This window comes from Mchenga conophoros, linkage group LG1 (assembly GCF_057382185.1).
Source record: "Mchenga conophoros isolate Kocher_MC1m ecotype Shallow Benthic linkage group LG1, M_conophoros_male_GT1.1, whole genome shotgun sequence".
Lineage (NCBI taxonomy): Eukaryota > Metazoa > Chordata > Actinopteri > Cichliformes > Cichlidae > Mchenga > Mchenga conophoros.
The window spans coordinates 20,668,424-20,785,089 of NC_140526.1; the positions used below are offsets into that span (position 1 = coordinate 20,668,424).

General features: G+C 39.9%; 7 protein-coding genes, 1 long non-coding RNA gene and 1 other non-coding gene across 16 annotated transcripts in view; 2 read left to right on the plus strand and 7 right to left on the minus strand.

Annotated features, from left to right (window-relative positions):
- Positions 1-2,741: 2,741 nt before the first annotated feature.
- On the minus strand, positions 2,742-7,889 carry rpl13 (ribosomal protein L13). Its single transcript, XM_085269756.1, has 6 exons — positions 7,752-7,889; positions 7,204-7,321; positions 6,230-6,371; positions 4,135-4,308; positions 3,350-3,406; positions 2,742-2,944 (listed from the first exon to the last, which is right to left on the minus strand). Exons 2-6 carry the CDS (start codon positions 7,305-7,307, stop codon positions 2,786-2,788), a joined length of 636 nt encoding a protein of 211 aa, XP_085125882.1. The 5' UTR covers positions 7,308-7,321; positions 7,752-7,889; the 3' UTR covers positions 2,742-2,785.
- On the minus strand, positions 3,094-3,168 carry LOC146583303 (small nucleolar RNA MBII-202). Its single transcript, XR_014893318.1, has one exon. It is a non-coding gene; the product is annotated as a small nucleolar RNA MBII-202 (small nucleolar RNA).
- Positions 7,890-10,818: 2,929 nt separating the features above from the next.
- LOC146583304 (uncharacterized) lies at positions 10,819-12,458 on the minus strand. The gene is made up of 2 exons (XR_014893117.1): positions 12,169-12,458; positions 10,819-11,511 (listed from the first exon to the last, which is right to left on the minus strand). It is a non-coding gene; the product is annotated as an uncharacterized LOC146583304 (long non-coding RNA).
- A 1,047-nt stretch (positions 12,459-13,505) lies between these two features.
- Positions 13,506-17,998, minus strand: gcshb (glycine cleavage system protein H (aminomethyl carrier), b). Its single transcript, XM_085269766.1, has 5 exons — positions 17,805-17,998; positions 16,706-16,785; positions 14,363-14,426; positions 14,136-14,267; positions 13,506-13,958 (listed from the first exon to the last, which is right to left on the minus strand). The coding sequence occupies exons 1-5, from the start codon at positions 17,944-17,946 to the stop codon at positions 13,864-13,866; spliced, it is 513 nt and encodes a 170-aa protein (XP_085125892.1). The 5' UTR covers positions 17,947-17,998; the 3' UTR covers positions 13,506-13,863.
- A 3,705-nt stretch (positions 17,999-21,703) lies between these two features.
- kars1 (lysyl-tRNA synthetase 1) lies at positions 21,704-34,331 on the minus strand. Of its 2 annotated transcripts, XM_085269763.1 has the most exons (15): positions 34,179-34,331; positions 33,308-33,466; positions 32,881-33,019; positions 32,597-32,762; positions 32,416-32,509; positions 31,894-32,080; positions 27,359-27,484; positions 27,077-27,196; positions 25,797-25,959; positions 25,318-25,491; positions 25,075-25,160; positions 24,906-24,991; positions 24,693-24,819; positions 24,426-24,569; positions 21,704-22,214 (listed from the first exon to the last, which is right to left on the minus strand). In XM_085269763.1, exons 2-15 carry the CDS (start codon positions 33,436-33,438, stop codon positions 22,140-22,142), a joined length of 1,818 nt encoding a protein of 605 aa, XP_085125889.1. In that variant the 5' UTR covers positions 33,439-33,466; positions 34,179-34,331; the 3' UTR covers positions 21,704-22,139. The 2 variants fall into 2 exon arrangements, with proteins under 2 accessions (XP_085125889.1, XP_085125890.1); XM_085269764.1 differs by lacking the exon at positions 33,308-33,466 and having other exon boundaries at positions 34,179-34,330.
- A 664-nt stretch (positions 34,332-34,995) lies between these two features.
- nfat5b (nuclear factor of activated T cells 5b) lies at positions 34,996-80,696 on the minus strand. Of its 6 annotated transcripts, none has more exons than XM_085269761.1 (13): positions 80,354-80,696; positions 57,234-57,359; positions 50,195-50,801; positions 48,993-49,179; positions 47,708-47,898; positions 47,404-47,576; positions 45,158-45,292; positions 45,018-45,070; positions 44,000-44,132; positions 43,255-43,329; positions 43,046-43,110; positions 41,076-42,852; positions 34,996-40,151 (listed from the first exon to the last, which is right to left on the minus strand). In XM_085269761.1, the coding sequence occupies exons 2-13, from the start codon at positions 57,289-57,291 to the stop codon at positions 39,913-39,915; spliced, it is 3,693 nt and encodes a 1,230-aa protein (XP_085125887.1). In that variant the 5' UTR covers positions 57,292-57,359; positions 80,354-80,696; the 3' UTR covers positions 34,996-39,912. The 6 variants fall into 6 exon arrangements, with proteins under 6 accessions (XP_085125887.1, XP_085125884.1, XP_085125883.1 ...); XM_085269758.1 differs by lacking the exon at positions 80,354-80,696 and adding an exon at positions 76,533-76,816 and having other exon boundaries at positions 41,076-42,849; XM_085269757.1 differs by lacking the exon at positions 80,354-80,696 and adding an exon at positions 76,533-76,816.
- A 1,489-nt stretch (positions 80,697-82,185) lies between these two features.
- LOC146583308 (ubiquitin carboxyl-terminal hydrolase 37-like) lies at positions 82,186-87,108 on the plus strand. Its single transcript, XM_085269765.1, has 15 exons — positions 82,186-82,243; positions 82,442-82,497; positions 82,797-82,869; positions 82,975-83,058; positions 83,727-83,782; positions 84,040-84,096; positions 84,197-84,328; positions 84,421-84,544; positions 84,630-84,781; positions 84,887-84,986; positions 85,127-85,203; positions 85,383-85,491; positions 86,126-86,183; positions 86,355-86,512; positions 86,599-87,108. Exons 1-15 carry the CDS (start codon positions 82,217-82,219, stop codon positions 86,602-86,604), a joined length of 1,269 nt encoding a protein of 422 aa, XP_085125891.1. The 5' UTR covers positions 82,186-82,216; the 3' UTR covers positions 86,605-87,108.
- Positions 87,109-94,681: 7,573 nt separating this feature from the next.
- On the minus strand, positions 94,682-113,371 carry LOC146583309 (polycystin-1-like protein 2). Its single transcript, XM_085272640.1, has 41 exons — positions 113,050-113,371; positions 112,310-112,468; positions 112,030-112,218; positions 110,810-110,920; positions 110,479-110,626; positions 110,174-110,403; positions 109,675-110,085; positions 109,448-109,575; positions 109,195-109,342; positions 108,577-108,775; positions 108,368-108,479; positions 108,146-108,287; positions 107,811-108,038; positions 106,791-106,933; positions 106,506-106,685; positions 106,255-106,392; positions 105,659-105,805; positions 105,444-105,568; positions 105,248-105,368; positions 104,724-104,852; positions 104,420-104,645; positions 103,343-103,533; positions 103,014-103,244; positions 102,741-102,842; positions 102,415-102,593; positions 102,183-102,329; positions 101,880-102,079; positions 100,642-100,865; positions 100,333-100,549; positions 99,786-100,252; positions 99,443-99,539; positions 99,180-99,320; positions 98,912-99,097; positions 98,301-98,631; positions 97,511-97,644; positions 97,290-97,417; positions 97,025-97,185; positions 95,703-95,913; positions 95,467-95,568; positions 95,249-95,380; positions 94,682-95,102 (listed from the first exon to the last, which is right to left on the minus strand). The coding sequence occupies exons 1-41, from the start codon at positions 113,369-113,371 to the stop codon at positions 94,935-94,937; spliced, it is 7,485 nt and encodes a 2,494-aa protein (XP_085128766.1). The 3' UTR covers positions 94,682-94,934.
- An 891-nt stretch (positions 113,372-114,262) lies between these two features.
- Positions 114,263-116,666, plus strand: part of bola3 (bolA family member 3) — a 6,806-nt gene continuing 4,402 nt past the window's right edge. Inside the window, exons 1-2 of one of the 2 annotated variants that reach the window (XR_014891777.1) lie at positions 114,263-114,863; positions 114,982-115,105. Coding sequence is in view for 1 of the 2 variants with exons in the window: in XM_085269767.1 (XP_085125893.1) it covers positions 116,486-116,554 (69 nt within the window). In the remaining variant the exon portion in view is untranslated. Of the gene's footprint in view, positions 114,864-114,981; positions 115,106-116,201; positions 116,555-116,666 lie in introns of those variants that run through there. The other variant, XM_085269767.1, reaches the window with a different exon arrangement.

A 116,666-nucleotide genomic window follows, 5' to 3' on the forward strand; every position in this document is an offset into this window, starting at 1 on the left:
TGGTATTAAGCGTCTGCTTTGGGGCACACACCTGAGCCCTGTTATGCCACAGCTCCAAACAACGACCATCTGCTGCTGCTGTGTCGGTTGAGCACCTCACAGGACGTTCCCTGCGTTTACACATGGATTATCTATTCCGAGTCCCCCTGCTGCTTCTCCCCAGTCACATTCAGTGCTTGCCTTGGTGCTGCTGACCACATTGCATGTACAATAACCCAAATAGGAGGATCTCTACACATGGTCTGGTGCACTCAGATTTTTTTTTTTTAGTCTAGTCAAGCTCCCTCAGTGCATTTGTGTAAAATTTTCCACCAGCAGCTCCACTGAGTGAAGGTATTTCTGTCCACAGGAAGGTTTTTAGAGGGTTTCAAAGACATTATTGATTCTAAAGTTTTCTTACCGGTGATGGAAGCTGCAATCTCCAGGCGTCATGTTTGACTCGTTTTAACACTGTGGTCAAAAAGGTTGCAGTTCCCCTTTTACAAAGGGTAAACCATAGAGAAGCTCACACTGCCGGATGCCCGGCCTCACTGACTGCAATTGGACGTCAAACAGTCAATGTGAGATGTTTTGTTGAGCAGCAAAAAAGAAGAAGACATTCAGCTCATTCAGCTCTCCACGCTACAGTTATAGATTAAGGTGAGACAGGGATATGGATTTATTCTTTAAAAGTGTATCTGAGGTAGTGAGTGTGTGATTACTTGCTGAATAAAGGAGTTAAAGGGATTGTTAAAGTTGTTAAATGAATTTCTGTCCATCAACTAAAAACAAAGTTACTCATCTCTGGGCGGCTTTTTTATGATCTGGGGTACATTGACTTAACAATCTTCTCCTGCCCGGTGGCTGGGCCCTCTATCCTAATCCACAGGATGGGTAAAATGCAGGGAATGAGATTCCCGGCAGAAATCAATAAGAATATCTATATTTTGTTAAGCATTTAATGCAGCATTGTAAAACAGGAAATTCATCCCAGTGGCCATTAATGAGACACGGTGATAGTTGAATGTGTCCATCCTGATTAAATGACTGCACATAAATGGCAGATAAGCCATTTAGTTGGGGTAGCAATATTTCTAAAGGCTTTTTTTCTCTGTGTATCGGTTATTTTGCAAAGCCCGATCATACGACTAACATGACCATCCATTTGAGCTCCTATCAGCCATATCAATCACCCCTGTCCAACCAACCTGACTGTCCACTTACCTTCATCAGCTGAATTATTTATGGACGTCCAGACCGCAGGACCACAGAGACACTCTAAGGAGACTCAAGGGCACGGAGTCCCCCACATCCTGCTTTTTTATTTCCAGCTTGTGTACGTTGACTTGCTGAGCATACAGAATCTTTGACACTTTCCTCACAGTGTAGTGAGTAATGCATTGGAGGCAGGAAATCTCACTCCATCAGCGAGATTTTGTGTTGTTCTGCTCCGGTGTTGTTTTGTATATTTATTCATTTCATTTTATCAGAACACCCACAGAACACAAAATGCAAAATGTGCAGAGCCTCGGCTGTAATAGCAGGGCTTTACATAAGTCTTGGTTCATGCCTGCCAGATAAAAGTCGAGAATTTAACATTCAGCTTTGTTTTCCTGCAGCGGTTCAATGTAAAACTTTCCAACTTTCTTTCTGTCTTCTATTACCGTCCACCTCTCCTGACCTTCTTTCCGGGCTTTTGTTGATATCCACTCACCTTTGCATTGCCATGCTGTAAATAATATACAGGTCTTTTAATATTTTAGCAATCAGTTTTTTCAGAGGATCTTCCTGGCTTAAACCCTGCTTTAAACTTGAGTTTTGTTTTGGGGCCACATTAAGAAAAAACTGAAGGATTTAACTGGAGTATTTCCCACTCCTGAGTTACTGATACGCTGATTAAGAGTATTAAATTATCAAGTTTGACACATTACAAAAGATAATATTAATTTAGAACTACTCGATTTATTTGAAGTCCGCATCAATGATCTACATGTTGTACCTACAGTGCCCCCTACTGTTGTAAATGCGTCAGTTATACACGCTGAACCAAATTTAGAGCAAGTTCACAGCTGCTGCACTACAGACAGATGTGTCCCAGTGTTGTACTGGGGACTGGTCTCTCAACTTTTAACCCCACCAATCTACTCTGCAGCTGACCAGGACTCATAAATGTAATACAAAAAGTAAAATAATTGAACTTTGACACAAGTCACAGATGTGAATTAAATGCCGTGTGGGCTGTTTTTAGTATCCACATATCTGACTGCCATCCAAAGCACCTGCTGGATTAAGACCCTATCAACATGTTTTTGGATTAACTCGTGTTTTCATAGATGTTTGAATCTTAGTGCCCAAACTGGGTTTCTTTCTCCTCTCATTATAATGCAAAAACTTGGAATATATTCAGATCCAGCATATTGTCACGTATCAGACAGCAGTCGTAACCCAACAGCTATTTTAAACTGATTTTATACTATGAAATGGACTGCCGTGAAGACATCCTCCAAGGTTCTGACATTTTTTAAATATTTGATTAGAATACATTTATCTACCGAGTTCTTCCTTCACTCGTGCTCTCCAAGCACCTCTCCAGGTTTTATGAAATGCAACCTGGTGGTGTTCGTGTGTAATGTTGCTGACAGAAGCGCACGACTTGGCTCTCTCCCTGACGAAGAAATACAATTTTGCCAGCTTATCTATGATTAGCTCGTGAAAACTGCCATCTGTCAATCTAAATGAGATTCATGACATTCACACCTTACTCTTTTTAAACACTTTATTTTGCAAAGTTCCATAGTGACTATTTTCACTTCTTCTTCTCCACGTCCTGCTCAGCAGCCTCTTTGGCTCTCTTGGCACGAATGCCGAATAGACGAGCATTAGCGCGAGCCATACGCAGGCTGGCGAAAGCCTTGAAGTTCTTCTCATCCTCGGAGATAACCCTGGCCTTCTCCTTCTTGTGCACCTAAAGAAGAAAAACAAAATGAGGGTTAAGACACACACCGAATACTGCAAAAATGAGGGTTTTCTCCAAATCCAAAAGCCTGAGTCTAATTTTGAGAATTTAACATTTTGTGAAAATCAGTTCAGCTTTCTAGCTGATTTTTTATTTTTGTGAACAGCAGTCATCAGAAAAAGGGTTCAAGTGTTTCATCAAAGAAATACAGAGATTCCGGAGATTTGTCATCATCTGACTGCTGTAATGCAAAATGTTCAGACGGTTAATGCATCTTTTATCAGTCATTACTTCTGTAATACTGGTCCAGGTAAAACTGGCCAATAACGTCAGTGAAAACAAATTATCATCAGCCGTCTTAATCCTCATCTATAAACAGATACACAGGGTAACCTTGCAGGAGCTGTCACTTACAGTTCTGATGGGCATGACTGGACCAGTGAGCTGAGTGGCCATCTTGAGTTCCTCCTCCTGAAATGACAAAACAGTTAAATATTTTTAAAGGGAACAGACAGCAAGACTTTTCACTAGGGCATCAAATAAATGCTTATTAAGACCGTCTGGTTTGATTTCAATCACCCCAATGGGAATTGTACTTATATATTCACATTTAAAGGTGGCAGAATGTGGGAGTGCAGCTCATCTCCAGCAGTCAGCCTGGAATTATTATACTGATGCACGGCTGATTCGGCATGTTTTAATAATGATCTAACAGAAACCTTGAATTTCATCAGTACGCTTCATTTTCCAAGCTTAACGGAATTTCATAATTAGCAGACGTGTCCCCAGGTTACCTAGGTAACCTTAAATCCCATGGAGTCTAAAGGAAGCAGCCGAAAAGGTATTCAAATATCAAATTATCCTTAACACATAAAAAACTGCTGTAGTCTCTATAATCTCTTCTGCGTCTTATTTTAAAGGCATGTGCAAGTCTTATTTTAGCCATTTTTTTAATACATTAAAATTATTTTTTAAGTAATTTTAAATAAGGAAATGATACATTCACACCAAAGAGGGCTTCCAAAACTGTGCTTTTTCAGTTTCTATATACAGCCAACTCCTACTGGTCACATGCTTTGGTTGAATGCTTCAACACTTGTTTTTTTTCCCTCAGGAAAATGAGCCAAACAAACAAAAAGTAAATTAATAACAAGGAGAAACACCAAAGTCTAATCTTTGTGTGCCATGTGAAAACTTACAGTGCTGTCTCCCTTCTTGGGGGCAGAAGCCTTCCTAGGGAACAGGATGAGCTTGGAGCGGTACTCCTTCAGGCGCTGCACATTGGCCTGAAGAGATTCTGTGGATCTGTTGCGGCGGCGAGGGTCCACTGAGATGCCAATGGTGCGGGCCGTCTTTTTGTGGATGCCAGCCGCCTGCGGGAACATTAGCACAGGAGGACTTGATCGTTTACAATTCTGATTTTGATCACGTGCCCTGTACATGATAAAACACTGATGTCAAGCTGTCAGCATAAAATCGCTTCCTTTTCAAATAACAAATCTCAGCATTCAGAAAATGCGTTCAACGTATTCATCAAGCAAATGCAGCAGGTCCAGAGATTTGTCATAATCTGAACTGCTGTGATGCAAAACAAAGTGGTTGTTACATTCCTGAACACGTCTGCCATCAATGGTTAACGCGCTTGCTGGAGACATTTTATAGTTCCATGGGATACAGGGTCACTTGCAAAAACAAGATCACTTACTAGCTAGGGCTGCCACAAACGATTATTTTGATAGTCGACTAGTCACCGATTATTTTTGCGATTAGTCGACTAATCAGATCATCATCCACTGGACGTAAAACTACAGCTTATATAACTATCATTAGCTTACAGCTTTAAGCTTTTAAGGTGCTAACTAAAAATAAAGACAAGATGATAGTTTATTCAATTTTAATGAAATTTGCAGATTGTTTCGGTGAAGTTTAATAAACTCCTTGCTATCTAAAATATAACAGGACACCGGGGTATATTCTCCAGCATCTCACACTTCTGATAATCAGCTGTCTGCTTGACGTTTATTCAGCTGTGTAAAAACTATAACTTTAATCTCAGCCAAACCGATTTACTCAGGAACAAATAAAATACTAAAAAAAAAAAAAAAAAAAAAAAAAGCCAAACAACAACATTTTTAATTTATCTAAGTGACTCATATATATTTAACCTGAGTCGCGAAAGATGGCGGTGGGTTTGAAAACGATTTGCGGGGAGTCCGGTGTTCTCACGGCGCTAGTGACCTAGCCCCCGGCTAGCTATCGAGCTAGTGGGTAACAGACGTCTCCGAAAACGTCGGAGCGCTTTTGAAAATATGTGGTGTCCTGATAAACTGAGCAGATATTTGAGGTTTACACAGCTACATTCTCGCCTGAAAATATGTTAAACGTTTATTTTGTGACCCAGAAAGAATAATAAGAGTAATATTAAAACTAACTAGCTACAGCCATTTTTGGAAACTAAGCTGGGCCGCGCTATGAATTCTGGGACACAGCTACTTCTTCTTCTTCGGGGTTTAACGGCAGCTGGAATCCTTGTACATGCAGTGCTGCCATCTTCTGTTTCAGTCCGTTATTACACTCTTAAATCCTGCTATTATTCCTGCGTCTTTTGCGATCTTACAAAGCTTCAAACGACACGTCGACTATTAAATCAGTCGTCGACGATTTTGATAGTCGACGTAATCGTGACTAGTCGACAAATCGTGGCAGCCCTATTACTAGCGATGGCCAATGATGAGAGCACAGCTGGCTATGACTTAAAAGTTCATGGATATTCATTACTTAGCTGATCAGACTCTTAGTTTAGCTCTCTTCATGATTAATTTTATGGCAGATAAATGATTTGATTTATACGGTTACACATGCATGAAAACACTAAAACTTGAGAAAACAAAAGTAGCCCTCGCGCTCGCAGCAGTTTCTGATTAAAGCTTATTTACTTTCTTCATACAGGGAGAACCTGATATTTTTGCCAAGGTAAAGGTTGACAAGATCATTAAGGTCTTCTACAGCCACAGTTCTTTGACTTGATAGTTTGTTCAAGTTTCCATCCACAATAACTCTAAATATCACTTCTGAAGTTTTTAGCCTCTAGCGCTTCATTTTGATATAGAAATAAACTTCCACCAGACAAAACAGTTGCCAAACATCAGTTTGCCTGCAGCACTTGTGTGCAAGTGTGCATTTTAATTAATGCCGCACTGAATGTTTCATGTAACTTTAACAGTTTTAGGTCTAAAGAAATTAAAGATATGCTTTACCTTCTAATGAAACATTTACAGAGAACTATAATCGTACCTTCAGTTCCTCGAGGGTGAAGCCACGTCCGGAACGAACCTTGGTATGGTACCTGATAGTGGGACACCTAACCTGTGGCCTCAGTGGTCCAGCGACAGGGCGAGGAGCAATGCGGCGAGCTTTAGCCTGACGAGCCTTTCGCCTGAGGAAAAAGTCGGAAGTTTAGATCAACCAAAAGACCTTCTTAGACATCTGTAAGGACTCACAGTGAACAACTTCCTCGAAGGAGGATGTACTTGAGGGACAAATGTGTTTGCCTCTGAAAAGTAACTGACCCAAACAAAGACTGCCAAATAGGAAAGTAAAAAAGACACTCATAACATTCACTTCTAGGTCTGACACCACATGTAAAACACCAGGACACAATACATAGCATAACGCGCCACATAAACCATTAACTGCTAGAAAAGACTCCAGTCAGTTGTAGGGTCTACTAAGATTCACAGTAGAAAGTTACATCAGCTCTAAGACTACAGCGTCATGCTCCAACCTCAGTCTTATACCTAATCAGTGAAATATCAATATCAATTAAAAGAAGAAAAAAGCAAAACAAAAAACATTAAGTTTGCTGTATCTGCTTAGTTCAGTATAACTTTGCAGGTAAACAGATATGCCAAAATCGTAAAGACTGTCCTGCTTGACCAACAGCTTGATCAGCTGAAGTGGTGGCTCAAATCAAACAAGGTACAGTTACTTCAACCACTTTCTCAGTTTGTTTTATTTAATAGTTTAATAATGTCTCATGGGACTGAGGGACAGTTACACGCACGTTCACATAATACACGGTAACTACAGAGTATAAGAAACGTCTGTCAATGTAAATATTATATTGATGTACACATGGGATGAATCCTGGTTCCACAGGATGGTCTAGTTATCCTTTACGGGCCAAAAATTCCCACCATTTGAACCGAATTCGATGCTAACCATTTACGGGCACGCTAGCTCAAGTTAGCATACGTCCATGTCCTCACCTGCGGATCTTCCTGGCTGGCTGGTTGAACCAGGTGCGCACTCTTTTCTGCCAGTCTTTGTGAAAGTGAGGGTTCAGGATCATTCCATTCCGGCTGGGGGCCATGGTTGCCTGCTTCCCTGCAACACAGCGTGGCACATACACATGAGCGGATCGTCATGCCGGCGCACCTCCGCTTCATACAGTGCTAAGATGCTAAGCTAAAGCATTAACGAGGGGTCCGGCTACTTTCATGCCCCGATAATGTCCTTACAAACTACTACATGTAATAATCCATTTGTCATCGCCATTTCGGCATTCACGTAGGTTCATCTTTATTTAGTAGGACAGTGTTTAAACATAGCTAGTGACAGCCATCGCTTCACCGGTCATCTCCATAAAAACATTAGCTACTTAGCAATTTAACACAAAAAATCATGATAATAATCACCTTATTTAAAAGATGACAAAAAGCACTTTTTCAGACTATAAGCTAAACTCACAAATACAAACAGAAAATCGAGGATTGAAACGGATTTTTGAAAATCTTTGGAGGATAACTTCACATACCTACAAGGGAGGAAAATGGCCGAAAGGAAAAAGGAAGTTGTAAGGCGGTGGATTGTGGGATATGTAACAACCAGCCAATCAAAGAGTGTGTAAAGGAGCATTCACCCCCTTAAAAACGGAAACGGAAACGTCAGTCATAAGCGGTACTTCAAGTAATCTAGTGTAGAATAATAATTTATATCGTCTTTAGATGAGCAATACTAGGCCACGGTGAACATTAAGTTTCATTTCTATACAGATAGTGAAAAATGACACTTAACAAACCGTGCAAGGATAGAAATGGGTCGTTTGAGGCTTTAGTAGCTTGAGATTCGCACTTTTCATCTTTGAAAATGAAATAATTTAACGGGTGCCTTTTGTATTCACTTGGGTTATCTTTGTCTAATATTACATTTGTTTGATTTAATGATCTGAAACTTGAGTGAAATATGCACAAAAAAACTGTTTTTTGTTTGCAGTATCTTACATACGGATCAGCAATGTCTTTGTTCTATCGATTATATTTGTAATTATAACATAAAATATCACTAATGGCAGGAACCGAGTTGTGAAAAATGTTAGGATTGAACAATTTTCCAAAACATATGAACATAACAAAGTATAGAAATTCAGTAAAAAAAAAAAAGTATATTTTTAAAAATCAAAACGTACTGTATTGTGCCCACGAAACTTTCAGGGCTATACCTTAGTTCATGTCCAACCACATGTACACAGATTTAATCTTTAAACTAGTACAACTGTGTTTTAATAACAGGCTAATGAGGAGAATATACCATAATTATGAGTTATGGAACTGATGGCTGGACATTCTACTTCAGGTTTTTCTGACAGAAAATAACTGAAATCTTAATTTAAAAAAGAAAGCAAGAAGAGATTAGGAAGGGGTAAAGTGCTTTTTCACATCAGTGTATTTTCTAATACAGTTAGTATTTTTATTTTTTGGTTGAAATATCTTCAGTCGGATGCTTTTATGGTATATTCTACCTCATTAAAGCGATCAGCCTGCTATTAAAGGCTGTTAAAGAGCCTGTTTTCCTTGTAATCTTGCTATTTTCAGAACAGACCTTGTACTTGACTTTATCTAAAGCCTCATTGTAATATGTAGCATAATAAGGCATTAACATGCTAAAACCTGGGCCTGTTCAAAAAAAGGCAACTGCATCAGCACCTCATGGTGCATATGGCATATCCAACAAAGAGGTACAAGTTCAGGAACTCAGCAGTTCTGTCGGTAAATCAATTTTCAGACAGAACTGCTGAACTGCAGCAGATGCATCCAGTTAACATTTTTTTAATTAAAAAATAAATTATTAGGTATAAGCGTATGACAGTCATAATGAGCAGCATATAAGCTCCCACGAGTTTGTATAACATTATACAGTCACTCAGTGAGAAGCTTAAACCACTTGTAGTAATTTCAAGATAAAAAAAAAAATAGTGTAATATGTGATTGTGTTCATTTTTTTACTATAAAGCTCTTAAATTGCATATATGTTTACTGTGAGTCTTATTAATTCTAAAATCAATGTAGTAATTCAGTGTGTGGTTTATTTAGTTCTGATTGAATTTTGCAACTGTCTATTTGGCTCTTTTACAGAAGCTATCCTATCACCATGTCAGAGAACAGCACACCCTGTATTTGGGTGTATACATATGCTCAAGTCAGTGAATGAATTTAAGTCATTGAAAGAAAGTATCATCTTATTGGAGAATGCCACCATACATAAGCTTCCCCATGAAGCTGTTGCTTGAGCATCGACAGAAATGCACTTTGGTGTGGATGTTATAATTATGAAAAGTTCCAGTCAGTTAATAAATATAATAATAAATATACAGCTGTAATATGTTCTGAGAACACCCTTGGGTTGAAATTTTGAGTTTCCTTTTATTTGAATGAGTGTCCTATAAAAGGTTAAGGTGATTTATTTACATGGGGGGAAAAAGTCACCATTTTTTTATTTGCTTTTTCCTTTTTTGCAGTGTAAATATATGAAAATTACGGTGGCCCCTAGAAACAAAGCACGTACAAACTCCAAAACACTTGCAAACTCCAAAACACATGCGAATTCCAAAACACATGCAAACTAAAAAACACTTGCAAACTAAAAAGCACATGCAAACTCCAAAACACGTACAAACTCCAAAACACTTGCAAACTCCAAAACACATGCGAATTCCAAAACACATGCAAACTAAAAAACACTTGCAAACTAAAAAGCACATGCAAACTCCAAAACACGTACAAACTCCAAAACACTTGCAAAATCCAAAACACGTACAAACTCCAAAACACTTGCAAAATCCAAAACACTTGCAAACTCAAAAACACATGCAAACTCCAAAACACGTACAAACTCCAAAACACTTGCAAACTCAAAAACACAACGGAAGTGCTCCAGGACGCTAGGGGCAGTGTTGAGCTCTATTTGCAAAATAAACTGCAAGTTTGTCTGTATGGGACGGTCTAGTCTCTGTCGCGCTTCCCAGGTTGCCTAGCAACCATGATACTAACCGCTGGAAACGTCTCATACAACTTGGTTTGACAGAAATGAAGGAGAATATATTTTGTTCATTTGTTTGTTTGTTTCTACAAGAGCTTTGTGTGATTTGATAAGTATCTGAGGCTGAGACCACAGGACTGTAAAACATGATTTTTGGGCTTCATTTCTGTACTGAACAGTTATTTAAGATTAGTTAGTAAATAAGAATTAGCTAATGTTGTTCATGAGACTAAAGTCATATCACTTTGGTAATGTAAATATAATATGGCCAATATTATAGTTATTATATTAATCATTATTAGCTATTACAGCAGTGAACATGAACTCTGTGTCAAATACTGAGCTTCAGTACAGATTCAAGTTGCAGTTATGTCTTATCACCTTAAATCTTCACTCAAAGACAAGTATCTTTGACAGTGCATATATAGGTGTATCATATATAAGAGACAAATGTTGTTCCTTCATGTTGGCATTACTAAATTTGGCTCATTGCTTACATATATTTATAAAAAGAAAACGTACAAGCTGTGATAACTGTTTCTGATAGAATGAAGAGTAGACTGATATATGAAATATTCCTTTATTGGGTGAGAAAATCAGACCATGTCATAACTGCTTTCAGTCATACAGAATAGACATCAGAGCCTTAAACAGGCTGGCTTCTGCTAAATGGGTCAAACTGGGCAGAAAGTCTACAAACACATAACATCCTTATAGAATATGATGTAACACTATAGATCAACTTACCTCAGAATATATAAAGCATATAAACAATTACAGCAATATGATGCAACAAACACAGCAGTGCTACTAATCCAAAATACTCAAAGCTTCATAGAAGTGGAACAAACATTTATTTTTAGGTCCATTCTGCTGCTGATACATACTTTAGGTTTCTGAATATTACACTTGTTGCTGCCTTTCATAGTGTGTAACTTGAAGGCCCTGAGTACTTTCTCCCACACTGAAAGCACTGGGAGGATAAAATTATTTGAACATTACCTAATAAGACTGATTCAGGACAGACAGTTATGTTAAACTTTTCTAGCAGTCCTTCACAAACAGGGAACAGTCTGTCTATTCTCTCCATCTGTCAGCTGCTGCTGGCTCTTCCTCCTCCTCTTCCTCACACACTGTTGAGTTCGGTGGATCATCAGGGATGCAAAGCCTCACAGATGATGTGCAGCAGTGGGTCCCTCAGTCTGTCCTCACTCTGGACACTTGCAGTTGTCACACATGGAAACCAAATGTGTGATAAGCTGCAGGATTCAAACACAAGTGTAACTTATAAACACATGTTCATACTTTTATTCCACAATCAGAGAGAAAGAAAAAGAGAGCGAGTGCAGGACAGACAGACAGGTTAAAGTCTCAGGTGTATACACTGCTACACAACAGCACAAAAGAAGGAGGATTTAGCTTGTGTTATTACAAAACAAGAAGAGTTCCCAGATGGTGCAGTGGACACATGTGTGACTGCTGTGATTAAAGCATCTTTCTTTCAGCTTAACGAGTGAACCGTCAGCTCGTTCAAACACACGTTAAAGTCCGTTTGGCTCGACACCACCGAACAGAGGCAGCAATATAACATAGCTAACGTTAACAGTGCAGTGAATCCTGCTTGTGCCGTGATATTCAGGACTGCGAACCGAGCAGCATCACTGACTTTCAGCTTGTTGTGTTTGTGGATATATGACTGACTTTAATTATCCACAAAATCATCACAATCTCTGTAAGATTAAGGTCGACTATATATATATATTTATTAAAGTAAAGGCTTTAAAACCAAGTTAATTCTGAAAGTACAAACATCGCTAATGTCAACTTTCCCGACATGTGGCCAACAATAATGGTTTCATGTTCTTCATTAAAAAAATATTTGCGCATTAATAAGTGACATAATATTCAGTACTTACTTCTGAAAGTTTACTCTTCCTCCGCTCCGCTTCCACTGTTTTTTTTTTTTTCGGCAAAATTATCCACACCACCACCGCACTATGAAGTCTGGGATATGTTGGGCCATGAAGGCTACACCGACCCATCCTTAAAATTCAGGGAAATTAAGGACGCATTTCAGGAATTCGGAAAGCCTTCTCTTGTCGCTGTGAGGTAATCGGCCTTAAAATGCGGCCTTTAAGGCTGCAAACCCCAAATCCGGTCATTGGTACTTCCTGGCTTGTGTAGTTACTAGGTAACAAAAGCTCAACACTGCCCCTAGCGTCCTGGAGCACTTCCGTTGTGTTTTGGAATTTGCATGTGTTTTTGAGTTTGCAAGTGTTTTGGATTTTGCAAGCGTTTTGGATTTTGCAAGCGTTTTGGATTTTGCAAGTGTTTTTTAGTTTGCAAGTGTTTTTTAGTTTGCAAGTGTTTTTTAGTTTGCGAGCGTTTTGGATTTTGCAAGCGTTTTGGAGTTTGTACGTGTTTTGGAGTTTGCATGTGCTTTTTAGTTTGCAAGTGTTTTTTAGTTTGCATGTGTTTTGGAGTTTGCAAGTGTTTTGAAGTTTGTACGTGCTTTGTCTCTAGGGGCCACCGTAGAAAATAATATAGATTAGGCACAGGTTTCTGTAAGAGGAAACAAAGATGTTCAGGGACTACCCCACCTGCAGTCCTACAAAGGTGTTGGAGTCATTTGAAAACCAGCAGAATGACACTAATGTCCATGAAGCTAATTAAATAAAGAAAATAACCCAACAACATTACCATCTTCTGCTTTGAATTCCTCTCATTACTCAATCACAACTGTTTTTCCCAGGTTTTAAAAGCCAACTGAGGGTCAAACTGGCCTTTTCAATCCAACGGAGGAATATGAAAAATGGTTGTTACAGTCAGCAGCAGACACTGGTGGTGAACACACTGCAAGAATAAACTGAAAACAACCTATTTAGACCAATCACAGTCTTCTCATTATCAACCTGAATGTGCATGTTTTTGTTCAGTCATTGATTTTAAAACCACTGCGGCATTAATCATTGATTAACTAGCTTCGACTAACTCAGGCTATCATCACCTGAAGGCAAAGGTCAAAGTATTTTAAACTATAATAGACACACACAAAAAGCTGCAGTCTGTCCTGGCAGCTCATATGAAGCAATTTGGTTTGAATGTGTGTCTGAAGAGCTTCAAAAAATATTACAGCTAAAGGTGTGCTGTCACTTTTGCCCCGCAAATAGGTCCCTACATGTTCACAATACACACCTCTGTGATTACTTGCCTTGCCAAGAATGCGAGAAATAATTCATTTCCCAAGTTTGAATACAACAACCCAAACAAAATGCCCACATTTTATTAAATGGATTTGAAACAGCACGTTCAAGTTGTTTAACACATCTGTATATTGGTAATGGAGCAAAGCACCACAAACAAGACCCAATAATACGGACAGATCTTGAGATTAAGAGCCCTTTAGATGTGCTAGTTGCTTAACAAAAAGGAACTTTCTAAGTGGAAGCTGTTACTGAGCATTTGTAGTCGAGTATTTTAGTTTGAGGACACAATTCCGGTACTAGAATAAATACCACAGATGAATAAGTGTGACACACTACATGTTAGTAACCTTGCAGGGACTAATCTTTGACTGTGATTAAATTACAAAGCAAAATGAGTTTATAATTTTATTCAAGTGATGTGACAAATTTATCATATGCAGCTTGATCCATGAGGCCATCAAGTTCTTCGGGCTTTTCGATGGTCATCTTGATTATCCATCCTGAAAGATAAGAGTTTGTTTATTTCAAAATCAAGAGCTGTACTTGCTGAAAAGAACGAGCTGTAATTTTACTTCTTTGTAATACTGGTTTGGCAGGTTGTCCTCTATCCTGCAATTCTGAGAAATCACAAGGACAAGTGTACTGGCAAAGTACGACATTGGGTGGTGAATGCTCACCCTTTGCATAGCAATCTTTGTTCACAAGTCCAGGATTTTCTGCCAGCTCTGTGTTGATTTCAGTCACCTCTCCTGTTAATGGTGAGTACAGCTCGCTGGCAGCCTTTACACTTTCCAGTGCACCAAACTCATCTGCAACACACATATACACACAGAGGAAAAACACTTCTTATTTCAAGACTAGAATCAATCACTTGATAAATATGTCAAAAATTCACAGCTCTTACCCATTTGTTCAAGTCTTTGGCCGACTTCAGGGAGTCCACAGTATACCACATCACCTAATGCTTCCTAAAATGACAAAACAAACTATATGACAAAGTATTATAGATAACCACATGGAGGTTGTCCAAGAATCTTTTTTTATTTAAGATTTAGAGAACTTCATACAGTACTTCAATATCTAACAGCACTGTAGGAATACAACGCTTATTTAGGGGGGGTCTAATACTATAATCAGTTTATTGTTTTAATAAGCAGTCAGCAACAGCAGGATGGCTCAAAGTAAAGAGTCCCTGTGTTCAATGATCACAGTACTGAAAACTGTCAGTCTGGTTTTTACTGTTCTGGATCATTTTATTGTCCCAATAGCCAGTTTACATAGCCAAGAATCAGAGCCTCGGCCTCCACCCCTGCCCACCCTGTGCCTGACCCCTATGGCACCTCCTGGGGGTGGTGGATCCACAGAAGGAAAGGGACTCAGAGTGGACTTGCTGCTCCTCCACATTGAAAGGAGCCAGTTGAGGTGATTCTGGGATCTGATTAGAATGCCTCCTGGTTGAGGTATTCCAGGCATGTCCCACCGAGAGAAGGCCCCACAGCAGGCCCAGTGTGGTGAGATTACATCTCTCACCTGGCCTGGGAACGCCTCTGTGGCTGGTGGCTGGGGAGTGGGAGGTCTGGGCATCTCTGCTTAGGCTGCTGCCACCTTAACCTAGCCCCAGATAAGCAGAAGAGGACGGATGGATCATTTTATTTTAAATTGTTCTAATGCATGCTTCATCCAGGTAAGGAAATCTCACAAATTCTTCTCTTTTCAGTGAAGGATAAACACAAAACACAACGTCCAGATGAACGGAATCAATTTCTGGGAATTACTTTTAGACAGTTCATGAAATTTGTTGCCAAAACAGTAAGATTTCACCAGATAGGTTTAAAATGCTGGCAGTCTGTAGAGGGTACTGCAACAGAACAATATACTGTAAATTTGGCTTTAGCTTTGTCACACTTTTATTAACTGCTGCCTGCCACAGTTAGCTTTAACAATGCTTTCACAGCATAAATGTGAAACTCAACCTTGTCGATGTTATACTAAATTACCTCCAGCTTATTAATACAAAATAACCCTGAAAGAATTCAAAAAACATTTTCAGGGTTGTTTCTTAGTTTAAAGACATGGATGTTTCATGGATTCATTAGTCTTTTGTAAGCCTCATCCTAAGGCTATATTGAAATAGTGAAAAAGCAAGGATGGGTAAAATGAAAAGATTTTGAATTTGATGACATTTCAGAAAGACGGCATTCTGCTGCAGTACCTCCTACTTTGAACCTCCCAATCAGCCGGGCCTTTGTGTGTGTTCTACCTGTGCCTGGCTTTCCTCCACGTGCTTCTGTTTCCTTACACAGATCACAGAAGCTTGTTAGGTTAACTAGTGACCACAGGTGTGGAAGTGAGTTTGCATTAGCCCTGTGATTGGCTGGTAATCTGCTCAGGACCCTGCCTCGCATCCTATGACTCCTGAAATAAGGCTCCAACTCCTGGACGGCGTCAGGTTCAGTGGCCTCAGGATTTCATCTCTGCTTTTTGCAGATGATGTGGTTCTGTTAAGAGTCATCGAGCGAGAACTTTCAGCTTTCACTGGGGTTGGTCTGCAAATTAGTGTGATGTGGCTGGAATGAGAATCAGGACCTCCAAGTCTAGGCCCATGGTTCAAAGCCCTCCAATGTGGCTGATTTAAAACAATTCTGAAAAGAATAGTTGTCCAAAATTCCTTCACAGTGATGTGAAAGCCTCGTGTCAGTTATTGCAAACTGATTGCAGGTGTTGCTTCCAAGGGTGGAAAAACCAGCTATAAGACTTATGGGACAATTACTTTTATTTCCACAGGTAGGTTTGGGTTGTATTTTGTCCCTTAATAAATCAAACTGCATTTAATATTTACGCAGATTGTTAGATAGTCTCAGACGTGTTGCAACTATGCAACAATAAAGAGAGGTGAAGGGGTCAGATACTTTTTCACAGCACTGTATGTCAGGTGTAAAAGGGGTAGCAGTAATAACGATTCTTTAAAAAGCTAGATTCATGTTTAAAGATATTCCAGTATACATTCAAGTCCTTGAATGTCTCCAAGTGTCTGCCCAGTCCTGCACAATGCTAGTGATCAATTGTGTCAAACATTGGCCATAAAAGCACTAAATTAGCCTGTTAAAGCACATCAGTTGAGGGCAAAGACCAGCTCTAAAGTGCACACTGCAGATTTTTCTACAGACTATTTTATTGCTATTTTTAGATAGTAATAGTTAAACCTCTGAACCACGTGAGCCATAAATTAGTAGAAAGACAAACCTACCTGGGCATAATTGCTGATACCAACAATGCCAACACCACCCTCCACTTGCACCCACTCGTGCTTATCTGTGAACTTTAATGCTACAGAGAGAAAAACAAAAGGAGAATTAGTCTGGAACAGATCAAATGATTATGTTTAAAGATGAAATTATAACAGTATGAACCAGTGGAACAGTGATGACGCTTTTGATTCACATACGTCAATTTCTTGACAAGCTGTTACATCAATGGGAAGCCCACCAGTTGTGTGCTGTCTACAAGAGCTAACTTTGAGGCATTTGTGCGGACGTCACATCCCCGTTTTTTGGCTTGGTAAATCTTCAATTTTCACCATCACTGCTTTAACACTAACCACAGCTGACAGAGCTGCAGTTTTGAAAAGAAACACTGAACCATTTTGATTCAATGCTCCTCATGTCGCGTTTACCCTGCAGGAGAGAACTGTAATGGCTCAACAGCTTCCAGTGTTGGCACCTGACCAACACTGAAGAATACAAGTTCAAACCAGAGTGAACTATGCAAGATGATTGCTAAGGAGTACAGTAACTGCCAAGGCAAACGGCTCAAGAAACGCTTTCTGGTAACTCATTTGCTTCAGGAATATTTTTTTAAGTATGGATATCTGATAGGGTGGTGTCTGTGATTTAGAATTAATGAAAGCTACATGATAGTCACCCCTCCCCTGCCATTTGTAGCTCATGCCCAGTACCAGCACTGACTTTTGTTTAACAAGCTGCTTCTGGCTGCACGAGACTCGGGTAATTGGTCACCATCACAATTTAGAGCTCGTGCTCCTCTCACAGAGAATATATATACGGCCGTCTGAACCCTTTAGCCAGCATAACATGTGGTGGCTAATTATCTGCACGTAAGCTTCGGTCTGTGAAGCTTCTTTAAAGTTAAAACAACGTTTTAGTTGTCTTTCCTCGCGCTTTTCTCTGCCGCCCTGTGGGAAAGTGACACAAACTGTGTGACCCCTTTTATTCCCACCCATTACAGTCAGGCAGGAATGTGTGAGCAACCCGCATGTAGTACCATTACAGCTCATTTGGCAAGTCTGGGTTATTATTATTATTTTTTTTTAAATGTATTATATTTACCTGCAGACAGGACCGAGGACGTGCTCAGCGTCCGCGGGGAGCCGCTTCTCCACTGCAGCCGAGTCGCTGAAACCTGCGAGAGCTGAGGCAGTCTGGGCGAAAAGTTTGCAGACAGGCAGCGCAGAGCTGCTCTCATCGCCATCTTCACTCAGTGTGAAGCCACAGTTTGATCGAAAGTGAATCACTTGACCGCGAGAGCGCGCACCATCCCACTACACGGTGTGGGAGGTGAGAGACCCGGGGCCAAAAAGCTCTCAAAAGTGAGTGAATGCACACTTAAAAAAAGAAATGCTAAATATTCAAAGTTAATGGGGTAAGAAGAAAATGCTTACATGTTCTACTTAGGTACAGTAGATAAGGCGGCACATGGCTGTTACGTTTGCTCTGTCTTTCTATTGAAAAAAATGTATAAAACGATAATATTAAAACAATAATCGCGATAACAGTAATATCAATAACTGCAATTTTCTAGTTTGAAATAAAACTGACATATTCAAGTGCCTGCGTAAAATTTACCTGTCGGATAGCAGCCTATTTAACAGGGGCGTTTCCAGGATTTATTTTATATGAGGTGGTGGTGACCCCAAGACTTTAATTTCTGAGAATTTCTTTTGCAATGGCAAAAAGAAGAAAAAAAAAAGAGGAGAATGTCCATGAAACAAGTCCGTGAAAAAAAACACGTTTTCTTTTTATATTTACTAAAATTTTATTTATAAATTACTTTAAACACCTGTTATTGAAATTAACTAACTACAACAATGAGTGCTATCTGGGAATTGTGATCACATGCTAGAAAATATCAGGCTCCTTATGTCTTACAAATTTATTACATAAAAAAGTTGTGCTTCACAACAGTGTAAATATATTTTGATTGTAAAGCCGAAGTATGATTATAACATTTTTGCTTGAGTATAAAGCATTTCTTCATTTATTTTAAATATTTCTTGCCACTTTGTAAAACAAGTAATCCAGTAATACACTTTTAACAGATTCATGCGTTATTGGATCATTGCAGCTGCTGACGGTTTGAATTACTCGTGTATTGCTGGGTAGATTGATCTGTGCAATTGCAGTTTGTCTGCAAAGTAATAAGTAACTTATTCTGTAAAATAAATAGTATGGTGCGCAAAGTACTCTATTTACATACAAAGTATGTTAGAGAAGAAGCAAATGTACTTATACTAAATAAAGTGCAGGTACATTTAACCTGTACTTTAGTAAAGTACTTAAATAAATGTAATAAGTTATACTATACTGTTCCTATTAATGCGCTCATCCAATGGGCAAAAATCTATGTTTCTAATCAAACAAAAGTACCTTTTGCCTGATGAAAAAAAACTAATTTTCCATATAAAGGTTGATACTCGTCAGCTGTGCAAATCTCAGTGAAACAGTCCACTTATGTGGATTCTGTTTCCTGTGAGTGCAGCATGAATTTATGATGAGCTGTTTACATAGGTTACACAGGTTTGCTCCTGCAACTGCTTTGTACATTTTATGGAGAAAGGTTTTGTTTTTTTGTTGTTTTGTTTTTTTAACATGACTACAGAGAATAATAAAATGATTTTGTAGTTTCTTTGGTAGTATATAAAGCAGTGGTATAAACAGAATTACTCAATAAAAAAATGAAAAACTGCTGCTGGGACTGTGCAGCTGTGAAGGCTGTGGTGTCTCAGTGTCTGATGTATGAACATAACTCTGGCATCACTGCACTGGCTTGTAGGGAAAAGATTAGTGATCTGGTTGTCAAGCTGATGCTGAGGCTCAACCTACACCGGAGCTCAACTGGTCCAGAAACAACTGCTGATTCTCTATTTGCATGTGAGCACTTTGACTTTAAAAGCATAAATAAAATAAATAACACTTCTGGATCAGAAGTGTTGTTGGGGACATCAAGGCGTACCTTAAATGTATGAGCAGGCCTAGTTTGTTTAAGCAGGACATTATGGGAGTGGAAAAAATGCTTTCTTCTTCAATACTGACAGCTCCCAACTGCAGAAACCTCTGGCTCTTGACCACAGTCTGGGTGACGGAGATTAAAAGTCATTGGTTCTTGACTCAGAGCTGTTTGTGAGAAAAACAGAGCAGGGCCTTGTTTTTGCCCTTGAAGGTAAACTTAATCTTAAACTTTCAAAAGGCACAAGCTAGAAGAGTTTTTACCCTCTCCAGCCAATGCTTGGTGACACTTAAAATGAAATTGATCATACACAGAGCTCCAGTGATTGAATCTACCATGAAAAGGGACTTTTTTTAAAGCCAAGAGCAACAACACAAAATACTCTGAAAACAAGATAGTAGGGTATATACACTTGATGCTCCAAAAGGGAGACAAAGTGATTGAGAAACAATATCCAACCTTCCTCCAAAACCGTTTATTTTAAATTTCCTAACTTTTCTTGCATGTAAACAAATATTTAAAATGTTCTTTTAAAGAGTCTTGATGCATTCTCAATCATCCAGGTAAGTAAATCTCCAAAAGTTGATTCTGTTCATCTGGACGTAGCGTTTTCAGTGGGTGAAACGTTTCCTCACTCATCCAAGTGACTTCTTCAGTCTCAGCTGACTGCAGGTCAACATAAACGTACATTTGCATAATGACTGAAACTAGCTCACTGAAGGAACAGTGGGCTGGGAGGTCACCTTCATCATAATTATGCAAATTCTCATAACCATTGATCAACAACCACTGATCAAGGCCCACTGATCAAAGACCACTCAGTTGAGATGCATTTTTTCTAAACACCGGGTCTCTGTGGCTTTTAAACCCCAAAACACGCTGCGTCAAAAATTGGTCCACCCCAAGGATCGGGTGTCCCGACACAAACAGAGTAACATAGTGTACGCTGTTAAGTGCCAAGATTTATACATCAGAGAAACCAAACAACCTCTGGCGAAGCAGATGGCACAACACAGAAGAGCCACCTCGTCAGGCCGGGACTCTGCAGTCTATTTACACCTACTGGCCAGTGGACACTCTTTCAATGATGAGGATGTACAAATCCTGGAGGAACGCTGGTTTGAGTGCGGAGTCAAGGAGGCCATTTACGTGAAAAGGGAAAGACCATCTCTGAATCGAGGAGGGGGCCTAAGGGTACATCTTTCACCATCTTACAATGCTGTGATTGCAGCCATTCCCCAACTCTCTGTGAATGGGACTCATGGCCATTGATCAGTGGTCTTTGATCAGTGGTTGTTGATCAATGGTCATGAGAATTTGCATAATTATGATGAAGGTGACCTCCCAGCCCATTGTTCCTTCAGTGGGCTGGTTTCAGTTATTATACAAATGTACTGTTTATAAATTTGGGGAAACCTGCAGTCAGCTGAGACTGAAGTCACTTGGATGAGTGAGGAAACATTTCTCCCACTGAAAATGCTACGTCCAGATGAACAGAATCAACTTTTGGAGATTCTTTTAAAGAGCAAAAGCTAAGTGGTTTACACAAACACAATGACAGACACTTTTGGGAATAACCACACCAGTAGATGCAGTTAGGCTCATTAGTGGATTTGAACTTTTCATTGTTTGCCACAGTGCTTTGTATGGACTAATATTTGTGATTCCATTGGTGTCACTTACTGTGTTGGGTTAATGAGTACATTCTTTATGAAAAAGAGATTATTTGCGTTTCAATTTTCAGACTCGGTTCATTGAGTTACTAGGTCAAATTTTATGAATACTGAAAATAATAATCCCTCATAATTAAATCCTACCATCCATTTTCACTTGCCAAATTATGCTATAGTGAAAAACCAAACATTAAAAAGTTAAATATACCACATTTTAGGAGCCTTGATATTAAACAAATGTATAAATTCAAATGTCAAACTATGAGCACAGGTTTATTCTTGTTAAAAAATAAATAAATAAAATAAACACATACACAAGACTTAAGAAATCAGTTTACTTTATATGAACTTTATTCAAACCTCTTGGCAAAGGATTATTGTGGAGTCCAACTTGAAAAACTTAGACAAGGATTTTAAGTAGACCTGGTAAAAAGACTTGAGTATTAGAGGGTCTTGAACATTGTTATTATATGCTGTACCCTAAAGCATCCCTTTAAATAGCTCAAAGTATATTTTGATCAGACAGGATTGCAAAAGTGTATGGAATAAAAAACAAACAAAAAAACCAGAAAATCCAAAACGTGTATTTGAGACCTGATGATTTTCCTTACTGACAGAAATTATCAATCATTTGACAAACTAACATTGATAAAACACAAGACCCAGAAACTCCACTGATGACAACAATGAGGTAAAGGCTCATTCTTCTTCTTCATGCCGACTCCTGCAAAGGTGTGATAGCAGGAGAGGTCCGAGGTCATGTTATTAGACAGAGGTGCCCTCTGATGGCGCTGCTGTCTTATTGTCATCAGGCTTCATGGCTGGGAACAGCAACACCTCCTGTGAAGGTGAAAAAACAAAATGTTAGCAGAGAATTCTTTTTCATGACACAAAGATATAACAACTGCCCGGCAGACGTTAGCAGCTCGTTTGTTTTGTTCATACAGTAGCTTCTCATTAACCCATTATTCTTGGTAGTTCTCCAATTCTGTGCTTTTCTGGGGCAGTTTAGTCTAAACATACAAGTCAAGAAAGGCACCATTTTGTCTTACATAGTTAGGCTACAAACTGATTTTTGGGGAATAATTTTAATGTAGTCTCAGTAACTACCATTAACCACACACTAAACAACAATTTGGCCAATCTTTCACTTGTGCATTTAAAGTGTATTCAGTTTTAAATGTTTTCTGAACACGTTAGTCGATGATCATGTTTTTCCCCCCCTCTAATTTAAATGACTAGATATTAGTCATCAGGAGCATCCCTAATAAAAGCAACCCTGGCTCATCCTTTAACGTAACATGATTACGAGCAAGGATTAAGATTTAAAAGACCAAGACACCTAGCATCAGAAAAATACGAAATTAGCCAGGGTAAATAAAAATAAATACATTTAGCAAAACTAAAATAGCCAAGTTTATAAAAACATGAACCTATAATGTAAGTTCTCTTCGTCAAATGTACAGTACTTAACAAATTTATCAAGTATGGTTTATCAAAACTATTTTTAATGGTAAAATATAATTACTGTTGTTATCCTGTACTTTTTCTCTGTATTACGTCAATGTAAAGCATCTTCAGGGGACCGTTTGCTGTGATTTAGTTTATATAAACAAAACTGACCTGAACTGAACAAACTGGAGCCATGAATTTTAATATTTATTATTTTACAAATAAGCATATTTTTATTTTTTTGACTGAGATGCCAAATTACAGGTATTTACTTGAATCCATGAATGAAAAAAAAAAATCAGTTTCCTTTTTTGGATGTTAATTCATTTCCAGTCCTCAAATTCAGTTATAAATTCAAATTTGTTATTTGTGAAATACATGATAGAAATTTTTAGTTTTAAACAAGCTTTTGTAAGATGTGTCTAATGCATTTGTCAGCCACTCTATGGGTAATAAAAACATACACCTGTGATTATTCTGCTCCAGGAGAAACAGTGAGGGTACCAACTCTAACACCAAATGTAAATTAATTTAAAACTGGTTGAATGCAATAATAAAAAAAGAAAAAGTGGAATTTTTCACAAAAAAAAAAAAATAGAGAAATTTCATTAGAGAAGAAACCATTGGCAGAACTAAGAATGATTCACCTGTTGAAGTTGGAACAGATGAAATTTTTAGTTTGATCCTGACAGCAAAAAACAGCATATAAATATAAACATAAACCTAAACCTATTGAACACCTCAGAACAGCAGTAAATTGGGCATCCCCATTAGGGATGTGAGTGACTAGCCGACTAGCCATCGTTGCTATTGTCACTAGTCAGAACCAGATGTATTTGTTGTTTAATCTAACTGCTTTACATTTAAATTGATACCAAATGTTGGTAAATAGTTGTGTCCTATCTGCCACCAGATGGCGTAGGTGAGCGCCTACGGGGTAGGGTGTCGAGACCAGGCACGTCCTACTGGGAGGTGGCCCTGGAGTACACACAGGTGCTGCTGGAGTGAATATATCTATCGGCTGGCCTGGAAACGCCTTATTATTTCCCCGGATAAGTTGGAGGAGGTGGCTGGCGAAAGGGAGGTCTGGGCTTCTTTGCTTAAGCTGCTGCCCCCGTGACCCAACTTCACGAAAGAAAATGGATAATTTATGAGTGGTTTTAAGTGGTTTTCGTGAATTTTCGAACAGCATGCCTAATTCATAATGCACGACATAACACTTTTCAGTCACAGTTTTTTTTAGGTTTTGGGATGGTAAATTTTACATATTTTAATAATACATGAACATTTTTGTAGTATCATGTTTTCATATTATATTTGACATTGCTTTAAGTGTTTTTCTTCTTCTTTGTCTAGATTATAATATGTGATGTTCATAATGCACGATGCGAGGTGCCGCACAGTTAAGCAGCATAATTTAATATTGCCGAGCATGATTAAATAATTAATTACTTTGTTAACAAAGTTTCTGACATTAAACGGTTTGCAAATTTTTGTTTTTTTAAGTTTAAGACTAATTGGTTAGTCTAATTTTTCCCCTGGTTTAGAAAAATAGGCAGCAGAACATCTCTAATCCTCACCATGAGGACTTTAATTTACCTTGATGTTGTTGGAGTCTGTGAGGAACATGGTGAGACGATCGATGCCCATGCCCCATCCGGCAGTTGGTGGCAGACCATATTCCAGAGCTGTGCAGAAGGTCTCATCGATGAACATGGCTTCATCATCCCCTTCAGCTTTGGCCTGAAAAAGATCCACCTCAAATCACTGACATGCAATACCATCACAGCATAAAGACAGAACACCAGGAACAGGACAGTGCACTGAAGTAGAAGTGAAACAGGTCATATTATCCTTTAAACACACCTTGGCTTGCTGCTCAAACAGTTCCCTCTGTCTAATCGGATCATTCAGCTCAGTGTAAGCATTGCAGATTTCTTTCTTCATCACAAAGAGCTCGAAACGCTCAGTTAGCCCTTTCTGGGTTCTGTGCCTGTAACAGAAGGGTCAGAAGTGTCAGTATAAATCTGAACATTGCCATTTTAAATAAATATGAAGGCTAAAGATAGCATTTCTCACCATTTTGCTAAAGGGCTCATGATTTGTGGGTGATCACAGATGAATGTTGGGTTGATACAAGTGACCTCTAGGAAGTCTCCAACCAACTGTGGGGGTAAAAAGCCATTAGCAAGTCAGATTCAACGGAGGAAAAAAGAAGAATAACAGGTTAAGTAAATTTATAAACCACCTTGTCAAGGAGACGGGCAGTGGTCCTGGGTGGAGGACATTCAACTCCTTTCTGGGCACACAGGTCGTCAAAGAATTTACGTGTCTCTAAAAAAGGGAAAACAGTAAAAGGAAAAAAATGACTGCAAGAGAATAATACACATATTTCCTAATGATCAACTATTGTAAGGATGATGAAGTCATTTTTCTGAAGCAGTAATTTTTCACATGTGAAGTGTCTGTTATAGATTTCACAGATTCTTACCATCACTGTCATAGCTGTCAGCAGGAGGGAACTTCACTCCCATAATTTTCTCCAGGTCATGAGTCATGCTCACTCTTTTGAATGGTGGCGTGAAGTCGATCTCATAGGCCTGTCCCTCTGGACCATCAGGGTGATAAGTCACCTTGTATCCTCCAGTGATGTGCTTCACCATTCCTGCAGCAAACAAAGTGACAAAACTGAAAAGACCCTGAGGAGAAAGCTCTGATCAACTTAACATCAGTTTTCATGAAGCCATTTAGAACATCATCATTGTGCTTCAAAGACTGCTTTCTATACTGTCATTGGCCAAATAGCAAATCACGAATCCCATTTAGGTTTTAAATCAAGTCACATATTCTAATGCAACTCAATTTATCAGGAGGTAATCTGAGTTACAGCTCATAATGTCATAACTGTGTGTGAAAGAAAACTCTCACTGACCAATGAAATAACATGGCCGCGATGTAGTCTCTACTTACCTGAGAGTAGTTTCTCCGTGATTTCCATCAAGTCATTGTAATCAGCATATGCCATATAGAATTCACAGGTGGTGAACTCTGGATTATGAGTGAGATCAATGCCTTCATTCCTGAACTGACGGCCAACCTCGTACACTCTGTCTATGCCACCGACTACGAGCATCTGTGGGAAACATATGATGGACAGTTTATATAATTCAGTTATGGTAGAAAAATACAGGTTAAGAGTTTTGAGTGGTTCACCCAATTTACTAGAACATCAAAAAAACTGATTAAGATCAGATGTGCTTTAGGTATCGCAGAACCGGGAAATTCTCATCACATGGCAGTAACTCGTGTCTTCAGAAACTGCTGATCGACTGGGATTTTCCCACACAACCATCTCTATGGTTTATAGTTTTCTGGTCAAACTTGCCTTGATGATGTCAGAGGAGAATGGTCAGACTGCTTCGAACTGAGAGGAGGTAACAGTTAACTCAAATAACCACTTAGAATAACCAATATGCCAAGGTATGCAGAACTGCATCTCTGAACAGACAACATGGGCTACAGAAGACCACATGCTACAATTCAATACAAGTTAGTTGCAGAATTAGGCACAAACAACACGAAAGCATGAAGCCATTAGACTGCTGGTGGTGGTTTAGGGGTACACTTTGGGTCCCTTAGCAGCAATTGAGCAACATGCTACTGCCTACCTATTACCAGAATGTACCCATCCACTGGTGGTAACATGCCATGTCACAAAGCTCAAGTCATCTCAAACTAGTTTCCTGAACATGACAATAAGTTCACTGTAGTCAAATGGCCTCCACAGTCACCAGATCTCAATGTGAGAGAGCAACTTTGAGATGTGATGAAATGGAAGACTCACATCAATGATGTGCAAAAATTGCTGAGGAATGTTTCCAGGACCTTAATCCTTAATTGAATCTAAGCCACGAAGGATTAAGGCAGTTCAGAAGGGAAAAGAGGGTCTAACTCAGTACTAGCAAGGTGTACCTAATAAAGTGTCCAGTGAGTGTATAACAAATACATTTAATAGTAAGCAGAAGTCTATCTACTCAAGATCAATAAAATGATTCAGAGTATTAGTGATTATTAGTGGTAAGGTGTAGTGAGAGTCCAGGGTTGAAATAAACTGTAAATCTCTTCCATCACATCAGTTGTCACGCTGTAAAGAGTTAGTGCAACACATCTGACAGATGCATTTCATAATAATTTCATAACAATTACAGAGGAGCATGACATACATGGATGACTCTGGGATAGCACATTACCTTGTGGTAGAGCTCAGGAGCAATCCTCATATACAGGTTCATGTCCAGGTCATTATGATAAGTAACGAATGGGCGGGCCACTGCACCACCAGGAATAATGTTCATCATTGGCGTCTCAATCTGAAGCAGAAAAATAAAACATGAATCAGCACGGCAGATTTAAACTTACAATATGTTTAAACAAATATACAAACTATTAGAACATTATTTTATAAAATCCACACACCAAAAAACAAACAGACAAACACAGATTAGTTAGGTATATGTTCAAATCCAACTTACCTCCAAAAATCCCAACTGGTCTAGGAAGCTGCGTAGATATGTGATGATTTTGGCGCGAGTTATAAACTTCTGCCTCACGTAGTCATTGAGAATCAGATCCAAGTAGCGCTGGCGGAATCGCGTTTCCTTTGAGTGAAGGAATTCACATTGGGAAAATACATTCATTATTCAAAAGAGAGAGGGAAAAAAAAGGTCTTTTAAAATGAACTGCCCATCATTTTACATTTCAAAACTGGCAATATTTCTAGTGGTTTAATTGGAACTACAACATCTGCCAAAAAATAAAAAATAAAAAAAACAACAACTTTCATTGCATTTAATCTAAGCTAAGGCATAAATTAAAACAGCCTTCACTAGATTAGGTGTTTGTTCATGTGGACGTGTTTTGTGTGAATGACTGAGTGTCTGTCAGAGTGCAATGAATAAAAGCAAGCACATCAGCATCCTTAGAACTGGGTTTTGTCCTGTGCTGCAAAAACATGTTCTAATGGTGCAGGTCTGAACTGGAGTTAATAATAAGTTCTGCCTAACAGCACTGGGTCAGTGGTGCAGAGTTTTACTTTTACTGGCCTGTGGAAGAAAACAGACCAGATTCAGCCCTGTCTTCTGCAGGTATCACTCAAACAGAAAGCATGCCTAAAGATTATATCAGAGTAAGTTAGCAGTTCATCTGCACAGATATGCTCTTATTTTACCTTCTGCAGTTTTATAGTTTTGCTGTATCAAACAAACGGCAGTGGATGGCAGCAGCTACACTGAAGTTCACTTTTCTCCACGTTGGGTCTTGCTGAAGAGGTGGTTTGTTTAAGGACTCTTGCCAGCTTTTTTTCTAGTAAAAGTTTTAATGGTTGTTAAAGTAACAAGTGCTGCTGTTTTTCGCTCCATCTGAGGTCACCCTCTCAGTAAGGGAGTCCATTATTAATATTAAACCATGGCAGCATCATCGTCATCATACCTTTTATTCACAAGCTGCTCCTAAATACATTTCTACTGCAGGTCTATTTCAGCTGCAACTGCGCACTACAGAGCTGTGGATTAAATAGAGCATTGAACAAAATGTTTGCTGTGAGAATTAAAAAAGAAACTAGTTAGTTGATGAACTGTTGTAGCCCAATACTGATTACTGCAGTTCTAACAGCAGATATATTTGTTTCCCTCCTCTTAACAGAGGCTAAAGTCTACATTCACAGCAATATTAGCTCCTCTGTAAAAGCTTTCTGCTTATTGGACACTGCAGCCAAAGCTGGTTAGTGAACACAAAAGTGATCCTTAACTGTCACTGAATAAATATCATAAGACTAAGACAAACAACTCAAATGCTGCTAGACTAGTGTGGGACTCATGTAATGGGTGGGCACAGATGGAAGTATTGTAATAGATATTGCCCCCCCTCCATAATCTCATGCATTCTTATCATTGTTATGTTATGCGTTCAGTTCTGTATTACTATTTCTGACACATACTGTGATAACTGGCAATATAGCTAGGATACTCTGATCAATGATGATTCCCACGGGTGGTGCTCACGCAGGCACTGAATCGGGCAGCTTTGGGCTCACGCAGGCACTGAATCGGGCAGCCTTGGGGTCCTGTGTGTTCTACTGCACAGATAGCCTGCAGAGCGCAGCTACGCTGAACTGAAGTGCTTGTGTTTTGTATTTGCAGGTGAGCACAAGTTATGTGTTGAAAAACAGAATGATGTTGACGTATGAGAAATGTATTAGAGTAAGGTACTGTCATTAATGGAACACAACGCTAATGTCGAAGTTTGTGATTTACATGATGTACCCGAACTGGTGTTAAACGGGATGTCACATCGCAAATGATGTAATGAGGGGATCGAGAGGGTAGTCTCCATGCGCAACAATACTAGTTGGAGGAGCATACGAGTGTGCAGAATATTGTAATATGAACATTGGTGGGAAAATACTGAGTAAATGAGTACTTTGTTAACACGTGTTCAGTAGTTATATGTAAAATGGTCGTGTGTGTTCTACTGCACAGATAGCCTGCAGAGCGCAGCTACGCTGAACTGAAGTGCTTGTGTTTTGTATTTGCAGTTGCAAATGAGCAAGTAAAGAGAACGATTCTGAACTCATGCACGCCTGGAAGTGTCATTTGTCCAAGTGTGCAACACTTGCAGTGCAGGTAAAGAAAGTGGCACATGAATATGCTGCAGTGAATGATACTATTGTCTTTAAAAGTCGTAACATCTACTGTGAAAAAAGGTCTACACTGGAGAAACACAGTAACATTTAAGCCTTGTAAAGTAGAACATTTTTCTAGCTTGTGTCATTTGCACTTTGTCGCTGCCTTGAAGCAGAGCACATCGTGAAATTGAAGAATGAATGCCTTGGCTGTTAAAGCTAACCTTTTAAATTGGGTAGCACTCCCATTTATAAATGATTTAGTTCCTTTAAGAAAGAGACGACAAAAGTACCGTTTAGTTTCACTAACACTGCCTTAATATACAACCTGAAGAAAAGTACTGGACCACCTACACATTACAGCTACAGGAGCTGCTCTCTCATGCAATCCCATGGCATGAAGCTCTTGGCAAACAATTTTTGTGCTGATATTAATACCAGAGAAGGTTTGGAACTCACCGGTTACTGAGTAAACAAAGCATTTGTGACTTACAAATACAATATGCACCTCAGCACTTTTGTGGGGCGACTTGCTATAGTGCTGAAATGCTTCTGCTTTACGAATAATACCACTAATAGGTGACTGTGACATACAGTGGGGCAAAAAAGTATTTAGTCAGCCACCAATTGTGCAAGTTCCCCCACTTAAAATGATGACAGAGGTCAGTAATTTGCACCAGAGGTACACTTCAACTGTGAGAGACAGAATGTGAAAAAAAAAAAAATCCATGAATCCACATGGTAGGATTTGTAAAGAATTTATTCGTAAATTAGGGTGGAAAATAAGTATTTGGTCACCTCAAACAAGGAAAATCTCTGGCTCTCACAGACCTGTAACGTCTTCTGTAAGAAGCTTTTCTGTCCCCCACTCGTTACCTGTATGAATGGCACCTGTTTGAACTCATCATCTGTGTAAAAGACACCTGTCCACAGCCTCAAACAGTCAGACTCCAAACTCCGCCATGGCCAAGACCAAAGAGCTTTCGAAGGACACCAGGAAAAGTATTGTAGACCTGCACCAGACTGGGAAGAGTGAATCTACAATAGGCAAGCAGCTTGGTGTGAACAAATCAACTGTGGGAGCAATCATCAGAAAATGGAAGACATACAAGACCACTGATAATCTCCCTCGATCTGGGGCTCCACGCAAGATCTCATCCCGTGGGGTCAAAATGATCATGAGAACGGTGAGCAAAGATCCCAGAACCACACGGGGGGACCTGGTGAATGACCTGCAGAGAGCTGGGACCAAAGTAACAAAGGTCACCATCAGTAACACACTACAACGGCAGGGAATCAAATCCCGCAGTGCCAGACGTGTTCCGCTGCTGAAGCCAGTGCATGTCCAGGCCCGTCTGAAGTTTGCCAGAGAGCACATGGATGATACAGCAGAGGATTGGGAGAATGTCATGTGGTCAGATGAAACCAAAGTAGAACTTTTTGGTATAAACTCAACTCGTCGTGTTTGGAGGAAGAAGAATACTGAGTTGCATCCCAAGAACACCATACCTACTGTGAAGCATGGGGGTGGAAACATCATGCTATGGGGCTGTTTTTCTGCCAAGGGGACAGGACGACTGATCCGTGTTAAGGACAGAATGAATGGGGCCATGTATTGTGAGATTTTGAGCCAAAACCTCCTTCCATCAGTGAGAACTTTGAAGATGAAACGAGGCTGGGTCTTCCAACATGACAATGATCCAAAACACACCGCCCGGGCAACAAAGGAGTGGCTCCGTAAGAAGCATTTGAAAGTCCTGGAGTGGCCTAGCCAGTCTCCAGACCTCAACCCCATAGAAAATCTGTGGCGGGAGTTGAAAGTCTGTGTTGCTCGGCGACAGCCCCAAAACATCACTGCTCTCGAGAAGATCTGCATGGAGGAATGGGCCAAAATACCAGCTACTGTGTGTGCAAACCTGGTAAAGACCTATAGTAAACGTTTGACCTCTGTTATTGCCAACAAAGGTTATGTTACAAAGTATTGAGTTGTATTTTTGTTATTGACCAAATACTTATTTTCCACCCTGATTTACGAATAAATTCTTTACAAATCCTACCATGTGGATTCATGGATTTTTTTTTCACATTCTGTCTCTCACAGTTGAAGTGTACCTCTGGTGCAAATTACTGACCTCTGTAATCATTTTAGGTGGGGGAACTTGCACAATCGGTGACTGACTAAATACTTTTTTGCCCCACTGTATGTGGGACAGAATGAATTTCAAGAACTGACTGCATCCAATTAAAATACCACGCTTGAATTGGCAGCCTGCCTGGCTAGATGTTATATTTCATGCGCCTGTGGTAAAGGGACTGAAAACAAATGAATTAAAAGATGAAGAGGTATGGACCAATAATTTTGTCCCTACAGTGTGTGCTGGTCACTACCTTGTCTTTGAGACCAAAGTGGAGGTGGGGTAGCATGTGCAAACATGGTGACAGTAGAGTCATCTCAATGGGAATTATACTCAGCTCCCCTTTCTTGGTCTTTCCTGGGTTACCGCGGACACCAATGATGTCACCACGGCGCAGTTTGTTGTTGATAGCCACAAAGTCCTCCTCAGACTTGTAGTTTCTGAAAAAAGAAGGTAACACAGAAAATCAGTCACTACAATTTGAAGTTTCCTCGTAAGGAGAAACATTATTTGGAGACGTAAATGCAGTTTTTTCCCTTAGATTTTATAATTATCACATAATCAAGAAATCTTGATGAAAAGGTAAATCATCAGCTCATTATAATTTAAATATATCATTATGAATCTGTAACATTTACTTTTGCACAATCCATGCAAACCCAAAACAAATTCCCAAATGGGGAGTGTGTCATTCACAGCGTCAAGAGGTGAAATCTCTTTGGGTTTTCTAAAAAAACAAAACAAAAAAAAAAACAACCCAACTTTGTTTCTGTACCTTGAATTTGCCATAACTTGCAATTTGACTCCTTCACCTCGCAAGTCATAGAACAGCAGCTTGGCACCTGAAGCCCTCTTAGCATGGACGCGGCCTATCAAACATATATTCAGTTTGGATTAATTACAATTAAGTGCAAACACACAGAAAAAAAAAAGAGATAGTAAACACTTTTCACTACCTGACACACTGAGAACAACATCTGTCAGCTGGTCTCCAGGCTGTAGATGATTGTATTTCTCAATGAACTCTGTAAGCGACAGGTCCACATTATACTTGTGTGGGTAAGGGTCCTCCGCTGTGCCCTTCAACTCCTGGATGGCCTGAGTGCGGATCTTAAAGTATTGCTGTATTACATGGGAAAAGACAGATGTTCTTGTTGTTAATATATGTTTTTAAAAAGGGTTTAATATATATATATATATATATATGCACTGAGGTAAAATAACTACGCAAAACTCTCACATTGGGGTCAAGCGTCTCCTCATCCAAGGCATTTTCTGTTCCCTGGTCATTTGATTCTTTTTTTTGCTCCACCTGCTCTTTAACCTTGGCTTCTTTCTCAGCTGCCTTTTTCTCTGCTTTCATTCGCCTCTTCAGCTCACTGAATAAAAACAAAAACAGCAATCAGTGGTTGGATACCACATTTCGCCCTTATGATGCATTTGCAACTAAAAACAAATATCTTTTGGAATTCAAAAAAGCCAAAAAGTCACATCATATAACCTACTCTATTATTGTAACCAAAATAAATAAAAGCAAAACAAAAGGACAACATGATTTTCTACTAGCAGAGAGGTACAACAAATATTCATGCAAAAACGGACGAACACATCAGCTCTAATGACAAAAGGTTGGTTGTTTTCCGCACTGGAATGGAAAAGCCACCAACCTTTTGTCACCTCTCCAGCGGTTCTGAGCTGGGCTTGCAGCTGTACATGGGGGCGCATATTTTAACCACTGTCCCCTGACCCCACAGGCTTGGCACAGCTGCTGCCTGGCTGCCCTGACCAGACACAGCATGCTGAACTACGACAGTCAGCAGACAGACCTGAGAAAATAGACATATACAAAGACAGTGTACAGTATATGAAGGCTGTCTCTGCCCTGTCCTTCAGGCAAAACTACATCCTGCTGGGGTTGATAGAACCCTCCTATTTGGCAAGACCCTCCAAGATCAAAACAAGTAAACAAGTATATATTTTTATATAATTAGCTTTACACTTCCTGTAATTAGATTCTGGTTTCACTTTCTACAGCTTTACTCTTGGCAAACAAAGATGATCTGGAAGAACGAAGTAACATGCGCTTGGCTTTATTTAAGATTTTTTATATTAAACAGAGCGTCCTTCTAAATAAACAAATCAGCATACATAGTTTCACCCGATAAACCATCATTCGCTAAAATTATAACTGCACATATAAGACGCCCACGCGATTGCACGATGTATCGAAGTCGTTTAACAATGTATTGTGGATGTTGTAGTTTCACACGTCAACAAGAGACACTTTCGCCACTGGTCTTAAATTAAATTTAGGACTGCAACTACCAGAAACACACACGACTTGAATTCTGGGGTATGTAGGCTAGTACGTTGCCTCAATACGGGACCTTCACTACGTTTTCACGCTCTGACCTGATGTTTTGCGGTGCCAAACTGGAACTGCCATAACTGTCGAAAGGAAAAAATCTTGGACGATGTGACAAAAGCGATAGAGGTAAAGAGCGGTGAAAATGCGAAAGAAGAAACGAATGAGCTCACTTTTTGCTGAGTTTGTCTCCGTCCACCGTCTTCACGTCTGCCATGTTCTTGATGCAGCGCACAGAAAGAGAAACTGACATGCGTGCGCCGCAGAAACGCGAGAACTGAGTGGTGCGTTCAAAGGACTGACGGAAACCAGAAAACTGAAACGTCCAAGGATACGTCACAAGGTGGGCCCCAAATTACGGCCTGCTGAATGTGGAGAGCTGACAGATCGTCAGTGCTGGTTTTTTTTTTGTTATATTCTATTTTATTTATTAATAAATCAATACATAAATCGGGATTTAATTGCATACTAATATTACTAAATGTTCTGAAATCTAACATGAACTGAAATGTTTCATAACTTGTATGTTGTCGCCTTCATGCTGCACGAATGCGTGTAGTTTAATTGATATCATCTTTCAACACATTTAAAGCTGGAATAAGGTAGGTCCAGTTTATTCTCCCTCCATCCTACGCTTAGGAGAAACGTTTAAAAACGATTTTGCCAGACTTTATTCCATTAGGCGCAATAAATAAATTAACTCTCAGTTACAGATTGCTTTATCTGATATTTTGTTGCTACTTATTTCATTAAAAAAGGGTGTTTTGGTAAGAATATACCAAATGATACTACTATTATTTTCTGAAACATAATCCTATGTTTCATCAGAAAATAATCTACATAAAGCCAGTGTGGAAAAACAAACACAAAACTAGGAATACCTAATTTGTGTTAAGAAGGCATCCAAATAATAAACTAAAACTAATAAAAGTCGTGTCCTCCTCTCATAACCAAGTAATAGTTTTACACCAGAAAAATGAAATAAAAACCCAACTAGAACTTAAAGTAAATACATTTATTACAGATAGCAGCAAGTTTAACAGAAAATTAATTGCAAGAGTAAAAATGTCCCAATAAAAGCCAGATATATAAAAGTTATTTATTTGTTTGTTTGTTTTTTTAATATTTTGGGTAATGATGATTTGATAGTTGTTCACATGGTTAGAAACAGAAAGGAAGATTTTTACACCTTCGGATGTTTACTAGAAGAGTGGTTCACTTAGGCTTTAAATATGGCAGAGAAATGGAAAGTACAATTTGTAGAGAATTTGTGGCAAAGATAATTATCCACACCGTTTCAAATTGCAGAACAAACCTAGTGTGCACCACCTTTTACTGGTCTGACAGATCTGAGCAAAATGACTCGTGACAATTAAAATTACATCCTGTTTAACAGGATGCCCTGAGGGACATCAGAAGAAAGGGAACCACTGCACAGTAAACAACTGGTATAGACGGAGGTATGACTCACATCTCCTAACAAAGCCTTTAAGTAAGATGGGAACAAAGAAAACACACATTTGTGACCCTTGTCTCAACGAAAACACAAGAAAGCATCTTTAATTGTTGCTGAAAAGTTAGCATTTTGACTAACAGAATTAAAACCAGGCAGAAATTGTAAATAACAAAGAACATCTATTTTGGTTTCTCCTTTAGTCTAAAAATGGGAGAGGCTATATAGAAAAATATATGTTCAAAAAGTAATAGATCTACATTTAAAAAGGTTTATTAGCTGCATAGCAGTTTCAGAGAAAAATCTTTTTTGCATCTGTGTCGAACAACATAAATGCAATGGGTACTTCAGTACAAACAAGTCAGATATGACACAAATTGCACAACACATGAATCCACCACAACCTCATTTATCTGGTCACTGTTGTCGAGCACTTAAAGCGCACTCAAAGTGTTATGGCTTGAAACATTCTATTTAATAAGGACTAACCATCCCCGGTAAGGCCAGCGAGGTGTTAAACAAGCAGATATGGTAAAACGTCAATCTGACTGTTGCTACAACATCTCGTTAAGGCACGTGTACAATCTTTATGGGTGTTTTAAGCAGTGTATATGGTAAAAAAAACAACAAAAAAACAAAACAAAAACACAAAACAACTAAAATGTGTGTGACTCTGCTGACATAATATTAATAGGTTATAATAAAAGAAAACCACATCTTGTTCTACTGAAAAAGAAAATTAAATAAAATGAGAAAAACGAGAACTTTTTTCAAAATAAAACAAAAACCTCCCTCTTGTTTTCCATACACGACGGTGTAAATGAGGGAAACACACTCATATCTGATCAACAATTACACATAATATACACAACTGAGGAAACTACTACCCCCCCCAAAAAAAAAAAAAAAAAGTAATCACCTCCCCCTTATGTGTACCATTCATTCACTGTGTCTCAAAATGACACTTTTACAACCATGATGCACATTTAGGATGATTTTCATTGTAAAAATACTGTTGCCCTGTTTTTAAGTATTTGGTCACATCGGACCTTCGGTCTAATTACAAACCATAAATAAACATGTGACGTCAGCTTAAAGGTGTAACTACAACTTCTGCAAGTCACAGAAGGAACTGTGCACGGAAATATCCATCGCAAGGTGCCTGTATCAGCATGTGTGCGTGTCTCTTTGGGGGGTGGCTGCCGAATCACGAACTGTGTCATTCACGAAGTTAGAAACACAGCTGCGATTACAATTTGGAGACTAACCAACACACAAATAAATTAAGATATACTTCTCTGAAAAGAGGCACAAGTACTAAACTGATAAAAAAAAAGAATTAGTATCTACAAACAAAAGGAAATTAAATCATAAATATTCAACACTGGAAATATTAGTTATTAAACAAAGTCACAAATTGAAGAAAGCCAGTCTCAGAAAGCTCTTTTCTCCAAAGACGGGTTTTCTTCAGGAATCGGGTCCCTTTAAAAACCACTCCAACTCTTCCAACTTACGCCCTGTTTACATCGTCTCCATCCTAACCGACAGCTAAATCAGATTTGAAAGCGTATAAAATGTAGCGGCGTTGATGTACTTCTGACAAACTATACACAGAAAACACGGCAACAACGAGGCGTAAAACGGGGCCGATCCTATCAGAGACCAGCACCTTGTTCGTGCACACACTTTAAAGGGAAATTAGACATGACATTGAGGGGGAAAGCGTGAACAGTAGAACAATATCTAAAAATAAAATCTGTAAATTCTGTAAAGGAAGAGAAAAAAAAAACTACGCTGATCTTAAAGCTAAAATGCAAGCCTGTAAAAAGAGAATAAAAACTCATGAGCCATAAAACTGGCCTTCCATCATTCCTGGATTCATTCAGAGCAAGATTTGAGTCAACCTTTGGTCCAGAGGTCACTGGCAAACTGCTTACGGCGACATGAACTGTACAGTACAGTATCCAAACTGTACAGTATCCATTTACAAGAAAACATACGTAGCGGGCTCTATTCGTGCATGTTACTACACTATCCTGGATGAGATGTGCAGTAGCATTAGTGAATGCTGCTGCTTTTTCAACATTCACTGAATCAATCACATTAATAACCTGCTGGAAAGGCTTTAAAAAAAAAGAAAAAAGACTACTACTCCTGTTCATGCGTGCCTGCCGCAGAATGACACCAACAAAATGACACTAAAGCACACAATAAAAATATAATATATATATTCTACATATAATATATTCTGCTCTAGGTGCATGTACATATACGAGATATAGGTCATCTGAAGTTAGCATTTAACATTTTAATGCAGGTAATGTAAGTTTTTCCTGATTTGTCCAGTTTTCCAGCACAGCTTTTAGGATTCTAATATGTTAGTACGATGCCAGGTCTCTCTTGGAAATTAGATTTTTAATCTCAATGAGAATTTTTACCTGGATAAATAAAATAAAGGACTAATAATGTTTTAGCTTTTTCTGTGAATGAACAGTGACAGTTGTAACATAGATGTCAAAAATTCACACTGTTATAAAACATTTTTGTTATACAGTAACTAATTTGGACACATTTAGCGATACTGGCTTAAATCAGACTCTCGTGGTAATTTGTTTTTATGATCCATATTCATATTCACTGTAAACAATGCAGAAGAGGCAGCTTCAGGCAAACTTGCTGCCTCCTGGTGATGATTTTTTTTTTTTTTTAATGCCTTAAATTTTGTCACGCCGTCATTACAAAGCCTGTACACTGTGGTGGATACTGCAAAGTATTTCATACTCAAAAAGACACTGATCAGCCACAACATTAAAACCCATCTTCCTAATATTGCATGGGTCCCTCAAGAACACCTCTGGCGGAGTCCTGATCTCTGGTGGCGAGGATCCTTCTGGACTTGGTCGGTAGTAAATTGAGGAGTCCGTAGACCAGGCTTGTTCCAGCTCAAACTGTCGATGCTTGACATCACTGGGATCTGGGAAGCGTGATGTTCCTTGAGCTGTATTTACGCTGGTCAAACAACAGGTCCAGTTATCCTCATGAATGTCAGGAACCAAGTTCTCCCAGCGGTGCGATAAACTGCATTAAACTATTGAAGGTTTTATTATTGTGGCTGACTGGTGTGTGTTTCACATCATCAGTCTACTCAACTGGCCTTGACAAGACTGATTTGCAGCAAAATATAACACAGAAAAGTACAGCACACCTAGTGAGCATCTGAGCTTCCATCATCGATGAAACCAAAGTCACTTTGTGACAAAGACAACTAAAGCGGATTTATTTACACTATCGGGTGCAAGCTTGCTGCTACAACAATGAAATATTACCCACAAACAAACAAAACTTAATTGCGATATTACATAAGATTAGTGTGTATTCGTTTTTACAGCTCGTCCTTTGTCTCTCATTTCTCTGCCTGCTCCAGCCTTCTTTCACATTTTCTACACTGTTGGATCACATGACTCAACAGAAGCTACCTACCAGGGGTGTCAAACATGAGGGCAGAGGAGCCAATTCAGCCCACTCAAAGACTTTAACAAACTGTAGAACTTGCACAATCTGTGGTCTCTTCAGTCTGTTGTTTTTTTTAATAGCAGTAGTTAAAAGTAATTAAAAATCATCCAACTAATGAGAGTGGCTGTCTAAACCAACTCCCTCTTGAAAAAGAAATAACTCATGGCCTGTCATGCTACACTGAGGTTAAACCAAAAACATCTCAGACTGTTGGTTCTTGTTTTCTTTTTGAAAAATGGAGGATTCATTAACTTATGTTTATTAAACTTTTTAAAGTTGAAGTTCAGTGATTGAACTGCCCTAACACCCACTGAAATGAAATCAAACTGATTTCATGTGGTCCTTGAACTAAAACCCCTTCAACCCCTACATACCGCACTCCTCTCACTGTGTCACACAATCCATGCTCCGTGCAACCAAAATACAAAAGTTTTTAAAAAAGGAAAAAAAAAAGAATGTGATTTGTGAAAACACCACAAGAACTAAAAGATACTGCAAATAACATTAGTGAAATTCTACTTACAGATAGAACTCTAACAAATTCCAAGGATTGCTGGTTAGTGTCTTTCCCGAGGTCTAAATTCAACATCTTTCAAAGTTTCACGGAAGTTTCCTTCTCTGGAGTCCATTGCCATTTTCAGCCATTCAGTCATTGAGTTAGAGATGTTTATGTTTCATTTCTTTTAGTTATCCGAATATTAATTTGTCCACTTTATCTTCATGATCACTATAAAATCTTTAGCTCATCTTAACTGTTCTTTCCTAACACACCCTTAAAAGAAGACCAAATCATATGCATATAGTTCAGAAAAAAACAAAACGTGAAGTGACCACAAATAAACACATCACTGAGGGTTAATTTTAAAGGTTTAACTTACATAAAATTCCTAAGAGACAATATTTGGACCTACAAATAGAAAAAGTTATAAACCTGCATTCAATTAGTAGGAACGAGTTATGTTGCTGCCCGGCTCCTGCAGGCTGACCAGCAGATCGTCAATCTTCTCCATGTTCTGAGAGGCAGACATGGTGTTCGGCACAGTGCCAGACTGAGAGAGGGACTGGCTGAGCAGGGACTGGATGTGCGCTTCACTCTCTCTCTGGTTCTGACCAGACTGGCTGATTGCTATTATCTGATCTGACAGCGTGTTTCCAGGAGTTTCCATCAACTGGCCGCATTCTGCAAGGAAGGAACAGAAAGAGCTTCATGACTCAACAGGAACCACAGTCAAGAAAATAACAAACCACAGGCCCTTGAATAAAGTAAGCAGTGAACAGATTATTAATTACTTATGCTTTGGTCATAAATTTGAATGAAAAGTGGAGACACTACTTTACTGTCAATAATGAGTCCTCACAATCCAGATTTGACTGTACTCAATTCTTGCCAATTTGCAACCTATAAATCAGACTTAAAAATTGTGTTTTGTTTTTCTTTTATTGGACAATTAAAGGATGGGGATAAAAAAAAAAAAAACAACTTTACAAATATGTTAAAGATGAACATTAATAAAAATAAAAAGGATAAATTCTAATACTGGTATTTCACAGACATGTGAAATTTAATCTGAAGTAACTCATTTTTGCCACTTGAGGGCAGCAGAAACAAGTAGTGATACATAGAGATACAGTCTATGCCAGGGGTAGGCAAGTCCAGGCCTCGAGTACTGGTGTCCTGCAGGTTTTAGATGTGTCCTTGATCCAACACAGCCTGGAGTTGCCTAGCCCTTGTCTATGCAATGAACACATTAACTTTCTATCACGCTTTAAGTTGATGTGGTGAATCTACTGAATAGATACGAAGCAATGCTCAGTAGTCAAAGTTGTGAGTCTCATCACTCAACGAAGCTTCTTTTTAGCTCTGCTAAATAATGAAGAAGAAAAATGGGCTTTTTGACTATGTAATACTCCTTTAGGTTTACCAGCTAATTACTAACTGTATCTTTTCTTGCCATAAACAGCTGTTTGCTGCATCTGGAAACAACTCTAATGAGAGCAACCAGAGTGAACTAAAAGTAACTAAGTGATAATCTTGTTCCTCACTTCTCACTTTGAGTCATTTCAGCAGTTTCAACAACGTGCACTTGCCTAATAAATTCCTTACCGTTCTGGATACCGAAAAGGAAGAGGCCAGCTTGTTGAGGCTGGCTGGATTGATTGACGCTCCCACTCACAGCTGTTTGAAACAGAGATCCTGGCTGTTGAACAGGGGAGGACGTAGTTGTCTGGAGGTTTGCCACGCCATTCTGTGAGGCAAACACGGCTGATTGTGCAAGCTCCTGAGCGGCCAGACCCCCCTGCAGAGAGGCCATAGTGGACTGAGGCATGAAGAGACCCACAGGCTGCTCCTCTCTGTTGCTGCTGTTCCCCAGCTGCATAGGTTGTTGCTCCTGAAACATGGCTTGCTGTGGTGGTTCAGTAGGGTTCCCTAAGGTCATGGGTTCTGGGCGATCTTGCTGGGTTACCGTCACCATGTTGGCTTGAGAAAAGGGCAGAGGGGTGTTTTGGGGCTCTTGAGAAACTAGACTGTTGTTGGTCAAAGGAGGCATTTGGCCTTGGTTACTGAAAAGGATGCTAGAGCCCTGGTCTGGTGTGGAAAGTGTGTTGCTGCAAAACAGCAAGCCAGCCTGCTGTTGCTGCTGCTGCTGGCCTGGAGAAAGTGAATTTGTAGATGAATGTGGGGAGATGTTCTGAAACAGGGTGGCCTGCTGGGCTGGCTGTGTGTGGTGTTGAGGCTGAGATGGTTGCTCCTGCTCCATGGGGCTTCTCTGCTGGATGGGGGAGATCTGGGTCTGAAATACTGACTGTGGTTCAGGGGAAGAAGATTGTAAAGCGCTAAGGAAGGCCAGCTGCTGCTGCTGTTGCTGCTGCTGTTGCTGGGAACTGTTGTTTGAAAGCTGATTGGACATAGAGGTCTGGGGGAGGAAGAGTCCAGGGGATGAGGCTTGCTGCTCTGGAGACTGTAGCACTGTCATGGTGCTTTGGAAGAGTGCAGCCTGGACCTGTTCCTGGGAGGCTTTTTGAAACAGCGCCCCCTGTGGATCCTGCGTTTCTGCCAGAGTGCTGGGATTGTGAAACATCGGTGGTGAAGAGTGAGATGGGGTCTGCTGGAGGAAGTTTGTCTGGATAGAAAGAAGATCATTTGCCTGCTGAAAAAGAGCTGCCTGCTGTTGCTGCTGCTGTTGTTGTTGCTGTTGTTGCTGTTGCTGGTCCGGCTGGAAAAGTGATCCCTGGTTAGTCACCACACCTGGTGATGAGACCTGAAGCTCTCCATTCTTGGCCTGGGATGCATCCTGAAACATGGCACAGTGCATCTGCATCTGTGACTGAAACAGCTGCTGCTGCAGATTCTCCATAACCTGCTGCTGCTGTTGCTGCTGCTGAATTTGCTGTTTTTGGATCTGTTGCTGATGCTGGATGTGTTGCTGCTGCTGTTTGGTTATAGGGTTGTCAGATTGAAGTGATAAGTTACAGTATCCTTTGGCTTTTAGTTGTCTCACTGCTTCTTCCAGCTGGGCTACTTCATCTGGAGGAAAGAGTGGCAGCTGCTGCGGTTGAGATGCAGGTTCCCCACACAACCTTCCCACAGCTCCAGAACTGACACCTGGCCTCTCCTGCCTGAGGCCATCTCTGGTCTCCAAAAGGAACTGCTGTGATCCTTGCTGAAGCAGAGAGTCTGCAGGCACAGAGAACGAGCTGCCCGCAACAATGTCCTGCTTCTGGATGGTGCTTAAGGGCTCAGCGCTGGTAAAAACAGGCGCCTGGCCTTTGTCAGGATCACCTGCAGGCTGAGACAGGTTGCTGGAGAATACTCTGTTTTTATTTAGATGTCCTGCCGTCATATCAGAGTTCTGCTGGGCTGGGCACAGATCACCAGTCTGCTGATAACCCACAAAACAGAACACAAAAGATGTGCTTCACTTTGCTTTTCAGTTATGCATCACTGTTATTCTCTTTTTCAAAACACAGAATACTACCTTTATGCTTTATTTCAGGGACAATAAAACATGAACGAACTGAACGACTTGACTTTAAAACAAATTATGAAAGCAACATATAAGATAAAAGCTTCACCTTAAATACTCCTGAAGACTGAAGGTTGCTTGTCACCTCCATTGGAGTGACATCTTCTCTCTTTACTAAAGACAACAAAGGCATCAGGGATCTATCTACAACCGTACGAGTAGCAAGGATTACATTACATTTTTTTCCATGTATTCACTTTACTATATATAGGAAACCTTGGTGTCTTTGTTAAAAAATTGAAATAAATAAAAAATAACCTTTAATTTGCTCATCAAAAGAACACGTCTTCACTGGAGAAGGCAACTCTTTCTTCACAGGAACATCGATTGTTGCTGCAAGTGTCAGCAAAATGACAAAAATCAATGCACAGCAAAAATGTTAGTTAAGTAAAGCTACATATGATGTGAGTGGACAGCTAATTAAATTGCTTACTAAATTTTAGTTTAGTTACTTTGTCACACCTTACAGTGTTTTACCCAGAGGACTAAAAGGATATCAAATTAACTAGTAAAGAGACAATTTAAAAGGTAATGACTGCTAAAATAACAATGACAATATATTGATATACTCAACAAAGAAGTGATGTAAGTCTTATGACTACTGTACACAAGAACATTCATAAAAGCATAATTATATATTAAAACAAAAAAGTTTTTAAGGCCCAATCACACAGGCTGATAGACTGGTTTGCGAACCCCTGGTAACCATCGGTCACCAGGAAAAGAATGTGTATTCCTCAAGGCCAAACACCTAGAGAGTGAAAATTTGGCCTGTGTGTCTGGGGTGTTAAATACAATCCAGCTTTATTTTCTAACTAGGTTGGTCTGCTTTGGTACCAGTCAGTAAATCTAATCAGCCATGTGTGGGAAATGACCCAGTAATCTGAAGGCTACATGCAAGGTTACCAGAATCCCGATTACATTTTCATGGTCATCTTTCTATCAGCCGATTGTAAAAAGGACACACTTCATGTGAATTAGTGTGAAACGGATTCAAACAAACCTGGATCTGGAGTGTAAGTAAATGGCTGAACGTCATGGGATCTCCCAGCATTCGTCACCACGTAGATTCCTACACACACTTTAGATGTGATGACTTGGTTCTGGTAGGGAGGAACCTTTACTATCAGGTGATTCTTTGGGATGATAAACAAAAAAAATCATCAGCAAACACGACTACAACAATAAGACTACCCAACTTCAGCATTCTGCTATAGAGATTTCTATGACACATCTGACATCACAGTGACACCAAATATAAATGGGCAATAAATCATATTTCTTACTCTCGCTGTAGACGATGGATTTGCAGCTACCAGATATTGATATTATTTTGCTATTAATATTAATCCTACATGCAACAGTCCCATTTATCCAGGCTTGGGACCAGCACTTTGAGTCCACTAGCATTCCAGCCTTGACCCTGGGATCTGATTGTGTCTGAGGCAGATGTGTTAGCCACTAACATGCAGCCATGTCAACTAAATATCAATGACAGTAGCACTTCCAGCTACCAGCAGCTGGTGGCGGTAAAACTTGGCTCAATAATGAAGAAGCACAGAAGACCATTAACCGACCAAAGTAATGCCAAATTATCTTTCAAATCATCAAAGCATAGTTAGCCGAGTTGGTTCATTCAATCATGTTTGTTCAGCCTTTCCAAACAATACACATCACAACTTCAGATAACTGTAAAACTGGTTTATGAGGGTGTCAAGGTCTTAGCAAAATGTGAATACTTTCATTTGGCAGCTGCAGATTCATCGCTCTGGTCATGTCATTTAACAAGAGCAAAGGTTCAGACTGGACTGTTGAGACACACTCAGTAATAGCCTTTAAGATGGAGTGTAATTAGGTCAGAACACAATGAGACTACTCAAACCTTTGAACAGCAGCCATTTAAGATGATTACATCTAAAGCCACTTACCAGTCTGAAATGGCTGCATCTATCTACTGAGCTCGTTAGCCATTACCATAATTGTTTGTCACAAAAAAGATTAAAAATAGATAAAAAACACACCTGGTGAAAAAGCTCCATGTCAATTTCAGCCTCTGCCTTCCATGACTTCTCATCTGAAACACAGAAACGATGTAAAGCATCAACCAGAGAAATGACCTCACCTATAATAACCATGCAAAACATAAAGCTTTACTACTGACCAGAGGCATTCTCGTGAAATATGACTTTGGTGTCTTTAAGAAAGTTTTTTCCAATGATGAAGACCTCCTCTCCACCCCTCACTGAACAGCTGTGCAGTGACTTTTTCAGTATTTCAGGCACTCCTGCTGGCTGGGCTGTAAACACAGCAGATACACGTCATGCATTTATGTTTTAAAGTTTTATTTATACATGCAACCCAGGCAGAAATAAAATGAAATCTAACAGTAACAGCAAAGAAATTCATGCTGAAAGGACTGAAGCAGTGATTCAAAAAACTAATATGAAAACAAAGGGCTGCCCTTTGTCTCCGGTTCTGTTCATAATTTTTATGGACAGGATTTCTAGGCGCAGCCAAGTGGCGGAGGGCTTTCGCTTTGGTGGCCTCAGAATCTCATCTCTGATTTTTGCAGATGATGTGGTTCTGTTGGCTTCATCGGGTGAAGGCCTCCAGCTCGCACTGGAACGGTTCGCAGCCGAGTGCGAAGCAGCGGGAATGAGGATCAGCACCTCCAAATCTGAGGCCATGGTTCTCAGCCGGAAAAGGGTGGAGTGCCCACTCCGGGTCGGGGATGAGTTCCTGCCCCAAGTGGAGGAGTTCAAGTATCTCGGGGTCTTGTTCGCGAGTGATGGGAGAAGGGAGCCGGAGATCGACAGACGGATTGGGGCTGCAGCTGCAGTAATGCGGACGCTGCACCGGTCCGTCGTGGTGAAGAGGGAGCTGAGTGTAAAAGCGAAGCTCTCAATTTACCGGTCGATCTACGTCCCTACCCTCACCTATGGCCACGAGCTGTGGGTAGTGACCGAAAGAACGAGATCGCGGATACAAGCGGCAGAAATGAGCTTCCTCCGAAGGGTGGCTGGCCTCTCCCTTAGAGATAGGGTGAGAAGTTCGGCCATCCGGGAGGGGCTCAGAGTAGAGCAGCTGCTGCTCCACATCGAAAGGAGTCAGCTGAGGTGGTTCGGGCATCTGACAAGGATGCCCCCTGGGCGCCTCCTGGGTGAGGTGTTCCAGGCATGTCTCACCGGGAGGAGGCCCCGGGGCAGACCCAGGACACGCTGGAGAGATTATATCTCTCGGCTGGCCTGGGAACGCCTTGGTATTCCCCCGGACAAGCTGGAGGAGGTGGCTGGGGAGAGGGAGGTCTGGGCCTCTTTGCTTAGGCTGCTGCCCCCGCGACCCGACCCCGGACAAAGCGGATGACGATGGATGGATGGATGGATATGAAAACAAAAATTTCTAAGGAGATTGGCAGCTTTGTTTTGCCTTTTCAAATTAAAACTTTCAGTAAATATAAATATTTCAAAGATATTTTATCAAAAATGAAAAACTGATCACCAAGTATTGAGAAAACTGTAAATGCAAATGCTTAACATACCCTTTACCTTCAACACTGATTTTGGGGGGCATTGTCTACACACACACACACACACACACACACACACACACACACACACACACACACTTCAAAGGATATTATTAACCATGTCAACCTTAAACATAACCATTACTTTCTCAGATCTAACCCAATCTTATAACTACCTCGTCAGGTCACGAGTTACAGTCTCCATAATATGACTGTATAAACAGATTTAAGTCCCCATGATATGAGTAATATCCGCCCCCACACACGCACACGTACAGACATGCACACACACTAAGATGCCAAGCAGGATTACTGTTTTTTCTTGTTTCGTGGAAAGATATTTCCCTGGGTTGTATGCTGGCTCCGTGTAAACAATAGAAGTTCACACACCTATTGTTTCGTCCTTGCCCTCTCTTTCTCCCCTGCCACTCTCAGAGCAAATTCTCCCAAATCCACTGACACAGATATTTTTTTACGGCCCTAAGCGTCTTTCCCGTTTATAAAAACAACCACACCTTTGTACTTCTGCATTCTGTAGGCATTATTAAACAACTCAGTCTAATGGGATCTTTGTCTCCTTCCTCTCCAAATGTTGATATCAGAAGACAATAGTCTCCTGATCTCTGACTCTAAAAATGGAGAAACAGGAGCTGAAAAAAATTCAGTTTACATTATTATAGTCATTATTAACAGGCATGTTACAGGTCAGCTACCCATTTTCGCACACTTAACCTGTCATAACTACATGAATATCGTAAATAATACCTTGTAATTAAACCTTGCTGGATAATTTTCTGCACAAAGTTTTTTTAAGTGGTTTAACTAATATACCGACTTCACAACATAGTATTTCCAGTCAAAGTATGAGAAAAATGACTTACTACACAGGATTGGAGATGAGGGAGTCTGTAGTGTAAGCACTGAACCATCTGGACGGGGGATGTTGACCCGAAACACGAGCCGAGCACGTGTGCTCTTCTTCTTTGATCCGGCCACCCCAATGCGAGCCTCTACATCAGCGTTGCGGAGCTTCAGGATCCCAACACAGTCCACCCTGCAGTGAGGGGCAGTGTTAACTTGGGTTTACTTGCTCTCAAGAGGATTTTGGCAATTATAGGGAAATGTTCTTAGTAGGACTAACAACTATCACTTAAATGACACAATTTCAGTTTTAAAAGCACGTACGCTAGGGTCATGTTGGAGCTTGGATCCAGGGACACTTCGATAACAGTTGTGCCTTCAATATCAACTTCCTTGCAGGCTGTGGTGTTGCGACCAGTAACCCTGCAGGCTTGGTAAAACCCATGAGGCTTCACGCGGCCGGCATCGGTGCCAACGAACACCTGCAAAACCACTGGCTCGCTCACTCCCTCCAACTGTGCAAGGCAAAAACAGATGAGCAATCAAACGGAGCTCATTGTAGATCTGCTGTGTCATAACATTTTCATACAAAACTATGGACTATGAACTGCTTATTTCTGAAACTTCTGTGCTAATAATGAGCTCCCAGTTTACACTATTCCATCATATAATGCCCAATCAGTTCTGTGCATTCAGCTGAACTTGTGCATCTTCACCTACCTGCCCTGACATTGATGGTGTCAATGTCTTGCTCAAGGACATTGTTAGCTTAATTTATTATTGGATTCTGCTTTCAGATGCAAATCGGTCAGCTTTAGTTCTTTATGGCTTTGGTGATTGTTTTATCAGTTTGGATTCACCTGTCATTTCTGGGCTCTGGCTGCCTTGTGACCATCTGCAGAACCTGGGCAAATGAATGATCAAACACAAGACAATGTGCCTGTTCTGACTAACGTCTGGTTTTTGTCTGCTTTTGAAGTCGGTTAACTACAGCTCAGCTTTAGTCTGAGCGAGTACATAAAATTTAATTCCTTTTTCATCAAGCTACAGCTCCTTAAAGCTTAGGTCCCTGTTTTCACACATGAACTCAAGTGAAAGTTGGATTCCTGATAAGTGACTGACAGTCTGAAGGAGCTGATTTCCTCATCCAACGTCCTCATTTGTGAACAGCAGTGAGAACTAACAGTCTCATGAAATATTACAGACTCTGACACTTCATTTCATCCTCCCAAGGACGTGGATATCCACTTGAACACAAGTGGAACACTTCACAAAATCATTGTCAGTGAACACAGTCCAGACCCATCACTTGGAGAAAACATTTGATATACGTAAAACACAAGAGGCCTATCTGTTAGGAGGCTCAAATGAAAATTGAGGGACCATTTTGCTTTCAAAATGACAGCAACTTGTCTTCTCAGTTCAATACAGTATTGTTAAAAAAAAAAAAAAGTTGTAGGGAAGCCCAGGAGTGCCCCAACTTCTTTGGAAAATGTTGCAAGTAATAAATTCAATATCAGCACTTACTTTCACCTTATGCTAACGTTAAACACAGGGATGCTAAAGCAGTAGAATTTCAACATTAACTACAGAGGGGTTTTACAATTACCTTTACAGTAGGGAAGCCCTGCTGAGTGCGGTCCTTCACGGATCCTCTGCTGCCTTCAGTCAGATAGCGGGCTCTGTGTTGGGTCTCAGGCTGGACGAGGATCTTCAACTCTTTCCCCTCACTCTTTTGTGGGAACTGCATCGAGAGAGTTCCTCCTTTCTGAATAGTAGTCTGAGGTTCATCAGAACTGCAGCAAAGACCAATTTGACAGAGACACGAGCAGATGATCTCTAATTCTAACATTTTCATGTAGCCTATGATGGATTAAAAAGTCTTCAACTTAATCCATGCAAGTGTTTGCAGCAATGTTAGGTTCAGAACCCCAGTTTAAATAAAAAGAACCCTAACAGTATTATATATCTGTATGCAATTGGCTGGGGTTTGCTGCAGTACATAGCTCTCAGTCACAACAGTGAAACTGCTCTGAAGTTGCCATGGCGCTCTAAGCAATGCAGAGTTCAGAGGGTGTCCATCAACCAAACATTTTCTATCCCCAGCTCCTAAAACGTTCAGCCTTATCTGTTTATTTAATCTGCTCTGCTTATCCTAGGTCTTTGAGAAGGGCTCTGTGATTCACTGTGGCTGACCATTGTTTGTACTTCAGTATCCTGCCCCTCCCTCCCCTCTGATCTAACCGCTCTCCTTCAGTCAAAGTGTGGTGGGAAATTTAGAGCCAGATCAGTTTGGTAAAGATTTCCATCTGTCGGTGTGTGCCAACGTATCATTTCGTGATACTACCTCCTTCTACAATAACGATGAGGGCTGAGCAAAATTATTAAAACGGGTCTTTAAAGTTATAGTCAGAGAAAGGCTGAGTACCCAAGTAACTACTAAAGGGCTGGTGCAACTATCAAAGGAAACTATTAAATGAACAAAAAGCTAGCTAACAAGTGAGTCAACAATGTCCTAAATCAATGTGTTTTCTTTACTTACTGATAATGTAACATCATTTATTTCAAAATCAATTCTATTTATATAGTGCCAAATCACAATAACAGTTGCCTCAAGGTGCTACAATAGTACAGAAAAAACAGAAAACCCCAACAATGATATGACCCCCATGAGCAATCGCTTTGGCAACAGTGGGAAGGAAAACCTCCCTTTAATCAGGAAGAAACCACTGGAAATATTTTTGACAACTCCATGAAATGTCGAGAGGCATGTGACAAATTTCTGGTGATCATAATACAAAAAGTACAAACCTTCCTTTATGTCCTCCCTTGCTGTCAGGGCCTAGCTGCGACAGGACAAAGTGTGGGCCTTTGGCACTGTCTGCATCAAACACATCCATGCTGCCCTCCCCTGCTGGCGCCGTCTTAGGGCCAGGCCTTTGACGGGGGGTACGTTTGCGGGACTTCCGTGGCACCTCTGTGTTGTCATTGTAAGACAGCGTGCTCGTCACACTGAAGTTGGACAGAGATTCATCCATCCAGATGCTGTTACTTTGCTCTGTATCCTGGGTCCCATCATCTTGGCAGGACATTTGGCTGTCATCAAACAAATCTTCTGGAGGTGGCGAGATGTTCAGTACGGTGCGACGCTTTGATGGAGTCAGTGGGTGATGCAGTGGGCCTTCCTGGGTTGTTACACCTTTTCCTCCTGCTAGCTCGCCGCTGCCCCTGCCGTTACCATTTCCACGTTCTGCTCCAGCAGCCTCTGGTACCACTTTGGTACTCCTGGTGTCGTCTGGATCAACATTACTGTCTTTAACTGGTTTCTGGTCATTGGTTAGATTACTGGAATGCATGGTGGAGCTGGAAGAGGTGGAAAAAGCACTGCGAGGGCCTTCCATGGTCAGAGAAGAGGCATCTACAGTGCAAATAATTAGATAGTTAATACAGGCATCTCAACTAATGTTGGCTAGTAGTCCCAATTTTACAGCAAAATAGTTTTTTTCTCTGTTTCAATTTTTTTGTTGCTGATTTTATTACATTTTTTTTATATGTTGTCATCCAAAAAAGAAACTGTGTTGTTACTAGATCTTACATATAAATGTGCATCTGATTCTGATGAAGTTATAAATGTGGAGTATTTGTAGCACAGTGGAGGTGTTATGTCAAGAAGACTAAAAACAAAGACAAAGGTTGAGCAGGCCACTATATTTTATTTCAATGTACTGTAATCAACTTCAAAAACAACAGAAATTCATTATTGCTAGCATTTTGTGCATGCTCAAATAAAAATCTCGACAATAATAATATTGTACAATATGAGGCATGCCAATTATGGGAACTTTTCGTTTATTTATATCTTGCTTTCTATCAGTGTTCATTTTGGGGACTGAGCGTAGCCGCTGAGACAAAATAAACAAGCTTCTGACCTAGGAAGCAGAGAACTGCAGACCATTTTCTGCATATAAAATGCAGACACTCCCTGCTTCATAGGGAACTTCCTGGAATATAAAAATGAGACAGCAAATAAGCAATAAAAGCTGAACAGTAAAAAAACGTATTCAGATTTTATTAAAAAGAAGAGAAAAAAAGAAATCAATAGAACAGGGAAATTTGTTTGGCAAAAATCATGTTGCTTCAACATGCTTATATACACTGATCAGCCATAACATTGAAACCACCAACATAACAAGGAATACAGTGGTAAATGTGAGGGGAGTGGGACACATTAGGCAGAAAGTTCTTGGAGCAGACGTGTTAGAAGTGAAAGAAATGGGCAAGCACAAGGAACTGAGTGATTTAATGCAGTGGCCATCCTGTCCCATGTCTCTGGTACAATGTGCACATAAGCAGGATCGTGAGTCCTGTTGACGGTTGGGTGCGTGCACCTCTTTCACCTGGTAGCAGCAGGACGCACTATGGAAAAACGGCAAGCCACCAGAGGCAGTGTGACACTCCAGAGAATATTAGCTCCTAACAATCTTGTGTATTGTTACGTTGAAGCATGTCACCTTTCGAGACACTCCAGCAGACCATGCAAATGCATTCACTGTATTTCAGCTTCCACCAGGAGAATTGACACTGCAAATGTGCTCTGGAATGGTTTGAGAAGCATAAACAGATCAAGGTGTGGCCTGAAAATTTCCCACATCGCAATCTCAGTGAGGAAGGATATGAAAGAAAGAAAAAAAATAGCGTGATCTACAGATCACGACAACGAAGGCTCTGCTGCTGACATCTTGGTGCCTGGAGGACACCTTTAGAGGTTTTGCAGAGCTATCGTATTTGGCAAGCGGTTTTAATGTTGTGGCTGGTTGGTGCACACTGTTATTTCAAAAATATTCAAAAGAGTTTAAAATGAACTATATAAAGAGTGTGGGGAAAGGATGGTTAAATGGTATGGCGTTATTTTTGTGCCACTATTCTGAGCGCACGTATAAAAAAAAATTGAGCACACCTAAAAAAAAAGTTTGCAGGTGCAAGTGTTGTATTTTGAGGAGAAATTTATTTTGAGCAAAGAAAAGCTGAATTTGAGTGAACAAAATTCATTCCTGCGTGCAAAAAATGTATTTCAGTGTTTGCTATTATCCATACACACACACACACACAAAAGCAGCCCCTCAGTTTTTGCATTTGCGCTCGCTCGCAACGTGTTCCTCGCGCTCTCAACATTTCTGCCCGTGCGCGCTCAACTCTTTCTCTACACCGTTATATTTGTGCCACAAAACCAGCCAATCACAGACTTGGATGCAAAAAAATCTGATTGGCTGTTCTGGTCTCCAGTCAGCTCGAAATGACAAAATGCAATATCCCAGAATCCATTTCGTCCAAAACTCAAACGAGGCAGTGGCGGAGGAACACAGAGTGGCGGAGTTTGAAATATTACTCTTTCTGGGTCACAAAATAAACTTTTAAGATATTTTCATGCGTGAATGTTGCTGTGTAAACTTCAAATACCTGCTCGATTCATCAAGACATCACATATTTGCATAAGTGCTTGATGAATCGAGCAGGTATTTGAAGTTTACACAGCAACATTCTCGCATGAAAATATCGTAAAAGTTTATTTTGTGACCCAGAAAGAGTAATATTTCAAAATCCGCCACTCTGTGTTCCTCCGCCACTGCCTCGTTTGAGTTTTGGACGAAATGGATTCTGGGATATTGCATTTTGTCATTTCGAGCTGATTGGAGACCAGAACAGCCAATCAGATTTTTTTGCATCCAAGTCTGTGATTGGCTGGTTTTGTGTCACAAATATAACTGTGTAGAAAAAGAGTTGAGCGCGCACGGGCAGAAATGTTGAGAGTGTGAGCAATACGTTGTGAGCGAGCGCAAATGCAAAAACTGAGAGAGAGGGGCTGCTATTGTGTGTGTGTGTGTGTGGATAATAGCAAACACTGAAATACATTTTTTGCACGCAGCAATGAATTTTGTTCACTCAAATTCAGCTTTTCTTCGCTCAAAATAAATTTCTCCTCAAAATACAACACTTGCACCTGCAAACTTTTTTTTACATGCGCTCAGTTTTTTTTTTTACATGCGCTCAGAATAGTGGCACAAAAATAATGCCATAAAATGGCAGATTATAAACAAACAGTTACACTGGTCTTGACATTGTTGACGTTTGGATGAATCATTGGTTTACAAGAAAAAAAACGGTTGGAAGAAAAAAAGAGCGCATAAAACGCATGAAGATAGTGTCATTTTGAGCAAGTATCATGAGACAAAAACACATATGATCAGAAACCACAATACAGAATTGCCAACAAACAAATGAGAGCAAATGATTAATACTTCAAACAACAAATTTTTTCTCCAAACAACCAGGAAAACATCAAAACTATGGCTGTTTCTCACAGGACATCATGCACAAATTGCTTGATAGTAGTCCCCCATATTGGACGTGAGACAACTACATGTCGCGCTGGGGGTCGGGGTTGTATTCTTTGACTGGCTGGTGAGGTGAAATCAGTCAGAAAGAGGCTGCTTCACCAAAAACCTCTTTGTGATTGCATTGTTCACTATCAGATAGCAGTGGCTGCCTGTAGCTTGCATGGACGATGCCGACTTGTCTTCAGATGCTTGCTAACTACTCAAGTGAAATTTATTTGCATAGCCCTGTTCAGACACCAGAATGCTTTACAGAGGGACATTTAAAACTTTTAAACATATCACCTTATGACACGTGTACAGTCGATCCTAGGAATGTAAAGGCAATAATCAGAAGTTAAAAAACAAACAAACAAACTTCACAGATGTCTTCCTACTTTTATCTGGCACAATAAAGTCTACTACAGATGTAACAGGCAGGCATTTGCAGTGACAAACTGTAGGAAAACTTGAAAAAGTGTAACGACAATGGAAAATGTTCTTTCTAAGCAAAAAGCTTTACCCTGGCACTGGAGCCAAAACATTTCAAAAGGTACAAGTTTTACTTTGAATGCAAAAGGTCTCCATGTCTGGTTGGTTTTGCACTTTTCAGAGTTTCACTACCGCTTGTAGAACAGCCAGTGAGTGTCTGTGAAAAATTTTTAGTCTGTTCCATGCAAACTTTAGGCGACCATGGCAATCTGTCACCAACCAAAGCAATTGCAAGGTGGTTTATGCCAATTAGTCAAGGAACCCCAAAATCTCACAAGTGATGGGAATAGACCACGGGATGTTTAGCTGGTCTCTAGGCCTGTGTGACTGGGATCTTATTCACTTGACCTAATATTGTCACATGTCCAAAATGGTAAACAATTTAATGTCAAATGGTTAGCAGTCATGTGACTGCAAAACATCAATAGGTACGAATCTATCAATGAATTATTTGGTCTACATCAGTGGTGGGGAACTCCAGACCTCAAGGGCCGGTGTCATGCAGGTTTTAGATGTGTCCCTGATCCGACACAGCTGAGTTAAATGGCTTGAAGTTCTCCAGAGCTCTGGTACTGAACCAATCATTGGATTCAGGATGATATCTAAATATCTACCAGGAGTGGGGAACTCCAGGCCTTGAGGCCCAGAGTTGCCCACCCCTGCTCTACATGAATTGCTTGTGGAAGCAGTGACCTGTGACTGGTATTAAAAAAAAAAAAATCAAAAGTAGGCAGGACAGGAAAATATTTATAAAAACCAAAAAAGGGGGTAAAAAGCCTGGGTCAGGCAATGAATAGAACCTACCATAAAGTCTGTATCATAGCAGTCTGTACTGTCAAAGTCCCATGCATGCAAAAGTGGCTGACTTGATTTTGGAGTCTGGAGCTCCTGGACTGAGCCCACCTTGCTTGCATTATTACCCCTAAGTGTTCATCTCTCCTCGAATAACTACTAAAACAGTCACTTAAAAGTCTCAGGTCAGCTGAAACATTTGAATAACTTCAAATATCAAGTGAACATAGAACACCAAGTTAAAACATCAAAAGATAAATTAGAAAAAATAAAATAAAATCAGTGACACAGCACTTTTTGCTGTTTCTTTGTTTTTAGAAGCACATGCTGAGATTTTTAATTAATCTCTAGAATCTTTGCAAAACTCTCATGTGTTAATTTCCACCGTGAAACCATAAACCCAACTGCAACAATGGCGGGTAAAAGATATGCTTATCTTCACACATTCAACAATCTGTGACTCACCCTCCAATCCGGATCTAAATCTGGAGCTCTCAACAAGCTAACAGTCCTCAAAAAAAATGGGCAACTTTTACTTGTGTAGGAAATAGAGCTGGGCGATAGAACGATAACGATATGTATTGCGAAATAACTTTTCCTCAATAGAAAAGTTAAACTATTGCGATAGGCCTCATCTCTCTTGTCCTCTTTAAAAAAAAAAAGAAAAAAAAAGAACATCAGCCAATCCAAATTAAGTAGCGCAGAGCCGAACCAATCACAGCCGCAGCGTCACGTCACGTGACTTGTTACCCGCACATGTGTATTTGTTTGGGAAGCAGCCAGCGGTAATGGAGGAAATGAGTGTGCCAACTAGAGAAAAATCAACCGAGCGTGACCGAAGGTTACCGAAGAAAAAACAGATGATGGTTCCAATGCCGGAGAGATTGTCGAGCGGAAGAGCCATAGAAGTTCCGTAGTGTGAAGGTATTTCGGCTATTTCAAGTCTGACAAAAAAAAAAACAGAGTAGCGCGCACTGTAAATTGTGCCGAAAGCAAGTCTGGAAATACAATAAAGCGGTGCATGCGCAATCTCTGACTGGAAGCGCTAATTCGTCATTCGGCTTTTGTCAGACTAAAGTCACTGTTAAAACTGTTTGAAAAGTTAAGCTATACAACAAGGAGAGATTGAGAATTTCCTTTTAGTTCTCAGTTTATTTGATATTGACAGTTAGTCAATTTTGTTTGTTCTTCTGTAAAACAAACTAAGATTTATTTTTAGAATTAATATTTTGTTTGTAAGTGGAACTGACAATTTAGTAGTCTGTTTCGCTTGTTCTATTCTGAAACTTAAACGCTTTAGCGGCTGCTTTTGTGTAGTTTGCAATATTTGCCTTTATTTATCTGAAAAGGTCTCATGTTCCTTACGTACATCTACCCAGTTGAACTTATTATGGGAAATAAATATTTAAATCAAAACAAGCTGCTGATTATTTCACATTTTACTTGTGAGTAACGGCACATTTAAATCTTACAAATATAGTTATTTGGCTTATATCGTGATAGATATCTTTATCGCCTGAAATGAAAAAAACATATCGTGATATGAAAAAATCTTATATCGCCCAGCTCTAGTATGAAATAGTCATTAGCTGTTCATTTATACTGGACTTCCGTGTTGGTCTATTAAGAAGATTTTCTTCTGTAAATAATAGCTCCACCTTGGAACTGCAGAATGGTCAACAAGGTGATTACAGCCATTCAAAGCTTCTTAATTCTCTGGAAAAAAAGGCTAAGAAAAAAAAATGGGTAAGTAGATTTAGTCTGTGGGGTAATGAATAACAGGCCTTTGCCGGGGCCTCATATTCTTATGGTCTACAATCGTTCTACTTTGCAGTTTAATTACCATTATGCACTAATATCATTGTCTTAAAACATGTGCATAAACCATATTTCTAAACTGTTGCTACAAGAGACCACAACATATAGTACATAGCAATGTGAATACAGGCAGCTAGCTATGTTCAGCTGCCATTAACTTCCCTCACCAGCCTTTTATTACTGTTTGTTTTGTTTTTTTTCCTTCACGTGAGAATCACAGAGGAGCACGATGGTTGCCTGACTGGCTTTCTTGCCACATGCAGGTGTTTGTTTGCCTGAAGGTACAGACTATAACATGAGTTGTACTTTTTTCAGGGTGGGGCATGATCAGTCCTGCTTGCAGAGGAGAAATAAGGATAAGAGAAGCAGGATCCTACCTGATGCTAGAGAAGCTGAAGGGAGAGGCCCTGCCTCTCCGCCGCTCTTTTGACTCATGACTTTTGGGCTTTGCTGAGTGGATGAAGGCAACTGCAGCTCTCTGGGAAGAAGGTCATACACTGACTCTGTTGTGAAAGGAGGGGGGAACCAATAAAAGCGACAGTAAGGTGACAGATTTACAGGATCTCAACAGCTTTTGTTGAGCACCATCAAATGTGTCAGCTCCATGACCGAGTTGTAAACGGGAAACCTGAAAGTGATTAAACCTTTTTGGTTTTGGCTCATACGTTCTTCTGAAATTATATAATTACACAGCAATGTCATATCACCACTCTTACACAGTCATAAGAACCACCATGACCTTCTTGGCAATGACTCCAACACAATGACACACAAATACCCATGATACAAAGCTAGGGCTATTGGAACAATGCACTGGAACATATTTCACCATCAGTTCTGATGCCAAACGCGTCTTCACCTTTTCACTAAAGCCAAAGCCTGTCACAGGCTGCAAGTATGAATAGTCATGCCACACCTTTCACCCAATTTGCTGACAGACTAAAAATTCAAGGGGAATTCAAAGCTATATAATGTGACTGACATTAGATGGAAATGTATGTAAAGAATCTTTGCATATCAGAAAAGCAGCATCATGGTTTTTAAAAGATTTACAAATTTATCTCGTATCTTCTGTAAAACTACTGATGTCACAACAGACAGATAAAAATAGCATAGCTGCAGCCAATACAAAGATATTATCTAATTTACCACATTCTTCTTGCTTGTTAAAGCCTGGCGGCTGCATTAGCTATAATGCAACATGCTACTAACAGTCCAGCCAGAGATTCAGGTGTGTTCTGTTATACTACAGAAGGCACTAATGTTGCCTCGGGCTAATGGCTGTAAACAGAGATGATAGGTCGCCACAGGGGTCATGGAAGTTCACTCTCTTTTAACACCTCTCCCTTTTTCAACAAGCAACTTGTAGTGTTTAAATGACCTCATTTGAGGTAATTTAGCACATTTCTTACTGACACAGGAGCCTTTATCCACCATGTTTTCACATATAAGCAACAGCACTCCAACACTGTATTATAACATGAAAAAAATGATGCCATCGTTGAAGTTCATCATTAAAGTTGCTGCAAAATATGAATAATAATAAAAATCAATACAGGCAAGAAAATAAAAAAGAAATTGGAAAGACATCTAACGTGTCAACTAAAGATGAAAAGAAAAAAAAAAAAACAAGTGAGAAAATACCAAGAAATTAGTTTGTGATGATGACATCCATCAAGGATGAAATGATGCCCATTTTCACTCAAGACTATGTGTGAAATATCTGGAACTTTTAAAAATTTCTCTAAAAGTATGTTTCATAAAGGTGGGAGGTAAATTAAGCCATCATTACTTTCAATATAAATTTGTTTATATTTCCGAGACAGCAGGACTTTGATTATTCGTGCTCACAGTCTGAGGCAGTTCATTTGTTTGCAGCACACAAACAAATTCAGGTCAGAAAATTTGTGAGTGAAACTTTTGTACGCACAGTTTAAGCACAGATTTGTTTGTATGCACTTTATGCATACACCCATTGCCCCCTACTATACAGCATCCAAAACTGAAAGCTGCATATTTTTTCTCAGAGGACGGTCGGTAGAATCATATATCTGAACTAGTTAGTCAAGACTCGGAGTACACTTTTGGGAAAAGCCAGCAACTTAAGACATATCAAATGCTGTAGCATGCAAAATAAATAGCAGATCTCATTACAGACTAAAAACAGGGTCATACAAAGCCTTTTCTCTCCTCTCTGTGCCCCCTTCTGGGGCAACAGGACATGGAGAAGGGAGAAAGCCTTGGGTCAACAGCATGACAACACTTTTACTAGCAGCCTGATTCATCATCCAAATATTATGGTATGAACTTAGAGCGGCCATTACAGTCGCCTGACTCTCTTCTCTGCCAACTGCCAGCTTTAATTACTTGCAGCTGAGTCCCAGGGTTTGGTGTGTATATCAGATACGTAACCCTCCCATTGTTACCACTCGCTGTGTACAAAAGACAAACCTGGGACATACTGAAACCAGCCCATGCCTCTTCATTCCCAAAGCCCTCCAGCCTCTTACAGCTCGGTTTAGAAGAGCAGGGAATGCTGGTTCCCAGAAAGAGGCTTAAAAGTGGAGCCAACAAACTCCTAACTCCCAGTGAACCACACATACACAGAGGATTCTAGTGTGGTTTTCCTGGGGTTAAAAAAAATTATTTTTTTTTTTGGCTCCGTTCTCCAAACAAAATCAGAGACACACATGCATGCACACAAACATATCCCACCGCTGCCACAAAAACACTTTCCCTGCCCGTGCATTTACACTTTTAACTTCTTGGGCCTCACTGACTGCACATGCAGCAACATGTGCTCTCAGTGAGCAGCCCTTCCAGTAAACAGATTGCCAACCACACAGACAGAAAATATGTACTCTTCTCTCACAGCAGTAGTGTCGAATCACTGGCTGCCCTGTTCAAAGTGTTTCCACAGTCCCTTGGACTTTTTTAGAGGGCTGAATGAAAATTCTTATTTTGCTGCATGTTTGTTTCCTGACGCACAGACAGAGTGCAGTTCTTTATTTACACGTGACAAAACACTGTCCCTTTCACTCTGAAGATTTAAAAAAAATAATAAAGCCTTGCTAACTGGGCAATAAACTGTACAGACTCACACACACCACGTGATGTTTTGATTTCACCTTAAGACTACAGCGATGTTGTGCAGTCCGCTGACCACAGAGCAAAACCTCTCATTTTCTGTGACAATCATAACAACCAGAATAATTCACACTGACACATGTGGTTAGTTTTGATCAGTAGCACTCATGCTAACAATGCACTGAAATATGTGTGTATAAAAACTGAACTGATTCACAGCTAAACTAACAAACCACACACACACTCACAATCTGAGTTTCACATCAGGAATTCTGCACAGATCATACTCATCATGTCTTGTGATATGTTTATGTGGCAAGTAGTGCAGACTTAAGATGAAAAAAAGAAGAAGAAAGAACTCACCATGTGAATGGTAGGACTTACAATCCCATTCATTTCCCTCACATTCCTCCTGCTTGCTCTTACTAGCCCTGGCACCTTGGGCGTGGCACTGGTTTTTTAGCCGAGTAACTGATTTAACTCACTTCTGTCCCCCTCCTCCACTCCACCTACACTCTCCCCGTCTTGTTTACTGTGCTCCAGACCCTTTGCTGCAGTGCATCCTGCTCAACAGGTTAGTGGTATTGTCATGTGGAATCCTGTCATGCAGAAACCGAGCAGTAGTGCAACCTACTTGCTGAAAAATTTCAGGCTGCAAAGACTTTGTGGGATTTCACAAAATGCAATGAGGAGCACAAGCTTAATCGACGGGCAACTGCAGCAAACCATCTACAGCAACCCTGAAATGTTTACAACCGACCTACATGTAGGCTACCAGGGACTCCATAGCAACAGAGATCGAGAGACAACTCTTTTGAGTGTTTGTCTCGCTTCTGAGCCAACATGGAGAAATTAGAAAATAACCAGTATTATTAAGGCATAAATGAATACAGGTTTATACCTGAGCAATGAAGTTCGAACATATATAAATAAAAATCGGTATGTGGCTTCAGTTTATAACATCGTACTAAAATCTCACTCCATGTTATTTTTACCACCCCCTACTAACAGCTAACAGCAATGACCTAGTTTTATACTTACACTGGACATTTTAAAGAAGCTAAAATAGGCAACATGGTTAACGCTAAAGCTACCCAGAGCTTAGAGCCAGTCAAAGTCAGCAGTCTCGGTATGAACAGTGAAAGAATCAAAGCAGTTACACAGAACAGACTATATGCAAGTTAGTAGTAACTTGCATATTTTGTGATCTGCTGCATTTGTTTTTATTTGAAAAAAATAAAAAAATATGTCAGGCAAACCTTGGTGTACCACAAAAGGTAATTATTTGTACCTCGTGGTGACTTTTTCTTCAAACCAGCACTAGTAATCTTCAACATGTTATCACACATTGGCTCATATTTCAAAACTGAGAATTATGTTTTTATATTTATGTTATCATTGAAGGCTAAGATTAGGGGGGGGGAACTCAGTTTAACAGCAACACAAAGCACAGGATCAAAAGGCAAATATCAAAGACTTGACCCCAAAAGCCTCTTGGCAAGTTGAACAAAACTTGTCACAAACCTGTGCACAATATGAATGTAGCATGTCGGCATATGTATGCAGGAATGATGCACGAGTAGACAAGTGCACGCGCATAAGTGAAATGATTTTGCACGGTTTCCTTCTGCAGTAATTACATGGGAAAAGTCACATGAGCCCAAAATACCACCACCAACAAGATACAGCACATACGTATGAGCCAGATGCAAAACCAGATGCACTACGTATACATGACCATATACGCAGTGCATCTGTCACACTGCATACAGGTGACTGGTATTACATAACCCAAAAATCAAAGTTGTAATTTAAACAAATTCTGCTGCACCTAGCTACATTTACATTGGCATAACAAATTAAGTCGTTAAATAAATTTTTTTTGCCTTTTTTTATTTTAATGGTTGTGGCCCATAGAAAGGAATGTTGTGTTACAATCGCTTCTGCCCTGTTTTCATTAACCTCTCTGACAAGCCCACCATTTTTCTCCTGTCATGATCCTGATGCTGTGAAGGCATGTCCGGACAATGCATTTTGACAGGCTGCCACCACCACTTACTTGTGTAGAGCATAAGCCAATGTGTTCATACTCTTCAATGCTACAATGTATTTGTCCATAAACTTCTCAGAACTCTTGGTTACTGCCACGTATTTAAAAATAAAAAATAAAAAATACAGTGAAGGTAGTACTTGGCTAATTGAGTAATCCCGAATATGACAACCACCCACCCAGTATTAAACCACTTTCCCACGAATAGTAGGACATACTGTTTTATTAATTACATCACTAGTGGGAAAAAAATGCATATTTTCTAATTTATTTAATTTTTGCCAGAATATGAAATCAAATATCCTACTAATAAAGAGTAAAGATACATATTTAAAACACATAATCTGGAGGGAACAAAGATGTAGATAACAAGTTCAGATGGGGGAAAAAAGTCTAAATTTAAGTAGTAAAAACAGAGTCTTCTATAACATTATTAAGTTATTATCAAACAAAATAACTTTCATTCTGACAACACACTGTCACTTATTTCTTAAATAATTGCATCACACATGATGACTACAAAACTGTTGAAACAAAGCTTACTGTGATTGATTTTCAACCTACTGCACAATAGCAGGCAGTGTTGGTATTATATTGTATTGGTATTAACCACATATTGCATTTGGGAAAAGAAAAAAAAAACACAACACCATCATCATTGTGTTTGGCAGTTTACCTGATGAAGAAACTCAGAAGACTTACCAAAGCACAAGAAGAAACTATTTGTGAAACCACAGTTGTTTCATGTGTGTTTTATGGAGTAATACTAAGCTACAGTCCTGTGAAAAACCAAATACACCCTCACTGCTTCCATAGGAATTTAGATGCTAAGTAGTAGCCAGGTGCTGACAATCAAATGCACTTGGTTAACTGATCATCAGAAACTGTGAGCACCTTTTTTAAAGCACAAGTTGTAGCAGGTTTTAGGTCTGGAGCATTCAGATGTGTGTTAACGAAATTGGGGGGGGGGGACAAGAAAGGATGTTAGCAATGATCTTAGAGAAGCAATTGTTACTGCCGTTAAATCTGGGAAGGGAGGTTTCCAAATAATTTAGGCCATTTTTCTCCAAGTTGACCACAAGTGGAAAACATTCTTTGAACACATGAAACTGAAGAGGAGCTTTTTGGCCATAATGCACAGCTCCATGTTTGGTGAAAAACAAACAATATATCAGAACAAACACCTCATACCAACTGTCAAGCACGGTGGTGGAGGCTGATGATTTGGGCTTGGCAGAACTTGCAGTCAACCACAAACTCTTCTGTATACTAAAGTATTCTAGAGTTAAATGTGAGGCAGAAAACGGGTTATGCAACAGGACAATGATCCCATGCACAGCAGCAAATCTGCAACAGAATGACAGAAAATGGAAATAATCAATGTGGTCCATCCAAAGTCCAGACCTGAACCACAACAAAATACTGTGCCAGGACCTGACAAGGACCGGGGAAAACGAAAGTAAACAAACCTCAACGAATTTAAGTTGCAAAAATAAGTGCGCCAAAATTCAGACATAGTGACATGAAAGACTGGCAATCTTCCAGAAAATGATTGCTTTATGTTATTGTTGCTAAAGGTGGATCTTAAAGCTACGGAATCACAAGGTGCACTAAGTTTTTCACAAAGCTGCATAATACGTGTAAAGTGCGAAGTGTACAGTGACATATGTAAAAACGCTTTCACACTTACCTGAGTTTGCATGAGAATACATGGAACATAAACCAACTTTTCTCACTTTAACGGTAACTATTTTGTGCCCATCTAACTCTTAAAAAACACTGTTTTTACCCAAATACTTAAAAAGACAAAGTTTCATCTTTCCTCTCAATAGAAATGTAAATTCCCCAACTTTTGTTTCAGGGTATATTGGAAAAGTTGGCCTAAAAAGGAAAAACAATCCGAGTACAAATTTAGAATGTGTGTTTTTAATTAGATGCATCTGAAATAAACAATGTATTCACTTGAGTTATGTCAACATTTTCTATTTTGACCATCACCTCGTCCTTGTCACGTTTTTGAAAAGAAAAAAAAAATCTTACAGACTGTTCTTTCCACACAGCGATCTAACAACGTAAAAGTCAGTGAAGCCTTGGAGCGGGTCAAGTTATTTGTGTCACACCAGGTTCAGCATTTGTGGCATGTAGCCCTTTTATCCCAGCTAATCCTGAAGCAACCAGGAACAACTTCCATGCGTCATCAAAAAAAAAAAATGCCCGCTGAGACTCTATGAGGGCCAAACCACACATCCACAAGTCATCTTTGAAAGCAAGGTAGGTCAATTATCATATTTATTATCTAAACAGTACCACAATGGAGTCTGTTTTACTGTCAGCAGATACTACTGGAAAAGAAAATAGTGACAATCTGACTGAATTTAATGCTCTTAAACCCATCTACCTTTAGCTCTGTGCTTACCAGTGGCCCCAAAAGACAAAATGGTCATTCAACTTAACCTGAAAGCTTGACTTCAAAAAGCAGTGGAATTCAAACTATTTGCAGTGGACGGCTTACACAAAGGCTGGCAAATACAGCATGGTCAGCTTTGAAAGCAAGGCTGTCACAATATAAGATTCTTACCATTGTGTTTGCCACATTTAACCTAAACCTTGTCACACCTTGTTTTTAAACAAGTCAATTATAGAATGTGAGATTAGGGATTCTGATAACCTTGCAACCTTGGTTGCAGTAATGTCATATGAATCTATAAATATTTACATGATCAGGGACAACCGACACAACATATCTATGTCTGTGTAGATGCCTCACAGTTGGGACAGTGTGGGTGAATTTCAATTCTAACCAAATGTGCAAATATTAACCATTACTTTGTGCAGTGTCACTGAGACCAGCCTGCACAGCCTGTGATTGGTCGGCAGACTCAAAGACACCATGACTTTGCTGAAAGGCCTGTTACACTGGCCTAGAGACCGGTCAACAACCTCATGGCAACGCACAATCCTTGCGACCTCCAGCAACCACTAAATGAGTGAAATTCAGATTTTACTCACGTATGTGGTGGTCATCGAGGATGTTTAAATTTTCTGAAAAACTTGGAGCGTTATCTATTGAAGGAAAACAAAAAGACTCTTAAAAAGATTAATCTTCAATACCAGTGCATCATCATGATGGCGCCACTTGAGAGCCAAACAGACACACTGTGGCAATTTTACACATAAAACGTGTATATTTACATCTACTAATACATGCACACGTTTTGATTGTCCTGCGTTTCCAAATAAATAAGTAAATGTTTTCAACTGACAAAGCAGTCCAGAATCTTTTCTTACTGACGGCATGTAGAATTTACATTATATGGACAAAATCAGGGTACCACATGCAGATTACATCAACAGAATACCTTTCTGTTTGTGTTAATGTCAGAGGAGGTTTGGAGCTCTGCAGTTATTAAGTGAGCCGAACGCTGGTGGTTTTTATGCACCATGGGCCTTACGACCAGGAGACCTCACTCTTAACTTTAGTGGTTTACCACTTGGTGGCCGAGTTGCCATGGTTTGCAATCACTTACATTGTGGTTCATCGTGGACTACCTACGAGGGAATAGATTTCACAAACTGACTTATTTCAATGGTGGCATCCTATTTCAGTACCATGCTCAAATTCAGTGTGCTCTTTAGAACAGCCCATTCGCTCATAAAAGTTTACAAAGGCAGATTACATTGCTGAGTACTCTATTTTACATATCACATATGCACCCCTTTGCAACCTAAGTGTGTGGCCCATGTGCCATCACCTGAATTAAAATACTAAAAGTGCAAACACTAGCCGAGAGAATGCTGGAAATGAAATTTTATTCATATTCTTTATGAGCCGGCTGTAACATACGAAGTAAACTTATCAGAGAGTGATGGTATATACTCCTGTAGAAACTGCATGTCTGTATATCAACCTCTTTTTTTTCACCCTTCAAAAAAAAAAAGAAAAAAAAAGAAAAACGTGTTTTATCTGCAATGTCGCAGAAAATAATTACTTTAAAAAAAAGAAGAAAAAAAAAGATCAAACCATAAAATTTCCAGCGAATTCATGTCTAACTGCTGATGAGAAGTTTTCCAAGTCCCCATTTCCAGTGAATCAGAAGACACACACACACACACACACACACACACACGATGTGGTAAAACAGGGATTTCTGACGATGTATGAAACTATACATTTTTAGACATAAGTTGTAAGGGCCGCCGTTTTCTTTGGAAATATTTATTACACGGCGTGCTGCGGGGAAAAGCCTGTTCTAACGCTTTAGTCTAAGGTTTATTTTTTAGCACCTGACGGCTCTTTTTTGCTTCTCATCCGTAAATAATCTGCTCTTTCACGCGATTCAGTTTATTTTGAAAAGTCTCAACAGGATCTTGAGCTTTGTTGTGAAAGGTTTATTTGGAAAATAAACAAGCGGACACGCGATGGTTTTACCGTCGTTGTTGCTAACGACAACGCATAAAAACAGGCACTTGTCCATCTGTAGTGTGGTTATATTAAATGTAAGAGAAAGAGAGAACTTTAAGAAATTAATACAGTGACCATCAAAACGATGAAAAAATATTACCGTAAACAGTTTATTTTGCGACACCACGAAACAAACGTTAGCGTAAAATGAAACAATAGACGTTTTTATATCGTCATCCGATATAAATCGTTATATCGAACAGCCCTACAAGGGTGTTTAAAAAAAAGGGGGGGGGGGGGGGGGGGGACAGCACCCTAGCTTCTTAGACTGGAACAGTCACTATCAGCAAGACCTTCCGAGTCTTTTTAATATAATACTATCCTGGACTACCCTGAGACTTTTTAATGCAACAACTCATTTCATAATTAATATAAAGTATGTATGCACATCATAAAATCAGCATCTGTGAGCAAATGATGGAGATAATGATTCAAAGATGCGAATAAATCTCCATTAGCCACTGCACGTCAGTATATAACATTACGCAAAAATAGCTTGTAGTATCACAAAGGTCTAGTTTTGGAAACTCTGTGGGCTGATTTCTGATGAAAGCTGTTGACTCTAATGATAAGAAGGGGGAAATAAACATTTAAAAAAAAAAAAATCTGGCACTGAGACAACATTTAAAGTTCACTGGGAAGGTCTTGAGGTGCACTAAATCTACACTGAAAAAGTCCAGAATGTAGGACTAGCTCCTAATACCAATGTTTTTCAGAACAATAACTGCTTTGAATTCTTATCCTTGTGTTGTAGATTTTACTTCTTTGTAATATTTTCAAGATTTCTATTGACAAACTGTTGTGAGACAGCCTGTAGACTAAGCCTATAACTTTACCACTTATATAGGAAGATTTACTTCCGAATAAGGATTGAGAATGAGTTGTCAGGCAAAAGTCACAACAGAATGGCAAAGACTAATCAAACTCCTCTATCGCAAAATGCAGTTTGCTCTGGCAGGGTTTAGGCCACTAACTGAAAAACAAAAACAAGGGGTGATATTGGAATATTGGAACTTGTGTTGAAATTTGAAGTCTGCATGTTAGTCTAGCTGCCTGGACATGCAAAGATTGGCACCCAACAACAGCTTTTGATCTAGAAGCCCTCTTTATGTAATTTCTGTTGACACCTAAGGCAAAAATTCCTCCCAAATAGCATGCTTACTACTCTGCCCCACGTGCTCAAACAGGTTTACGTCAGACTGCACACTTAAGTCTGCACCTTCACTCACTGAAGAGGAGAAAAAAGATGCAGACTCATATTTCTGTTGCTCATTGTTCAAGCAAGCTGTGGCTTGTTGATATGGTGAGAAATGAACAGTTTTTTTCTTCTAATGAACTGGTATTTGACTCATCAAAAAACAAAGAAACAAAACAAAACAAAAAAACTGTGCCAAACTAATAAATGAACCTGACCTTTGATTTAACAAGAAACTATGGCAGGGCACCTCAAGGTTAAAAAGACCATAATGCAATCAAGCAGATAAGCAGTGACTTAAATAGCTACCGAATGTTTTGAAAAAAAATGCAGTTAGCAGCCTTGTGACCAGATGTCACGCTCTAGATATTTAAGATTTGATTTTATCATAAAAAACTGACACGATTAATGATTATCCAACCTAAGTACAGGTTTATTTTGCATCAGGCAACGTCTATATAATACCATCATTATACTTTTATAATCAGATTTAGTTTTAAAAAACTCAATAAAAGGTAAAGCACATCTTTAACTCTTTGAATTTTGTGGAACAATGTGGGGTTTAAAGCTGAGGGCAAAATTGCTGCGGTAAACCAGACAAAATAAAAATAATGCCAAAGTTTAAAAAATGTTTTCAATGTCAGAGTACAAAAGGAAAAACTGTTTGGTAAGGTCACACAGGTCTGGAGACCCATCAGTGTCTAGGGAAAAATGTGTATGCCCCAACCAGTAAGCAAGGGTTTCCTGAAGACTGGTAACAGTTTCACCTAGCAACAAACGACAAAGAGGTTGCTACATCAAAAACCTCCTTCTGATTGCTTTGATTGACAGCACATTGCAGACAAAGTCAATGCACTACAGCAAACACTTGCTAACTAACCACTAAGTGGTAGTGAAACTTGAAAAAGTGTGACCAAACCAAAGACAGATTTTTCCCTTGTGGTCTTTAGGCCTGCGAGACTGGGACTATAGCAATTGATTTCACAGCAGGCGTTCACAACTGGTGGTTGCCAGGCAGGAGAAGGGGGGAAAAAGCTGATACTTTTGGTCAGGGTTCTTGTCTAATGCAAACAGTGTTATCAGAGGGTGAAGACGAGTCTCCGTGCAGATGTTTGCATGCACTCCAACTTGTTGTGTTTGTGCAGACGCTACTTTAAACCCTGCGCATGCATCTGTGTGGCGTAAAAGGTATATTCTTGGCTTCGCTGGACTGAATGTGGGCCAAGTGAGAGTGCACAACAACAAGAACAAGCAAGGATACAATCAATGACAGGATACAGGAGGACATCAATGCTCCAGTTCATTCCAGCACAAATTACCTGCCGGTCTGCTGGGGAAGCCAGATGACTCAGGATACTCAGGATACTGGCATACCACAACTGCTGGCTTGCGAGGTGGATCACTTGAGCACTTTGTGACAAAGAATTCGTCATTACTGAATGTTATGAAATACCTTTTTGTGTGAGGAAACTCAGATCTGTGACAAAATGTGTCAAACGTAAGAGGGAGAAAAAAAATCCCTTACAGGCTTAACAAACCTACAACAGGATTTTGAAGCTAGATGACAGCAGCTATTCTGTACCTGCCGGGGAGGGAAAAAAGAAAGAAAAAAAGCTATAAAAAGCTAAGAGAATATATCATATGTTCATAACCAAGTAACGTTTCTTCTACTTGAACTGGCTTGCAGACCTTAACACAGCCTCAGATTCACCTTTCATTTCATTTTGTGCCAGGATATTAACAAACGGCTACAGATGTGATTAAACTGACTCAGCACTGAAGGAAAATTGCCTTAGCTCTGGCTCTGGATCTGCAGGAAAATAAAACCATGGATGCAGTTCAAAGTCTCAAAAGAGAGCCACATGTGCAGTCTCAATCAAGCCCAAACAGCATGAAGGACAAAAGGGGGGGGGGGGGGGAAGGTGGCAATTTCAATTTGATGTATTTATGCAGCTTTGGTTAAAATGTAGAAATCCATAGGGGCTTAGAACAACACAAGATACTACTATGTACTGTGTGAAACTGCCTGAAAGAAAAAGCCCAACCCTAAATATACGTGCCAGCAACCATGTGTGAACACATACATGAAGTTAGTCAACAGGTCCTTTGTGCATGTTATCATGTTTCAATAGCACTACGTTTAATGTCTCACTGCCAACTGGTATTGCATTAGATGAAAACTGATGGAATGATATATGCTAAATACAGCTAACTAATAAAAGCATCATTCACTTAACCAACATGGTGCAGTAACAGTGGTCAGAACAACAACGCAGCAAGACGACTGCTGCAGGACAATCAAACCACTTTGGAGAGCGATCCTTAAAGACCATTTCAATCCACAGCTCTCTGGCACTGTCTCAATAAAAACGGAATATGATAAGCTCCACGGAGAAGGGGTTTGTTGTAAGGTTAGTATATCGGATTACCCAAAGTACGTGTTCGGGTTTCTGATTTCAGCATACATTTAAAACACCATACTCTAAAGTAAACACGTTTTGGGTTGCTATTTGTCTAACAATTAGACAATAAAGTCTTATCATTTTATTATTTGTTAATTATTGTAAACTGACCACTATGTATTTATACACAAACACAGACTGGCTTGATCGGAACTTGCATGTACATTTGCTTTTATTTAGAAATAACAGGAAAGAAAGAAAAATAAATGAATAAATGTGTGAATTCAATTTAACAGCCTCTTACTTTGAACCAGAATATAACACACACTGCGCTTACAGCCTAGTTATGAGTTTCTGACACCTTAAACTGCCGCATGTCACCTGCCAATGGAAACAGTGCGGCAAGCCAAGATTCACCGCACTCAATATTTAATGTCTTAGTTCAGAATCATCTTCCTTGGGCCAGAAACGCAAGGGCAGGCTGTAAGATGTCACAGGTGCTTTGGGCTTTTCACAGAATAGTGTTGAGAAATATTCTCCAAGATCTGTGCAAGCAGAAGCGTTCAGGCGCTATGCTCGAGTCCTATTCCTGTTATTTTGCATTGGAAATCCTGAACTGCGGTAAACCAGACAGTACTGTGGACAGGACTCTTTGAAACATGGTAACGGACACAAAATTAAGTGGGGCAAATACAATGCAATGCTCCGCTTCGTAACCCACTACTGTATTTTTTTCTCAGAGCTATCCTGCTGCACAGCAACACCTGTCTGGCAGATAATCTCCTTGCTGAGAGCAACAATTCATGAACACAATTAACCTGCTCACCTAAAATAGGCCAAGGAGACAAAGAATCTTTACTTGATTACTTATTAAAGGCCAGTTTCTGGCAGAACGGAAAAACTTTAAAAGACGCGTATAATACTTTATAAGTTCCGTGATTTCGGCAACTTCATTACACGTCGTAAAATCTATAAAGGTGCGCGCAAAGCTGTCGAATTGCAGTTTCAAAAACGAACACTTTTCAATGTCTACAAAAGGTATTTGTAACTTTGGGAACACACATTTTTTTATATATGTATGACACAAATGTGATACTAGTGCTAATTATTACAAACGTGCTCGTTTTTGTAAAATATTTCTCTTTTTTTTTTTAAGCATTAAATCTCAACACACACACACACACACACACACAAGAAGACACTTTAGTATAAACTTCAAGTGCTCTGATTGGTTAAAAAGCTCATATATTGATTTTCCGCAGCCAAAACAAAGTCACCAGTGTGCAGTAAATACCAGAAGAGGCGATATTTTGACCGGACACTGATTAGACTTTTTATTGAAGTTTGGTTAGTGTTAATGATTGATCAAAGAGATTTCAAAGAAGGTAAGTGAGAACACTTGGGCCGCATTTAGATGTGAGTAATCTGAATTACTTTATGGCTTTTTAGGAGCAGTGAATGAGCTCATTAACAGTTAACCCTGAAGATGAACGCATCGAGCACTGGCATTTGTGATTTATATTACAATAGGAGATTGTATTTTACTTGAAGATGATCATAAAAACTAAATGTTCTCCATCTCCCCTAACTCTTAAACAGCTCACTACTCCAGACAAAACAGATCTCAACTTTAATAATAGTGTTACATTTCTTCTATTTTAAAAGCAAGACTACAGCTACTTTGGTAGTATGTGCAGAAAGTAACAGTTGCACAGCCATGTCATGTTTAAACAGAGACACTGGGGGATAGAAGACCGAACATGCCATTAGTCCAGATGCCCGTCTGTCTGCATTCCACTTTCGCTAGTCGACTCTGATCTACTTCTTCCTTAGATTAGTCAAGTTGCCAGCTGCATGTAGCTTTGTTCATAACAATTAATATCATAAAACACTTCCAGGCCACAAAAGACAAACAAAAACCACCACTAGCTCTGTCAACATGGCTGGGCCTCAGAGAGAGTATAACTACAGGAGTAGTAATTTTGTGGGGCGAGGAGCCATAATGGAGCTTCAATGGCCTTCAGTCAAAATAAATGTTAAGGTCCTTTGAGACAGAGTCAGTCTGGACATTATACAGCAGGCCCGATATAGAAAACAGTTATGATAGGCACTTATAAATGGCAGAGGAAGAGGGGTATGAGCGAAAAGTGAAGAGATTTTACCAGTAAGCAGTTTGTAGACATTCCCCATTTCACAGGACTCATTGCACGCAATGCAAATTGTGCTCACAAAGCTGTGTTGAATATTGTAAAGCTGAGGAGGAAATCCATGTCATGTAATCAACATATTGCTGGTATGGTGTCATGTGTGATCTTATTATGACACCAGGCAAACTTGACACACAAATATATATCTACAAGGGCGACGGTTTAAAGTACGTCGAACAGGTCTGGGTTGATGTTAAAAAAGATGAAGATTGTGAGTTACCTTACTGTGCGTTTCACCGTGTTCACAATGAGCTTAAGTTCCCAAGACCACTGACTCATGAGTTTATTTACATCTCCAAATACAGGAGTTTATTAGAGTCCACAGATGGCGACGTGTCTGCGTCAGAAACATTCAGAGTAAAGCGCCAACTCTTAATGCACTGCTCTTTTTCAGACGGTTCCCCTCTATGATATTGTTTCTTTCGTCATCAGATCTCAACGAGCTTTCAAGGGAGTCAAATATTTCTAAGAGCATGCCGCTAAGTTTGCTTAACACAGCAGAGTCAATATTAATAGAGTGCTATTTAAGCCCAGGTTTATACACAGTGCAACCAGCAAGGTAATGATTGACCAGGCTTTGGTCGTGTCAATAGAAAAAAAAAAAAGAGAGAGAAAAAAACTATGTCGAGATCTGAGGGTCGTACAATTGTTAACTGGGATAGATAGTGCAGAACCCATAACATTCTTCAACTTAATGTGAAACTGGTGGAGAGACATTTTATTACATGCATTAACTTACATTCCATCAGTAAAAGATAGCAAACAGTCTTGTCTTGAGTGCTATTGTTTATTGGATTTACTTTACATTCTCTGTCGCAACAGCAAGCTAAAAATATGTTCCTCATCATGTTTTGCTGTTTAATGCAGCTTTTCTATTGTTTTAAATGGCATTTATTTTCTTACTCATCTTGCTCTATCTTGGGGACAGCTCTTTGTGACCACTTGTGTGAGAAAGGCATTTTACAGACGAGCATTACCTATTTATAAAAAAAATAAAAATAAAAAAAACAGCAAAAAATTCTGATCGACAGTATATTTTATTTCTGGGCTGGGGTACGACTTAAGCTGATGTGAAGGAGTTAAAAGATAACTGGGGCTTTCTTTCCAAAAAAAAAAATCAACTGTGGAAGAGTGGGCCTTATCAGGACCATACCCAACACAGTGAAACCCAGCTTCTCCACTAAACAGACCATGGTGTCGACACACAATTGTGCGATTAACAGGTTTAAAAACAAGTTACCACTGGCCTTAATCTCAAAGGAGTTTTAGCTGATTTATGTGGTGCATAAGAGTTCACGGTCTAGAGTTAGGAGTAAAAAGTTAAATTATATAATTGACAGCAAAAACAAATTGTTATCTTATTATCCTTGAGCATTACTGGGAATGATCAATGCTGCTTACAAAAGCATTGAAGTAAAGTTGCTTTTACTGTAATATTTTTACTATATTTATTATCACTTTTCTCTTATGTCACAGAAGAAATTGTTTAAAAATTAGTATTTAGAGCAGTTTGAACTTTGCCACATAGCGAAATTGGTATGTCCCGGATCTGGCCCACACAATGTGCTTACACATGGTCCACATACCGCAAAGAATGATGGGACTTTGGTGACCCAGATCTGGTTTGCCAGAGGTGGCCCACACATGGGCCAGCCTAAGGCCAGTTGCAGACACACTGGTGGTCCTGTGCTGGCCAATGTGTGGACTACCTCTGGCAAACCTGATCTGGGCCACCAAAGGGCCGTCATTCTTTGCAGTATGTGGGCCATGTGTAAGTTGTGTGCAGCCACGGGCCAGTTGTAGACTCACTGCTGGCCCATAACAGTTTCAGCTATGGCCCCAGATGTCAGCCGAATGCGAACCTTAATCAAGCCAAATAATAACAACATGTGCCAGAACATGCAAAACAGTGCAAAAGTAACATAACTCTGTTCAGACAGTGAATGGACTGATTCTTACATAGCGCTTTTCTCATGTCCTGGATTACTCAAAATGCTTTATACAACATGCCACATTTACACACTTTCTCTAAACTCAGTGCTTCCTAACTACATTCACACTCTTGACATGCAGACTGGAGGAGTCAGGGATTGAACCACTAACCTTTCGCTCAGTAGGTGGTAAACATGAGTAAACCGTCACTAGGTTTTGGATAAAGTGTACACTCAATAACCTGCATTTGAAATGTTGGCTACCATAGCAGTATAGTATTGCAACATGGCATTTGGGTCTTTTAACTAAAATAGGAAAACAGGAACATAAATAGTGCCATCATTGCCAGACCTGGCCCACATCTGGTTGACATACACCCTGCCATGACACCAATCAGTCAGAAGTGCCAGCTTGATGCCAGATCCAGGCCAGACCTGTTTTCTATGGGCCTGGGCCACATAAACCAAACCACAATCGAGCCGGATGTGGCATGCCATCACATAGGCAGTACCACCTATGCCAGGCCTGGCCCATATCTGGATGACATACGTCATATCATGCCAGAAGTCAGCCAGCAGTACCGGCTTGGTACAAGATCCAGGCCAGACCTCCTTGCTATGTGGGTTATTGGTTCACAGCAATTACTTGACCATGTTAAACTTTAGTACTGTTTAATATGAGCAGCCAGTGCAACACATATTTGGTAAAATAAAAGCAATACTGGGTTAAACTTGTTTACTACATTAATGGACTCCTGAATCTAGGAAAGCAGCTGATGAAAAAGATGTTAATATTCTGGTAAATATGCTAGGGCAGGGAGAAAAGGCAGAGAAGGTCTTCATTGCTGCACATTTCCAGTGATTGAGCCAGCGAAATGATATAACACAATTTGTGAGCATCCATTTGGGTAATAGTTTCAAAGTTTGACACAAACCAAAACCACAGCATGACAATTTGAAATAACAAGAGGAAGCATTTCACAATTCTGGACAGAGGTTGCAATGGAAGTGCGACATTCTAAAACAACCTAAATGCTTCAACTTTTCAACTTTTTCTCTCCAACTTATTGCAAATTGCAAAACGTTTCTACAGAAAGATGATAAATATACTTTCAGGCAATGTGTCATTATTGCATGTTATCTTGAGTCATGATCGTTTCTCTTCATGATCAGCCGCAGTAAAGTTGAGCGTTGAATTCTGCACCACGACCTTCATGTTTATTTAAGAACATGTTTTTCAGTCTAAGATCATTGTAAAAGCAGCGTTTGCCAGGAAAATCAGTTGTTGATTTACAGAATTATGGCATTTTGGTTTTGTGTTTTACAAAGACCCATAAATTAAATTACTAATTATATTATTTTCCCATTATCGACTCACACTTTCAGGTTAAAACTGGCAACAGATTTCCAATTAAGATTCTTAATGATGCAAAGTTTCCGCACGAGCATGAATGAAGCCACCCACTTAATTCGTTTGCTGAAACCCACTGCTATGAGAAAAGGGTAGCATACTATTCTTAACCTTAAAAACTGATATTAGCTTTGCACACCCCCTGTTGGATGAAATCGCTTCCAAAAGATATTTCTACATATGACAGTTTTGGGAGACTTATTTTTTCCACTTTTCTCACTAGTATCATGCAAAGCAGCATGCTCCCACATGTGTGTCCTATTGTATGGATAAACTCATTCATGTAATTAACAGGGTACTACAAAATGACGCTGTTTTTGTTTTGTGTTTTTCTAAATTTACACCTAGTTAAGTTCATTTAAGTTAGGCTATGCTATGTAAAAGCTTGCATGAGGCTCTCACAGTTCATGTCCATGATCCCATTACAGCGATGCTTTGGGGGCAGTGCCCTGTATATGTAGTGCTTCGGGGGGCGGGGGTCACTGATGGCCTATTCAAACAACCCCCAGAACATAGATATCACCGTTTTTCAGCTGCCAGGGAATTGGTAAACTGGTCTGACCGGTGTGCATGCAGCTGCCCAGGGCTTTAGTTTTGAGAAAAGATAATAATAATTGAAAAAACATTCCACGTTGCTTCAAGGGCCAATCCCACGACACAGTACACACAGGAAATATCTATAAATTATCTATAAGAGATTCAGTACCTCACGTTATTTTGAGCAGGCGTTTTAGAGATGGTTTACAGATGAATGAGAGTGAAGGAGGGAGTTCAGCCACCGCACAAAAAACCCCTCCAAAAAACACACCCACGCACACACTTGTTTAAACCCTTAGACCAAACGCGGCAGGCGGTCAGTCGCACATGTAAACTCCGAAAAGTGGCAAATGAGAGTGACAAGCGAGAGAGAACGTGAATAAAAAATGTTTACCTTTAGAGTACAAGGATCTGGGTGAATTCAGATCGAGGTCCCCGCTGAAAAGGGAGATAAAGTCAGAGGGCATTGCAATCCCTCAGTGTGAGGAAACCGGACACCGTCAAACACAGCGTCGCTAAAACGTTTGATTGTTTCTCCGAACAGAAAGCCCCAAAACTTTGAACGGGACAGCGGTCGCTACTAGCGTGAGAGTGTCCTTAGAGCTGGTTAACTGCCCCCGCCGCTACTCTGCTGTAGAGTATCCCCTCGGGCTGCCAACGACGCATGTTTGTTGTCAGCGGACCAGCCGAGATCACTGGCTCACGTGGATAGTCACGCCTACAGCCGTGACGCAACACGTAAAAAGTGCCGTCGGGGATACGTAAGATCGTTGGGAGTTGTGTAGTAGCTTACCAGAGACACGAGGGGTATGGGGGGGCACGAGCGTTTTATTTATATGCAGATTCAAGAGTTGGGAGTTCGCCTTGTAATCGGAAGGTTGCCGGTTCGAGCCCCGGCTTGGACAGTCTCGGTCGTTGTGTCCTTGGGCAAGACACTTCAGAGGGCCCGGTGGCGCCAGTGTCCGGCAGCCTCGCCTCTGTCAGTGCGCCCCAGGGTGGCTGTGGCTACATTGTAGCTTGCCATCACCAGTGTGTGAATGTGTGTGTGAATGGGTGGATGACAGGTTGTGTAAAGCGCTTTGGGGTCCTTAGGGACTAGAAAAGCGCTATACAAATACAGGCCATTTACCATTAATATTCCCTTTATTATGGGATTTAAATACTGTAACTTTTCAAATAATACTTTTCCAATAACCTACGAATGCGTTTATTTTGTAAGCTACACTGTAAAGACGTCTAATTTTATTTTAAACCCCAAAACACTAGGGAAAGACCATCTCTGAATCGAGGAGGGTACATCTTTCGCCGTCTTACAATGCTGTGATTGCAGCCATTCCCCAACTCTCTGTGAATGGTACTCATGGTCTTTGATCATTGAGCTTTGATCAGTGGTTGTTGATCAATGATCATGACAATTTGCATATTAATGATCAAGAAACTGACCTCCCAGCCCATTGTTCCTTCGGTGGTGCTAGTTTCAGTCATTATGCAAAAAATCTGAATGTGCAGAATATGAATGTGTGTAAAAGAATTAAGACAGCATATGAATAGAAAATAGTATAGATTAATAATGGAAATACAAGCGAAATGTTTTGGGGAACCCAAAATCCAAGAAAAGAACAGAAACAGCGAGCAACAAAACACCATACTGTAGTTCATTATCGAAGTGGCTGGGAACCCCTTTGAGTTGTCCTGTGGGCAGCCCTATGGAAGTCCTGCTCTCAAGATCACCCTTGGGTAAAGGCATTACCTCTAAGATTTATCACTTATTGCAAGAACGGTCAGCTGACCCTCTCCTTAAAGTTAAGGGCTACTGGGCCCAGGACATGGCATTGGACATATCTTCAGTTGAATGGGATTCATGTTTTCAAAATGTTAATACTATGTATAAAGAAACAGGCAGTAGATTTATTCAACTTAAGACAATCCATAGGTGGCATCGAACACCGCAACAATTGTATAAATGGAACCTGGCCTCTACGGCCGAATGTTGGAGATGTGATGGTCAAAATGCTTTGATTTTACATATCTTATGGAGCTGTTCGGCACTTCGGGATTGGTGGGAAAATATAATGGAGGTAATTTTCAGTGTTTTAAAAAGGAGATTTGGTATCTCACCAAAACTGTCCATACTTGGTATAACCACAGAACTTTCTGATGGAGATTTTTCTAGTTATACAAAAAGATGGATTATTTTGGCTCTTACTACAGCCAAACGGGTCCTGCTAAGACATTGGCGGAAAAAGAACCCCCCTTCCCTATGAAGAGTGGCTAAAGACAATGGCTAAGTTGGCGTCTTACGAAAAAGTGACTTATGGTTTATTAGACAAATTGCATCAATATGATTGTATTTGGTCCCCCTTTACAAGCTGGCTTTCTGTAACTTGAAGAACAGAGGAGTAATGACAGAGTGGTGGTGTGGGGATTGGCCAAAGCTCACCTTCTCAACCTGGACAAAATGAATTATTTTACACTGATACTGTAAACTTTTGTTTGTGTGTCAGGTTTCCATACATCGGAAACAGCTGCTGCATCTGTAATTCTGTCCATCCTGAGGAGAGTCCACACTCTACATCAGATCCTTGGCTCGCCTATAATGACGCACAGGTGCTGCACACAACTGGATCTGCAGCTTGTGAGGAACAGCAACACTCAGCCTACATCCTGTTTTACAAGAGAAACGTAAGAAGACACAGCATCTCATCCTGAAGTGAGAGAATGGCACGCCAGCTGCAGCCTAATCCAATCTCTCTTCTTTTCTTTTTTTGGTGCCCAGACACCCTTCAGTTTCATCATGTCATCCCTAACAATAGCTGTAGAGTTGGATGGAGGATGAAGACAGCAGAGAGCAAAAGAAACAGGTAAGAGCAGACAGGTAGTCAGAGTTAACAAAAACTTTTAAAGCCAGTGTAGCTTCTGTTTTGAACACATTTATTGATGACAATTTTATATAAATAAGCAGTGTGTTATACTGTTATCAGACAGGGACGTGCAGAGAGGTTTAAAGGGGCGGGTGCTCAAAGTTAAAAAGGGGCACATTGAACCATGCTGAATAACAACAACACACATTCATCAAGAATCTAATATGGGAAGGGCAGGGCTGTGTTGATCTGAGACTGTAGACATTAAAAAGTCCACAGGAGAGATGGTAGCTGATTAAACAAGTGTCATGAGATAATAACAAAATGCAAAGATTGGTGACAGCGCTTGGAACCATAAGGCAACGAAAAACTGTGACATAAACTCGGCTCTGCCTGTGAATCACTCTTTGCTTCTCTTCTCCCTTCCTTCCCATCATTTCATATATCACTCTCCACTTGCTGTCTATCTGAGAACAAGGCACAACTTGCTATTGCAATAAACTATAATCTAATTATCCACACCTAACAACTCTTGCACTTAATCTATAATAAAATGATGACAGAAAAATGTTATAGCCCTGCCTTTAGTAGCCTCACACAGCTCCTGCTGTTTCCTCCTCATGTCCTTACCAGCCATCTCTGCACAATGTTATATCATGAGTAATAATTTAAAAAAATCTATATACATAAAACACACACATGCACACACAGTGACATTTTAGACCTTCTTCAGAATACTGTATATACTATGGGCATCCTTACATTATTATTTATTACTAGAGCTACAATAATAAAGCAATGAGGAGGGGGAAGTAATAAATATGAAATAATGTATTTATGATGATTCCATTTGTTTCACTATCCACTCTGTGCAGGGCAAAGCTTATTACATTTTTAAACTGTAGAGATACAATCTTTTGTCTTATTTAAAATATAAATCTAATATAATCTGCTTCTTAATGTATGTTCTTTAAAATACAGCATGTGTTTTTTAATATATTATAATTATAATAATTATTATGTGGACATGCATATTAGATCGTTTTTTAGTGAAATATAATCCCTCCAGAAAGGCAGGAAATGCCCAGAAACTTACTTTAAAACTAAATATGTTCCCTAAAACGGTGACAGAGCTACAGACCCATGACAGCCTTACACAGGTAGCCAGCAGCTATGACCAGCACTACTTGTGCAGTTAATAAAAGGACAGGTAATGTTTGTCGCGCTGTTGCACACACAGCACGCTCGTTTGTTTCAGTTCGTCAGTTGCAACAAGACAGCTTACCAACGTGTACGTAATAAGCTGATACTCCTGTGTGCTACACACTACAGTGTGCGCTGTACACCTACTTACTGGTTTTGTCGCATCAGTCTGTGTCTCTGAGTTAACTTGTGTTTCTCCTACAGCTCCGGACCGCAAAAAATGCGCGTGCTCTTTGTGAGCTCGTTCCCGGCTCGTAACCAGCGCGTTCTGCCGTCGAGGGCGATCATTGGTTAAATGTGATCATGTGACTGATGCAAGCCAGATCCTTTTATTTAGCAAAACTATGATTAATAGTTAAATATTATTGTTGAGGGGCACAGACAGGACTCCGCACGCACACACACATAAAAAAAATAATAAATAAATAAAAAAAATTTAAAAGTTGCCTCAACAAAAGGGCACTTTGGGCACTCATCAGGAAAGGGGCGGGTGCTCAAGCCCCTCTAGCCCCCCCCCCCTTGCACGTCCCTGTTATCAGATGTGGAGTCTCGCTAACCACTTTAATAGTGACTTGTGTCCCAAATACTGTTTATTTGTCTTAGTTACAGATAGTGAAATAAAAATGGAAAATGATTGTTTCATAATTGTATACTCAGCTTGGTCAAGACAATAATTTGAGAACGAGGGGCAGGATTTTGAATTGATGCCATTGGTGCATCTACTAAAGTTCTGGGGTCAGTTTGAATATCAGTGACCTTGACCTCAAGTTCAAAGGTCAAGTTTTCTGAAAATCTTGTGAATGCTACAACTCTGTGACGAGAAGTAAGTCTCCTAAGTCTTTACATTTGTATATAGGTGCATCTACTAGGAAGCTGAAGGGTTGCACTGCGGGCCATCTGTAGAGGTGTAGAGTCAACAACCTGTCTCTGAACGTGGACAAAACAAAAGAGATTGTTGACTTCAGGAGAGCACAGTGGGATCACTGCCCACTTAACATGAATGGATCCTCTGTGGAGGTCGTCAAGAGCACCAGATTTCTTGGTGTCCACCTGGCGGAGAACCACTCCTGCTCCCTCAACTCCAGCTCCATAACCAAGAAGGCCCAGCAGCATCTCTACTTCATGCAGAAGCTGAGGAAAGCCCATCTCCCACCATCCATTCTCACCACCTTTTACAGTGGGACTAACGAGAGCATCCTAAGTAGCTGCATCACTGTCTGGTATGGTAACTGCAGCGTATTGGATCGAGCAGCTGAGAAGATCATTGGAGTCCCTCTCCCCTCCTTATAACACCCGCTTGCTGGAGGACCCCACACACCCTTCAAACACACTCTTCACCCTGCTGCCTTCTGGAAAGAGGTCCCAGAACATCCGGGCCCTCGCTACCAAACTACGGAAAAGTTTCTTCCCACAAGCCGTCAGACCCCTGAACACTCAGTGACTGCACTGGCACACGCACACCTTCACACATGTCACTACCAAGCACTTATCTGCAGTATCTCACACTCATACATATACATACAGACACCAAGTTACTTTTGCACAATACTCAGCATTTTGCACATTTCCATTGTCTTGTGTCTGTTTTGTCCTGTTCTGTCACGTTTTGCACTGTTTTGTCTTGTTTATTTTTGCCATTTATGCACACTGCACTTTATGTAGTCTTGGGTTTGTCCGTATATGTCATATATAGCACCAGGGTCTCGGAGGAACGCTGTCTCATTTCACTCTGTACAGTACCTCTGCACTGCACGTGGTTAAAATGACAATAAAAGCCACTTGACTTGACCTGTTTTTGGAGCAGTTGCTTGGAGACGAGTACCATACAGTTCAAATGAGCATACATTCCAAAATATGCAAATTAGCCCCATATATCATAATGATGATGTTTGCTGTTCAGGGTATGAACATTCTATGCTGAAAGTTTATAAATATACAACCTTTGACTGCTTGTTTTCAGTTGAACTTTTGCAAAGCTGAGGAGATTTTCGCTGCGATCACATCAAGTCCAAAGATGTTTAAACTTCTTTTTCACAGAAAGGTAAGTTTGAAGAGACTCGCAGCACATTTCTATGAATATTTTCTTATGGTAAATAAGCATTTTTGAAACTTTTAAGGAAGCTTCTTGGATGATTTCTGTAAAAACTGAATTTTGAATCCAAATGAAGGATTTTGTATTTTCATACCATATACTTTGTTTTATGCCATTACTGATGTTGGTTTTCTTGTTTCTAAACAGAAATCACACAAACAAAACGTGGCAGAGAAGGAAATTCCTTCTACGTCTCATCAGAGGTAAAGAAATGCGCCACTCTTTAATGCTGCTGGAGATATTTATAGCAGTGGTTTAGTTGGAGCTCTTTTATTTCCCTTTTATTGGTGTTTTGTATTTACATCTTTTTTACTACTTCTAGTCTTGTCTATAATTTATATTGATTCAGAGATTAGCGTTTGAAAATGTAGAGTGTAAATGTACAAAATACATGATTTTGTTCCATTACAGTTATTAATTTTTATTTGCAATCTCCAGCATGTACTCCTTGTTAAAAAATTTCCACTTTGAAAAATAACATTTACACTTTTGTCCTCATCAGCATCCCGGATGCTTCTGTTACTGAAAATGGTCAAAAGAAGAAGAGAAAATGGAGACACCTCTGCTGTTCCTCGGTTTGCTTTTACACAAAACATATGAAATGCACATTCTCTTTAAATTGCACTTGTTAATTTAAAGTGACTTTACTTTTTTAATAAACGTTTGTTCGTCCTCTGCAGCAAACGGACAGCGATGCAGAGGCAGAGAGCAACACTGTGAAGACACAAAAAAAGTGTCGCTGGTTTCTTTTTAAATTCTGGAAGGTATGTTTTATGGAAAGAGTCATCAAGCATTTACTCATCACAGTTAAATGAGAAGAATTAAGAGCAATTTAGCACACAGCTATGTCCTCAAATTAAGTTCAAAGATGTTTAAACGTTTTTTTTTTTCACAGAAAGGTAAGTTCGAAGAGACTTGTAGGATGTTTCTCTAAATATTTTTTATGGTAAATAAGCATTTTTGAAGCTTTTAATGAAGCTTCATGGATGATTTCTGTAAATGGTAAATGGCCTGTATTTATATAGCGCCTTACTAGTCTCTAAGGACCCCAAAGCGCTTTACATATCCAGTCATCCACCCATTCACACACACATTCACACACTGGTGATGGCAAGCTACATTGTAGCCACAGCCACCCTGGGGCGCACTGACAGAGGTAAAAACTGTAAAAACTGAATTTTGATCAGAACCAAGTGAAGGATTTTGTATCTCATAGGACAAACTTTAAAACTCGATTTAAAGCATGAATAAATTGTTTTTATTTTATTTAAAGATATTCCTATAGATCTGCTTCATGAGCTGACAGCTCACTAAAGTGATAAATAATATGAAATGATACCAAATTTTCTAACTGGACACTTTTCATGGAGAGACTCCCTTGGTATGTTTGCTTTATGCCATTACTGATGTTGGTTTTCTTGTTTCTAAACAGAAATTACACAAACAAAACGTGGCAGAGAAGGAAATTCCTTCTACGTCTCATCAGAGGTAAAGAAATGTGCCACTCTTTAATGCTGCTGGAGATATTTATAGCAGTGGTTTAGTTGGAGCTCTTTTATTTCCCTTTTATTGGCGTTTTTCTTCCACCTTGTGTATTTCCATCTTTTTTACTCCTTCTAGTCTTGTCTATTATTTATATGTTAAAATGTTTCAACTTCAAAGCTCATGCATACATGCACATACACTGCTCAGCATCCTGACATCTTTCCTAATTTTGTGTTTGTGTTTTTACCTTTTTGGAGCAGTGTAGCATGCGGTGGAAAAAAAATAGAAAGTCAAACTGGGACTATAGACTGCTTCGGGTGAGTACACGTGGTGCACAAAGACCAAAGCTCACTTTGTCAAAGTGGAGAAAATGAATTCTTTTACACTGATACTGTAAACGTTGTGCGTGTGTGTCAGGTTTCCAAACATCGGAAACACCTGCTACATGAACTCCTGCCTGCAGAGCCTCCTCAACATTGAGGAGTTCATAAGAGACATCAGGCGTCAGGAGGTTTTGTGGAGCACAGATCCAGAAGCTCAGCTCTTAAGGTGCGCTACGTCAACCTTCTACTTTCTTCAAAAACCTGAAGAACAAAGAGATCTAACAGCAGAAATGTCTGTTTACCCTTTCCTTTCTACAGAAGGCTCATTGATGTCAGGGACTGTCATGAGTCAACAGATTATGGCCTTAAAGATCACCACCTAAGAGCTTTTAAGAAGGCATTCAGCAATCAAGCTCCTGAATACACTGGCAGTGCACAGAAAGTACGTCAGCTATTTGGACATTTCGTTTTTTGCTTTACCATCTGATTTTGATGTACTGTTTTAAATCTCTCTGCTTTTCTTGCAGGACGCTCATGAATTCCTAACATTGTTCCTCGATGAGGTCAAAAGGCTCGCACCTCACCTGGAGAGGAACGCAGCTCTCCTGGGCCAAAGTTATGCCTGCCCAGTAGAAGACCATCACATTTTTAAAATGGAAAACATGAGGACATGCAAGAGGTAGGCCTGTCTTTCAGAAACGCAGAGCTGGTTGCAATATTTTCATATACCTCTTTTCCACCTACCTGATCTTTACTTTAACTACGTTACTCCTGAAATGTGTAGCTGTGGTCACCAATCATCACAGCAAGAGGACTTCACCAGCTTGTCTCTTGACCTTGTTCCAGAGAGGTCTATTATAAACATGTTAGAGACATACTTGAAGGTAAGATCACAAATTCCAATAGAGTTGTCGTATCAGCGATCTTAACACACCTTTTTTGTTAGTGTTTGTGCGTATGTGTGTGTGCATATGTTGAGATTTCTTTCTACCATAAAGCCTGTTTTCTCTGTGCTGTTGTTCAGGAACAAGAAATAGAATTTCGCTGTGATTGTGGAGGGACGGCCTCAGAACTGAAGTCGTCTTTTGATACACTGCCAAGGTGAGTAAGGTCACATCAGAATTGATCGACTGACCAGGTTTCCAAACTGTGGCGCATCAAATATCAGTTTTTCGAGACAATACTTGAGCAGTCGTTTTCTCCCATCTTCTGTTTGTGTTTGACACTCATTCTTCTTATTTTCTACCTTGTTTGTGTTTTTTTTTTTTCTTTTCTGCCAGAGTTCTGATCTTGCATCTGAAGAGGTTTGGCTTTACACAAACCTACAAGATTCAGAAGGTGGATGACCCCGTCAGGCTGCAGAGGGACTTGGTGGTGCCATCCAATCAGGTAAAAACAGACTGCAGAACGTCTCAGGCTACGTCCACACTAGCCCGGATAGATTTGAAAACTCCGTGTCCACACTAGCGTTTTCAGTCATTTTCAAATAGTTGTGCGTCTGCATTGAAACGGCCGAAAACGCTTACGTTCCAGTCCTGCGCATGCGCAAAAGTGAGTGAGAATTACTCACTTTTGCGCAGTGAGTAATTCTCACTTTTGAAGAAAAGCTATCCGGAGCATGTACAAACTGATATTAATCTTTTTTAGGGCTGTCAAAGTTGAGAGCAATCAAAACAACTGCTGTATAATGCACTCGGCTATCTTTGTTTAATTGCTCACATGACTGCATCACATGACTAAAATGCGTCATCGTTTTAGAAAGTCTGCGTTTTCGAGTGTCCACACTGCGACGGGACAACTCCGTTTTGAAATGTATGCGTTTTCGAGAGCGTTTTCAAGATGCTGTGTTTTTCCTTGAGGAAAACGCCATCTCAGTGTGGACGGGAGGTCAAAGCGGAGAGAAAACGATGTGTTTTCAAACGAAAACGCATTAGTGTGGACGTAGCCTCAGCAAATCCGCTTAATTATGGCACTGATGTGAGACTTTATGAAACTAACACTCTTTGGATTTGTTCCTTCTCAGGGTGGTGGCTGTTATAGTCTTGTCAGCGTCATCAGTCATTATGGAGGCACAGAATCCGGTAAAACAACAGACTTGTTACAAACAGAAAATGAAAAGTTGCTACATTTTTTAGTGAAGGACTCACACACAAAAGCTTTTGATGTTCTAAGAAGCACTAAGTCAAAATCACTGTTTGCTTGAATCGGTTGACTTCCAGAAGTTGGATTCATTTGTCTTAATGTGATTTCAGGACACTACATCTGTAGTTCTGTCCATCCTGAGGAGAGTCAGCACTCTACATCAGATCGCTGGCTCACCTATAATGACGCACAGGTGCTCCACACAAGTGGATCTGCAGTTTGTGAGGAACAGCAGCACTCGGCCTACATGCTGTTTTACAAGAGAAACGTAAGAAGGCAAAGCATCTCATCCTGAAGTGAGAGAATTTTTAAATGTCCTGTTACCTTGTTAACCAGTTTTGTCTTCATTCTCAGTTCTGAAACAGGAAATGGAAGGAAGGAAGGAAGTTAAGGTCGTCATCATGCTGAGAAGGAAAAGCAGTCGTCCCAGCCCACCATCGCACACTGGAGGTAAGTATTGCCCTCAGGAGGAAGGGTCCTCCCAGAGAGCCTGGTCCTCCCAAGATTTCTTCCTCCAGGAGGGAGTTTTTTCTTGCCACCGTCGCCCCACATTCACTGGTCTCATCAGCAGGGACATTTTTAATATCCTAAGACCTGAACTCTTTCATGGCATGCATTTTTAATTTCTCTGTGCCATTTGGGTTGATTGGGACCTGATGAATGTAAAAACAAAGACATCAGATTCGGAAATCTACTAGTAGTTCACCACTACTAGAGATCGTCCTTTACTAGACCAGTGTTTGGCTTGCTCTCTGGGAACAACAAATTAGTGCTGTCAGCGTTAACGTCATTTTAACTAATGACGTCAACGCTGACATCACTAATTTTATTGTTATTATTATTAATATTATTAATTTACTTGTAAAATAAATTAAATTAAAAAAAACAAAGAAATTATTTAATTCTTTATGTTATTTTGTTTTATTAAAATCAAAATAACAACAAAACAAAAATAATTAATAAAAAAATATTAAAAGTATTCAGCAGTGTTTTGTGAAATTTGTAATGAGCCTTAGTTAAGTTGATGTCACAGAAGTTTCTGAATCATTTAGATTGTTCAACAAACTGATTCACGCAGGTAAAGATGGTAAGCTGGAGCAATGGTACGCTTGGAGTTCAGTTTAAGTTTTCAGACAAATATTCCCTCGATCAGTTGCAGCTTCTGCTTTTAAATAAATGATTTAGCTGCAAATGTTTAGCTGCAGGTAGCAAAGTCCAAAAGTGACAACATTTCCGCTGCAGTCTCTCCAGAAATGGCTTATAAAACTTTGACCAAATTAGACATTTATCCTTGGATCATTGACAACCCTGTAGGGTGAAAATCTTTAATTGTACCTTTTATAACATTTTAACAAGTTACTGTCTCCTGCTGCATGTTTCCTGTTTTGGCTGAACTTCATCAGCTCAAAAAACTCACTGTGCTGTGGTGTACTAAATGGCCTCTGAACAGGACACACTGAAGGCAGGTTTGCAACGTTTAATCAACAAAGTCAAGATCAGTTAACAACAGCTGAACTAAAGACTTTCTTTTTCTCATCGATAAAATGAGGTCCATGCCAATGCGCTCAAATGGCACCTCCATTAATGGTGAGGGGCATAAAGGCGGTTTTTAAATGACCAGCTGGTTCACCAGCTGACACCACTGGACGCACACCATCGGTGCACATCCAAACATGCAAAAAATGCAAGATGGTGGTGCGCACAGATACAGCGGCTCTATGCTCTCGACACACTAAACGTGGTCTGTCCCTACTCGTTACAACATGTGGAAATGTCAGTGCTATGTCAGGGCGCACTATTTGACTATCAGCTCTCATCATTTGATCAAAGGGCCAGTTGCATAATGCTATTATCTTCTGTGTAGCGAATTGCTGGAACGGGCAACCCAAACGCCACGTGTCCCTGTTGGTGGTGTGTGCAGGCCTACATACTGTCCTATTGAGCTACTAAACCCCGACCAATCAATGTTCAGATTTAAGGGGTATGATGGCCGTCAGCTAACCGCAGCTGTTACTCTTTGCATTTCCCCCCGATATTTCTTTTCCACCAGTAATATGGGGTATTTGTGAATATCCATGACTGACCCGGCCAGCTGGTCTTTGGACAGGGTCACGGCAGTTTCAAGGTAAAAAAAAAAATCCCTTTCACTGACAGACTGAAGGAAAGCTCCTCAAAAATGGAGGGTCTTCAAGCTCCTCAGTGGCAGGAAAAGGTTTCCTGGACCCAGTGTTGTATATTTGTTTCCCAAAATTGAAATAGTGGAGAGAAATCAGGTTCTGAAACCATCCAGAAGACAAAGTCTCCAACTGGTTTGTGGAAGTCCAGTTTCTCCAAATTAATCAGCGGGTGAAATGTCTCTTCATGGATGGTTTTGATTCTGTTGTTGTTCACAAACAAAGCCCTCAAAGCAGCATATGAAAGAAAGTCATCTTTCATTATTGTCTCCAATGTGTTAAAAGAGAGATCGAGCTCAGTGATGAGTTTTGAAGCGGCTGCAGGGACTTCTCGAAGGTTTTGGCTCAAACAGTCGCAAGATGTTGTTCACAGTGGTGACACTGTTGACTGGTGATTGACAAGCACTGAGATACTAAGATGACAAGCACAAGAAACATCATGACTTATTCTCCTGAGTGCCTGCAAAACACAAACACAAAATCAAACTCAAAGCTTTTCTCTCAGGTGCTGGTGTGGCACAATCTAATGATAAGAAAGGTCATGCTAACAGCTTTTGGAGCACAGCTGCACAAAATAACAGCTTTTGGAGCACAAAATGCATTACAGGTAAACCCAGTACCCAAACATGTTAACAAGGATAAAGAAAAAATCTGAAACAAAAGCAGGTAGTGTGGTGATTTATGTTGTGAGGATGCTTTCACTCCCATCAAAGTCACCCAGTGTTGAGAACCCAAATGAGCCCAAAAACCTCAAGTGGCTGCAACCAACAGCGAACGTCAAGAAGTGGATACTTGCATGTTGAGCCAGAAACATGCAGAAAACCCAATAGAGGCAAGACAGCACATCTTGGTCCCACTCAGGCAGTACGAACACCTGGAAAGAGGAGCCCACAGTTCAGACCCAAGGTCACTGGTAAGGACACCAGACAGCCAGTTATAAGTCTAGTTTTAATTTTCATTTGAGTTAGTGTTATAGCCTGTCTAAGGGTGGCCAGACCATAATATAAGGGTGATCCACCCCTGTCTGACCCCAAGCAGCACATCACACAACCGGTACAATTTTGATGGTGATTTTTTTCACAGTGATTGAATTCTAACAAAGGAAAGGAGCGAACTATAGCTTCGGGGTGGACCCCAAAACAACAAACAAAAGGGGCCGTATCTAAAGGATGTACAAAACTTATTTATGAAAAGAATAAAACCAAATGACAATGTCTTATCTCCCTAACTAACAAAAACATGAGAAAAGGGTAATCAAATAAAAAGGCAGTCCACCCCTACATGCTCCTGTATAAAGAAACAGGTAACACAAAGCCTGCTGGTTGAGGTCCATGGCGGTTTCATCTTATATGTTGTCTCCAGGTCATTAGCCAATCTGTATGATCCGTCCCATGGATGCACCAATCACGGAGATGCACCTGCACACTCAGATTTATATATGAGACAACATTACAACAACAGTCGTAACATTAACTAAAAATGTTTTTCACCATCTCGTTTTAACTTCTGGTTTAGCTTCAGCTAACTAAAACTAAATGGACCTTGGAAATAATCACATCTTAATAGAGTGAACCATAGACTGTATAAAAGATAGGACCATTGCAACTTTACTGCAGCACTTCACCCTTTCGCATAGTCCCAGCTCTTCTCTGTCATGTTTTATGGTGCTGCAAATGTCTTCAGTTGGTGAAAGGTCTGGGCTGCTGGTGTCTTGTTGTGCTTGCTATGCATCCCTGACTCGTTTCTTCTTTCTGCATCAAGTAAGGAATGTAGTGAAAGTTCCCAAGAGGTTAAAAACACCACTGAAAAAATGCCATCAGACCTGAGTTGGGACACTTGGATTATGGAGCTTCTGGACCAAGACAGTGGATGGGAGCATGTGTTTAACAAGTAAGAGTATAACGTCCCCCAAAATGTCCCTAACTAACAAAAACATGAGAAAAGAGTAATCAAATAAAAAGGCAGTCCACCCCTACATGCTCCTGTATAAAGAAACAGGTAACACAAAGCCTGCCGGTTGAGGTCCATGGCGGTGTCATCTTATATGTTGTCTCCAGGTCAAGGAGACAACATATAAGATGGATAGACAGACAGATTTCAAAATAGCCAGCTGGAATGTTAAGGGGTTGAATAACGGGATTAAGAGGAAGAAAATATTAACATATCTAAAGTTATCAAGAGTTGATATAGCCTTTATTCAAGAAATGCACATGTGCAAGTCAGAAGCCTTAAAACTTAAATGTTCCTGGGTAGGTAAAGTCTTTTCCAGTCCTGGAACTGATAAAAGTAGGGGCGTGTCAGTTCTGATTCATAAAGCAGTTAGCTTTACTGAAACAAAAGTAATAACAGATAAGGAAAGTAGATTTATATTGGTTTATGGACAACTACTGGACACACCAATAATTTTATGTAATATCTATGCACCTAATGCGGACATACTCGCCTTTTTTCATAACCTGTCACAGTATCTTTTGGAATTAGAAGGTGCACAAATAGTGGTAGGAGGAGATTTTAATCAAATACTGGATCAAGACCTAGATAGATCACTTCCTAGGAGAGGCACAGAGAGTAAATCTGTAGTTGCCATAAGGCAGATGACCTCAGATTTAGGTCTGAATGATATTTGGCGGACAATGCATCCAGAAGGCAGGGAATATTCCTTTTACTCTCCGCCTCATAATGTTTATACTAGAATCGACTACTTTCTTATTTCTGAAGCCTTAGTGAATAACTCCATAGATTCAAGTATTGGTAATATAGTATTCTCGGACCATGTGCCAATTTTTCTATGTCTTGGAAATATTTTACAGATTCCTCAAAGCCGCAGATGGCATTTAAATGTGTCCTTAATTAAAGACTCTGGGTTTATTAAATTGATAAGAGTTGAAATACAATTTTACAAACAGACAAATAATCGAGAGGACACTACATTGGCTACTTGGTGGGATGCTATGAAGGCATACTTAAGGGGGAGGATAATTTCTTACGCTTCCTTTAAAAAGAAGGCAGCTAACAAGAATATCATTACGTTAGAAGCCAAATTAAAGGCACTTGAGGCAGTACATTCCCATACAAAAGACAGAGTTACGTTGAATAAAATTGTTAAAGTTAAATATAAGTTGAATGTACTGTACAACAGAAAGGCAGAATACGCTTTATTTCGCATTAATCAAGCATATTGGGAAATGGGAGAAAAGCCGAGTCGTTTATTAGCATACCGTCTTAAACAGAAAGACAGTATGAACCATATCCCAGGTATACGACGATCACATGGGGTTATTTCAACTTCTATTAGACATATAAATGATGGATTCAGGGCCTTTTACAACAATCTTTATTCTACACAAGGTAGAGCATTCTTTACTGATTTAAACCTGCCACAGCTTTCTACTACTGACCAGCAGATTATAGATGCTCCAATTACAGTGGAGGAGATTACCCGTGCAATTAACAGTATGCCACTTAATAAAGCTCCAGGATTAGATGGGTTACCATTGGATTTCTATAGAGCATTTGAGGATATGTTAAGTCCCCTGTTGCTCGATGTTTATAATGAGGCGTTCAAAGTAGGCTCATTACCTCAGCCAATGCACTCTGGACTTATAACATTTATTCTTAAAACTGGAAAAGACCCTTTAGACCCAAGTGGTTACCGCCCCATATCTTTGCTGAATTCTGACCAAAAAATCTTGGCAAAGGTCTTAGCGGGTCGATTAAAAGTAGTAATGGTGAAAATAATTCATGCAGACCAATCTGGTTTTGTTCCAATCCGCTATGGTTCAGATAATATTAGGCGGTTGGTTAATTTGCAAAATTATGTATATGATTCAGTATATCCAACAGTGGCCCTGTCGCTGGATGCTGCAAAAGCTTTTGATTGTGTTGAGTGGGATTATCTGTTTAAGACATTATAAAAGTTTGGTTTTGGTGACAATTTTATTAGGTGGATAAAGATATTATATGATTCGCCTTCAGCGCGAGTATTGACGAATGGGCTCATATCAGACCTATTCCTTTTACAGAGATCCACAAGACAGGGTTGTCCCCTTAGCCCCGGTCTTTTTGTAATTGCTATAGAGCCTCTGGCACAAAAACTGAGAAATAATGTAAATATATTTGAAATTTCAATGGGTAATAGTCAACATAAGCTTCTATTATATGCAGATGATATGTTGTTACTTATGACCCAGCCTGGGAAGTCAATTCCAGCCCTATTAGAATGCGTCAACTGGGATAAATCAGAGGCAATGCCTATGTCAGGACACTGCCCCCATACTTTATTTAAACAGTGGGAGTTTCGGTGGTCCGTGAATGGTTTGAGGTATTTAGGGATACAAATTACCTCGGATTACACTAAGATGGTTCGAGCAAATATGGAGCCAATGTTTGAAAGAATAAAAATGGAATTTGGTAGATGGTCCAGAGTACGTCTCACAATATGGGGTAAAATTAGTTGTATTAAGATGATGACTGCACCCATGATCTTTTATATTTTATCTAATATTCCATTACACATTCCAGTATTTCAAAGATCTAGACTTTTTAATCTAGCAGTTTCTTTGGGGTAGCTCACTGCATCGTTTAAGTATTAAGAAACTTCAAGTGAGTGCAAAACAAGGAGGTTTTTCATTGCCTAATTTCCGATGGTATTATTGGGTGATGAACGTGAAACAACTTAGAGCTTGGTTACCTACTGCACCAGTTAAACCCATCTGGTCCCATACAGAGACGGAAGTTAATGGCGGTATTTCTCCTTGGAGGGAGCTGTTTGATAGCAGTCATAAAACTACCAATCCTATAATTGCAAAGACATTGTGGTTTAAATTACATAGGGCAGGTCGCTGGGACTTTATTAAATCACCTTCGGCAACCTTATGGAGTAATAAAAGAATTTTAATTGGAGGGACATCGGTTGACTGGTTACAGTGGCGTAAAGCAGGCATCCTTAATGTATCAGATTTATTTGACTGTGGGACTAAATGTTTTTTAAGCTTTGATAAAATTGTAGAGTTATATAAGTTGCAGCGTAATCAATTCTGGAGATATGTCCAAATATATGTCCAAATATATATATATATGTATATATATATATATATATATATATATATATATATATATATATATATATATATATGGAGATGATCTCTGATGTAATTCTGACCCAATTTATATGCAAATTGTTGTATGGTGGGGCCAAAAAGCTTTCCAGGTTATTTTGATCCTATCCTTCATCAAGCTCCTCTCCCACTATCTCCATATTGTTGGCTTCTGGCCTTGATAGAAAGTGAAAAGTCCTTAGCAGCTTGCTGCTTGTTTGCTTCCAGCCCTGAGGATCCCTGTAGTGCCACAATTCAATTCAAAGGCTTAAAATCAAGCCTGGTCAGCTACAGCAAGCACACAGCACCTAGGGAACCTTCAGGTCTTCAAGTCATCAGTACCGTTGCTGGCATGTTTTCAAAAGACACTTTAACATTTTAAATGTAATATTTGATTCTTTTTCTCATTTTAACATTTTTGGTGTTGTTGGTAAAGACCCAGTGACAGAGGAATTGTCTAAAGCAGTCTGTATCCGTCTATCTATCCATTCATAGGTTATAAATCTCACTCAAAGAGCTGAGACAGACAAAATTTACATCTGCAGGTGATGTAGAACTACCAGTTATCCCAGACTAGATGACAGGAGAGAAAGAAAATTTGACTTTTACATTAATGCACATTAGAGCAACAAAAGAATTTCAGTTGTCCGGTAATATGAACTGCATACTGGTATTTATGGTTCACTGATCTATGGATTTTTACCATATGCACTGTGTGGAAGAAGACATTATGTGGGTTTGAAGTGTCTTAAATTCCCTTTTTTGTAGCTTGAATGGATAAGACTTCACGCGATAACGTCTTTAAGAGGTCTTGAAGATGCTATGAGCAGTCTAAAGAACTTGCACATTAACTGGAATGTTCTGTGCTCTGCTCTCTTGTGTATGTTGTCTAAACTTGTGTTATATGAGATGCTCTTACAGGAATTGGTCATGGGGATATAATGCTAAGCACAACACAGTGCTCAGTATATTACTATTAACTACTGGGCATGGCTGCTGACTACTGGACAGTAATGACAGTATTGATTAGCCTTGCCAGGGTAATGCCAGTGCAAGTTTCCACTAATATCCATGAGTACCTATATGGAATAAATGCATATTGTCCACGATTTAGTCACATAAATACTAATTTATTTCCTTTATCACAACAAATTGCATTCTACGTACAATGCCTCATATGTGGATAAAATAAGGATCGCCTCAGTTTCTAGCATCTGCAGTGCATCAGCTTCTCGTACAATGGTTCCAGCTCTGCAGCAGCACAGAAAAATGCTAATACAGACACTTGGAAGGGTTAAAATATTGCGTTACAAAGCAACAACAACATGACAACTAAATCATGCTAATGAAGGCAAGCAGGAACTAAAGCAAAGCATTTGATGGGTATCACAATGTTAACCTTCTATCCCTGTCCCACTTATCATCCATCATGAATATTCCCAGAAGAAATAGTTGAGAGTGTGTTATTCGGCGCAGACGACGTGTCTGGCGTCCCGGTCAGGCCGTCTCCTTCTTTCTTACATTTGATTCCAAACAAACTGCAGATTTTCATTAGCATCAGGTCCACAATCTCATCCTCTTCTGACAGCTGCAAGAACAGTGAGCATTCAGTATAACTCAAGGATTATTAATTCATCTCAGGTCATTAAAAACAAAAACATGTTAACAATCAGGTCTCTACTGGAACTGAACAATAACACCAGCAGCATTTCAGACATGGTGTGGGTGAGTTACCTTGTGATGTATCTGCTCCTGAGTGAATGCCACCAGAATGACGGAGATGAAGAGGTTCAGCACCACAAAGGTCATAAACACGATGCAGGACCCGATGAGGAAAGCACCGAGCACTGGATTGTAATTTAGTACCTGTGGGACCAGAAGCAAGAACTATAGTGAAGGAGGATGAGCAGCAAAAGTGAGCTGTGGTTGAATTATGATTGTCTCATACTGACCTCTTCATAGTTAAAAATACCAAGCTGCAAGCTGACCATGGTCTGCACAGCATCAAGCAGAGTCCGATAGGAGTACAGCTTCCAGCCATACATCAGGTTAGACTGGAAAATAGAAAGTTCACCTCTGTGTCAGTGACCACCTTTAAATGACTTCTATTTCACAAAGTAAACATAAAACAGAGAGAGAAACATGGACTCCAGCAGCATGTTGATGTTAAGCGTGGGAAACTCCTCACAGCAATAGAGTAGGCCAGAAACATGATGGTCATGACCACCAGGAAGCCTGAAATATCAGTCCAAGCTCGCTGCAGTGTGGCTGTAATCATGTGCAGCTTGGGGTTCAGTCTCAGCAGGTGCCACAGTTTGACTGTAGCCAGCAGTACCAGAAAGGCAATCAGATATCCAAGCACTGCATCGGCCTTGGCTGTTTCATGGAAACTGACGAACCTGGACAGAGCAGAAACAGAAAGAAAATGACTTATTTTCTTTAAATTGTTTTATTTTTAAAGCCTTTATTGCTCACTGTAGAATACAAATAAATATTTTCACCATCACAATCATAAATCAAGATTTAAAATGTCATATAGCACAGTTACTCTTGATGTGGATTGCATGTATGTTTTCGTTTCCTTAAGGTGATCTTTCTCCATCTGCACACATTTTTATCTTATGTGCACCAGTTATTTTTGTTATGTCATCTTGTACACACAAGATTAAAAACTTACCAGTTAAAAATGAATTAAAGTGGACCTCTGATGCTCATTTCCAACTCCACATCAGTCCTGAACTCTATTTAGACAGCCTCACTTGATTCACAGTTAAAAATAATCCTCTCACACGTTAAGTCTTTGTTGTGGACACTCTTCGGCTGAGTAGTTATCCCTATTATATTTCTTTGAAGTCCGCTTGAAATCCATCACCCGGGGTGGATGTGTTGTTGGTGTAATGTAAATTCTCTATGGACGAGCCCACGTGGTCACAAAAAGCAGACAGACACACAAACATCCACACGGACCCTAGCGCTCGCTGTCTAATGATGAGGTTGTCCTCACCCTGATCTGAGCAGACCTGGGGGACAGATGGGGAAGATATATTCAAGGCTTTACACTAGACCTTTGTAAAGCCCTTCAATTCATCCACTGTCAAAAACAAACAATTTTAGCTCCCTTTCCCATCCCTATAAAGATAAAAAACTCTCTGAAACAGACCATTTAAACCTGAAGCCTGAGCTTTTGGCTCACAGGGATTACACACACACACACACACACACACACACACACACACACACACACACACACACACACACACACACACACACACACACAAATGATTTGTTTTAGCTAAAATTAGTGTTCCCAAACTACCAGTAGCACAGCATGATGTATGCACTCTCTGCCAAAGTGAATTCGTTTCATCAATGCATGGTCATGCTACTGGAGAGCCACTAAATTGTGACCTTGCATGCTGAGAAATAGAAAAAAACCTGATTTGTGCAGCTCCTGGTGGGCAGAGCAATACATAAGTGGTTCATAAACTCACAGCATTTCTTATTGCTTACTGCTCTTTGTTGTTCTGGTAATAGTTCATGTCTCTGTTCCCGAGTAAAGTCCTCTTGATGAAAACACACAGGGCGCTCCAGCTGAGAATGATGATCGCCAACTCGAGCAGGTTCCACTTATTCTTGAAATAAGTCCATTTCTGTTTCCTCATCAACTTTCCCTGTAAACACATAGGAAACAGAATCAGGTGAGCATATTTACTGTATAACTTCACTTGTAATAACTTATATTTATATTAGCAAAGAAAAGATAAAGCTTGTGCACCTGAACAAACATGTAATAGATGATGAAAAGAAAGTAGATGATTTCAGAAGCCACGACAAAGATGTGAAGGCCACCGGTCGACTGGTAAAGACGCACAGTCTGAAGTTCACTGCAGAACTGGAACGCTCCTGTTAGAAACACGGTATGACAGATTAGGTGGTTCTCATAACGGTTGAGGATTTGTGCAACTCACACAGAATATCTACATCTGGTCTACTTACCTGTTGCTGTGGTCTCCAGCATGAGTGTGACGATGCAGAAGAGGTTGACATTGGCATTGTACACAGTGAACTCAACAAAGATTGCTTGGGTGTACACGTCAAACCAGGTGTTCTCATAAAGGTACTGAAGGGTTCTACAGCAGCAACGATAAACGAAGTAATTTACAGATTTTGTACTTTAAAACGTGACTCAAGACTAACAGTTCTTTCCTACGAGGATAAAAAAGACAAATCAGAACCAGTCAGGGACACAAGATAGTTTTTTCTATCTGCAGAAATTTAGATTTGCCAGTATAAATGGGATCTTCTGACCAGCAAGGGCAAAGCATCTATCAGTGTTAAGAGATATGACACTGATTAAGTCAGCTCAGGAGGAGATGGTTGAAAACCTGCCTGCTGCTACATGCTGCAACTGTGAGCAGGCTAAAGTAGCCCAAAGTGTAGCATAGATGTGATTTATAAAGTGAATATTCATTGAGAAGAGTATCAGCTGAGCCATGTGGATGTGGATCTTTTTTTGAGAAGCAAATTACTTATTTGGTCATAATAGTCATATTTCTGGAGACCAATGCAATGGCTCCTGTCTACTCATCATACATTTAAGTTTACTTTGTCTTAATAAGAGTAATTAAACCTGCAACCCACAAGTTACAACTGCAATTATTATGTATGAAACAATATTTTAATTTTAATATTTTTATTTGATAAATGTTCTGAATTCTAAATATTTTCAGTTTACTCTTTATACCATTTAAGTGCAATAATGTCACCCGCAATTAAAATTAACTACCTGCTGGAGTTTTGGAAATCTGGCCCCAGATCCATCACAAACCCTCCTCCTCTGTAGAGCTTCACATTGCCCCAGATGGGGTAGGCCCTCAGTTTACGCTGAGACTTGTACTTCCACGGGTCGTGAATGTTCGTTGAAGCATTACGACCTACAGGTCGAGTCCAACCTGGGCCGTAGGAGCCCATGTCCTCCAGCTCCCATGAGTACGGAGTGTGACAGTCCGGGATAGACTCCTGCATGGATCGAGCTATGTGGCAAGAGTTTTTCTGCACCCTCACCTGGCGGAGACGAGCGTTGCCCACAAGCCTTGAGTTTCCATCAGTGATAAATCCTGGTACCAATTTCCAAATGACAAGAAGAAATTTTAATGAGTCTTTATGCTTTACTACATAAATATAGAGTTAGTTTCACATGGGTAATATTGTTAAATTCTCAGGAGTTGTTTAATATCTTGTATTTAATTGTTACATTTTTAAAATTGTTTTTAATTAAGATAAGCTTCAGCTATTTATTTAAAAAAAACTATCAAAACTAAACTAAAAGATTTTCAAATTTCATAAGGGATTCATGTAAAACATTCTGTGTGCCAATTAGCGTCACTGATATTTGACCTGGGTACTCTCCAAACAAGTTGCTCAGCAGAGTCGTGTTTGCCCAGTTGAACACATCTTGAATGCTCATTGTGTCTGAGATGCCTTTGCTGAAGCTCTTGCGAATGTGTTGAGTCAGAAAGTAGCCGTTGGGGTCCCTCTGACCGTATGCCACCAGGAGTAACATCCACATAAATCCCGTATAGACTGCAACAAAAACAGATCCCTTACATCAGTTTGTTAAAATGTTAGTTCCTGTTCTTGCTTTGAATCAAAGTGGTTTCCTCACCGACAATCTCCTGTATGAGTGCAAAGACTTTTTGCTCTTTAATCATGTTGTTCCGCATCTTCTCGATATCAGTGGGAGGTGGTGGTTTATAGAAACTGCAGGTGCTGTCTCTTCTTGCTGCCTGGACTGCATCCGGATTGTCTGGGGAAGGATTTTAGATTTTAGATGCATTGCATTTTTTGTTCTTCAACACAAAACAATGCAAAAGATGCAATGCAAAATTAAAAAAGAAAAAAAAAAACAAGGATACAAAATAAAACTACCTGGGCTTCTGAGACTTTCTTCTATGGCTGGTTCTCCGTATTCCTCCTGGTCAACTTTCTTCAGGACGAGGGCAAAGAAAGCAGCAAATCCAAGAACCTGCAGCAAAAGATAGAGAGATTGACCTACAGACTCTCCCATTTAAAAATGGCTTGTCTAGAGTGGATTGTCTTCAGAAAATGTAACAGTAATTGCAGTATACAGGTAAATCAGTGCAGTATTTCGCACAAAAACGGATTTGATATTGTTTAGTAATTTTCTAAAATTGAATAAAATGTCAGTTAAAAAAATCTTCTAAAGTGGGCTAAAATCTTCTGCTCCTACATATACTGTAATGTTTCTCACCTTTAAAGGCTGGGTGATAAAAAGACTCTCAAAAAAGGAGACCACCATGGAAATAAGCCAGCTTATAGAACGGTCTTTCCCGTAAGTCAGCCCATACATCATAGTGAAGTATCCTGACACACCACTGGTTGCGATCACCAGTATCCACCCGATAAACACAAACCACCACGGCAGCCCTCCTTGGCAGCATTTCTTCTTCCCACCAAGACTCTCCTCTGGCCCGGGGAAACAGCTGAGCTTGTCTCCATCCAGGATTGACATGGGTAGGTGGTATTCCAGAAGCCCCTTCATTCCATGAACTTGCTGCATGGCTCGGTTGTAGCTGTCTGGATTTGGAAACTGAGAAGGTCCCAACATACCAAGCTCCTTCTCGATAAGCTGCAGTTGCCTGTACAGGTACCGGCTCTTGTTGCTCTTCTTCTGGGCTAGATCTAAAGTTTTTTCAGAGCCCTCCCACACACTGGTTTCTGTCCAAGCAAACACACAAAGAAGGACATCAATTATATATAGAATTTAAAAGCATTTATAATATTATAGTGCAGTTTACCTTGCAGATTCACCGCACCCAAACTAAGGATCATAGCTTGATCTTTTTTAGAAGAATCAGTGTAGAAGTCTTCAGCGGCTTGGTTTTGCTGTCTGATGATGTCCTCCACCAGAGACAGCAGACTGTTGATGTCAGCCTGCTGACCGTGATGGAGCTCCAGATGTGGCAGTGGGCTCTTCATGGCCTTTGAGAGAGACTGAGCAATTCTTTTTATGTCCTAATCAAGAAACCACACCAAGCTCTTCAGACATGGAGAACAAAATATTTACTGGTACTACACTGAAGAGGTACAAATAACATAAACTTCACCTTCATCACGTTATCTGGTGTGATGTCCTTTATCTCTTTCTGTGGGGACGACGTCTGTGAGGGAGAAACTCGGACAGTCTTCCCCTGTTTTGCATCTGCTTTGGTGGTTTTCTCTCGAGGACGAGTGTTTCTGAAGATACTCACGATGAGCAGATTGATGGGGAACATGATGATTGAACTTTGAACGCCAATCATAACCTGTTGCCAGGTAAACTCGATGTGACCTGCCAAGTTAAAGTCTTACTTTGAATTGGGTTTTAAGGAACACTGATGAAAGATTAAATCTTTTTATGTTGGTCTTACTTACTCCTGCTACCAAATCTTTTGTAAAAAATCAATCAGATATTCTTCTTTTCGTTTGCACGTATGTAAAATTTGTAAATCTTGTCAGTTTTGACGATGCATAGACTTGAAGGTAAGGAAATGTGCAATTAAAGAAAAGCTTTTAATACTGAAAACTAAGTGTAAGTCCAAACAAACAAGTGAGCAAAGTAATCTGGGACCAAACCACAAAAAAAGCGAAGACGGGGCTACAAATATGCAACAGAGTTATAGACAAACAAGACACAGGTGAGGGCTGGATGTATGAGAAAGTTTTTAACAACAGGTAAAATCAGGGAGGAGCAGACCTGATCCATCCATAAAGGATTCCATTAAGCAGGAAGTCAGGGATGCAGAAGGAGCGAGCGCATAAACAAAGAAACGGGAATACAGACTGGGAAACAGACTAAAATCAAGCCATGAACTGAAATAAAATGTTAGAACAAACTGAAACACATCGTAACACTCAATTCTAAAACCTGAACTGGGAACAGGGCCCCCAAAACTGAACCAAACAAGAAACAAAACACTAGAATTCATGGAGAGTGTAATAAAATGAATGCAGGAATCCAAAACTCACATGAGCATCATGAGCATCAAACTTCACATCAACCATGAGATTTCTCTTCACATCAAAATCAAAATATTTGAACCTGTTGTGTTTATTGAATCTTGTAACAAATTATTTAACAAAAAGTATTTAAACATCAATTTGCATATATGAATTTTAATTTGCATAATTTGCTGCATGTGTCTGATTGTATTCATAAAGTTTTTAACAAAATAAAAAATTACACTTATGATGCAGAAGTATCAAAAACTCTTGGATTAAATATTAAACACTTTGCATTACAAAATTACTTACCTACTGTTGTTTTTCAGCTTTGTGAAAGCTTTGTGTACATTTTGTTACTTACCCAGGTCCATCGTCTGCTCAGAGGGGTCTGTGGGGATGCCCCAGAACATGATGCTGGTCAGCATGGTGCACAGCAGTAAGGAAAAACAGCAGGACACTCGCTGCACACGTGTGAAAGTGCTGCACGGAGGTCGACTAATGACAGAGAACCAGATGTGGCCGTCACGGAAATCCTTGGCTGTCTTCATGAAGAACAGATTACTAAAAAGTTTTTAAGAAAAGTGATTCAAGAAATTAAAGTCAAGAAAACAAACTCCAAAAACAGAGTGGATTCAAAATCCCTTGAATAAATGACAAGTCTCACCTAAATCTCTTTAGATCCACCTCCGTTGCTACTGGGAATACCTTGTCGAGAGTGCACTCTTCCATATCTACAGCCAGCCAGGAGTTACAGAGAAAGTGCCACTTTTGACCAGTCTCCAGATCCTGCACCATCACTTTGCTAACATACCTGCACATTGATTGAAGTATAGATCCTCAAAAATATTGATACAGCTCAAGCTTATCATTAGCCTTTTTCCCTTTGACCCACGTACCACGCAGGGTGATCTCCTGAGTTGTCGTGCCACAGTCTTATGCTCTGCAGCTCTCCAAGAGAAAAGTGTGTGGTCAGCAGAAACATGTCCCCCCCACCTCTCTCAAACACAGGCTTCTCCGAATCTGTCAGGTGGTGGGGCTCACTTTCTCCCTCTGTACCCAGCAGAGTTATGGTTACCTAAAATAAAAAAATAACTAAATGGTTAGTCGAGGCTTGGATGGTGAGAGCCATCAGAATACCGCAATCATACGTTGTTCAACAAAAACATCAGATGGGTTTTGCCTTTGCTGTGAGTCCATCCAAGTCTGCATCAACATCACTGACCTGAGAGGAAGTGGATGCCCCATGTCGGTGTCCTGTGTTAATACTCAGCAGGTAACGATACTGAGCCAAGGGGTCGTTGTCCTCAAGAACTGTTATCTTGACCTGGAAGTGGATGCAATGGGGCAACGTTTAGGATTTTTTTTTTTTTTTTTAAAACATGATGGTAAAATTTTAATTTCAAGACAAAATTAAAGTAAAATCAAGATGAAACATTGAAGGTTAGCATGAAATTCTTAAAAGCAAAAGGTGTAAACTGGTGAAGCTCTACTTTACCTTGACTGAATCTTGCATGTCTTTCCTGCGCGCCCATACCACCACCAATAGATAAGCACAAAAAATGGCTCCGACAAAACACACCACAACGGGGTTGTTTGTGAATGTAGCAAAAAGTTCAGCGGTGCGTGACACATCCACTAAGTTAGGCATGACAAAGAAGGAGCTGCCAAAGAAAGTCAAGTGGTTACAGAGACACTGAGTGACCAAAGGTGTGGTGAGTGGACCAACCTGTGAACAAAACAGGAAGCCAGGTGATCAAACCTCACACTCCACATTTTAAGGAAGTAATAATGCAATCAGTTTGGATGTGATTTTTTTCCACCTACCCTGCAGCCATCCTCACTCCAAAAAGACCCAGTTTCATTCCAGTATTTGCACTGGGCAGCGATGGAGATGACAGTGACACTGGCGTTGATGGATTTGATTCCTGGCTCTACAATGGGCTTTATAACAAGGTAGTGCACACCAACATCATCTGTTCTGTCTTTGGGACTCAGCACCCAAGTAAATTTTTCTTCTGTGTTATAACAGAGAGACAGAGATAATTTTAAGAAGACTCATTCTAACTTTAACCATAATTACTGCTTGCATAACCTTAATGCTTAATCCTTGTCTTCATGAGGTAGAGATGCCCTCATAATGTGGCTCTGGTTCCCACAATTTGAGAGCTATCTTCAACTTAATGCAGATTTACATCTACATTATACTATACAGTACATTATTCACCATGCATGACCACACAGGAATGGGATCTACTGTTATTTGTTATCTGCAAAGTATGAAAAGGATGTTTGTTCTGCAGTCACGTGAAAAAGAAAGCTACCACGCCCGGCAAGAGCTTGTAGAACCACCTTTAGCTGCAGTAACTTAAAAATAATCACTTTCTGCTAGGCTTCATTGATCTCTGATGTAATTTTGGCTCAGTCTTCTTTACAATGGTTCTTCATTTCATTTTTAGGCATTAGTTTATGCACAGCTCTTTTGAGGTCCCACCACAGCATTTCAATCAGGCTGAGGTTTGGTTTTAGGCGTTTGTGCTGATATCCTGCGTGTTTTAATCAAACATGGTGCTGCACTTTGGTCTCATCTCTTTAAACATTCTTCCAGAACTCTTGTGGTTTGTTCAGATGAAACTTTGTAGCCCTAAGCTGTGCTGTCATGTTCTTTCTGAGAGAAGAGGTTTTCTCCTGGAAACCCCTCCAAAACAAGCTAAAAAGGCTCATTCAGTCTTTTTCTAATTGTGCTGTCCTAAACTTTAACATGGCAGTACGCAAAAGAAGTGTTTGTGTTATCATGATACTTAGGGATGTCGGTTATTTTAAGAAAAAGAAGCCCAGATAAAAAAGGAATTTACATTAATTATATGCAACCCTAATATTCTTTTCTAAAAACAAAATACTGACCTTCTCTCGCGCTCTCTATAGGGATCTTTGTCTTGGCTACATAATCCTTATCACTTGGATAATCTTTATATCCCAGGAAGAGCATGAAGGAAATGTCTTCAGAAGGCTCAGTTTTCAGCACCAGTGTTACATCCGGAGAGGGAACATCAATTATTAATGTGCTGAAATTGGCGAGGTCCAGGACTGTGCTGTTCTCCTGTCCACTGTCAAGCCGGGGTAGGAGAATCTGAAACTCCAGAAAAGACATCATGCCCCAAATGCTTCTTAACTAAAGTAAATAAAAGTATCTCTTATACAATAGTACCTCTATCTCTTCAGGTAAGTTCTCAACAAGAATGACATTGCCATTCACTCTGGTGAGGGAAACGGATCCCACAGTTCCTGTGATGTTCTCCTCCTTCCAAGAATATGGATTCTTCTCAAAACTCATCATCTAGAAAGTAGGTAATACAATAAATAGAGGCTCAGATGATTTTGGTGAAGCCTTTTTTTTCCATCTACAAAACTTTGCTTTTGCTTTCTGAAAACACCTTTTCCTTCTCGCTTTTATTTCTATGATTTTACTTGTTTGTAATTCTTTTAAATGGTTCCAACATCTTGTAGTTTACAAAGCCAGAAAAGAGAGATAACCCTACAAATAAGGTGGTCTGTTTGTATCTCTTATTGCTGGAGCTAAAATGATACGTTCATCAAATCTAAACTGTGGACTTTCAGCTATAGGAAAAAACAAATGCTGACTAAAAAAGAAAACTAGAACAGAAAACAGAGAAAAATCTCAAAAATATACTGATGATGATGTCCACTTCCCTCCAGCGTGCAAACACTTACTCTGACGTCCACTGGCTCATCTGGAGAGACAATATGAGGAGGAAGAACAGGGAAGGAAAAACTCGAGGAGCTGTTTTTCTGAGCATTTATATCCAGCATTTGCATGCTTTCTGGAGAAATCCTGGAGAAGACGGTGTTATAATTATCTTCAGGAATTCTTGAGCACATGTCCAAGTCAGAGCCTGTTATGTCTTACCTGTTCACATACACACTGATTTGACCAGAGTCAATGATGGCAGGCTCTCCGTTCAGCTCTTTGTTATTCAGCAGAGCACTCTGGACATTATTTATCCCAGTCAGAAGAAACTCTGAGACTTTTTTCTAAGGAGAACATACAACATCTTGTTTGGTAAAGACCGCAGTGGACGTAGGAATGACATCCAGCATGATATGTCATAATTTTGTTCTCACATTTGATGAAACATTCAAAATATTACTGGCTGCTTCAACTATGGGTGCAGCTGCTTGCACCAGTTCTACATCATCTGTGCTCTGCTGATTGATGCTGATACTGTTGAGGGAGGAGCTGAGGTCTACCAACAGAGAACCCGCTTCTTCCTGGAGAGAGGAAATGCAGCAGCAGAAACCACAAAAGGGTCAGTGTTGACTTGCCTTAAGCCTACAAAAAAGGCTGATGATTACACTAAACCTGTAGTTTAAATGGGTATTTAAACTACCCAAATTAAGTATTTAAACTTAATTTGTTGTTGTTTTTTAGCTTGGTGTTGCTGCAAAATATATTCATTGCACAGTTAAATTCAACAGTTGTTCTCAAGAGTCCTACTCAAGAAGTTGACTGACATGATTGAATACTGGTTTCACTTAATCCTGCTGTGTTTTACACATCTGTGCCAACGTCACATTTTTAGTCTTTAATCAGCTTTGACTGATTAAAGACTTCAGACTGATCCTTAAATAAATAATGCAAACAGACAGCAGGTATTGTTACAGCCTTATCAAAGCAGGTGGTCTGCACTGCACTTTATTGCCTATCTAATGTATTATACTTGAGCAGCAGGACTGAGCTCCTCTGAGCGGTGCGTGAGCCCAGCCACAGCTCTGGCGGTCACTTGCACTTCCTGAGTCGTGTTGCTGGGGCAGTCCTGCAGAACTGTACTCATTCTGGTCAGCATTTGCTCTCTCAGCTGAAAGAGAAGGAAACGATGATTATCATGTTCTCCACTCGCAAGTTGTGGGCCTCGTAAACATCACAGCAGTGTTATCCGGTCCAGTTATAACATTAACTGCATTCTGTTACCTTTGACCGCTCGTCCCTCTGATGTTGGCCACTCACTGTATTCAGCATATCGGAAACAGAAGCAAATATTTGTCCAAGCGCCTCACCGGTGAGCAGACCTTGCTCCTCTAACTGACTCACAGAGTCCTCCACTGCAGACTGGAGAGTGCTAACGGAGGCACTGGAGTCACCTTTCCGTACCTTAAGGTAGAAACACAATAACTGAGGTTATTTAATTAATCATTAGCATTTCTCTAATCTTCCTTTTTGTATTTGAGAAAATGTAATAATTGACTGATGACCAACCTGAGTGATGACAGTTGAAGTTGCTGTTTTTCGCTCATTTTTCACAGTCACCACAACAGACAAACTGTACTTGTTGTTGGCATCGCCGAGAGGCAAGAAGACTGACCTCACCTCATTTGAAGTACTGCATCGTAGATGTGTGCCTAAAGGACAAAAGAAGCAGTTTAGCACGGTTGCACTTGATTCTCAATTACGTACCTACACATTGGTTGATAAAGTATCAAAATGAAAACTAATTTACTTTCTCCGGGGAGTCAACCACCAACTTTTCGAACCACTCCTGTCAAGTATGTGTAGTGGAGAGTAGTGTGAGGACCTGAACGCAGACTGTGGACCATTTATTGTAGGCTGTTGGCAGGTTTATAGCTTATGTTTGGGATTTGTACTAAGAAAACTGAAAACTGTAAACCTAAAGCTAATAACACGCACTAAGTAAGTTTCAAGACAAAGATCATAGACACAGACTTGAGACAGGAAAGAGGAATGGCTCTAAAGGAATGAGGAACTAAGAACAAACTGAATACGCAAAGAGGAAAACACAAGAAAACCATAAACATTAAGCAACCCTGGAATTAAAGAGACTCTTAAATAAATACTAGAAAGTTCAAACTGAGAAATGCTGGGTCAGCTGACCCAGACCACGACGACTCCACCTACTGAGATTTTTTATTTTAAAGCGCTACGATCTAACAAAAAAACATTTCTCAACTGAGCTGTACAATTTGTTTGAACTGATAAAGCAGCAGCTGATGCTGGCACGTGGCCCGAAAATACCACAAAAGCTTTATTTATATTCTGCTCATGAGTTAGTGGCCCCATAGTGTAGTGGTTTACATATTCACTTGGCAAACAAAAGGTCACTAGTTCCAGATATAAAACTGCCAAATCAAACATGTGGTTGCTGTCTGCTGTGGTGACCTCTTGTGGCAAGGGCTAAAAAGCTAAATAAAACTATCAAAACAGAAAAGCTGTGAGATTGCTTTCATCAATAACACTAATTACACTCCACCACACTCTCACCTGTGTTGGTCTTGAAGCAATAGAGACAGCCTGTAGAGCAGAAAGAAGTTGTTTTGCAGGTAATGCCAAAAGCATCGAGCACAGTTCCTGACGGTGGGGAGATGCTACACGAGGGCACTGAGGGATCCATCAGTGCATCAGTTGTGACTACTGAGTTTGTAGGTGGTTCAGTTGGCTCGGGGTCTGGTATCGGAAGTGTGTACTTGACAAACCCCGGCTCCTTCTTGTCTGTTTAAAAAAAAAAAATTAATCAGGTATAATTTGTTTTCTAGACTTTGATCAAAAATGTATTTTAAAAGACACATTCTGTGTCTATCTATGACATGAAAACACACCATAAGCAATTACAGTGATGTTCTGCTGCATGCCCCTTGAGACTTTTAGATATTGGCTGTGAACGGTATATTCAATGTTGCCATCGTGCTTCTCCGTAAGGGGCCGTCTTCCCACTTTGGAGTAGCATCTACCGAGGCTACCCTGAGGAGAACTCATTAGTTATTTCTTGTTTGTCACACCGGTCTATTTAGCCACATTTCCTGTTGTTGTTTCAGACTTACTGTCAAAGGTTTAAGGTCCTCAATATACCAAACTACATGCGGGCAAGTCGTCAAACAGCTCAGTCTTAGCTTTGCCTGGTCATTCACATTTATTGAAGCACAATTATCACAGCTGCAAGAATTAAGAACATAAAGTAACTGGTTGTAGTTCCTGATGCATTTTTGCAATCCTGTACAAATACCATTGTTTCTAATTAAACCCATTTTACCTGATGGTGACATCTGTGAGTTCTTTTGAAGGAACAACAGAGACACATTTAGAAGCTGTTCCAAGTTCAGCCCATTTCCTAAACCAAGTCCTTCTCTTTACTCTTAAAATGTATCTGAACATTTCAAATGGATCTGGGAGGCATTCTCGTTCAATCACATGAGTTTCATCCATTGTTTTGTTTTTGCATTTGCAATCTCCTGTGTGGGAAAAAAAAAGCAGAAACAGTCTCAATATAAGACCACAATAATAATGATGTCATAATAATGCTGTGGTATAGCAAGATGAAGCATAAAACATTTTGTATAAGCAATGCAGTGCAGCATCAGCTCTGTTTGCTAAAACTGCAATCTGACACTATTTTCCGTGCAAATTTTCTTGACTTAGGGCATAATGCACTCTTCTAGGTGTTTCTTGTCTTGTAATGATCACAGATTACAGTTGCAGTTTGATTGTACTGTTGTGTGATTACGTATTTTCCCGATACATCCAAAACAAATTTCACGATGATGCAGTGGCAGAGCTTGTGGGGTTTCAACAAGGATCTGAATGACCAGGTTTCCCTCGACCCATGCATCATATCACAATTTAGTGATCAGTGAATTAGTGTTGTACTTACTGCATTCCCATTCATATGCCAGTTCTTTGCTAGGCAGTGATTCAGTTCCAGTTACTGTCAGTGTAACCCTCTGAGTGTAGTCAACCAAAGTGTCAGGAGTAGCAATTATTTTCAAGTCAGCAGAGTCACTGTCACTCACATTATCTGCCTGGAGATGAAAACAGAGTCATTGTGCTGCAGTCATTTCTGCAACAGGCTACATATTTTGCACAAGTTCCCAGATTATTTCTGTTTAAAATGATATTTTACATACTGTATGTTCATTGGTGCTCGGTGAAAAGTCAGAGTAATTCTGGCAAGCCTCAAGAATCTTGTCTAAGTCCACATCGACATCAGAGGATGAAAGACCATTGGTGGCTCTTACGTTCACTTGCAAAGATCCTTTACCAAAAGAGATCATGTTTAACCAAATCGGGCACAAATCCTATATAACTGGTACTTGTTTTGTCTTAACAGGAGCATGACTCAAGCTTTAAGTACCTTTAAGTGGGCTGGAGAATGTGTAAGTTTGCAAGCCATCAGCGAGCATGTCTCTGCTCTCCGACAGAGTGTCCTCAGCTCCAGTGAGTGTGAAGAGCAGCTCCACGGGGGCTCCTCGCTCCAGTGAAATGTTAATGATGAGATCAGCAGAGTCGGGACATACGTCTTCCTCCGCAATCACAGAGGCCTGCAGGCCTTCAACGGGATGCAGCAGACACAGCTCTAGATGAGCAGACACCGTGCGGGTTGTGACCCTGTTAGATGCAGCTAAGGTGAAGTTGTGGCAACCATGACCGAGCTTCTCCACCATGCTTGCATTCAGGGTAATATTGTGTGGCATTTTTCCGCTGCCCACTGATTGATTTGCGACTAAATGGGCTTCATGATGAATTGTGTAGGAAACATTTGTACCTAGTTACAGAAAATAAGAACAGAATGATCTTCTATTTTTGAGAAATGGACGTATCGTCGCACCCCTTGTGCTGCCAAACTGACTCACCTGCCTCCACTGCAAGTTGGATTTGAACTGGAACATTGAAGAGGGCATTGCATTTAGTGCCACCTGTTGACATATTCTGGCCATTACACATGATCACACTGAAGTCTCCAACTGGCTCCTGAATCGTTATAGACTTCTGAGCTGCGATATTCCAGTCACTGGTAGTGCACTCCACTCCAACCAGGAAGACACCAGGATGTGTGAATTTGTGTATAATTGTGCTCTCCATCCTGTGAAAAAGCAGCATATAAATAAAGTACTAAGATCCATCTAACATATTTGGTCAACTGCAAATCTTTGCTCACTCTTCTGGGCTGTACGGATCAATAGTGTGGCCATCCCCAGCATTCACTGTGCATGTTAAGTTTCCCTGGAATGGATGAAGGAGCCACTTCACGGTGATGGTGACATTATCGAAGACAGCTGCAAGTTTACTCATCAGCAGCTGAAGCCCTAGGAGGAAATCACACCACTGAATTAGACTTGTGGAAACATACAGTCAAAGATCTTTGCACATAACATCATAAGCACTATGGAATCTGTTTTGATCAGCTGGTCTTTATGAATTTAGGTTGAGTTTAGGCTGATGGGTTTAGTGCAAAAAGTGTATATAAAACAAGAAATCGTGCATCTGACCATTTTTGCAGCGATACTCTGCAGACAGGTAACTTCCCAGCGCCGGACATGGTTCACCAAAAGTGCTCAGATCTACTCCAGCCTGGCAAGCCTGCAGTCCGTGGCAGTGAGCTGCAATAACACATACAGCAAGCCGAGCAAACGGCAATAAAACACACTTTATTTATTAGGGTTTGCACATTAATGATAAGACTTTACAGGCAACGCAGAAAAAGTCACACAAAAAGCAAATAAAAACAATAAATGCTAAAATTGAGTTAGCTAGATAAACGAGTGAGATATAAATATTTATTATTTTAAATAAATGTGTCACGAAATTGGCATTCTTCACCAAGATAAATGGCTATTATCACTTGATCTCTTCAAAGTCAGTCCAGGAAATGCACTCAGTCTCTGATCCCATGAGTGTGGTTGGGACATGTCTCATCCTTCCACTTTATAAGCATTAAACTTCTAGCTATTTGTGTAGCAAATGCAACCTATATGTTGGAAGGCATATTATTTCAACCAAATATTTCAAATACTGGAGTTATTGGAGACTGATCAAGATTTTAAAGGCCTCCCTTCAGAATTTAAGGAGACGGGGAAGGTCCCAAAAAGTATGAATAAGTGTTCCAATCAGATTTCTTGCATCTACCATACATGGGATTTAAATCTAAATAAATCTTGCCCAGGTTGTTTTTGGTAAGGATGTTTAAAAAGAATGCTGCTATTTAATGTTCATACTATCAAATTTCAACATCCTCCTTCTGTATCTACAAGCTTCTGGTGAGACTGCATAAAAGCTTTTTAAAGAGGGAGAAGCTTACTAACCCCTCCAGCATAACTAATACTGCTATGAATATGGATGTAGATTCACTCTACCCATCTTTCACCTCCAACAGGGAGGGATTACACGAATTTAGTTTCTGGCAGTATAACCCCTTTGTCTGCAGTCACAGAGCAATGATGGCTTTTATGTTTTACACGAATCGAGAAACAAAAACATAATAGTATTGATTTTACTAAGTTTTTTCTTGGCTTTTGGATGATGTTGCTTTAATAAAGACAAACACTGCACGCATCAGCAGAATTTACCATTCTAAAATGTAACGAGGTAAATAACTGGTTAAGTAAATGACGAGTAGCCCAACCTATTGTAAACATGTTTTTCTGTTTCTGTATCATAGCTGCCATCAAAAGCTGGATCAAGTCAATTAAAAAGATGTGACCCATAATACCTGTTACATAATCTGTTACATCCATCCAGCTGCACTCTTCCTGGGAAGACGTGGGCGAGGGTGTAAGTTGGGATCGGCAGTAGTGGATTGTTTTACGACCGTAAAAACTGTCATCAATCTCTATAACTTGACCAGAACCACACTGCAGTGTAGCGTTTTGGCCATCACATGCAATTGATCTCCCAGAATCTGCAGGGAGAAAAAACGGAAGAAAATTTACATAAGAAAAAGAAGCAGCATAATTGTATTGTCATATATGAAGTTTTTTAAGGGCGCGTACCAAATTGGCAAATGAAGTTAAATTCCTGGCTGCAGTTTTCTGTAGCTTCCCACTGAAAGCCTGAGTGTCTCAGGACATGCGCGCAGGCTGCTTGATCATCTGGCAAGTTAACCCAGTTACTGTAACTTACATCTGAGCTGTCCAACCAAGCGAGAACACCTGAAAAAGCACAACAATTACTTTTGATAATCAAGCGAAATGCGGTGGAAATGTTATTACTGCATGCCCATTTGTTTTCTTTCTGACAGTAAAGAACAGACGGGGTGAATAAATGGTAAAGTCTTGTCCTCTGTGAAGGGAAACAAACACACCACTGTAAATCAGGCCTTGTGACAGCCACCCTATTGAATAGTTCAAAAGAGTGACAATTATCTCCCATTACACCTGTTGGCTGAGATATCCAACTGGGCTCCTTTCACTGCGAATGTCAGTAAACAAACACATCACAGTTATTTACAATGCACACACAAGCTGCCCAGTGAGATAGCAGTAGAGGTTATAATGCCTTCATTTCTGAAATTTATGGTGCACTTTGTAATATAATCATTGATCACTTATACCTCTTTTCTGTCAATAAGTGCACCAGAATACTTAATATTTATAGTGTGTTTCAAAGAAGTTCTTGTCTATTTTAAAGAAGCAATAATTTTACTAACTTTCTGCAAAACCTTTTTTCTAACTGTTTATGTTAGCACTGAAATGCATACAGTCATAAGAAGTCATTCAGTGCCTCCTCTCACCCTCAGTGGCAGCAGAGTCAAGCGTGAGGTTGGGAGCAGCAGGTGCCACTCCGAGCCACCAGTTCCTGTCAGGCTTCAGGTGCTTCTGAAGGAACTGCTGCGTCTCATCGTTCAGGATAAAGGCCAAGTGTCCTCCGCCTCGCTCACACCATTCCTCAGCACCTCGAAAGGATCGCTGCAGATCCACAAACTCGTAGCACGAGCCATCGAAACCTTCCTGATATTCTGGGCAGGATTGAGCTTCAGTATCGTCCTTGGCGTGACAACTCCAGCAGAGGAAGAAAACCACCAAAGTGAGCGTAGCTGAAGCGGTTCTGTCCATCTCTGAAGCTGAACAGTCTTCAGACTCTCTGGTAGCATCTTGTTTTTAAAGAGTAATGACGTCAGTAGCTCTGACAGGGATGGCTTTCTTGATGGGTGCAGAGCTTTGTATGTGGCCATAATCCTTGGAGTCAAACAAAGCCTGCCTGTGCAGTGAAAAGGGTTAAAAGCTCACTGTCAACAGCCAGATTGCTCCTCTGTCTCCATTACTGCAGAGCTTCACAACCTGCACAGTGAGATAAGCCTCACAGTCATACCTGATGTAACCCCCGTCACTGTGAGCTTGATCTTGTTCAGACTTGTTCACGTTAAAACACACCTTTAAGGATAATCAAAAAAAATTATCGGAGCAATTCTACACTAATGAATTCCCCTGCACAGAAAGCTCTGTATTCTTGAGAGCTGAGATTTTAATTTGTTACGAATCACACTGACAATGACTTCCATCTCTTCAAGGGCAAACAGTCATAGCAAAACAGTAAGTTTGCTTTTTCTACCTGCTGTGACATGTCAAAATGTATTTTGTGGAAAATACCTGGAATTATTCACTTAATGAATAATTAAAGCAATAATTACTTTTTAGTGTGTGCAACCATGTACATAGGTAACATGTGAAGGGACCTCGAGGAAACAGTTAAAATGTCGATAGATAGATAGATAGATAGATAGATAGATAGATAGATAGATAGATAGATAGATAGATAGATAGATAGATAGATAGATAGATAGATAGATAGATAGATAGATAGATAGATAGATAGATAGATAGATAGATAGATAGATAGATAGATAGATAGATAGATAGATAGATAGATAGGGGTGTCAAACTCCAGTCCATGAAGGCCAGCATCCTGCTTGTTTTTGAGATGTGTGTGCTTTGCCAATAAAAAGCTACAAGGGCAGGTTAGTTGGAAGACAAGCAGGACAGCGGCCCTTGAGGCCTGGAGTTTGACACATGTGGATTACAGTGTTAAATTGCTGTGTTACAGAAAATAATCATGATTGTTAAAGAATAAAAATAGAAATAGTGACTTTAAAAACACATACAACCAATAATATGTATAATTTTATTTATAAGAATGATAAAATAAAATAATAAAATGTAAGACTGAAAAGAGAACTGTACTAAATGGTACGTATGACCTTCATAGCAATCAGTATTAATACATAACATATAATCTATTAAAAAATGACATGTATGAATCTTGTATTCATTCAAAATATTAATTTTATATTCATACCATGGCAATATTAGAAATAGCAACAACTAGGGCGCTCAAATGTGTTAAAAAACCCAAAGTGATTTGTGACCCGGATGTGTGACGTCATATTTGAGGGACCGCGCTGTCTGAGGACATGACAGTTAAGTAACCGGTGTGTGTTTCACAAACTCCCCCTGATCAAGCTGTGCCTCCGTTTTCACAATGTTTGCCTGTAGTCGCAGTTTGAACAGCGCTGTGGTGTCTGCACTCCGTCTTCTGCGCAGTAATCAGGTTAAAACACCTTTAGCAGTACCAGCAGTGCATTTCAGAGGGTCAAGCTTTAGCTTAATGCTAGCCGCCAGTTTGCAGAAACTGTCTGCTGAACTTAAACTCATCTCCTCCTCCTCAGACTGCCGTCACTGGACAGCTGGAAAGACCTCTGTCCACGCAAACCGACGGGGAGGTCCGCATCGCAAAGATACTGAAGGAGAAGTTCCCTTCAGCCTCGTCACTCAAAGTTGTGGATATATCAGGTAAACACTTAAATCCGCGGAAATGATCCTGATCCGCCTAAGACGGGAGCACGGCTTAACACGTGGGAAATGACAAGGCTGGAAATGAAGCTACACAAAACTTTTGGTTCATACACAGTGGGGGCAGTGTCAGACCTTGAGTAAATTTTTAAGGATTCATCTACTGTGCAGCTGCCACATGAGGAATTACTGACAGGCAGTGACGGTGCTAAAAACAAAGACATCACCCAGATTGACAGGATTACATGTTTTTCCTCTCTTTGCTTATTAGCAACACCCTTATTTCCTTTTATTGTAAGGAACCGATCTGCTCCTTTTAACTCTGGTTGGTGGTATTTGATTTGTTAATTTTGTGTAAACTTTTCTGTTATTTGCACATACACTGTGGATAAATACTTTCCCCTGGTTTATATCATGTGATACCCATTATCACTGATTTGAAGCTTTTTGAGTCAGCTAACTCAAAAGACCCTCAGAGGGATGCATTCCGATGCAGGATTAAAGGATTTGTGAGCTTAACGTTTTCAATCTTAAATATGCTATTTTTAAATAGCATATTTAAAAATATGCAATCCTGCATTCCGATGCAGGATTAAAGGATTTGTGAGCTTAACGTTTTCAATCTTAAATATGCTATTTAAAAAAAAAAAAAAAAAAAATTATATATATATATATATATATATATATATATATATATATATATATATATATATATATATATATAGATAGATAGATAGATAGATAGATAGATAGATAGATAGATAGATAGATAGGGGTGTCAAACTCCAGTCCATGAAGGCCAGCATCCTGCTTGTTTTTGAGATGTGTGTGCTTTGCCAATAAAAAGCTACAAGGGCAGGTTAGTTGGAAGACAAGCAGGACAGCGGCCCTTGAGGCCTGGAGTTTGACACATGTGGATTACAGTGTTAAATTGCTGTGTTACAGAAAATAATCATGATTGTTAAAGAATAAAAATAGAAATAGTGACTTTAAAAACACATACAACCAATAATATGTATAATTTTATTTATAAGAATGATAAAATAAAATAATAAAATGTAAGACTGAAAAGAGAACTGTACTAAATGGTACGTATGACCTTCATAGCAATCAGTATTAATACATAACATATAATCTATTAAAAAATGACATGTATGAATCTTGTATTCATTCAAAATATTAATTTTATATTCATACCATGGCAATATTAGAAATAGCAACAACTAGGGCGCTCAAATGTGTTAAAAAACCCAAAGTGATTTGTGACCCGGATGTGTGACGTCATATTTGAGGGACCGCGCTGTCTGAGGACATGACAGTTAAGTAACCGGTGTGTGTTTCACAAACTCCCCCTGATCAAGCTGTGCCTCCGTTTTCACAATGTTTGCCTGTAGTCGCAGTTTGAACAGCGCTGTGGTGTCTGCACTCCGTCTTCTGCGCAGTAATCAGGTTAAAACACCTTTAGCAGTACCAGCAGTGCATTTCAGAGGGTCAAGCTTTAGCTTAATGCTAGCCGCCAGTTTGCAGAAACTGTCTGCTGAACTTAAACTCATCTCCTCCT

Bases quoted from the DNA above. Each gene is read 5' to 3' on its own strand.
- nfat5b (XM_085269757.1), bottom strand. From the start codon at position 76,605: ATGCCCTCTGACTTTATCTCCCTTTTCAGCGGGGACCTCGATCTGAAT. The intron at 49,180-50,194 runs GTTTGTACTTTT...TCTTTGCTGCAG, and splicing joins AAGGGAGGACATAAAGGAAG to TTCTGATGAACCTCAGACTA. The intron at 42,853-43,045 runs GTGAAGCTTTTA...GTGGGTTATCAG, and splicing joins AGTCTTCAGGAGTATTTAAG to CAGACTGGTGATCTGTGCCC.
- rpl13 (XM_085269756.1), bottom strand. From the start codon at position 7,307: ATGGCCCCCAGCCGGAATGGAATGATCCTGAACCCTCACTTTCACAAA. The intron at 6,372-7,203 runs GTGAGGACATGG...CTTTTTCCTCAG, and splicing joins CCAGCCAGGAAGATCCGCAG to GCGAAAGGCTCGTCAGGCTA. The intron at 4,309-6,229 runs GTACGATTATAG...ATGTTCCCGCAG, and splicing joins TCACCCTCGAGGAACTGAAG to GCGGCTGGCATCCACAAAAA.
- LOC146583308 (XM_085269765.1), top strand. From the start codon at position 82,217: ATGTTTAAACTTCTTTTTCACAGAAAG. The intron at 82,870-82,974 runs GTTTGCTTTTAC...CGTCCTCTGCAG, and splicing joins GACACCTCTGCTGTTCCTCG to CAAACGGACAGCGATGCAGA. The intron at 83,783-84,039 runs GTAAAGAAATGT...TTTTTGGAGCAG, and splicing joins CCTTCTACGTCTCATCAGAG to TGTAGCATGCGGTGGAAAAA.
- kars1 (XM_085269763.1), bottom strand. From the start codon at position 33,438: ATGCTGTGTCTGGTCAGGGCAGCCAGGCAGCAGCTGTGCCAAGCCTGT. The intron at 32,763-32,880 runs GTGAGAGTTTTG...CATGTAATACAG, and splicing joins AGGAGACGCTTGACCCCAAT to CAATACTTTAAGATCCGCAC. The intron at 25,161-25,317 runs GTAAGAATCTGT...TCCCTTTTTTAG, and splicing joins TGACAGCTATGACAGTGATG to AGACACGTAAATTCTTTGAC.
- LOC146583309 (XM_085272640.1), bottom strand. From the start codon at position 113,371: ATGGACAGAACCGCTTCAGCTACGCTCACTTTGGTGGTTTTCTTCCTC. The intron at 110,086-110,173 runs GTGAGTCAGTTT...TTCTGTAACTAG, and splicing joins CCAACTTGCAGTGGAGGCAG to GTACAAATGTTTCCTACACA. The intron at 102,330-102,414 runs GTACGTGGGTCA...ATCAATGTGCAG, and splicing joins TCAGGAGATCACCCTGCGTG to GTATGTTAGCAAAGTGATGG.
- gcshb (XM_085269766.1), bottom strand. From the start codon at position 17,946: ATGGCGATGAGAGCAGCTCTGCGCTGCCTGTCTGCAAACTTTTCGCCC. The intron at 14,427-16,705 runs GTAGGTTTGTCT...TTGTCATTTTAG, and splicing joins GTATCAGCAATTATGCCCAG to GAAGCATTAGGTGATGTGGT. The intron at 13,959-14,135 runs GTGAGCATTCAC...CTTATCTTTCAG, and splicing joins CAAAGATTGCTATGCAAAGG to GATGGATAATCAAGATGACC.